Source organism: Coturnix japonica, chromosome 1 (assembly GCF_001577835.2).
Source record: "Coturnix japonica isolate 7356 chromosome 1, Coturnix japonica 2.1, whole genome shotgun sequence".
NCBI classification, from domain to species: domain Eukaryota; kingdom Metazoa; phylum Chordata; class Aves; order Galliformes; family Phasianidae; genus Coturnix; species Coturnix japonica.
The window spans coordinates 7,626,867-7,771,045 of NC_029516.1; the positions used below are offsets into that span (position 1 = coordinate 7,626,867).

At 34.6% G+C, this 144,179-nt stretch overlaps 1 long non-coding RNA gene across 4 annotated transcripts; it reads left to right on the top strand.

Annotated features, from left to right (window-relative positions):
* The first annotated feature begins 10,141 nt into the window (after nucleotides 1-10,141).
* LOC107320426 lies at nucleotides 10,142-79,356 on the top strand. Of its 4 annotated transcripts, none has more exons than XR_001558272.1 (4): nucleotides 10,142-10,529; nucleotides 46,265-46,388; nucleotides 76,024-76,290; nucleotides 78,292-79,356. It is a non-coding gene; the product is annotated as an uncharacterized LOC107320426 (long non-coding RNA). The 4 variants fall into 4 exon arrangements; XR_001558264.1 differs by lacking the exon at nucleotides 78,292-79,356 and having other exon boundaries at nucleotides 10,142-10,327; nucleotides 10,414-10,529; nucleotides 76,024-77,036; XR_001558261.1 differs by lacking the exon at nucleotides 78,292-79,356 and having other exon boundaries at nucleotides 76,024-77,036.
* Nucleotides 79,357-144,179: the final 64,823 nt, after the last annotated feature.

Consider the following 144,179-nt stretch of genomic DNA (forward strand, 5'->3'; position numbering starts at 1 on the left):
TATGAGGTAACTTCATAAACAACACTGTTACTAGGTGGTCTCACACAGTGCAGAAACACAAAAACACAGAATCACAGAATTTTAGGAGCTGGAAGGGACGTTTAAAAATCATCAAGTCCAATCTCCCTGCCAAAGCTGGCTCCAGGTTGCACAGTTAGGCATCCAGATGGGTCTTGAGTATCTCCAGAGAAGGAGACTCCACAATGTCTCTGGGCAGCCTGTTCCTGTGCTGTCACCATTATGATGAAGAAGTTCTTAACGTACATTTGTGTGGAACATCCTGTGCTTCAGTTTGTGGCCATTTCTCCTTGTCCTACTGTCACACATGACTGAAAAGCGTCTTGCCTCATCCCTTTGCCTCCCACACCTTAGATATTTATAGACACTGATCAGATCCCCTCTGAGTCTTCTGTTCTCAAGGCTGAACAGACCCAGGTCACTCAGCCTTTCCTCATAAGGGAGATGCTCCAGGCCCTTTATCATCTTTGTGGCCCTCTGCTGGACTCTTTCCAGGAGATCTCTGTCTTTTTTGTGCCAGGGAGCCTAGAACTGGATATAATACTCCAAGTATACTCACCAGGGCAGAGTAGAGAGGGAAGATCACCTCCCTTGACCTGCTGGCTTCACTTGTTTTAATGCAGTCCATGATGCCATTTTCCTTCTTGGCCACCAGGGCACACTGCTGGCTCATGGCCAGCCTGTTGTCTACTAGAACCCCCAGGTCCCTCTCTGCAGAGCTTCTCTCCAGCAGATCATTCCCCAGCCTGTACTGGTGCATGCAATTATTCTTCCCTAGGTGTATGACTCTACACTTGCTCTTGTTGAACCTCATCAGGTTCCTCTCTGCCCAGCTCTCCAGCCTGTCCAGGTCTTGCTGAATGGCAGCACAGCTTTCCGGCATGTCAGCCATTTCTCCCAGCTTTGTATAATCAGCAAACTTGCTAAGTAGACAGTATTTCCTCATCAAGGTAATTGATGAAGATGTTGAATAAGACCAGACCCAGCACCAGCCCCTGGGGAACACCGCTAAATACAGGCCTCCAACTGGACTCTGCCTCCGATCACAACCCTCTGAACTTATCCAGTCAGACAGATGCCCACCTTGCCATCCACTCATCTATTCCACACTTTCTCAGCTTTGCTATAAGGATGTTGTGGGAAACAGTGTCAAATGCCTTCCTGAAATCAAGATAGACTACATCCACTGCTCTCTCCCCATCCACCCAGCCAGTGACAATATCATAGAAGGCTTCCAGGTTGATCAAGCATTACCTCCCCCTGGTGAATACCGCTGACTTCTCTTGATAACCTTCTTCTCTTCCAGGTACCTGGAGATGGCATCCAGAATAATGAATATAAGGATAAATAAAAATAAAAATAATAATAATAATAATTTAAAAAAAGCTGTATTTTCCTGAGCATTTTGTCTGTGAACATGAAAGTAACAGTGTCCTTAAAATTGCTCAGAGGCACCATTGGTCTTAACTCTGGTGCCAGGACATGTAATAGCACACTAAGAGACATTTTTGCACCCCAAAGGTTTTAGTAGATGGCTTAGATATGAGACTCAAGAGCTGAAAATTCAATGGCTTTTTTTTTTTTTTTTTTCTGATTTCTTAGTTCATGTCCTAATTCCTGCATCACATTGCATACACTCTATACCACAACACTGAGTTTTGTTTGTTGAGTTCATACCATTATACCAGTTTGTATTGTATTCACCTAATCTCACATATTGATTTTCACATATTTTTGGTATAGTACTAAATGAATCTCTCTAATGTAATATGTGGTTTGCCATTCTGCAGCTTAGCAGCAGCCATGCAACATGTTTGAAGTAAGAACATTCTCTGTGTGAAAAAAAGCTGTAGTTATACTCCTACCCCTGCAGTGCAGTTAAGCCCTCTAGTTGTTACTGATTATTTATATCATTTCTGTATCAAGTTATTATCCTATATTAAAACGCTATGAAAGGATGTTGTATGTGCTGTGGTTTATTTATCATTGTATTCACTCAGTATTTTAACAATCTTTGACAACTTACTTACATTCCTAGGATTAGTTTATATATTGCTTTGTCTTATGTTAATATTTGCAGTCCTTTATGTTGTGTCAATTAACTGCTAAGACATCTAACTAGACACGGTACTCTCAAGCATAATAAAGAAAAGAAAAATACTTCAAGATGCTAATGAATTATAGCCATGCATAGATACAGACCAGATGTATGAGTGATAAACATAGAGATACTGAATTGTCACCACTTTTCAAAATCAGAATTTAAAAAGTCTTCACCTTTGACCTGTGATAGTGAGCTTTGAGGGCATACAGAGATGGCAAGCTAGTTCTGTGTGTTCTGATTGAGTTATTTAAATATTTATTTTTTCTATTCTTTTTTAATTATTATTTTATATTTTTCTTTTTATAGCAGCAGCATCTCCTGCACTATCCTTGAAAACATTAAAAAGACTGGGGAAAAGAAAAAGTGGCTAATGGTGTTTTGGCTGCCTATTAGCAGAGTTCAATTACAAACATATTCTTCAGGTTATGAAATAGAGAAATGCTCATGCTAGAACATAGTGTTGTTCCTTCCCTCACTATTTACCAGCTCTGTTTAGTGCTAAAAAGTCTGTGTGCTGATATCAACCAAAAGCAAATAATGGCCAAATACATTTTATACATGCTATGTAGTAGCAGAAAAGTTCCTGAACAATCCTCAAAATCTGTTACCTTAGATTTCCCAGTGGTGTAAATACATTGACCTCTCTTTGGCAATGATAAGAAAAATACATATTTAGTATATTTTAAAAAATAAAGAAGAAAAGAAACATTTTTCTTTTAAATCTCCGTGAAACAGTTCTCATGAAGCATGATGTCAAGAATTTGAATTCAGCTTTCCCAACTGTAAAATTAAAGCAAATTCTCTACTTCACAATGTCTTTATGTTTTGTTGTGTGCTTTCCACTTAATATTGCAAATTTCAACCTGCACCCTATGTGTCTCAGTTAGTGCAAGGAAAAATTGCAAGGAGTTGGAAATATCAGCTAAAAAGAATAGAGCCAACTCCCAGAGGGCTTTACTTCATTTTACTTCCAGTGTAGTCACTGGAATCTGAATTAAAAAAGATGTCAAAGCCATAGTTCAGGAAGGAATGATAACCAGAAGTCCTGAGGTCTCTGTTGAACAGGCTGCATTCACTGCCTTCCTTATGACCTTTCAGGCTGTGAGACTTGGCTGTGCTTCATGTGACCTTGGACCAAATTTCAAACACAGCAGTTCTTACTTCTGCAAGGAAATCAGGACTGATTGACTCTTGCTATATCATTTTTCTCAAAACTAAGAAAACAATCTATATATATTTTATTTTTTCATTATTTTTTATTTATTCATTTATTTTTAAATCAAAGCCTAGCAATGCCTGGTTGTACTTTTGAATACATCTGTGAAGAATCTGCATTATTATGAAGTATGGGAAGAAAAAATAAAGACAAAAACAACTGCATGGTGTGGACACTGGTTAATGTCATTCATCCAGTCCGTGCTACAAATACAGTACAAAATCGTTCTATGGAGGTATCTATACTAGAATTTTTTTGTACTACATTTCTATATGTAGCTGGAAACAATTTTACATTACAAAATTAGTACTGGATCTATTTGGCTGAGTAAATTCAAATCTCAGTGTTTGAGTCTTACGGTAAAAAGAAAAGGAAAAAAAAATATATGATAGTTTCAAGGAACGTTGCTATGTATTAGCAAAATGTGAGTGATATTAAGCAGTCACATTTTGAGGAGGTAACTCCCTAAGGAAGCATGGTACTGAAGGGCCAGAGGCAATTCCGGTCTCCGTGTACGTGGATCATATAGGTGCATTAGTACTTAAATGTACAAGAGACTAGGAGAAGATTTCAGATTCATGACTCACTCTAATGTTTTTTATTTAAATACCTCGTTGCTCCACAGGCCTGCCTTTGTTTTATTTACTAACATAGAAATCACCATAGCGTCTGGTGCCTATAAGTCTGGCTGGAGTGGCAAATTTAAGCCGGAGCTCCTGAGCTGAATCTAGTTGCTGTCAGCATCAAGAGGCTGCCAACACAGGCAGTGCATATCAAAGACAGGATTAGCTACAATTTAAAAAATCAACAAAAACGCTACAACTTCTAATCCTTTACAGGATGGCTGTATCACTTCACCCAGAGCAGACTGCACAAGTCTATTGTTCTGAGGTTATTATGTAAACTGCCAAAGTCCCTGTAATGGTGGGGATAGTTAAATGTGTAAACAGAAATCATTCTATATTTAAACATTATAGTTCTTCTGGTTGTTAAACTATCATTAGAACAGGATGGAAGCTGGTTTACAAGCTGCACTGCTGTATTTCTACACTGTGGGTGGTAGAAGCAAAGCCATTTTAAGACAATAAAATTTCTTTGTCAAATATGCTGTAGATAACTGTTTATACACAGCAAAGGCTGCCTCTCACCTCCTGAACCTTCAGGAAAAAGCATGAATGAAATGGATATATTGGTTTAAGCTGTTGTAGACGCCTGGAAAGTCAGGATTTCAGTCTGCTGACATGGCTGTGGTTATTTGCCAATTCTTTGTTGAAGAATTACTCCTACTTTCTTCCTGACTGTAGAAGACATGCTGAAAGATGTCTCCTTTAATATACAGAATGAGAAAACAAGATGCTGGAGCCCTGTATCGATACACAGGTGCTCTTCTTTTTAAAAATAATCGCTGAATACTGAGAAAACATTTTCTGACTATATAAAAACAAATGAAAACTGCTAAAAATGTCGTTAGCACAATGATGGTATTTAGCACATATCTGCGTTCCCCTAATGTTTGAGATATTTGGCACAGAATTTGCACTTCAATTAAAAGCACAACTGATTAATATACTTACTAAGTGAATTCAGTTAGTAAGATTTTTGTCTTAAATCCTAAATATTTCAGTTGTCATGTTTCAGTGCTTAAGCTGAGACCTGCTGCAAGTCTGGGGTCCCAAATCCATGCAAGGATTCAAGCATCCTATTGTCATTTCAAACTCATAATTTTTAATAGGACTCAAACAAGGACCCCAGTGGATTTGAGACAAAATGCCTTCAGGGTTACTTTCAGCAATGCTTGGTTGGAAGGATTGGAATCTCAGACTCATGAAGATCTGTCAGCTTGTTGTGAAATGGTCTCTTGAGGGAAGAGAACTGCAGTGCAGTTTTGTAGGAGTAGGCCAAGATGTTTGTACTAAAACATTTTATCAGCCCACTACTATTCCATAGTTCCCTGGTGTTTAGTGCTCTTATCCAGCAAGTGGCACAACAAATAGATACCCTCCTGACCAAATGTTCAGAAAGTATGCTGACATTTAAGAGCTGATCTGAGCAGGGATGTTCCACTGTGTTGAGTGAAGTTACTCAGCGGGGACTATTTGAGGCCCCATCTGGAGTACTGTGTCCAGGTGTGGAGCCCTCAGTACAAAAAAGATATGGAGATTTTGGAAAGGGTCCAGAGGAGGGCCATAAAGATGATCAGTGGGCTGGAGCACCTCCCCTATGAGGACAGGCTGAGGGAGTTGGGTTTGTTCAGCCTGGAGAAGAGAAGGTTGCGGGGTGACCTCATTGCAGCCTTTCAGTACCTGAAGGGAACTTACTCCCAGGAGGGGAGTAAACTCTTCGAAAGGGCTGATAATAGCAGGACTAGGGGAAATGGTTTTAAGTTGAAGGAGGGAAGATTTAGGTTGGATGTTAGGGGAAAGTTCTTTACTAGAAGGGTGGTTAGGTCCTGGAACAGGCTGCCCAGTGAGGTTGTGGATGCCCCGTCCTTGGAGGTGTTCAAGACCAGGTTGGACGGGGCCCTGGGCAACCTGATCTAGTAAAGGTGTATGTTTGGTGGCCCTGCTAGGCAGGGGGGTTGGAACTACATGATCCTTGAGGTCCCTTCCAACCCGGGTAATTCTGTGTGATTCTGTGTGATTCTGTGTGTGACTATAGGATTTGCAGTGTCAGAACAGCCAAGGGTCACTTATATGGGAAAAAGCAATCTTGGACACCTGCCTTTACTCACAGATTTATCCCTGCTCCTTCCTTCATTCCCCACCCTTCAATAGCTATGCAATGTAAAATAAAAATGATAACTAACTATAAATAATTTGGGAAGGGCTTTTGGGGAAAGAAGAAAAAATAGCATAGTACATCACAATTTTTTTTTTTCCTATGTGAATAGGAACCATTCTGTGGTACTGAAAAGTGTTGTTCAAACAGAGTAGTACGAAAAATAGTATTTACTGGAAGGTTGACTCATTTCATTACTTCTTTATTTTTGATAGTTTTAAATATACAATTTAGACTCTAGACTGACTAGAAGATTCAATACTTGGGACTGTTCTGTGATGTAGCCACGTTTGTTTGTAAAAGACAAATATCCACCCTACTGATATATCTACAGTAATGCAATAGCAACAGCACAACAACGAATGCAATAGGATTTGAGGAAACTAAGTTGGAGTCTTTCTTATTACATAAACTGGAAGACACACATACTAATGAAAACAAGAAAAATCATTCTTCATACAAACAATCCTCATTTATTTTTGTGAAGTTTCAGTCTTGATAATATCAATTATATTTTTCTCAAAAAAATCAACATATTTTTTCACACGAAATATGCAATCTGGACAAAACAAGTTTTCTTAATGAAAGTAAATACTAGTTCAATTATTTATGAACTGATGTAGAAATTAAATGAAGATTTTTATCAGCATTCAGCTTTGTCATGACAAATTTTTAGTTGTCAACAATTTTGTTAACAATCCATTATTGCAACTTGCATCTATTGAATTAATTATCTCATAAAGTTCAGCATATGTAAAATCAGACTGATCTCATTTAAGACTGCATTGTTAAAATTTTTAAAAGCATTTGAAAAAAATCTAAATGGTATTAAAACATTGAAACATCCTCTTTATCATTTCCATCTTAGCTTCCAATAAGAACTTATAAATTACTTCTAGTCAGACTTCATCTAATGTGCAACAGCAGCCCTGAGCTACTAAAATATTAGCAGCAAGTTTTCAGTTATTGAGTACAGAGATATCATTTTAAGCCAACAGAATGATTTAATTTTTTTTTTTTTTTTGGGGGGGGGGGGGGGGGGGGGGGGGGGGGAGGATGTGGGTGGATCTGGATTCTAAATGCTTTTATCAAATGAATAACTAGGGTCAAAAGTGACAACAACTGCTGTCCAATCAACCTAACTGAGTGATATGAGCATGACTTGCTGACTATACAGCATACAAATTGAACAATTATCTGGATGAAATTATTTATTTCTGTTGATACCGTAATTTATACATTTGGTACATTCTGAAGCTAACAACATTGCTGGATCAGAATTAGCCTAGGCTGAAAATTTTGTTTTGAAGGTCATGTAAGACCAGTTGTTGTTGGAAAAGAACTTCCAGATCAAATCCAACCATCAACTACAATGCTCTGTCATTAAATCATGTCCCTTAAAGCCACATGACTTTTCAATACCTCCAACAATCTGGACTCCAGCCTTTCATGGACACTGTTTTCCAGTACTTGGCCACCCTCTATTTAAGGAATTCATCCTAATATCAAGTCTGAATCTCTCCCAGTCTAAACCTTCCCTGGTAAAACTTGAGTGTTTCCTCAAGTCCTGTCATCTGTGACCTGAGAAAGGACTGACATCAGAAGTGCTTGCAGACCCTTCATTGTTAGCAATGAGAAATTACTTTTCTGATTATTATTTTTTTTTCTTTGAGATAAATTGGCAGCTGAATTGGCTTCTTGGTTTAACATTCCTGCATTACTTGTATTTAGGTACCTAAATTCAGTTTTAAACATAGGTAATGGTCATCTCACATCCAACTGAAGTGTTTTTGACCTGGAAGAGCATTACTGGGTATCCATTATCAGACTTTGGCAGTAAGAAGCCAAATGAACCACCGTGAGGAGAGACAGAGGCTGTCCATTGCAGTACATAGACAGTTGTAACCTGTTCCAACAGACACCACAATAGTCCCACTGCCTGCAAATGAACCCATCAACAAATTAAACCATTTATTTTAGAATCATAAAAACATAGAATCATTAGAGTTGGAAGTGACTTTTAAAGGTCATCAAATCTAATTCCCCTGCAATAAACAAGGGCACATACAGCTAGACCAGGTTGATCAGAATCTGGTCCAGTCTGGTCTTGAATGTCTTCAGGGACAGAAGGCTTCCATCACATCTCTGGGCAACTTGTTCGAATGCCTCATCAACCTAACTGTAAAAGATATTCTCCTTGTGACATTCCAGGTGGAGTTCTAGGTTTCTAACTGCTTCCATCTGAATTGTACAGGGTTTATTCTGCTTTCCATCCCAGACTTTCAGGTCAGGGGGTAAATTACCCTGAGGATAATTGGTTTGACTTTTAAAGACAGATGTAAAGAAGGCATTGAGAACCTCAGCATTTCCTTATTTTCAGTGGACATGTTCACCAACACATACAGTAAAGGATGGAGATTCTCCTTAGCTTTAATTTTTTTAATTCTCTTTTATCCCTGTGGAGAAGCTGAACACAAGCTGGGCTTTTGCCTCTCTTATTTCTCCCTGCACATGCAAACAACCTCTTTGTTTGGGGGAAGGGGACCTGGAGAAGGGTGCGGAAGAAGCAGAGAAGGCTCATTTTTATAGGTGTTCAGCAACTGAGAAAAGAAAATGACACTGATGTAATAGAAAGATGCCTTTGACCAGTATGGTCTCTGTTAAGATTAATATTGATTAATAAATTGGGGGGGGAGGAAAGAAAAAAAAAGAAAAAAAGAAGACTGCTCCTACAAACATGCATTTATTTAGGGTTTCAGTGCTAAAACACAAATTTGTCAGAGCTTGAAGAAAGCTGCTGAATAGAGCCTGAGAGACTTCAGTCCCATTCCCATCCGAGCCAGGCAGCTACTCTTAACAGCATGGGCAAGTCCCGATTCTTCTTTCAAACAAAATTTGCTGACAGTAGTCAGACTGCTTTAGACCTACACTTAAAAATGCATTAAAAAAAACAGGTCAAGGTTTCATATGTAGAAGTATAGCAATTTTCTAAGTCAAGTATAGGTTGCTCTGCCTCTGCTTTCCCTGCAAGGCATTGTCTGTTTAGTCTATTTAGCTTATATTCCCTTGAGGAGGAGTTGTCTGTATATAGTGTTTAGAACCATGATATTTAATCCAACTGCATTACTACGCATAGTTTTAACTATAGGAATGGTCTCAATGAGGCCATTTGAAAATTCATTTACTGAATATTAAGCATGAGCACAAACATTTATGGGATTTTATTTTCCAAATGCCAGAAAAGGCAATGTAAAATGAGCAAAATTTAGAATAGCTGTCCTGAGCTGAGGGTTGGTTCTATGTTAAAGCAAAAATGAAAATGTTTTTTACCATGAATCAAAAATCAGGTGTATCTGGGATTGCTAGAAATATGAATATTTATCAAGTCATAAATTCATGGTACTTCAGAATCATATCATGGTTTATAAACGCATTTGCTTTTCATGCTGCTCAAGCATATAATGGTGTTGCTGAGCAGCATGATTGGTATCCAGCTTCAGATAGAACTCATTGGGATCCAGACACAAGACTTTTAATTAACATATCTGTACAGGCTAAGACCTGTTTGTTTATATAAGATGTATAATCTTGTTTGTTTTGTTTTGTTTTGTTGTTTTTTGTTTTTACTTTTAGTTCATGTGCTGTCAGTGAGTACTTGTAAGAACTTGATTTTATTTTCCATGTCTTGAGTTAGTCTGTTATTCTACAAAGTTTTGCTGCTGAAACAGAGGTGATTCTGAAACACAGCATTTACAGGAAAATTGTTCTTTGATTTCTGACACTTGGATATATGCAGACATATTACAGGAATTGTCCATTGTAGGAAAGTACTGGTTACAATTTTGGGAAGATAAGCTTCCACTTAAGTTAGAATTATGGTCTTGCACATTTTCTCATTTCCTAGAATAAAATCCCTTGATATGGCTTTATCAGGAGGGGTGTTTCTGATTTGGCTGTGAGCTGGGCAGAAGGCCCTGCAGGCCATGAGTGATTAGAGCATGAGGTGAGAAGTGTGGCACTGTCAGTAACATGGTGCTGGCATGCATGGATTCTTCAGTGTGTGTCAGAGGTGAAAACAAATTCTGTGCTGGGAAATATAAACCAGATTTCCTTTTGTTGGCCTGAGGTTGGGAAGTGCAGAGAAGAAGAGAGAGAAGGAATGCTACAAATTGAAGCAGAGGTGACTTTTCACAATAAGACTGCTGTATGAGGTAGTGTAAGCTCCCGGAGGGTGAAATTCAGTCTTCTGTATGGGGATAATACATGACTGAGGTTGAATTTGAAATCTCTTTTGAAGACTTTAGGACATCTACAGCTCTGTTCATAAAATCCACTGGCTAGTAGCCCTTGCTTCCCTATCTTTGCTTGATTTAAAGTGTTGAATCCACATGGACTTGACAGCCAGGAGACGAGGTAAGAAGTTCAGTGCACTGAGAAGTAGAAAAAATACACTGCATAGCTTAAGCCAAATACTGAATCTGTACTTACTGAGCTGTTGTAAATCTCTATCTCTGTGCATCATGATGGGAGTTGTGCAGAACTTTATTTCTCATTAATCTATGTTAGAGATCTAAAAGATAATAATAATAATAATGGGAAATATGCAACTAGAAAACCTAGTAATATGGAAGCAGAGAAAGGAAAAAGTGAAAGAAACTGTTATCATTCATTCATGCAATGCAATAAACTCTGTCTCTTGTAGCAGAAATGCCCCTGGAACCAGTTGTACATGCTCAGTGTGAAGCAGAGAAGAATTTGGTCAAATATTTCCTTTTTATTATATTTTTTTCATTGCAATGAGACATTACATTTGTAATTTAAAGGGAAAAAATCATTAAAAATATTGCTCAAATAGTGACCTTTATGAATACTTTCCCAATGTAGCTGTTTTGTTTTTAATTACATGTTATGGACAGTTTCTATGGCCACGACTTGAGTAAAACTAGCAACTTTATTTAGCTTTTATAGCACCTCAGTGGTCCTGATTATGAAACAAAAAATGGCAATTCCAAACAACAGCACAGATTTCAGTGAGGAGCTCTTATTCAGCTTGAATAAGAAGGACCAAAATCTGCTCTCTTTGGGGTAAGAATTTACAGAGTGGTTAATCTTTAAATTAGCCAAGAAAAAATGTGCCATAGCTGATTTTTCCTTCAGTTGCTTCCCTAGCAGTTATAATTCATTACCTAGTCTCCTTATAAAAGGCTAATGGATACTTTAAATTCCTGTAACACCACACCTGCAATTTGAAGAATAAAAGCTAGTGGATGGATTGATTCTTAATGCTTCCTTCCTCCTCCCAATGTGTTAAAATACTTCTACCTCAATGGTCACCTGATGTCTTTATTTCTGTTTTTTTTTTTTTTTTTTATTTTATCTCTTCCTCCTCAGCTCTGCAGGCTGCCACCCACATGGCATTTCCCTTAAATTATTACATAATTGAAAGTAAGTTCTCCAGCTTTATAGCTGCTATAGCTGCTGTCTTCCCTCTCCTTCTTCTTTTTTTTTCTTTTTTTTTTTTTTCTTCCCAACAATTGTTCAATTCAAGGTGTGTGGGTTTTTTTGCCTTATTTCAATTTTCACAGTAAGATTAATGAAGGAGCCACTTAGTGAGCTTTTCTAGGCAGGAAACTAAAAGGGGATTATAAATATTGTAAATTTATTGTCTTATTATTTAATGTTACAGTTCCATTCAGCATCATTGGCTGACATCAAGGCATCATTGTTCTAGATCTATATGTTCTTCAGTGGTGTGAAAGCATCTTTTCTTGTGGTGAATCATCACTATTTTAAACTAAATTGTTCCGTGCCTTTCTACTCTTATGCAAACTAAAGTTTGGTACAGAATAATATTAGCAGATTTGTACTACTGCTTTATTCCTTATTATATCAAGACATTTTTCTGTATATACTCTTCTGTTTGCATCTATTAATGATTTCTTATGTACTGTGATTTAAAAAATCATATAAACAGCATCAAACCAAAATGGTAAGACTTTGATATGATTGATATGATCACAGATGTTATAGGATTGTGTTCTCTTTGCTTTGCTTTCTCCATTCTGCTCCCTCCTTTATATATATATAAATATATATAAATATATATATATAATTATATATGAGTTTTATATATATATATATATATATATATATATATAGTGATTCCTATTTAAGTAGAGTTTTCCAGTTAATACTTCTAGAAAACTAAACCTGCATGGAAAATGATGTTTCTGTTGTACTTTATTTTGATTTCAGTGTTTTTAATGCAGAATAAATTTAATTTGTGCACAATTGTTGGTTTGAACATCTTTGGAAATACTGGCAAGGCTGAGTGTCTGAGCAATAACAAAGAATTTTGAGTTCCACTTTGGTGTGTTCTGATAACTTATTCTGAGGAAGGAAAGGTCTTTTTCTTAAGCTATTTAAATACTTTCACCAGATAATTTACACCTTTGAAGACATAAACTATATCCCCTCTTCTAAGTATTTGGTGATCACTTTAATGACAACATAAAACTTTTGGCATTCAGTAATGTCTCTGTCTGATCATCTCCATCTTAATGCACTGTCCAAAACTTCTGCAGAGACACTGGGCATTTTCTATGCCAGTTTCTATAACTGAAATCTATTTGGTATGTGTCTCAGGGTTTTAGAAATATAACTTAATATCACCACCCCCACCCAAGATATACCATATAATCTGTATGTTTGTAATTTTAATTTCAAAATGAATTTGTTATCACTGGGGTAGAATTTCCACTAAGATGCAAAATGTTAAATATTCAACAAGGAAGTTAAACTTTCTGTAAGGAATAAAAACTCTTGTTTATAGTTGCCTCATTTGTCTCATCTTTTAGAAGTACATTACCTAATTATTTGATAAAGCATTTGCTACTCTTAATCTCATATAATTAAAGATTGTTTAGAATGGGACATATAGCTTTTAGAAGCAAGTGGTTCAGGACTACTGAAGGAATCATAGAATCATAGAATGACCTGGGTAGAAAAGAACCTCAAATATAATCTAGTTTCAACCCAACTGCCATGGGCAGGGTTCCCAACAATTAGACCAGGATGTCCAGAGCCACATTCAGCCTGGAATGTAACGAAATTTAAATTATTATGTTTTTTGTTGTTGTTGTTGTTTTTTAATATACATATTTTCTGAAAATGTGTGCATTTTAAATAAGATATCAAATGTATCATACTTGTCTGTACACAATGTTTGAAAACTCTCATGCTTGCATTTTTTATGAAAAACATCCAGGTTATGCACTTGCAATATTTTCTTTCTTGTATTTCCATCAATTTCTTTTTACTACCTTTCCTTGAATAGTAATTGGGATGTTTAAAAGGTTAACAATAGTAGACATTAAAAACTGTTCTAGGGATTGAAATATCAGTTAGAGATGGATATGTAATAATTTGATAAAGGTCCTTGGGTGGACAATAAATCCTGCTTCTCGTTTTCACCCTTAAGGATTTGTTGGCAAACTTATCTCTGACTCATGAAAACTTTATTCTAATAGGCATTTTATGGTCTAGGCAAATCATTGTGGTAATTAGCTTACAATTTAACACTGAAAGCAGTGTGTTTTTGTGAAAAGCCCAAGAACTAAAATAATTGGATTTAAAATAAGTTGGTTTTCAAACACTGCAGTGATGATGTAGGATTCATTTTAACTACCCAGAGAGAATTAAATCAGAGAACCTTGTTCTTTGTGATGCTGATTATTTGAAGCTGGGGAATACAGTTGAAAGGATATAGCTGCAATTTAATGTGATTAGCCTTCCATATCAAGTCATTGGATAATTTTAGACCTTGCAAGACACTGCTCTTATGGTGTTGATATTCACTGGCCTTTGGGAGCTGACTGAAGAGGGATGATGAGAGTAAAATAGATTTGGATAACATTAGAGACAATTGGGGCAAATGCATGCAGATTTTCTTATTTAAACACAAAAGAAACCTGGTTTACATGAAATGGAATCTGGCTGTATTGTGCAGAAAATATACACATCACAACTCCCTCTGGTATATGCAACAAACAAAGAAAAAGCTTGAGGCTTAATCCATCTCCTCAAGTTCATATTACAGATTAATTAGTTTCTGCATTACAAAGAGAATGTTAGCAGGTTTACAAAGAGACTGTCAGTAAAATTTGAAGTACTGGGAAAATATTGTGTTTCACATTAAACCTGCTCATAATCTATTACACGAAAAAATCTGTTTCTCCAAAAGAGATTTCTGAGAAACTATGACCTGGCAAAATTGGTGTTAATACATTTTGATTTCATGAGAAATTACATAGGCTTACTCCAAGCTATTCTGTGAATTTATTACATTGTAAACCTTGTTCTATCATTGTGTAGAATACTTTCAGTTTTACTTTTGTATCAGAAATTTTTTCAATCATTAGTGAATATCTCTGTGCTAGCATATGAAAGGTGAACAGATCATTCTCTTGTCCTGACTCCTGGATGCATGGAATGTCATGCAGCTATATTTCTAAAACTGTCCTAATCAAAGTACTTGACTGTTGTAAACTACCAACAAGGAATGATGCACTGTTTCACTACCCTCTGGACTGTGCTCAAAAATGGAGACAGAGCTAATTGGTCCACGTCAAAAGTTTAAGCAGTGTGAGTGATGAAGCTTCTCAGTACCTGGAAATTTATCAATATAGTTTTAAACTTTGAGAGACTATGTGGATTTCATCTAAGGTTGATTGGGAAAGACAAATTTTTAAGTGCTGTACGGTAGTCGACATGTATGGAACTCATAAGAGAAAAGAGCTTATATTTTCCTTCAAAAAACGTTCATGAGCCCATATATCATAACATTTGTAAACTTTTGTATTTATTTCATTATCTGGAAGATTTCCAAACCTCAAACTTCTACATTTTTCATGGAACATATCTTAATAATTTACAATACTCTTGTTCCAATTAGGACCAATTTTTTGGGTTATGGACCTGTATGAAACCAAGTGGTTCTTACAAGCTGAGTTTCTTCTGGGTTTACTTCAGATCTTCCCAAATTATTTTCTTGCAGATAAGAAATTAGATCTGCTTTGTTTGAAACTAGACCCTAGCACAGCACAAGAGGATGTTCAGTTTTCATAACAGTTTACACATTTCTTTCTTCTATATGGAAAAACAAAGATGTGAGTTGTGCATGATATCCATTGTATGTCAAAGTGGTATATTTGTAGAAACTCACTGGAATCCCAGATCTTAAAATGAATGTACCTGAAATTCTTTCAGGTAGCGATATTGCTATTATTACAATCTTATTCAGTGCCTTTATTCTATTTTATTATTTTTATTATTATTATCTGTGATACATATAGAAATCTATAAGAAATCTCGTATGAAATACTTTGATGAACTCTAAAAATATGCTTTATAAGTTACTATAATTGTTTATGATATTCTTCATCTCTTCATTCTTGTTGGAAGGGAAGCTGTAAGGGGAACTCTATATGTGAACATACGGAAAGGGGATTTGGTAGTTATGATAACTGAGGTTATTTAAGAATATATCATATAAACCATTTTCCCTTTTTTTTTTTTTTTTTTCATAAGATTGCAGTAAGATATCAAAAAAAGAACCAAAAAAAAAAAAAGAAGAAGAAGACTGGATATACGTGTGCTTTTCTATCAAAGGGTAAAGAAGAATAAATCTGGTGTTATGAACTATGTTAAAAAAGCTAGTTTCTAATTCTGAAGTCACCTTTATTAGTACTAAATTTCACAAAGCCAAAGGGACTTTGGACACACAGTGAATCATAAATACTTTGTGAAAGAGGAGAAATCTGTCAATTTTGGAACAGACTTGAGTTATGCCAGAATTGTCAATTCCTGAAAAAGTTCACATCTATTAATTCTTGTAAAATTCAATCACATTATTTAGGACCAAAGAACAGATTTGCTCTGTTAACTAAAATTTACTTCACTGAAAGTAGCACGATACATGAATAATATATTGAGCTACTGATGCCTGGATAGATTCCATTCTATTGACCAATAGAAAAGCCAAATTTAGATTTAGACATAATTTAGCTAAATTTTTAACATAACTCCTTCTATCAAAATAGGTGATGATCACCAAGAAGATGCTGCACTCTCAGCACATGTTGAATTTTAATAGGTATTACTCTGCTGAGCCATTTTGCCAGGATATGGGCTCACATTTTATGAGTGCCAGCTTTTTTCCTTTCTGTAAATCAGTCATTTCTCCCGTTCTCAGATGAGGAAATGAAAGGCACAAAATGTGTTCTCAAGTGTAAAAAGGGAATCTCAGTCTATTACATAAAGCATTCTATCATCTCTCTTAGCATACATGTAAACAAACATGGGTCATAATTGAGATTTTTATCAATATACTAACAATTTCATTATAATGATTTGTTTTCATTTTCAATAAGGATTTGCCACTCTTACAAAGCAGAAGAAAAAAAACTCTAACTATACAATCTCTCTCCCTCCAAGGGATTAAGAAATCACTTTGGTTAGTTTGATTTACTTTTCTTTGAAAAGTAAAAACCTTTAAAAGATATCCTTTAAACTCATGCTTTCTCTCTGTCCTTATATTTACCAACATTTCTCTAGACTTCTCCCCTTAAGCATGAAATAAAATAATTGCACATTGGAAAATAATAATAATAATAATAATAATAATAATAATAATAATAATAATAATAATAATAATAATAGGGAATAGTTGACTGAAAGAAAGGCTTGAAATTGTTTAAATAATGAATTTCACACTGGAGTATTCAAGTGAATTTGAGGAGATTTAAAGCATGTTTTTATTATCCCTTTTATTTTTTTTCCAGTCATGTTCGTTAGATATAGTACAGTGTCTCACATTAGCAGCTGTTGTTTACACCTGAAGCTATTTTAAAATTCTAGCATCTCATTAGATTTTTTTCTTCCATCACTTTCTTGATACTTTTACTTCTGAAAAATGAGGCCTTTATAAATTAACTCAGCTTGTGCACATTTGACCCCAATTTTTGAATGTCTTCCCAGGTCAAGTACTTTTGTGAGAACAGGGTCTTTCTTTAAGCCCCTAAGCAGTCTGAGTACCCATGCCTAGCTTACCATGAACACATCTTTAACCATAAATGTTTTTTCTTCAAATTTCATCTAAACAAATGAATCTAGTGCTTAAAACAATTACAGGTAATTACATTTAATGTTCTACCCTCTGCTTCCCTAGTGACCAAGTGATAAAAGAAAAAATCTGTTAGTCCATAATAACTCATATATGTGTTTTGATAAAGTTAGGTGAAAAGCTGTTTTGTTCTGAAAAATCCAGCAAATATTACCTTCTGCTTTTTATTATAATTATAAATGTAAAAATGTTATTGTTACATATGTACGTGACCATCTCTCTCACTCTGTCTTACCAGTTCCTTCCACTGTTGGGAGCTTTTCTTCTACAACATAAGTGCCAACATATGGTTGCATTCTGTAATTTGAACTCCTAGCTGAATCTATGAAGTTCATTCTTTAGTCTCCACCTTTGGGACATCAGTAGGTGGTAATCTTAGCAACCTGGATGTGATATCACCATTGTGGCATTTTCATTGACACAGCTCTGCTACAGAGACCCTCTGCCCCCTGTATAATTCCTGAAAAATTAGCCTCTCATTACAAAACATTAAATCACTTGTCACTCAATCCTGTAACTTGATGGAAGTGGATATGTGGTAGGGTAAAAAGACCCTTGAAGGATTGAAATTGGCACTTCCCTGTTGGGTGATATGGTCTCTGGATGGGTGGTCTTTCTGGATCTCTTTTCAATACAGGTTCTCAGGCAGGTACACAACAGCTGTAGAGATGATTAGAAAACCTTAGTTTAGCATGCACAACATTTTATGAGTTTTAAAATATCAACTTTATTATTCTTATGCTTAGTTATATTGGCAGTGGAAAGGATTGTCTTTGATGAACAAGTATTTTCTTCACTGTAAAAAAATCTCTCACAAAATCTTCCCTCTTGGGTGGTTTTTCACTACCTAGTTTGAGTTGCTAGAGAATGTCTGAGTTGCCCATTCTTTATTCCTTGAGATGATTTAGTATTTGTAAAATCTAAACAATGTGTTTCATATTTCTTATTTGCCAAGAGAGACTTCAGAGGCAAGAAAGAACGCTGTGCTTTTGGTTAACATTTCCCATGAAAGAAGTATGTCTCAGATAATGGTCCTGGGAAAAGCAAGGCAAAGAAATCTGTTCAGCAGTAGACTGACCAAAGAGATCAGCAAAGTGAAAAATGGTTTATCTTGTCTGCATGCTGAATACCATCAACCTGTATACTGCAGCTTTGAAGTTCACCTGAATTGTTATCGGATTTATGTAAAGAGGAAACTACTTCTAGGAACTGAAATGCTAAAAAAAATATTCACACTCCTAACAAAACATTAATAGTTAGGGTCCAATACTCAGAGACAATGAGGCATGGTAAATATATTCATATAAATTAATGCTGGAATTAATGCTTAAGGAAGAATTTAAGTCATTTTTATGTGTTTTTTTTTTCTTTATATTTAAAATAGTAAAGAAACATTAGACATTCAGATAATAAACATAATTAGTACTTACATAGAAGTTTACAAAAAAGATGAGATGATACACACAACATTTTGTTTTTGGGAGATTATAAGTTGTAACAGCCCTTTTGACTACTGCTCATAGGCTTTTCATAAAACAATATAAATGTCAATGTTACCATACTGTAGAATATCTATACATTTTGTTAACTTAAAAATGGGATAACAGTTTTTATGACAGTTAAACAAATTTGTCTTTCCCTTTTGAAGTCAGTTTTTATAGGTATATTTTATTTAAACTATGGGTTACACATGTAATAAAACTTCACAGAAAATGGAAGGGAGTAAGAACTCCTGTTTAAGTCAAATATGAGAATCCAACAGTGTTTAGGTGCATTGTTTGTAAGAACAAAAAATATGTCTATTCACTTTAAAGGACATGAAATGCATTGCTGAGCATGGTAAAAAGAACAACCTGACAAAACCAACCAACCAACCAAACAAAAAATACACCACCACCACGACTGCAAACTAAAGTATTTCTGGTATCAGTTGCCCACTGGCCAGTTTTGTTAAAGATAGTGCACGGAAGAGATTAGTTCCCTAGAAATATCACAATCATTTTTCAAGTACATTCACTGCTCAGATTCTTTGGGGATGTTTTGATTCACTTTCAGTCTATTAGCTACATATGTAAAGCACCATTTTGAAGTGTTTACCAGTGAAATTCTTCTGGCTTTTCACCTACTAATTGCGAGCATGGAACTACTCATTTCTGAAACAAGACCAGAGTTTTTAAATCTTCCCTCAGCTTAACTCAAGTTGTAGAACCATATAGTGCATAAATTGTGATCATGATGATGCAAAGCTTTCATCATAGTTGCAAAAGGCAGATGCTGTTTCAAACATCTTTGAAATCTTGACTGATAAAAGATTTAGATCTGTTTTTAATTATTGTATAATGTATTTGGCAAAGGTTAATATTTTGCATGGAGAAAAAGATCAAGCTATAATTCCTAGATTTAAAGCATGGACTCCAGCATATTCTTAACTGCGCCTTCCAGTGCTAGAGAAAAGACATTTTAGAAACGTGGAGATTTACTGCTTGTTTGAGAAATGTAGAAAGCTTCTAATGGCTTGTTTAGATTATAAACAGAAAGCTTAACAAAATAAATTCAACAAAAATAGTGTAACAAGCTTTTTTTTTTTTTTAAAAAAAAAAATAAACTAAATCAAGGGGGGGTTTTTTGTTTGTTTGGTTGTGTTTTTATTTTTGTTTCTGTTTTATGAAAAAGAAAGATCCAGATTGATAAAAAGAACCTAATTTTTCTGCTCTGTGTTTCAAATTCATAAACAGTTCATTGATCCTAAAGTCAATCTATTAAAGCAGTGGGTTTTACACATTTTTAATGATAAACTTGGTGAAACACAAACACAAAAAGTTTTGCAAATTCTGTTTTATTTCAACTCTTGCCAATTGTACGGCCTACATGATAAATACTACTGTCATACCAAGTCTTAGTTGGGTGTCACATTCTAGAATATGACCAGCATCAAAAATTAGATATCTTTTTTCAACAATATCTATTTTATTTTGCTACAAATACATAAACAAATGGCATTATATGTTTGATATTCTAAATTATTTTAAAGAAGTATCTTTATAAAACATAAATTGAGTTTTCATACCACTGTAAAGTCTATTTTTAAGATGAATCAATACTCTAAGCATGAATATTTAAGAAATGTTAGAAATAAGGCATGATTCCCATAAGCGGTAAAAAAAAAAAAATAATAATAATAATAATTGTCTGCACATTCCACATAGCAAAATAAAATGAAGTATCATCCTTGTGAAAAGATGACCTGTCCTTGTTTGAATAGAGAAACTGGGAGAGTTCAGTGTGGTCAAGTAGGAATCATCTTTAAATGTATTTTGTTAGAAAAAGATAAATGCTAAAATGAGCAGTGGAAGGAAGAATTAATTCATACGCTATTTGGTTTATAATATCACATCTTTATCCTCAGTTTTCAAAGTGAATTGTGAGAGACAGTGATACCAGTCACGAAGTGCAAACTGTTATGTTTTCTTTACATGATTATGATAGGACTGTTTGTGAACCATACAGCAATATACACAAAGCTGTTAATTTCTTGTGAACATTGAAAAGACACATTAATTCAGCTTACATCTAAGTTTTTCAGAGCCTTTTCTTAATTTTTGGAATATTTGAAACAAGCTTATGTGCTCTGGAAACTGGCCAGCCTTCATGATATTGAACATGGGGTTAAGGCATCAGTTTCCAACTATTCTTATTTTGTTTTTGTTGTTGTTGTTGGTTTGTTTTTTTTGTTTGTTTGCTTGTTTTCATTTTTTCTTAAGGCTACCATAGTGATAAATTCATGTACTCACTCTTTTAGCTTTTCATTTTCTCTAATCCTTCATGTGTGATATCAAACAGAACACACCCAGAAAATAATTTTTGTTTACTTAAAATGTGTTGTGTGTTTTTTATGCTTTCGCAGAAGATGTCATTGGCTGGATGACAGTTTGTTTGAAAACTGCTTTAACTACTGAATTAATAAACAGTGCTACTTACAGATCGTGACAAGATGTTTTGCATTTTCACTCCCCATTTTTGTATTTTTCAGACATGTGATGAAAACAGCATTCGGGGCTAGCATTTAATAATTTATTTTTAACTAATATTTATGTCTCCAAATTCATTCCTGGTGTAAGATGTGAATATGGATGAGATTGACCCATGTTCCTGCATTTTCACAAACTTTCTGCAGAAGACAGTTGTCTGCACTAGTCTCTGTGGGAGAGCTGTATCATATGCTAACTTTGAAACAAGATTAAAGGGATGGTACAATAGTTTTCCTAGCTGTAGTTCAATGATTCTTTATGATGTGACTATGAAGTCAGCAGTCAAAAGATAAATAAAAAAAGATGAGCTCCCATACCCAAGGAATTGCAGTTGTTCATGTTGCACAGAAGAAAGAGAAATCAAATCACTTTATATATACACATGTCAATTCAAGAATAGGCAAGAAATCTCTTCTTATCCTCTGGAAGAGTTTGTTGGATTTCATGATACTTTTCCTTATAGATGTGTTCTTTACTCAGACATTTTTACAACTGCTATGGCAAGCCAGCATGCTACAGCAAGGAGATTCTCTCTCTTGCAGTAATGGGCTTTGTAGTTTCACTGAAGTTAAATGAAGAGGAATTTTCTCCTTGTGAGTCATTAAACTGCTTTCTCCACACAGTACATTCATAAACGATTGAAAATTGGGGACTAATTAGAACAAAAACAAACCCCACGAGATTAAGGGCACAGTTTCATTGTATCTCGCTGTGACTTTTGGACTTCAGTTCGGATGCACTTTTGAAGATTACCCTCTGTACTCTCTCTTAAATGCTGAACCATTGCCCATGAAACATCATTAATGAGTACAGGTTCCCCTAAGGTTAACTCCTGCCATTCTAAATGTATTCCACTAATGCAAAGAAAAATGATCATTCTAATTGTGTGGTGTTCTGTATTATCTGCTGTGAGGCCAATAAACCTGAAAAAAAATCAGTTTGCGAAAATCCGCTGTAAAACATTCCCCAAAGCCATGGTTACCATCTACAGAGACATTTTTTAGCCTCTCCGCAGATAAAGAAAAGCACTTAAAGAACGAAAGGTTTCGATTGCCGGTTTTATACTAACTAAAGATTGGCTCTAATGGAAAATATTTTAATATTGGCCTGAGCAATAGAAAGACATTTGACAATTAGACTTCCATAAGCTGTTTCAGGGCTGAAACAATTTTGTCTATTACACAGAAGAAAAATCTTTCAGAAATAACTAATGAAGAAATTAACAATAAACCATATAAGCACATGCTATCAGTATTTTTTCATCGTGAAATTAGAACCACCCAACAATTATCGTGGGTTTGCAAAACCCCTAAAAAGTAATGTGTATATATAATAAAGTTGTCTTGTGTGATGATGGCTTACAATGTGGTGTAATTATAGCTGTCATAAACAAAGTGATAGTTAATCCGCACAAAATGTCCAACAGTTTATAGGCCTTGGCTTTAGTTTTAAATTCTGAATGCGTAGGAGCTTTCAACAAAGTTCAGTCCTGCTGCAATTTCCTGCAGTTATCATCTACTCCAGTATATACAGAAACGTACATTGTGTTGTAAAATAAGTTCTGCTCCACATTTTGATTGTGTCTTTTATGGGCACATAAGCAAAGCATTTTATACAGCTCATGTATAAAAGCAGAATAGAAAGTTCTTGCACTGTTTCCACTTCTCTACTTGCCTTGCCTTCCTTTCTCCTCTCCTCTCCTCTCCTCTCCTCTCCTCTCCTCTCCTCTCTCCTCTCCCTCCTCTCCTCTCTCTCTCTCTCCTCTCCTCTCCTCACCCACTCCCTCTCCTCTCCTCTCCTCTCCATTCTCCTCTCTCTCCTCTCTCCTTTCCTCTCCTCCCTCTCCTTTCCTCTCCTCTTCCTCTCCTTTCCTCTCCTCTCCTCTCCTCTCCTCTCCTCTCCCTTTTTTTTCTTTTCAAGTATGGCAAAACATGACCTCAAAGAATTCATAAATGTCCATGGAGATACCAACTTAGTGACCTAGGACTATTAAAATAGGTGTAGTCTTTCTAATCACAGGTAGAATAAGTGTCAGCAAGAGAAAAGTTGCATTTATTTTCCCTTAATTTTTTACTTGAATTCCTTTTTGTTATTCTTCTAAAATATAAAAATACAATAATAATATATACATATTCACTCAATTGCTTATTTTGGTCAAACACGCAATGGAAAATCCTGTAAAACACAGAAAAATTAGTATTTTTAATACTACACCTCATCAATGTATTTCATTAGGTAACATATTTTATTGTTCAGTACTTTAAATTCTTCTAAATTAGTAAAATTCCTTCCTAAAGCACTGTACTTCTACTGGATTAATTACACTACAAAAGGAAAATGAAAGATGAAGGGTGTTGGTTTTTTTTTTGTTTTCGTTTTTTTGTTTTTTGTTTTTTTTCTTGTTTTTTTTTTTTGGGGGGGGGTGGGGAGGGCAGGGAGGGAGGAGAATGGGGTTGTTTTAAATATCAACTCTGTTTATTTGATCTTTGTAATTAATCTTTTATGGGAATTATCCTCTGACTGTATCCATATATTACTCTTATCAGAACTTACTATTTGGTTTCTTTGAAATTTTTTTCTAGTTACTACAGAGATTTATTATTATTATTATTTACTATGACATCAATTTGTATGTAAAGATATTCTGTTTAGTTATGTTATTTTGCAATTTAATTATTTACCATCAGATGATTTTGTTATCATTTGATATTTTTTCTGATTAATAACTGATTGACCATCAAGAAGTAGACACAGATGTTACTCTCCCTAACATAGGAAATTACAAGTAAATTAATAAATAATATCAGCAAAGCATTAAAAAATAAAATAAAATAAAATAAAATAAAATAAAATAAAATAAAATAAAATAAAATAAAATAAAATAAATAAGATAAAATAATAAGATAAATAGGGGGGTGGGGTGGGAAGGGGGCTATCGTACAGCCCAAATATTAAAACAAATAGTTATCAGATGTTTGTAGAATATTGATCCTTAAGAGGAGAAAAAGAAATTTCTCACAGACATTCCATATTTTTAGTGGCTGCACACTGAAGGGGGTAAAATAATGTATCAATAAATAATGTACATTGCAGTGTATGTACAACAGCAGACAGGGCAGATGAAAGAAACTGCTGTTCTAAAGGAAAAAATAGGTAATACAATTATAGCAAAATACACATAATTTGGGGTTATTTATATTTATTTGAGTACTGTCCATTGACATAATATTTTATACTGGATTGTAGATTGATTGAAACAATATTAAGTAATGAAAATAATAATAATAATCTCTGATTTTAATGTACTTCATTTTTGTTCTTTTATCCTAATTTAAGGAAATGATCTAAAATAAGAATAAGCTCCCTTAGGAACTGATGCTGTTTTGCAAACCTACTGATCAAATCCTGAGTAGAAAAATAGGTCGTAATCCTATAATTATACATGAATACATCTTCTTTTTGTGTGCAGTGGGAATCTCACTTTATTTTAGCAATTTAAAATGTTTCATCTGGTAGCACCTTGGGAACTCCTTATGGTCAATGATGTTGACAAAATACAAATACTTCTTGTCCTCACTCCATTGTATTCTCATTAATGTTCATGATACAAGTATGGAAGTACAACTACTGCTAAAACTACTAGTACTACTAAACATAATTCAAATATTCATGATAAACAGAGTAGTTTAATGATTTTGTGTTTCCATCTGGTGATCTTCTGTCTGGCAAAAACCTCCATCAAAATTAAGCTGTAACCACATCAATTGTGGAAATGCCTTAATAGCAGTCTTCATTTCTGCCTGGTATTGAAAGTTTTATGAATTATATTCAGAAGGCAGATGTCAGGCTACCAGAAAATAAAGATGGTATGAGGAAAGTAGTACTATGCCTGAATCTTATTTTGGCTTTCGGAAGTTTGTAGAATGACCATGGTGGATGATGACGAGCTTGGTTACAACAAAATTTTTGTACCATTAATTCTGTCCTTACTCATCTGTTGGGTACAACAACAGCAACAGCAACGACAACAAAAACTTGACTGCATGCTTCTGCTAGTAGTGGAAGCATAGGAAATAATTAACCATTTTTATCTTTTTTTCTTTTTTTTTTTTTTTTTTTTTTTTTTTTTTTTTTTTTTTTTTTTTTTAATTTCAGATTTTGGGCAGCTACAAAATTTGTGAACTTGACAAAGAGACAAACTTCTGACCTATAATGCTCAGTTTCTGATGTATGAGAAGTAATTCTAGAGGGACTTTAAGCAAAAGAGGAAGTATATATTATTTGGTTACACTTAACTTCAAGTAAAATTGGTTTTATGAAAAAAATAAAGTTCTTATTTCCATCTCGCCACAGTGCAGTGTTTATTCACGGTTGCCTCAGAGGTAAATAGCAGCATTTCCACATGCTATCCTTATCACATTCACAAAGTCAATCATGATTATTTTGAAGAATTGCAGTAGCAGATGACTTAATCTGGGGAGTCTGAATCCTGGTTTTAAATGCTTTTATATTCAGAGTTAATACTGCTCTAATAATTAAAAATAATGATTAATATAAGAAGATGCCTACCATCTGGCTGTTTTCTAAATAATCATTAATATTGTGGTACTCATTTTCTTTTAGCAGAGTTTTAAGATCTACAATTTGCCTTATACAGCCTGGGTCATGTTTTGAACTCTGTGAGTTTGAAACTGAAGGTTAGATGTAAGAGACAAAGAAAAGTAAAGTTTTAAAAAACATTGAGAGGAAAATAATTAATAGCTGCATTTAAACCTTCTCCTTGCAAAACTGACTATTAACAACATGGCAGACAGAACTAATATTTCTATTCTCATTTTATTTTATGAATGCTTCTTGGTATATGCTTTTTTAGAAGAAGCAGTGGCAAAGAAGGTAGAGAATTATTACCTTTGGTCTCAAGAGCAGCCCTCCGGACCAAGTGAGCCTCCTAGTTAAGGTCAATGAATTTACTTGTCTTCTAAGAGCAGTGAAGATCTGCATAAAAACATCCTTTAGCCCTACAGGAACATCTTACACCTGCTGCCAGAGTTGGAGGACAAAAGACAAGTGAAGACATGAGACAGCAAGACTATAGCTTTAAGATGAAGAGTTAAGAAGGCCCTGAACTAACAGCAGAATTGTGTATTCAGAAGTGAAGAGTTTTGCAATCCAGCAGTGATGGATTAGCAGTGATGAGAAATAACATTTCCCTGTGGTCCTAGGGAGGGAATGGCACTTAATGGTTTTTGCCCTGCCCACTGAATATAATTGGAGTGAAAAGATCAAAGGATAAATCATGTATTCCCAAGGCTCAAAGAGTAGCTTCCTTTTCAGCCTTCTTGTTTCATCTAAACTCATCTACAGGTGATTTTTTTCTGTAACTACTAAGCTATTTTGCTCCAGTGTAATGCACTGCAAAAGATTTAACTCTAGGTGTTAGGTAATGTCTATGTATTTGCTCTTCAAGGAAAGGGGAAGCAATTATACCCATCACATAGCATTATAGGACTCTTCATTTAAATATATTTAACAGTCCTTTTGTTGCTACTCTTTATTTAGACTTGGTAATTCATGCAAGTTTTCACAAGCACCTGTGAAGTAACTACAGCATTCTCCTGTTTGAAGTATGGTGTCTCAGTGAGCAATTGTATCTGGACTGAAAGTGATATTTTAATTCAACATCAAATTGGTTACAAATAGAATTAAGTTGTTAAATACACATAAAACATTTTTGATGTTCTTGGTTAAAATACACATTTCATCAATGAGTTCAATAGGATTCATCTGAGAAGTCAGATTAATTTGCTTGGATTATTTAAACTAAGCTGTATCCTATTGGTTTGGGACAATCTCCAAAATGTGAATGTTGTCATACATAGGTGTTTGGGGTTTGGGTGCTATGGTTTGCTAGTAAGAATGAGTGATGGAGCTTATATTTTGCCCAGTATACAGGCATAATTGAGCATTCTTATCATTAGATGGGAGTGTAGGCACAAAGGTGTTAACTTCTCCTATAACAAAGATCGGTATTTGCACAAATAAACCAGATGGTATGATTGTGTTATGTGTACAGGAAGAGATATGCATGTTCAAAGCCAGAAATCATTAGCTTGCTCTGAGTTATTTATATTCTTTAAAACAAGGTGCTTTGCTTCAAATAGTAGTGGGTTTTTTAGTCATTTTTTTTTAAAGTACATAGTAAAGGGTAGAAAGAGAAGTTATCTTTTTCAATTGACCATTAAAGTCCGTTTATTCTCCTCAAATACTAGAGAGATAGTATGAGCCTTGAATATTGATGATTAGAACAGAAAATCTCAGGTAAATTTAAGTTGTCAAACACAAACCTTGAGAATAAATCTACCTAGGCTGACAGTTAAAATAATCCAATTTTTCTTCACTTCAGAAGGTGCCGGTAATATTTTAACAAATCTAGAGTGCATGGTGACATGAAGTTTAACTATAGATTAATTCATCAGATTTAGGATTTAAAGATTAATTATGTGTTTTTTTACTGACTTGAACCCAGGAAGAGAACACGTGCATACTGAGATACGTACAATTTTCCTTACATAAAATTGTTTTCTTTTGTTTTTTCCAGTATACTTTTATGGTGCTCTTTTGCCACAATTAAAAGTACTTCTGAACAACATACATCAACATACTAATATAATGATTTCATTTTGCTGATGGCAAGTGGGTTAGATTAAATCGATAAATGAATATGTGGAGTTTGAGTTGGAGAGTGTACTCAGAACTTGATATCTGCATTTTAAATCAATTGAAAGTTTAATTCTGTAATTCTTCAAAGCATCTGTAACAATCAAGTATTTTGACCATCTGATTTTAACAGCAAATGATATATGAAAAGCTTCTGTTTTAAGGACACATCTCTAAAACATTAGATTAGGATGTTTTAGAACATTGCTTCCATTATGCTCTGGTGTACTTCTCTCTCTGTTCCATTTGCACTGGGAAAGAAAAGAAAACCACATATGTGTGACATACTAAACAAAAATTTTCAGTTTCATTACACGGGAATGCTACATAAATCCTAAATTTTTTACTTTTGTCTATGTACATGATACTTAACAACTGGTACGGGGATTAATGACAGTTCTGCATATATTCCAAGGGAAAAATTAAAGGTCTAGGCCTGAAACACGTTTCTTAATTTGTTTCAGTTAAGGAAGAGCTGGTAAAGTGTGTTTGTTTACTCACCAAATGAGGTTGGTATTGAAAATACAAAATAAACTGACTAGCATCAAACTAATTTAAAAACAGCAAGGAAAACACCAAATGGTCCAAAGATAAGAGGATCTTGACATCAATTTAATGTTCAGTGGGGTAGGTAAATAAAGTATTTGGAAGAAAATATGCTTTTGAGTTTGGAGAAAATGAATTTTAAAAAATATAGTTGTATATCATTGTGATTCATTATGACAGAGAGTGAAAGCTGGAGAAGAGGATGAGAAAAGTGAGTTTCTCTATTACTTTTAATGGCCTTTAGAAATCTACTGGGAATAATTTTGTTTTCTTAAACTAGCTACTCTAAACTGCCTGACTACAATCCTGACCTATCATCATAGCAACAGATAATGTCATAACACAGATCCATTACAATTTATTATCAAAATGTATTACATATCTTTTTCTCTCTTTTCTCTCTGTGTTCTCCAGCAGCCTGAAACTGCTTTTGATGACAGTTATGGAAAATGAAAAGGAGGTGGAATGTGTGGGAACCAAGAGTCTGGGACACTACTGAACTGTCATAACTTGAAAACTGTGTCATCCATGAAATAACACATGCACCAGTTTATATTGTACTGTTTAGATTAGAACATAAACTGTAGCACATGGAAACTTTTCCATATGCATTGTGCCAGTGCCTAGGATTAAAGCTGGAGGCTTAAGTCTCTGAGTTTAGTTCTGAAAACCTCAAAACCTCACTCAGACCTCCCCTATCTTTCCTCTACATTTTGTAGGAGAATTTACTTTTTAAACTGAGGTTCTTCTGTAAACTGAAGTTTAGTGTCCGAGATTACCCAGAGACTGGATACCTCACATTGCTAAAATGTTGTTTTTAATAGAATTATTTCTGTTTTCTTTGGCTAAATAAATTTCAGGTTAAAAACCATAGAGTTATGAATAAGAATTCAGAGTCTGTAGTACATGTAAATACTACAATGCAGATATAACAAAGTAAGTGCCAATTACTATGTATGTGTTAAAAGCAGGGAATTCTACAAGTGACTTGAACAGTGGATAGAAGTCAGGTGTTCAGTTTTGTATTTTTGTCACCAGCCACCATTTTATTCGTGACTTTGGATAAGCCACAAAGCCCTAGTTTGTTTTGGTTTTTTTCCGGAGCTAAGTTAGAAATTTGTGGGTCCCTTCTGACTCAGAGTATTCTATGATGAAATGCAGATTAGGGTACACACCATCTTTTGAGACATTGTGAGGTTACATGGATGAAAAGCACAGAAAATTTATAAAAAGCTCAGAAGGAGACAATGCCGATCAGAATTGTGCATCATGATGATATATCCATAGGAACTTAAAAGGCTGCCTGATTTTAACTTGAAACTTTCATTGCTGGACCTCAGGATGAAGTTTTCAACAGATGATTATAGTAGAAATTGCCCAGGTATTTCTTTCTTTTTTCTTTTTTTTTTTTTTNTTTTTTTTTTTTTTTTTTTTTTTTTTTTTTTTTTTTTTTTTTTTTTTTTTTTTTTTTTTTTTGAGACTGAGAATTAAAATCATGTGGGGGTCAGAAGTTACCTTCAGGGAAGGATTCTGAGGCTTTACAGTACATATCATTGGAGATCAGAATCATCCCGAAAGAAACATTGGCATTGTTTGGGAAGAATAATAAGGGATTACTGTCATTAATGTTCCCTGTTTGAGAAGTTCTCTGTTATCAGATTTCACCAGGAAAGTATGTTTAATCACCAATCATGTCACTCCTTAGCCCTCAATTTTGGAAACTAAATTATTCCTCTGACTTTTTTCTTTTTCCTATAAGTCATATTCTCCAGTCCTTTAATCATTTCCATTGACTTCTCTGAAACTTTTTTATTTTTTCATCATATTTGTATGACCACATAATTAGATGCAATAATCTAGTTCTGATGGCTTCAGTGTTAGTACAGATATAATATAACCTTTTTGATCATACTTGGCATTTTCTTACTAAAACTTTCAAGGACTATAGTATTCCACACTGAAAACTCATGTTCAAATAATTATACATACTGACCTCTAAGTCACTTAATATTTCTGTCATTCCTTAGAATTCCCAATCCTGAAGAATGACTTACATTCATCGTTGGTAATTATGTTTGGTAAAATTGAAACACACAGCATTTTCCCCAAATATGTATACCAAGAAATTGAGTTCATTCCTGACATAAACTTCCTACTGCTGATTCTTCTGATCTTTCTGTTGCTGACAAATTTTATGATAATATATTTACATTGTGTTTCCTCAATTAATTAAAAAAAAACAAAACCCTAATCTTAGTGTACATACATTGAAAACATGAGGCTTATGATTCAGCTGCCTTGGTGTACTGAAGACATGTTTAATAGTTTGAAAAGAAAATATAAAACTGTTAGTCACAAATGTATATTCATCATATGTTTTTCTTTCCTTTTAGATATTTTATATTTCCTTATATATTTATAACAAAGAGCTCCTCCACTTTTCTATGTTAATTATTACTCAGTTAATTGATACTTCCACATCCCTTCTATGTCTGTTTTTACTAGCATAGCCTTCTTCATTAGCAGAAATTCTGGGCATTTAAATAATTCCCAGTATCAGTTGCATTTAATTACTTTCTCCCAATACATTTTACTCATAACTGTTCTCAACTTCACAAAGCTAGCCTATAAAATTTAAATGGATGGTAAATATAGAGGAGTAATGCATCTTTTACCACCTAGGCTGAGATAGTTTTGCTTAGTAAGTTGATCATTCTGTTGTCTACTTTGATTCAGTAATGTGGAGCTCTGTATGTAGTGCTTTATTTGTTGCCATCATACCTCTTACTAAAGTTTTTCTGTTTAACAATTTTGATAATGTAGGAAAAAAATTGACAGTTTTTAACATACTGCACCTTCCTCCTTCATTTTTTCCCCTTTGATTTTTTTCCTAAATGGGTTATAATCATCAATTGAAAGATTCTGGTAATATGAGCCTGATAAAACAATTTCATTTAGGAATTACTGAAATATTTCAGCCCCAATTCAGTAATACCTAACTAGATCAAACTCATTGCAGACATAAGAAATTCCATTTTCATTTGTTTACAACTTAAACTTCTCACAGTATATTGCAGTAAAATTAAATAGTTTCTTCTCTGTGTCCATTTATTACTTACTTTTATATGACTTCATGGCTTAGTATGAACAGTATACATCCATTTTTCACTTTTCTCTCATGTTTATCCCTCCTGGCTGCTTTAGACATTCAGATCATGGAAGATTGATTCCAGAAAAGCTCTGAAAAGAGCATATCCTTCTTTTGTTGTACAAGAAGGTTATGACTTCTTTTGACCCCTGACTGCTCTTTCTCACAGTGTGGGATGAATCTCTTGGAAATGCTTTAATGTTCTGCTACTTCAGCACCCCTTAGAGATCTCAAGTCATTTACAATTAGTCATATATAGTCCTACCTGTTATGTCCATGACCATGCTCTTAGTGGCACTTTGAACCAGAAGATCAGTTCTGACTTCTTACAAAGCAGAGTGGAGTAATTCAGTTTTGTGTTTGCCTCTTTTGTTTAGGCTCCAAGGGGAAAGGACATTTTTTTGTTGATCTGCTTATAACAGTGTTCTTATTACATTCTTTGTAGAATAAAATACCAAGGTGGTTTGTTTTCTTTTCTTGTACCATTGAAGACCCTCCTGTGTTCTTTTAAAATATTCCTATTAGTAAACCCAGAATTCCAAATGCCTTGAATGTCTACAAAGATCTACCTTCAGTATAAAATTCAGGGTATTGTTTGAACTGTTTGTTTTAATGAGGCCCAAGGAGACAAATTTAAGAATGAAGAAAAAATGTTTATTGAACAATACCTATTCCATGCAATAAATGAGATATTTTGGTGGAAACAATAACAGGAAATCCGCACATAAATACGCTTGACCAAAAGTCAGAAAAACATGGGTTATATTAAAGACTTTGACATTTATATACGTGAATAAGCACTAAATTGAAGGATCAAATTAAGTGAAGCTTATTTCAGCAATTTTAATTTTTCAGTGCTTGCTTTATCAGTACTATTGGTACTAAATTGTGGTTATTAAATATATTATTCATATCTATTGAAATGCAGTTGACTTTGTTAGAATAGTTTAAATCTTGATTATGCTTAGTCATTTTTCTTCTAGAAACATTTTTCATTTCTGCATACCAAATCAAAACCATAAGAAGTACAAACTGCCTACCTTGGAGATTATTAAAAGATGAGAGAGAAAAAGAGAGACAGATAGAAATTAATTTTTTTTATATTTAGTTCTCTATAGATTTAGGAACTCCCTTTCACTATACAGATTCCCTTAGACATAGCAGTTCATATTGTTTTCCTTCATTTTATATGACTAAAACAGTGCAATGCACTAGAGAATACTCTGATTTATCATTGCTGATTTAATCAGAAACTGTTCTCTCAGAGAAACTGTTTCCTTGAAATGCTGTCCCTGACAGACTATTTAGTTAGTCTGGAAAAACAGTGGCAGATTCTGTGGCCCTTTTTCAGTCCTATACCCTGATAATTTACACTTTCCTTATAAGTACTGTATTAATATATTTCTGTATATCAAATTACTGTACTCCTTAGTATCTGGCTAATTTGACTGTTGAGCTAAAGAATTGTATAGGCTCCTAAACTTGTAAGTATTACATTTCATGTGAGACCAGAATATTTTCCATTTTGGAGCAGAATCTGTCTTCTTAGCCAACAGTTATTGTGTAAAATAACAGAAATTAAAGCTTTGTTGTCTTATGTTTTTCCTCATGTCCAAATGTATCTGCTGATATGTACTCTCTGAATTAATTCTACTGTTGAACATAGGTCTATTTGTTTTTTTCCTTTAGCTACTATAAACTGAGTAAGTCTGTCCATATAGTTGTTTTGAATTCAAAGACTTATTACATGTACAATTTTCTACTTTTACTCGTGTAAATGCTTCCAGAATTTCAACTGACTGTCTCAGTAAGTTCTGACCCTAAAAGTCTCTTTAAGTGGACTAGATTTTTGGCTTGTATAGCTTGGAGAATGATCTGGGAGGCCTCACTGCAGCCTTCCAGTACTTAAGGGGAGACTGTGAGTAGAAGGGGAGGGGACCAGTTACAAAATCTGATGTTGATAGGACATGGGGGAATGACTTCAAACTAAAAGAGGAGAGATGAGATGATTTTGGTAAGATGTTAGGGAAAAAAACCCACCAAAACAAACAGGCAAGCAAACAAACAAACAAAAAACTCAGACAATTACGAAGCACTGGAACAAGTTGCCCAGTGAAGTTGTGGATGGAGGTACTCAAGGCCAGGTTGTATGCAATCCTGCGCAGACTGATCTTCTGTGTGACAACTTTGCCCATGGCAGGAGGTTGGAACTAGATGATCTTTAAGGTCCCCTCCAACCAGAGCAATTCTATGATATAGTTAATGACTGACGAGTTACATAGTGTAAAGGAGAGCTTTAAAAATCTGCCCTAGTGATTGAGCTTCATGCTGGCTTTGAAGGCTGTCTCAGTCTAAAGGTGGCTTTCCAGGAAGTTTTTAAGCAAAATTGTGTCTACTGAAGTCTGGGAAGTTACTTGCAAAGCCAAATAAACCCAATTGGCTTCAGAATGTAAACTCATATATTAACTTTCATTGAGACTGACTTTGGTTTTAGAATTTAAATGAGTCCTACTTTTTGCACTCATTTTTTAGAAAAAGAGTTCTGTCAAATTGGTACAAGTCCCCAATGTAGATATTTTTATAAGGTTTAACTCTTAATCAAATTGACTTACTCTGAAGCAGGAAATTAAGAAATTCTATTACAGTGCATAAAGGGAAGAAAAACTCTTTTTAAATATATTTTCACATAGAATTCCACTATGTAATTTAGAAATGTAGTTTTAATTGTATCATCTCTTCCCAAAAGGACAATAGCTAAACTAAGTGCAGATTTGTGGCACCTAGATTTAGTCATATATGCAACTGTTTTATGATCATGATGAAAAACACTTGAATTTACTTCTATTTTCAGTTTGGAAATTCAAGAGAATATATTAAAATATATATATATATATATATATTCTGCCTCAAGTCAGAAGCACAAAATGTGCCAGATCTGTCATGCTGTCTTGCATAAAAATGAAGCACTAATACTAGACAGTGCGGCTTTTCCTAAAACTCCAGTAGCATGTCTGCCACCTAAATTGAAAAAGTGTGTGGTTTCATATCATTCTAGACGGTGATGCTTTTGTCTGTGGAGTGTTACTGTCTGGGAGTTAATTTCAATGATGTGAACAGATGGAACTTTAACATGAAATGTAGGTTTATGTGTTTTTTGTTCTGTTTTGTTTTTTTGTGGTTTTGTTTGTTTGTTCGTTTGTTTGTTTTTTAAGGAACCATCTCTTTAAGAGAAAATTCTGTGTGTCTCTAGTGTCATCTCCTTACTAATATTCAGTAAAATAGCTCATCTGAGATGATCTTTAAGATAAATTACTCTTGTCAGTAAATTAAATTGTTATAAGGAATGGCAAAGTGCACAGAAAGGAATGCAAAACCAAGTAAATAATGCTTGTGTGTTCTAGCCTTGAAAGGGTTAGATGAAATTGCTCAAAAATAAAGTAAGTTTGGTGATAAATGGGTCAGAAAATGTGGGTGGATGCTGCATTAAAGTTGCACATGGAAACTGGAGGTGGAAGACAGTTTGTAGGACAAAGTTCAGATAGAGATGGCTCTATTATGTAAGAAAAAAAGACATTTGATCTAAGCAGAATTACATTAGTTCTGTATCCAGTTATATACCAGAGGTTATCATCAGAATATTTCCTGAGAACATTTATTCTTTAAGATATCAGTATTGAACACAGAAGAAAACTTGATTTTTTTTCTCAACATTAAGTTCTCCGAGGACTGAACCCCCACTGTACTATTAGCTGTAGAAAAACCTTACTGACACCAGTGTGAAAATTATTACGATGTACCTGGCTCTGGGTTTTCAGCTTAGTATCTTTGTCCTTGCAAACACTACACGGAGTGTAATATTTTTATGACCTCATCAAGCTGGGGATATTTTGCACTGCTCATGATATAAACATATATTTTGCACTAATCCCCAGTAATCATCTTTGAACAGTTTTTTGTTTTTGTTTTTGTTGTTGTTTTTTTTTTTGCAGATATTGCCTCCTACATATTCCTTATCTGTTCCAACAGCACTATATATACAGTATTTTTCAAACTGTTCTGCAGAGAAAACAGTAATGTAATCAGCAACTAATGATTCTGCAGTGCTATAGGTAACACTGCTTGCTGAAAAACAAACAAACTCATTAAATACCGATTGGAAAAAATAAACAAACAAACAAAAAAGCAACAACAATAACAAAAAACCAGTTAGTGTTATAGCAACATCCTATATAAAGCTATGTTCCTTGTCAGAAAAAGTCCTGTCCATAAGCCCCCTCAGCTAGCTTTGTTATCATCCCTCCTTTTCTTGGAGGCTTTGTGCCTGCTGCTGTCCTTGTTTTCTGCTGAGAAGTGTGGTATGCCCTATTCTCCATTTGGCCTCCACTGACAAGATTGCTAAATTTCCTTTGCCTCAGAGTGGCACTTCAACAACAAAAACAAAAAGAAAAACTAATAGTAATTTAAATATATACATATATAAATCTACCAAGAAGAAAAGTCTAATGAAGTCGTAACACTCATATTTCTTTTCTGCTCACTCATACAAAAGATTTCTAGTTCAAATGCTGATGGATATTGGATGACTCAGCCTCCAGGGAACTTAGCATGAATTTCAGTCCTCTTCTTTAAAGCATCATAGTAAAAAGTTATTTTATTGCCCCACATTCCCATCTCTTTTTCTTTCTATTTCATCACACATTTTCCTTTTTTTTTTTTTTTTTAATCTTTATCTTTGATGTGGCTTTACTAATCAGGAAGTAAGCACGAGCATTGGGCATTAGAAACCTGGATGCACTGGTCACTGCAAATCAGTAAACATAATTCACTTCTGGAAGTGAATAAAATATTTACACAGCACATATCCAACAATAATGATATTTTTAAAAGAGATTTTTCATGTTGATAAAAACATTAAAATGTACCCAAACCAAATCTCAACAAGAAACATATTTCTTTTTTTTCTATAGATGTAAAGTAATAATACAGTATTCTCTTCTGTACTTTTATTGTGGTTGAGTTCAATGTTTCAATTTTCGCTAATGTTTTGTAGTTATGTGTTGTTAATTTTTAGTGTGCTTCCAGCTGTAATCACTCTCACATAAAAAGTTAACTGCTACAAAATTGGCTTGCTTCTGCTGTTAACATTTTGCATCCTAACAGGCTCCGCATGGGCTGCTCCCATGTCATTGTCAAATATTTGTTCACAGAAGAACTGTGTGATTAATTATTTTTCCAGAACATCCATAAAACTTGAAAAGGAATTTTTTTCTTTTTTCTTTTCTTCATTTCTTGAAAATGATTTTTTTTCATTATTATCTATAAAACAAACTACTTCTCCCTCAGATTCTCTACTTAGAAAAATAAACTATTATTTTTTCAATTTTGAAAAACAAATTAAAAACTTTTAGTTATGTTTAATGACAGAGTATTAGAGGATTTACATAGTTTTCCCAAAATAACAATGGCTTCCATGTTACAAAAGAACACAGATACATAATATTCATCTGTGCATAAGGACAAACATCATAAGTATCAGAATATTCTTATTCATTATATTTTATATCCATGATAAATAATTAGATCTTTTCAAATGAAATTGTGTAATTTTATGGAAACTATATGGATTTTTCTAGATCAGAGATTCATATCACAAATGTGATAAGTACCTTAAAAACTGTGCAGCAGATGAGTTATCTCAGAGTTCTGTTTCATGCTTTGATGAATATCTGAATATTCTGTACAGAGTGCAAAAACTCGCAAATGATCAAATTGAGAAAAACAGTTTACATATGCTTTAAGAGGCAAGACTTCAAATGACGGCTCTTACATAAAGAATTAGTTTTGAATCTAGAGTTTTTGCAACCTATTGCAGCACTTTCAAACCAATTTCTCATGTTAAAAAGATAACCGGAGTATGCATAACAATCTGCTGACTTTGGTGTTCATCTGAAATTTCGGAGATCATGTTTCCTCTCTGTGATCCATGCCAGCAGAACAAGTGGAATATGAGTTTTTTGCATGCAGTGTAGATACCATAATTCAACTATAGATACATCCTCTTTCTTTTACCTCATATGGTCACAATGTTTTACAGCAGCGTCATGGAGAACAGCCAGCACACAAGCTCCATTCTTGCTCATGAATCCTGTGAAACTTTTGAAACAAACATAAAATGATTTTTTGTCAAGATTAGAGAAACCCTGAAAGTTAATACTGTGTCCCTCCACATTCTCATTGTAGAAATCCATATGGACTTAATCTTATCTGTCTGTGGAGATGAAGGAGATGATACGGTTTACTTTATCTCCTTTTTTATAGATCTCCATAAAAGTAAGTGCTGTGTCAAATCTTTAAAAATGTTGGGATCCAGTCCTGCTGTAACCTATATTGGTGTAGATTTGGAACAAGTCTGCTGCAGTTTCACTGACAGAACTATGACTATAAATTTCTGTAAGCGACTGAAAAATGAGGACTTTGTCTGAAAAAGTTTGTTATTTAACAAAGAAAAATACTCTAGTCAAATTATCCCCCACAGTTAGCTCTTCTAAAAGAATTGTATTCATTTATTTATTTATTTACTGTTATATTAATAATTTAAATAATATGCAGGAACATTCTCTGGCAGTCAAATATGACTGTCTCTATTAGCTAATGGTTAGACTGTTCTGTGAGATGATTTTGAAAGATGGCAACTGCCAGCTCAGAGAATTTCTAGTAATGCTCAAGGCCTGGAACTTCTTGAAGATTGGTCTCAAAGTTTAAATAGAGACAACATTATTAGATTCAAATAGGCATATGAACACAGATGCAGGCTATTCCATGTCTCTCAACCTCTTTGTCCAAAAGGTATTCTTCAGTTTACAAAACCACGTGGATAGTTCATTATTCTTTTATCAGCTCATCTCTGCCCTTTAGTTTTTTTTTTAAGTCAGTCATAAGAGGAAGTTGATATGCTTGTAAGAGTAAAGTTGCTGGTGTTTTTGTTTTTGTTTTTTTCAGTTTCTTCTAGATGAATACAAAGTACTTGTATGGAAACTAAATGCCTAACTTACACGGATATGGCAGAAAGACCCTGTGAAGATGTGTTTTTTTTCTGTCGAGGCATGGGATGCTCATGCCAATTTGCGATGTCAGCAAGCTTCAGCATCTGCCTGGTTATGTGTTCCCATATAGATGCTGTAGCAATGTGGAGATGACATTTTCTTTATTTAAGGCTTCTTTTTCTCACCCTTCAGAAAACAATCCTGTTTAAAATCTTCTTGCTTTCTTGTAAAAAATTCTTATTTGAACAAGGGAAACAGAGACCTGCTTTCTATGCACTAGACTCTTGCATGGTCACTGCATTAAGCCAGCCTGTTCCCATCAGTAGAGGTAGCAGAGCTATGTATAAAATACGCTGAAAATTTAACCTACAATGTTGAACCATACTACTGCAATTAATCTCATGTTTAGAAATCCACTTGACATCTCCAAATAAAATATTAAAAAAAAAAACAAAAACCACTGCTGTTTTAGTTAGTTAGTTAGTTTGTTTGTTTATCTGAATTCTGTGTAAGAAAGTAAATGAAGTGAAATCAAATCAGAGATTTCTTGCTCTTTTATTACTATGGTCATATTTTGGTACACTGTATGGTATTTACAGCATAGTTTGAGACACTTGTCCATTGCCGGTATATATGGAGGAGGAAAATTGTTGATAAGAGGTTAAGTTAAGTTTTCTAACACTAAAGAAGATTGCATACTAAACTTTATATGCACCCTCTTTGAATTGCTTTATGAGTCTTTCTGAATTACACTAAAGTAACGCACAATGCAGTAGCTTCTGGCTTACTTGAACTCAGAAGGACTGAAGTTACACATGCCATATATATATATATGTATTTATATGCAACACTGTTGTGTTTGAAATACGCTTTTGTTCTTTTTCTGGTATCCAAGACTAGGAGAAAAGGCAAATATTTGAATAACAAATATTCAGGATTGATTTAAAAAGACAAAAAAATCTTTCTATGAAATTCTAATTAACTTAATTGGGTACTTAATCTTAAACCCATTTATACTGCATTGCTTTTGTTGTTACCTTTAAAAGTCAAGGAGGCAATAAACAAACAGCATCGAAAAAATACTGACCTCAAGCAATACCTCAAGCAACTAACCAAAAACAGCTATACACAAAGTAATGCAATTGTGATAGGTTTTTTTCTGTTGTAAGATGGCTTTCATTTTTGTTAGACTTCTTTAATGAATTTAAAATGCTTTTAAGCATTTGCTAAAATTAATAAACCTGTAAGTTTAAAGGAAGATGGTAGAATGGGCTGAGAGACTTCTGGTGTTTTTCATTTTAAGTGCTTTATAACCTCTCAGTTTTCAAAGCTGTGCTATAATACCAAACATGAACTGAACAATTTCCATTGCAGACTTAATTTCCACTTGTCTTTTCATGCAGTAACTTTTTTTTAATTTTTTTTTTCCCCCAGAAGACCAAAAGTTTACACAGGAGAGACAAAAGACAAGCATCTTAATATAGATCATTTGTAAGACAACTGATCAGAGTATTTAACTATTCCTAATGAAAGCCACAGCAGTTGAAAGCAGAGATATGTATATATACTATAATTTATGTTTCTAATAATGCCATTTATATGAATAACATGTTTCTTCTAACTGGATAATAAACTATATGCTTAGACCATAGCAAGTCAATGGCACATGAGTCTGCATTTCTAATCAAATGTGGCTCTAGAGGCTAGGCATTACCATCCTGATTTTACATCACTTCATTGTTTTTCAGGGACAAGAACACAAGGGTGAGAAGTCACCTGAAATCATAAAGGGAACATGTAAAGCATTATCGCTCAGCCTGTTAGCTCAGAGAATCTCATTTCTGTGTCTTTGCATAATAGGAAGGAAAATGTAAGGAAACTCTTTTGGAAATGAATGACCTCTGCACTGATGTAATCAAAGCAAAGTCCTTGGGGATTGCTTCAGATGGAAGATGCTATATGAAAGATTGTTATTAGTGTTTTCCACTTACAGTCACACTAACTTGGAGTTACGGAAAAACTGAAAGAACTTGAATACTTGTGGACTAGGCTTGTAAAATCATGTTAGGGTTATTAGTATTTTGAAAATTTAAGCATGATGAGACAGTGGATATAGTCTTAAAAGAATTTGTATAGAAAATAATTACGTTAGTTTCATTTATTTCCCTATATTCCTATGTATATCAGGAAAAGAAAAGAATGAATCATTTTGATATTGAATACAGGCTCTGATAGATTTTTCATATAAAATAAAAAATAATGAAAGAAAATGCACTGTCCGGTCTCACTTCTCAAATGTTTCCTTCTAATTCCAGACCTGAAATGCAATTTCACAAAGTAACAGTGGCATAAATATTTCACCTGTAGAGGTTAGTTTATCAATCTATTTGCAGGGTTTACACAAAAGGTATAAATATTTTCAATTAATGTGTTTGTCATTGTTTGACAGAACTGACTGAAAACTGTCTCTCTACCTGAGCAGGAGAAAACTTTTCGGAAACTTAAATTCTGATTAAATTTTATTTAAAAATGAAACAGAAAAAAAATTTTGAATTACTACACTTGGTGTTTCTGTAAGATATTTAGTTTTTAATTTGACAACCAATGAGGCAAGTAAGGGCCTGAAAATAGTTAAGTATACGTAATTGAACTGAAAATGTTAGCTAAAGCTGATGGAAATATATAATCCACAGAGATTTGTCCCATTAGGACAAAGAGTGATATGGATAACTATCGTAAGTGCCCTTTATAAGTACAGTAAAAACAAGTTTCTTGTAATGTCTGAAAACAGTACATAGCTGAAGGACTAGAATAAAGGGAAATAAATGGGACTTCAGTGCATGCTTCTTTGAGAAATGTCCTCTGTGACCTGATGTCATTTCACTGAAGTTCATAGGAACTCACGTATCTGCAATGGATATGATACCCCTGGAGAAGTCACAAATGGACCTTTTTTTTATTCCTTCTAGAAATATAAATAACATTATTCTATGTTCTACCTGGTGGGTTTTGTGGTTTGGTTTTGTTTTTTGTTTTTTTGTTTTGTTGTTTTTGTTGTTGTGTTTTGTTGTTGTTTTTTTAATAGAAAAAAACAAAAAATTACAAAAATCTGTTTCTGTAAGAATTATTTCCAAACCACTGTAGGCAGTCATTCGTTTAAATAGCCTAAAATTTTATTAATATATAAGCTAAGCATATGAGTATACAAATCTCAAAATTTTACACCAGAACCCTAAACAACACATTTTAAAATTTATCTGCTACCCAGCTGCATTATTCAGTCTTTCCTGGACAGCAACCATTTGTAGCAGTATCTACTGTGTTCCCACGCCAGACACAAACATAATTCAGTTCACTTTTATTTCTTTCCAGCTAGATTCCTGCTGTTCTTTCCTAACTGTTCTTTTCTGCTTTGTTACCCAAGCAAAACTTTGAAATCTGTTTAGAGATAATAATGTCAGTTGGTCTGAAAATGATTATTTGGTTGCTTCGTGCTGCAGGTAAGAACAGGAATTTTAATTAATGGACTGTCAAAGTGCCAAATCAGAAGCCTGGGAGAGTGAACAATGGGACAATATGCTTTACAGTTCTAAACATTATCATTTTGACTTCCACCGCCTCCTCATTCCTGTTCACATAGAACCTATTTCATTCATCACAGTTTCAGAAAATTCTTCAAATAGCACCTGTATATCTGAGATAATGATGCCAGCAATTGACAAGCATTATTATATCAGTTATCAAAGATGATCTATGGGAAATACAAATAAAGGAAGTTCAGAAATGAAGTGACTTTCTGTTTCAGCATGATGCCTTCAACTTTTAGGTACATTACAGTTTGCAAAGTAAAGAAGATCAAACACATGGTTTTTGATTGAATTCATACACTAACAATCATCATCCTATGTTACTGAAAATTATCCATGACTGGAGATAACCATAACTTTTTCATTATTTTCCTCCCTCTTCAGTGGGTGACACTTCATTACTGGAAGCTTATTCCCTTTTTTCTTTTTGCTTCATAATTCAGATACTTGGCACACAGTGTTGAATTTTATGGTTAAGGGTAGAGAAAATCATTAACAGCTGTCTGTTTTTTAGGTGTGTGTTGTGCTTAAAAAACAGTCATCCTGATGTTTCTTCAACCCAAAATAGAATGATCCCAAGGCTCTGGCCTAAATATGCCAATTATCTTAACCAATTTTCTTCTTCCTTTACTATTTTGAATGTGTGCTTGACACTTCACAGATGGTGTTGTCCAAACACTGATGCCTGGAGCCAAAATGCGGCTGAATTAGTAGTCAACAGATACTGCCCCAATGGGAGCATTGGTTTAATTTTCCATCATTGCATTCTTTCTTCAGTAGTATAGACTCTAATTTCCAATAAGATAATATTCATTGGAAAGAATTTGAAATAATGGTAATAAACATCTGGACTGGTGAGCTTGGAATGGTTAGCTCCTTTGAGCTTACATTTTGAAATTAACTGAGCTCAACCAACAGCACATTTTTAAAGAGACTTCCTTGTGTTGGCAAATTGCAGCCTGTGATTCTTAGCAGGAATAAAGCAGAACTTCTACCTACCATCTATAAATCATCATTTTAGATACCTGAATGGTTGCTGAAATGTCCATTTGGATTTGCATATCTAGGATTTATCTATTTTATTGTCCAACTTTATTAAAGGCATGCCAGCTTGTCTTTTCTCTTGCATTCAGTGGAGCTGTCAGGTTCAGAGTTCTCCATTTCTTTGCCACAGAGCAGACATCAGGAAGCAGTAAAGTTGCCTGGTGTTCTTCTGATTTGTCTTGTTTGGCAAGAAATATTTCTGTGCAGGTTGCCAGCTGAGCATTGTCAGGCTGTAAGATGGCTAGAGTCACTAAGAAATAAAACCTTTTGGAGGCCAGTTAAGTTAGATCTGTGCCTGCTGGAGAATCAAAAGTTGTAGAAATATAACAAGATTCATTCAGGAAGCAAAAAAGGAATGCACAAAACCAGAAAATGACTTGTTTGTTAGTTGATGGTTCTTGGTAAAGCTTGCTTAGAATAACAGTTGAAGGATGGACTGTGTGGTTTTACCTGAAATTATTAGATATGCCAGCACAGTCTGGGATGTAAAAGTGAACTTGTAGTCTCTGTGTTCTCATTTCATCTGGAGTTATGAAGATTCTTCATCTGAAGATGAGCCAATTGAGGTATACGATCCAGAAAACAAAAAAAAAAAGTCAGACACTTCTTTTAGGGTATATCTGAAAAGCTAAAATTCTAGGCGGCTTCTAAACAACTAATAATGATGAAATGTCTTCTCATTTGAACATGTTAACTCTCCATTAACCTGAATGGGGATCCTAACAAGCATCTTACATGTATTTAAGTGTGTGCGGTATGCACAGCAAAGAGAAGAAAATAATGTTATTTCAATAAATAAATAAATAATAAGGGTGCTAAAAGCATTGTCCCAGGCCTAGTTGAATTTTGTCAACTGTTGGTTTAATTGCAGAATTTTAAAATCAGATAGGATTAAAGACATGCAAAAATATAACTGGAGAATTAAGATTCCAAATTGTGTTACTTTACTGAAATCTATTTTATACATTGACTCAAGAAAGAAGTATTAATGTGAGTTGTTAACTGGTAATCAGGTTAAGAAAATTACTTTCTCTACAACTTCTGTCTCGGTTATGCATAGGGGAGGATCAGAGACAGATATATCAGTGAACTTTTTAAATCATCATAAATAAATTTAAGTCCTTAGATTAACGTGATAAGAACAAGTGATATTCCTTCCTTGTCTTGCTTTGTAAAAAGTCATGTAGTCATGGCAGTGTCTCTGACGGCCCACATTTGGAAATGATGTTTGAGACTACAAATTCAGCAAAACTTTTGAAAAAAAATGTTTAGGCTCTTCTTCGGAATTTAGCAAAAATTAATGTAGATGTTAAAGCTTACAATGTCATAAGTCCTAGTAATGATTTATAACTTTTATACAAAACAATTATAATTTAATTAATATAATTAATATAATTATAAATAGCAGTGCAGTCACCAAGAAAGAAGAAATAAGGAAAAATTATGTTGGGACCTACTTCTTTAGAGCATGCTGGCCCAGGCTTCAGCTGATTCACAGCATTTTACAGCTGTTGTAAGTATGGTGGTACAAAACATACAAAAGTTCAATGAAAAGCTTCATGTTTGTGATCAGATCCAGAAATATGATAGAAGCATTTAACAATCAAAGCAAATGAAGGATGGTTAGTATATTCTGCAGGACTTAGTCACACTCTTGAAGCATCAGACTACAAGTAAATAACTGTGATAAACTTGCTATAATAAGGAATTTCCATAGCAGTTAGATTTCTGTAAACAACAGAGTGAATGGAAGAGCATAAAGTTAACAAGTGTTCTACATTAAAGCTTCAGGATCAATAATATTTTTTAAGGTATTATCAAACAAAACAGACAGTGTTGAAAATATCAGCCTCATCTAGAGTATTTATACAGAAATGCCATTGTAGTTCTAAAGTTCCTATTGTTTCTAAATGTTTATATTGGACTGTGATGAGAAGTTGATCTGTAGAAACTGAAATCAGTTGCAGATGAGCTTAGAAGCAATAAACGTTATTCACTGGTCCAAAATACTCCTATTATCTTTAGTAGTGGGAAGTAGTCTTCAAAGTGTGGAACACAGTCTTCCTACTTAGCACTCTTGAGGAGAAAGGGAGATACTCCCTTGTAAATTTTGCATGGCTCTTATTGAAAAGCTGAAATGTAGATGATACACGTCCTCACTGGCTACCAGCTGCAAAGATCTGCTATTAGCACATTACTGAAGTATTACTGCTTCAGACCTCAGAATGATAACGCTTTCCAGCTGTTGAAAACAGCTGATGGAATAAGATTAATTAGAAGCAGAGAATAGCGTCAGATTCCCAGGACAAAATGTGATGAGATGATCTCAACAAGTGTTTTTTTATGTGCATCTGTATGAATTAGAACACTACCTGGAAACACTACCTATAAAGTATTAACTTTATACTGAAACAAAACTATAAACTGTGTTTTTTGTGGTGGAATTTGGTTCCAGACTAAGAAACGGGGTGTTTCTCATATATATCTCCATATATGACCAAGATGTTTAAGCTCCCCTTGCAATCATACCTTGTGATATAGTTCAAGAAGCCTACATAGCAATAATGTTGTAAAGATCCATTGTCCAACCCTATGTTCAACATTTCATCCCTATTCAATACCAAAAGCATATTAACTGATGTGAGATACTAACAGTATTTCTAGTCTGGGAATTATTACACAAGAAATGAAGCAAAATGCAGTAATTGAGAAAGAAACATGGTCTAACAAATTCAATGGCTTAGGCAGTATAAATGCATATTTCTCCATGAAACCCAGTTTAAAATCATTGAATGAATTTGAATACTCAGTATTTCTAAGATTCCAACAATACTGATTTTCTGTTCTTCTCAGGTTTCTCAACTCATTTAATCACATAATGGATAAACAGAGAAAGGAAAATCCATGACTGAAGCTATGTTGATTCATCATCATTCCTCTCCATTTTCCTGTAGATGATATCTCTAACTTCAGATCCGTAAGTAGACACTTACTATTTCTCGTTAGAAAGGAATATAAAGTTTTCACGGCAATGAAGAATGAGATTCAGAAAATTGCTATGTCTAAAAAATATGTGTTAATTTCCTTAATTAAATCCTGTCTGACTTTAAAAGGATACAGTATCTCCTTACTTACAGAGTAGATTGTTCATTCAGCTTTTTTTTTTCCCCCTTGAGCTTGTCAGAAGCTGTTACTACTGATAGAGTTTGACGTTTTGCCCAGACTACATCAAACCACAAACCTGAGAAAAGAATGTGTCCATTAATAATGTAATAACCTAATAACCTGTTGCAATATATATATATATATTTCCCCCCCACATCAGCACTGTCACTGTTGATAATGGTATGATTTTTACCTTTACTCAATGAGACAAAACTTTTTACTTAACATGGCATATTTTCTAAAATGTCTCACAACCATAATTAGTCAGAAGTTTCATTTTTAAATTCTGGCTATTTGAAAATGTCAGAATCCATAAGTATACCTGAGCTGAGATTTGGTTAAAAGGCAGAAGTTTTGTCTGAGGAGCAGGCATGAGAGCCTTGATTCAGTACAGTATATAAACACATCCTTAATGTGCAGAAGAATATGAAAGCCGCTAACGTCAGTTGAAATGCTTTTCCAAAAACTAGGCATATAAAATACATTCATGACTAAACCTTAAGTTTCTACTCATGCTGTGATCTTGATAAAAAACAGTAAGACAAATAAGCTCATTTAATTGACTCCAGCAAATTTTGACTATTACACTCTAGTTGAAATATTAACACTTTATATGGAACATGGTTTCTATAACAGCTTCAGTATCACTATGTGGCACTTTTGGATAAAGTGAGAAATATTTCATACATATAAGACTAAGATGCCATACAGATATTTTCTAATGGTAGAATTGTAAAAAGCGAAACAAACAGACAAACAGACAAGACACAACACAGTAATGACAGTAACATTTTCCCACCCAAAAAATAGCACTCAGAGCATTTTGCTGGAGCAAAAATATCAGTGCTGAATATGGTCATGCTGCTGCATGTAGGTAGTTGTGTGGCTTTTCTCTGTCCCCTGTCTAAGTGTGTAGTCTGAAGGAATTCATATCACTATGTTATTTTTTTTCAGTTTCTATCATCTGATCTTGGTTATACCTTAATAAATTTACAATAAATTACTTATTATTTTAGTGAAATTCTTGCCAGTGTTGTTCTTGTCTGAAATCACAAACTGGCTAGAACAGAAGTAAATCTAAAATTAAGTAACTTCTCATGCAGTATGGGAAAAGGACTTAAATACTTCTTTTCCCCCAGAATTATATTCCTTACAGACTACTGTTTTTGAGTGTAATTCACAAAAGTTCTGACATGATAACCTGAGGTTGACTAGCTTCACCTTTGTTCTTTTTCAGATGTAGGCTTACTTCTTGGAGTATCTTTTTATATCAACTTTAAAAAAATAGTTCAGTTTTACTGACTGAGCATCTGTCTCATTTAAAAAAAATAATAAAAAATTAAAAATTTTTAAAAAATTTAAACTTCATTAAAAATCTAGCCAAAGTACTTGTATATTTGGGGATAGTTTTTTTCTCCTACAAAACAGTTCATATAGATTTAAAATTCAGACTTTCTAGAAGAAACTATGGATACTTATGAATATATAGAAATACTTGATTTGTTGTTGCTCTGTTATTAGCTCTGTTTTTTCCAGTGATAATTTTTGGTAGAGATATGCAAAATTTGCTTTAGAAAATCTCTGCAATTATCACTGTAATATTATGGCTGTACATGTTAGCATGTTAGTAAGAGATGCATCAGGACATATTTGTTTCAAATTTTCCTTGCTTGCCTACATAGCCTATGAAGAATATGAAATGTACCAGATCAGAATTATGTTAAAATTATTTTTTTCATTCACTACTTCAGGTACATTTTCTCATCTCATGAAAACCAAACTTTCCCCCCGATCAGCAGTGTATAGGGTAGATCAACTCAGTTGATAAGCTGTGAAGCCTCAATTTAAAGGTCCTTGTTTAATTGTTTGCCTTTTTTGTTGCTGTAGCTATTACATACAATGTGATTTGATCTTAATTTCTATTGAAAAAACTCAAACAAATATAATTCAGCATGTATATGCTGTAAACATTTGGATAATGTGCCTGTAAGAATCAATAAAAAATATCCACTGCAATTATGTCATTTTAGGGATAATTACATTGCTGGTTCACTATGAGCCCAATGAGTGTAATATTTTGAGTCCAATAACTTCACAAATCTGAACCTTGTTTTATAACTGCATTTTGCATAAATGTCAGTACATGGCATTCAAGAGCAATGCACAGCTGACAGCTTCTGCAGGACCAATAAGATACAAAGTGTGCTTAAAGTGTTTTAGTTCCTTTTGTGTATTTTTGTTTGTTTGTTTGTTTGTTTTTGTTGGTATTTTTTCTGTCAGTACATCCCATTTAAACTTAGAAAACTTGATCTCATTTTCAGCTGTTTCATATAACAGCCAGGATGAGCACTCTCAGCATGCTCTTGGATTTGTACAACGCTGTCTTCATAGTACTTTGATAAGATTACGGAGAGACTGTATTCTGATGTCAAGGGGAATTTGCATATTAGCCAAGAAACAGCAGCACCTGAGTAGTGTGAAGAGAAATAGACACTATGATGTATCTTCTCTTGTATGAACAGTGACATCTCAAGTTGCCATTAGTATTCCCTAATATGCAACTAAGCTAAAGGTTATCTTCTGCAGCAGATTTAATGGATTGCATTAGAATTACAGCAAATGACCCCTGCAGCTCCTTTAAACTTGATCGATCACAATGTAATTGTCAAGGCGGGCCAGCAATTAATTTTCATTAGTCAGGGAAGTCATTAATGCTTGCTGCTAGGGAAAATGACTATTACATTGAAGGAGAAGTGATTCCATCATCTTTTACAAAAAAAAAAGTTGGCCTAATTTGTTAGTTCCATATGTGCAGAAAAACATTACTGCAACTCCATGTGCTATTCCTGCTGTGATAGCTTGAATGCCCTGGCTTGAATGAAGAGTAGAATATGGTAGAATATGGCCCTCTTCCCATAGAAGATGGCATTTATTACAAAATTTCTTTTGGTATTTGTCATGGAGTTATCTACATCAATCTATGACCATGACAGGGGGCAGTAAGCCCTGGCCCCAAAAAATGGGAAGGGAAAAGGGGGAGGGAGATGGGAGTTGGGCTCAAGGAAACAAACAGAGCAGCAGCAATGACCTAAGGAGGAAAACTTATCTTACTAACTATGATATGGGAATGCAAGATAACACAATATCATACAATCTAATTGAAATTGAGACTAATAAATCAAGTAAAATAAGAAAGAGAGAGAGTTTTCTGAACACCAGAAGCCTACTTTGAAACTGAAGGCGTAATGGCTTGGGAGCACACCCACATCCGCTGCCAGGCAGTGAGAGAGAGAGGGAGGGTCACTTCTGTGATGTATTTCCTTCTTTGACTGCGAGGTCCTCTGAGACCTTAAGTTCTTCTTCTCAGTGCTCCACATGATGTCATGATGTGGAATACCAAAAGCAAAAATTACAAAACCGTGACAATATTACTTTTTTCCTTTTTTTTTTTTTTTTTTTTTCCCCTATTGTCTTTAAGGTTGTGCTGGAAGGCATGCTTCCTTATGTCAAAATGTTGTTTGTTTTTCCTTTGACAGACAATGTATTTTACCAAATAAGAATCATAGAATCACAGAATAATAGAACGGCCTGAGTTGAAAGGGCATCAAAGATCATCTAGTTTCAGTTCCCCTGCTGTATACAAGTTCGCCAACCACCAGACTGGGCTGCCTGGAGTCACATCCAGCCTGGCCTTAAATGCCTCCAGGGATGGGGCACCCACAACCTGCTTGGGCAACCTGTTGAAGTGTGTTACCACCCTCTGAGTGAAAAACTTCCTCCTAATATCTAAACCAAGCCTCCTCTGTCTTAGTTTAAAATTATTCTCCCTTGTCCTATCACTATCCACCCTCATAAACAGCCATTCACCCTCTTGCTTATACACTCCTCTGGAATACTTAAAGGCCACAATGAGATCTCCCTAGAGCCTTCTCAGAGCTAAACAAGCCCAGTTCTCTCAAGCTTTGCTCATAGGAGAGGTGCTCCAGCCCTCTGATCTTAGTGACTCTCCTCTGGACCCATTCCAAGAGATCCACGTCCTTCTTGTACTGGGGGGCCCAGGCCTGGATACAGTACTCCAGATGGGAACTGAAAAGAATTGAAAAATGCAGCATCATTCAACCTCCTTAGTAAATAATAAATTGCCTAGCAATGACAAATAGATGTAGCATTGCTGCTTGAAATCATAGGTGATATAACAATGATGTTCTTCATTCATTCATCACATTTCATTTGAGAATTTTAAAACTTTTTCAAATGACTTCACCTCAAAAAGTCCTAATCAAATACAGAAGTCAAATTGAAAAGCAAAAACAAATACCCTAGACTCCAGTGTATCTATTACTGTTTGATTTCCCATTCTCTATTATCACATGACAAGTGATAAAACTAAAGCTAAAAATCTGTTGTTGTGCCACAGTACTTTTAAATTGGATTTTAGGAAGAATTGCTCTCTATAACTTCCTGAAGGGAGGTTGTAGTGAGCTGGGGGTTGGCCTCTTCTCTCATGTCATTAGTTATAGGACCAGAGGGAATGGTTTCAAGCTATGGCAGGGGAGATTCAACCTGGACATTAGTATTATTTCTCAGAAAATGTGGTTAGGCACTGGAATGGACTGCCCAGGGAGGTGGTGGAGTCACTGACCCTGGGGGTATTCAAGGAACAACTGGATGTTGTGTTGAGGGACATGGTTTAGTGAGAGCTATTGGTAGCTCTCACTAGGTGAATGGTTGGACTGGATGATCTTTTAGGTCTTTTTTAACCTTGGTGATTCTATGATTCTATAATTTCTTCATAGAGTGACTAGTGACTGCAGTTTCAAGGGAAGTGATTGAGTCTTCATCCCTGGAGGTTTATAAGAAATGTATGGATGTGACACTAAGGGGCATGTGGTACTCAGTAGATCCAGCTGGCTACTGAACTTGATGGACTTGAGAGTCTTTTCCAACCTAAATTATTCTATGACTCTATTCTATTGTAATCTAAAATTGTATTTTGATCTCTTCTCTAACTTTAAAGGAAACTCAGATGACTAGCTCAAACTTAGATGTTTGAATCTTGAATATTTAAATCCATATAGACAGTACTTCAATGGTTTTTATAAATTCATTTGAGCCTGTAACAGAATTTCAAGAGCTACAAAACACTCAGATGCCTAAAAGTCACTGAAGTGATTTACTTGATTCAAGCTTGGAAGTCATTTTGAAAATGTTACTCTTTGATAAAAAAATATTTACTTTCTCACTTGGAAGATTTCCAGTAGCACTTTCATCACATAAGATATATTGTCCTGCATTTTGATGAATTGCCTCCTTTATAAAATGAAAATGTGTTCAAGATGTCTGTGTGATAGTCTAAACCTACTTTCAGGTACGTGACTATCTAGATGTTCCACTTTCAAAAGTATATTAGTTTGGATCTAAATCAAAATCCTTTGTAATATTCAAGTGGTCAACATTCAGTATTTCCTTTAGAAAGCAGTTTATTTTATTTCCTTTAGTTCAGCAGTTATGAAATTTCAGTATTTAAGAATCTGAGCCTTCTTAAGTTAATAAATGCTTGATTCATACATTATGTTACCAGACATTTACGTTTTTTGTTGTTTTTTTTTTTTTAAAAAAAAAGCTATACTTTCACTATTAGCTGATGTTTTAATGGCAGTTGCCAAGTAGAAACAGAGAGTTACTATGATGAGTAGATCTGTATTTTTTGGAGTTGCTGGGCTGTTCAAACGGGCTCTTGTTTCTCACCTTGTTATATTCGTCAATTTGAGTATATTTCTGTTACAGGATTGACCAGTTATACTTCCTCTTGCCTTTCTTCTTTCTCTCAAAACTGAATCCTCAAACCATTATGCACATTTTGAGTCCAAACACTTGTGGCTTTTTCATTAAATGCCAGAGTATGAAATCTGGCATTTTCATGCAAAGTATTATATGGCATACACTTACGGTAATGCAGTAGACTGTAATCAAAAGATTCTGTGGGAGCTGGTGTAGGCATATTTTTGACTGGATAAGTCCTTCTCTATTAAAATAGATGAATTTATTCTGGGGTGTTTTTTGAGGGATTTTATTATTATTATTATTTAATGAAGCACTTTATATAAGCTGAAAAAAAAAACATATTTCATGGAATAAAAAATGGAAGAATAAAACCTCTTTTCACCTCACTTATTTACTGTTACTGTTCTTATTTTATTTCATTTTTCAGAAATCTGAATTCTTGAACTGTTGAGCTACTCAGTGCCTTTAAAGGATAGTATTTATAATAACAGATCTTTGCTGTTGTTCTGACTTAAAGTACCATCTCTATTCTTTAATTCTCTTTAAATTGTGATGATATTTGAAATGAAATACCCTAGAAACTTGACACACACACACACGCACACACACAAAAAAAATCCCAGAAGAAGTCTACTGAAGCATTCTTTTACATTCTAAATGTATAAAAAGCATAGGAATCAAGAAGTAGATCTATCACTAGGAAACCGGTGTTTGTCAGAAGACTGTTACACTCCATTCTCATGTATTAGACCTTGTACTAATCATGTGTAAATGAGTGTTTCGAGCAACAGAACCTGAATTTTCAGGAATCAGTAACATCTTCCAAGCACATGTTCTGGCATTTGGAGAACTGCAGATTCTTTTCCTCATCAGTCTCAAAATTCCTTAAGATGGCACTCAGATCCTTCTTCACCAACAGAAGTTAAAAGTGTCATGTATATTTATTCTGTATTGACGCTATGCATTCAATGACAAAGAACATATATTGTCATTGCTAGTAAGTGCTCTGACTTTTTTATATTATGTAGTTTACTGTTTGACAATATATAATCAGTTCTAGATGATGGTAAGTTATGAATTCTGTTCTACCAATGGATGCACACTTACAAAACAGTGTGAAGAGTCAGAAAATAATGTTTTATTTTGTTTTGTTTTCTGTCATCATTTTTAAATATTCAAGTAAAATAAAGATGTAAGTAGAAAAGTTATGAAAAGCATTAACTTCTCTTTGTGTTCTTATGTGCCTTTACATAAATTCCTTGGTAGAGTTATTAATGATGGCACATATCTCTGCAATTGTCACACATCAAATTAATTTAGGCCATTCTGAATTGAATGAAGATGAGAACAGAATTAGAATTATAAAGACATGGTATAAAGACATGGAAACATTAAGGTTTAAGACCAATAACTGTATTCATGCTAGCAACTAAACTATTAAGAGAGAGATGCACTTATATGTGCATCTAGATGTCTCTCTCATGCCCATGTCTCATGTCTCTATTTTTGTCCAAATGCTTTCTGAATTTCAAAAGGCTTGGTACCATGACCATACCTCTGGGGAGACTGTTCCAGTGCTCAATAAAAAGTGAATCAGAAAAGTTTAATTTTGGAATATTAACTCTTCTTCCACGGTCAGTAGAAACCACTTTTGTCATTTTGTTTTCTCATGGAAATCCTAGGAATAGGAGTGAAGTGCCGACAGCCAATTATTCCTTCCATTACTGCATGGCTTTAATAATAAATTGTCATTGATATTCAAAAGAAGTAAAATAAGTCACTATGATTCTACTACTCAAAACTGAGTATTGATGAGATCATGTTTTGTGTCACTCTACTTTCCTTTTATAAAGTTTTGATTCAGTAACTTTTTTGTTTTACTGTTCAGAACTTGCAGAAGGCATATCTTGCCAGGACAGTTCTCAACTTATTGAAAGAGACATCTATGCATTCACAAATCTGCTATACTGAAATTGTCTCCCATTCCTTGTGTACTATACAGGTCTTGAATCTTGGGATGTTCATATCTTCTATTCTGTGTGTGTTCATGTAAAAGTTATTTTAAAAAAATACTGTGCAAACAGTTGGAAAACAGATTTGCATCTGTACATCTTTAATTTGTTCCCTTTTTGCATATATATTTTTAGTCTTTAACTCCATGAATGGCTAATATTCTTCCATGTAATGGAATAGTTCTCATTAATTTTAAGCTCAACTTGTATAACTCCTTTTCTTCTTCATCATTCCTGTTACAAAAGGTATGCAACTTTTTTCCAGAGTCTCACGTATGATACTTATTTCTGTCACTTTTGAATGCTTCTCAAATAATAATTTCCTTTGAAATTCTTTGAGCTAAAAAAATGCTATTTTCCATATGTTTCAGATCAGAAGGGCAAGTATGGAAAGATTAAAGGTCAAACAAATTTGCTAGCATAAAAAGAACAATTTGAGACACACATGGCCTAATTTTTCCAAGCATAAAAGAGCATGGATTAAAAAATTTACATCATCTCCACACTTTACACTGTAATTCTGAAGCTTAGCACTTCTGCAAATTCCTGTCCCTCATCTTTCAGTAAATCAAGACTACAGTCTTAGGGAAAACCAGCTTTAAGACTCAGGCAAAGGATTTACTTCATAAACTTCTATGGCAGAAGGAAGGACATGGTTAAAGAGGGTAACATCCAGCGTTGTTATCTTTCTGACTGCTCTTCTCTTTACATATGTAATTGAATTCATTATTCACCTCAGCTATTCAAATTTTTCTCCAGAGTAACTGTATTAAAAGCTATCAACTTGGCAAGAAGTATTCCAAGTCTCTTCTCTTGAGAAACTTAGGAATTTAATATATTTTTCTTTATATATTTACATATACGTGTATATACAGTATATGTATTGCGTTATACATTTATGTTTTTTATGGCAGATTTGGTAAATTCAGCCAAAAGAGTGAAAAAAATGTGCATATGCAAGCAAGGAGGATGTTAGACTGAAAAAGCCATCATTTCCTACACAAGTTCTTACTAAAGTCTGAAACAGTCCCAAAACACATGTTCCATCTTGCATGATGAGAGCTACTTCTTCCAGCAGATACAAATCCTTCTAAACTTTTGATATCACTTTTCTGATCATATGGCAGATTTCTTAGGTTTGCATAGATTTTTTTCAGACAGACATAAATGGTCCCTGCTTGCTTTCTGCATTAACTACTGTCATACACATCCACGGTGTATTGAACATAGTCTTCAGTTTCTTTTTATACTAATAACAGCTTTTCTTACCTTTGAGCCCAGTTTTGCATCTACTGTAATTCCACATCTAAAGATCACAATGATCTGTACATAGATATTCACATATCAAATTCATAAAATACTAGGTATATGCCTCTATTTCTTATAGTTCTCTGTTGCATTCAGGTTGTCAGTACTATCTTTCTTACATAGAAGTTTTTTCCTTGCAAATTTCTGTTCCTTCTTGTAGCTGTACAGTAACAAACCAACTCAGCCTACAAATAATCTAGTCCAGCCCTTGTGATTCTGTGATTGTCAGACCATCTGAGCAATCTCTCCCCAGCTGAATCAAAAGACTAGCTTTTCTTAAGAATTACATGCCTTAGTTTTTAAGCAAACTAATTTCACTTCCAGATAAAATGTATTCAGTCTTAACAATTAAGACAAGGGGAAATAATCATTTATATCCTCTTTTTAATTGTTTTTTTTGGGGGGAAAAATATGTTCAATTTCATACTATTAAAAAAACAAACAAACAAAAAACAAACAGCAATGCAGCTCTCCTTGCATTAAGCCACTAGTTTAGCCTTGAATAAAACTGTGTTGAATGTTTTTAAACCTCAAGATAGTGAGCTATGGTATTTAAAGGATTAAGTTGGAGTAGAAGCTGGCGCTAAGAAGGAATGTTACCCAGATGCTTTACTTCTCGTTCATCCTGTATTAAGAGCCATCCTCTGGTCCATCAAATTTGAAGGGCTAGCCAAATAGATCTGAAAATGTTTTTTTTTTTTTCGTTTTTTTTTTTCCTCTCTATTTGAAGTATTGAAAGCCTACATACTTTCTTGAACAGTGAAAACATTTCATATATAAATTTTTTTTATTTCAACATGTACTTTTATAAAGTATTTTGTATTTATAAATCATATTTACCAAGTAAATTGCTTTAAAATTTTGTGAAAACATACTTGGCAGCCTACTTCACAAAGCTGATCATCTCCAAAGGCTGTACTTGGATTGTGAAGTGGCCTCTGCTTGTTCCTAAGTCTGACTCTTGTGCATTAATATCTTGCATTTTCTAGCTGGGTTTAGAGATAATTTCTAGTGTATACGCTAGTGTATTTCTAGTATAGAAAGAAATGTATACACTTCTCTCAACTAAAGCATTTAAATGTTATTATTACTATATGTGTTATACTTAGTGCTTTAAATATTATAAGGATTGTGCAAAAGAACTTTGCCTAAGGATTAATCACATCTGTGACCCAGAGGATAAAAGATCCCCACCTGCCAATATGGCTTATGACTACTTATCCCAACTGAGCCAGATAATTTAAGTAACTTGCTGTGAAAGTGACTTTTACTTGGGAGCTGAAACGAGAATTTTCTGGCTATCAAACTTATTTTTTACAACGAATCTTGCGTAGAGATCAGTAATTTTCTTACTCTTTCCACCTGTTAAACCACATTTTATGTAAAATATAAAGTTGATTCTCCTGTGATGCTATTTTTCAGCATGAACTATTGATGTCATTGCCACTGCAGCATTGCAGGATGATGAATGAGACAAGGAATTGATTCATGTGCTCTGGCTGTGAGAGAACACTGTCTTTTGGTCTAAAACCCAATTTTTGTATTAAAATGTCATCTATTTTAAAGCCATAGCTTAAGTTCACTGCATAAATCAGAGACTCCTTGTATCATTTCACCTTCACTCTGTTTCCATTTTTAGCCATATACCACTCTCAAATCCCTTCTGCTTTCAAGGATACTTTCTTTACTCCCTGCTTCCATCCAAACTTCATTTTCTTTCTTTATTAAGTCACAATGACCTTTACCCTCCCTTCAGGGCATGACTTAATTTTTGTCTACAAGAGCACTTTTGGGCTTTTTGACTTGAAGACTTCATGCTGCCCATGAACACCTCTACCTGTTTACTTGAGAAGACCTGCAGGAGCTCCTGCTCTAGAGATCCCTTGACGAGAATGTCTCTAGAATGACGGAGGCAGAATACATTCCACTTATTCCTGCCCCAAAAGTTGGGAAGGGGTAGACACTCACACCTGACTGAAAGCCCTCAACTCCGACTGATCTCTTCAGGAGATAAGGTGTCGAAGTTGGGATAATTTCCAGACTATCTACAGAGTGATGTTTTTTTACTAATGACCTTCCTCAAGGCCTTAGGGTAAAAAATCACAGAGGAAGCTGAAGCTGTTGGCATGGCTAACCCAAACTAAAGTGTCTTGGAATATCTAATTTTATTTTGTCTGATCTCAGGAAATGTTAAATTGAATGAGAACAACTGTTTCTCTTAGTACTCAGTCAGTAAACATTTTAATTCCTTTTGTTAAAACCATTGGATGTTCTGTCTGTCCTAACAGGTTAACAAAGTAGTAGTCTTTGAAGAATTTTTAGATTGCTGCAGAATAACATTTTCTTCTCTATCAAATAAGCAGCACACATTAATGCTCTCAAAGAAGTCTATTCAATATTGCAGTGGTGTAAATGAGTGCAGGATTTTGCCTATAAGCAATAAAAGAGGAGTAGAGCATGTAATTCTTCACGCCACAGTGAAGAGAATTCTGTTCAGCAACAGTAAATTATCTGAAATTCTTTCAGGATATATGAATGACTACATAGTTAGAGAAAGCTTGTGAGGTTTGAAGCAAAAAATGACAACCATAAATAAAGGTATAAACCTCTGATCCCCACTGAAATGAAATAACACAACATTCCTGAGGCACTGGTGCCTTTGGAAAATACATTGCCTGTCTGACTAAGAGAAAGGGTAGGAAGAGAGTAAACCTGTCATCCTCTTTAGTGCTTTGACTTCCAAAAGTAAAATGTAATGCTCCTGATTAAAAATTTTCTTTAGGAAGATCAATCAAGGATGCGGGTTAGTTCTAAAGACTTTCAAAGATCCTTAAAACATCAGACATATGTATATATACTCCAACAACAAGTTTTACAAAAAGAATTTTACAAGATGGAGAAAATACATAAAGTTTAATCCATAAGGGATAAAGTAGCAACAAAGAATACAAAGTATTTTCATAGCAGAGGTGGGGATGTCCATGGCTTGTCCTGGGAGATTTAAACTTCCTACAAAAATATTTCCTGTAATCTGTACGTGGTCAGTACTTTAACACTGTTAATTTACTTACACTGATATTATCCCATTTCACTGGTGTAATAGCACTCACTGTAGTTAGATAGTTCCTAAAAATATGTGGCTTTAAAAGGAAAAATCGGTTATATCTTTTTTTGATGTGTCATATTCCAAAAGCTTCAGCATCTCTGCACCAGCAATTTAGAAGCTGGAATCAAAATCCACAAACATTGTGTTAACTTTGCTGTGATATCAAAATGCATCAGTTTGCATTTGCAAATGCTGCCTTGGGTTTTAAATGCATTATGGTACTGCAGGTATGTCTTCCCTTAACAACTAGTTAAGTCAGAATGATATTTTAACCTTATAATGAATTATATTCAACATCAAACTAATCATATTGAAAAGAAAAAAAAAAAAATAGCAATTTCTCACTGTAATAGTAACAGAAGTGAAATAAAAGTTTTTATGTCAAACCAAAAATATCACAAAAGTCACAAGTACGAAGGACAATATGCAGATTCGTTCTCAGAGAAACCTAGCCAACCTAACTTGGTTGCAAATAGTCAAAGCTAAAAGACTCAATAGTCAAACTCTATCTCCAGTGGATCACAAATAGATCACAATGGATCAGCATCTCTTGAAAACAGGCAACTCACTTCTTTTAAAGCTCTGAACAGTAGTTCCTATGTAGTGTCAGCATAGCTTCTGACACAACATTAACTTACACAACCACTAAATCCGGTCCACTGAGTCTCTGATACCCTATGATGATTGCTTCTTTGATGAAGGTCAGATGTTACAGAACTAGTAAAATGGCACATCAGGTTTGTATTAATCCAGTTCTTATTTCAGTGTAAATTTTTGTTTTCAGCTGAGTGGCATGTACTTTGTCCCAATATGGATTTTACAAAAAAGTTTTTACCTTCTTTATTAAGAATCTTGGCACTTTCTGGGATATAACTTTTACATCCCTAGCATCCTGAGAGAACCACTTAGCAAATTCAAATGATATACTTTGAATTTTGAAGTCTTTGGAGTAATCTGCTTTGGTAGTGTGAAGCAAAGTTAGTAGTGCCAACTAATGTTGTCTATATTCCTTTTAAAACAGAATGCAATAAAAGTATCATATTGCTGAAGTACCTTTCATTTCCCAGAAAAGCTCCGATATATTTTTTTACCTAAAAGTTAATTTATATATTTTTAATTTCTAATTAAACTTGATCCTACTCTTATAGTTATCTGTACTGTGAACCTTTGTAAACTTGCCTCAATAAATGCACGACTAATAAAGCATTCAATCTTTATTTGCATTGCCCCACTTCTCAGTTTTTATCTACTCACTTTAAAATGCTGGCCTAAGAAATGATGGCTGCTTTCCCAAGGAAATGGAAAATATTCAGCATTCCGTGGGGTGAACAATTTGAACAGGAGTGGTTACAGCTGAATGCAGCTTTTGAACCAAGTCTGTTCAGATGTGGAGTTATTAAAGGACATGAACAGAGTACAAAGTTGTGATCTTCAAATGTTTTATCTTAGATAAAACTGAATGAAATTGAATAAAATATTTTGCATCATCTTTTATTATTATGATTAGCTTTTATACTCAGTGACAATGAGCCATGCATCTGAAGTTGTACAAATACACAATGAGGAAGAGCTCTTCCCACATTATTTGCATACAAAAGAGAAAGCAGCTAAGTGTTTTACTTCAGGTTATAAAGTGGCTCAAGTGCTACAGCTGGGATTCAAACCCAAATCTACAGAGTCTGACTGAGTCTACACACTCAGTTCCCACCTATGAAGGCACAGGATAAAACTGCTTGATGGGCAGTGTTTCAGGGAGCAGATGAAAGAAAAGTGCATTACCTGAACAGTATTTTATTCATGTATAGCATAACTACTCCCAGGTCAGGTGTAGTTTCATATTTTTCACACCTGGTAAATATAATGATGATTTGCATTTCAGGATTCCAATACCAGCATCAACTGTAATGCACAAGTGTGGTTTTATGAACTCATACCATTACCTTATATGTAGGAAAATTATTTTGTTCCATTAAACATCAGTTAAAGTTCTAGGTTTCTGTATTATTTTTGTGAGTTGTTTGAGATATATTTGCATTGATGGTTTATCCAAATTGACAGTAACATGTATATTAATCCATATATATGGAAAATGACCCATAACATTTATTTTCATTGCAGTTTTTTATGTCTGAAGACTTAAATAAAACTTTAAAAAATATATATATATTATCCTTTAAGACAACAAAGCATAAATTGTAAAGAATAAATAACTCTTAAAATGTGGGATAGTTATTCCTCTCTTCTAGGTAGAAGCAGAAAATGAGAACAAGGCCACGTACTGTCAGCCATCTGCAGAATAATCTGGAACAAATGATTTTTTCATCACTTTTTCCCAGGTGTAAGAACTTTCTTTGTATCTTTCTGGTTACCAGCAGATTTTTAAAAGTTCTGCAGGGCATCATGGTTTATAAATGCTACAGACAAAACTATCCAGCCAATGAGTCTGAATGATAAAATAACTTCTAATTTTCCATGATTACTTGCTTTATAATGTAAATACAGATGAGATATAACAAACAATTCTTACTTGCAATATTATGACAATGAATGTTTTGCCAGCTACGTGTTTAAGCAAAAGAAAAGACATTAAAATAAATTATTTGAAGAAAATGCTTAAAATTTGAAATACAAATTTCAATGATGTGATAAAAAATAAAATTACATATGAGTTACTTTTGTAAAATTCTACATGATAATGAGAAAAGAAAACCAACATCATTTCTTCATAATAAGGTCTTCCATTTTGCCATAGTTAATCACTGCCATGAAAAAAAAAATAAAATAAAATAAAATAATAATAATAATAATAATAATAAAAATAAAAGCTCTTCAATTTTCAGATATAGTACAGAGAAAAATAAAAATTTAGTCCAAAATACTCAAAAGAGCTTTCTGAGTGCAGAAAGTTAGTTAGAAAAATCCTGCCCAATCCTATATAATCAAGTGACATTATTTATCTATTAAGTTGACTCCCTTGACTTCAAGATGAAACAACTAGGGATTTTGTATTGGCTATCAGAATGCCACAAATGGTGCTTTTACTAGCACAAGCACACAGTATGTTTGCATTAGACAGAAAACTGATTTTTTAAAATTAAATTATTTATTTATTTATTTATCGCTGTGAATAGTCAGGTTTATGATGAAGGCAAAGCTTTGTTAAATGACTGGAAGTCTGAACAGATGATAAGCCTCTTAATCATGGAATCAGACCTTCAGATGGTCTAATTATGAACATATAGGGATTGAACATGGTCCCTTTCTAATTTCTTGTGGGTATTATCTGATAATATGGTATCTCTCACTTGCTATAATTAGGCAAGCTTTCCTCTTCAAACACACTGAAATCAGGAGCTAAGTACATTGTCCTCTAAACATCTTTTTTAAAAAGACTTTTTAAAAAAGTATGGATTAGGATGAAACTAGAAAGTTGCCTTCAGTCAGATGTCTAAAGCCCTGGTTTCTTAGCCAAGCATTAACCTATTTTATTTTTTGTTTAAAAAGCATTGTTTTTTAAGACCTTGTATCAAATAAAGTGTCTTCCACACTCTGTTGCCTAAGTTTATGGCTCAAGAGAAACCATCCCCAGGCCGTAACACAGTCCATATGGCTGGCTGTTTGAAGTGTGCTTAGTACTCCATTAGGGATTCTCGATTTGTACTTCTCAATCTGATTTCGATAAGATACAGGTTTCTTTTAGCAGCCTGACCTGGTGCAAACACATAATAGATTAATTCCATAATAAATTATACTGGCAGCAAAGCTTTCTGGACCATTTTGCCTTTTAAGTAGCTTAAAAAAAAAAAAAAACCAAAAAAAACCAACCCTATATATATGTGTGTGTGTGTGTGTGTGTATGTGTGTGTGTGTACCTCAATGTGCTTTACTTCTGAGTGTTTTCCATTTTATTGTGTTTCTGGAGCTACTGACATATTCTGAGGAATTCTAAGAGCTTTTTCGAAACACATTTAGAAATATATTGAGCTGCTTCTCAGGAAGCTGTGGTTGTTTTGTATCTTAACAGTGACATTTTTAAATGCAAACTTGTGTTTCCATTAAATCCATTTACTTTCTAAATTTATGCATCGTTCTTACATGGCATGGTTACTTTTATGAATTTTAGACTTATTGCCTTCTGATCACTTTACATAGTTATTCTGTCATTTCTAAATATTGTTGGAAAAGAAGTAGCAAGTCATGCCATCTCTAGGTATTACTGCTACTCATAGTTGAGGACTCCAATTGTTAGGGGTGATGCAAACACAAAGCCAACATCTTCATAAAAAATACAAAGCAGAAGATGACACATTTGAGTATAAAAACAAGGGATATCAAAGCAAAACAAAGAATAGAAAAGAGACAAAATTAATTAACAATGCAAGAAACTCACTGGGAATCTAACATTATTTAGGAATGATTTCTCTTTTTTTAAGAGTTTTAAGGCAAGCAGTGCAGGAGCATTATTTCCAGTAAATGCTTATAGGCATAAAGGACAGTATGGGAGAAACTCAATTCAGTGTTTTCCAGTAGCCAATTCAGTGCCTAAAACTGTTAATCTATCAGTTTCTCCTACTTTTGCTTTTCAGATTTATGAGCTCTGTGATTTTTCTCCCAAAAACCCGCAAAGCACATCTCCTTCCTCTCAGGGCTTTTCAAAATTAACTGAGATGGTATAGTGGGAAAGAAAAAATGGCTTTGTGATAGCAGGATTGTTCTTTGATAAAAAATAAAACAAAACTAACAAAAATCACACAAGTTATGCAACAAAATACGATATTTTTGTTAGTTTAATTTAGTTTTATTTTCTTACACTTATGAAAATACATCTCTGTAGTTAAAACTGTTCCAGAAATATACTCAAAGAACACTGATCATTAAGTTGTCCTTACAAGAAAAAAGTTGTCCTTGCAAGAAAATACTCTACAAACTTATCTGAGCTTCTACTGCTTTGTAAGCTGTCTACCAGGATATGTCTCAGTTTTGCCTGAAATGGTGAAAGAAGAGAAAGCATGGATGAATGAAAGGGATAAGGGACGATGTGGAACGACATTGAAATACAGTTGCAGAAGAATGTGAAATGAAATCTGAAGAGAAAGGATAAGTATGCGAACTATGGACAGGAATTTCAGGTACAGATGGCAAACTTCAGTCATATAAATATAATGTTTGTTTTTATTTTCCACAAGTCTAAAGAAAAAAATCAAAATTCTTTTTAAAAAAGCTACTATAAATGGCAGCTCTCTGATAAGCATTATTGCTAGTTACACTGTTTGGATTTAATAATCAGAGGAACTAAAAAAAATATTTTTCCAAATTTTTAGGTATTTATGAATATCTTTGCAGTTAGGTCTAAGCTTCAACAGACTCATTTGATGATTCAGCATATATGTTGGAAGTTGGGTATGCATGAAGAATCATTTTTTTGCCCTTCATCATCAGCATTCTCATCTTCGTTCATCTTTTTGAAATGACTTCTCACTGTGCTTGGAAAGTAATCAAATGAAGGGGAAGAATAGTCACTGCCAGAGGACAGAAATTCTTTTACTACTGTGATTTTATGTAACTAGATGCTAAGATTCAGATAAGCACTTTCAAAAACTCAATTTAATCTTCTTGAATGCATACAATCAAGGAAATACCATAAGGGACTTCTAACAAAAATAAAGTTCTATTGAAATACATGGGGTAGTTAAAATCTAAATGAGCTAAGGAATCCAGCCACTGGAAATAGTTCATAATTATCATTACAATGGACTTTGTGACGTAATGTAGGAGATTTTGTGAAATAATTCTCACCTCCTAGGTGCAAGTTAAATATGTCTGTATGTCTAAGAGACCACAATGTGATTTAATTTTGCCTACAGTGAACTCCTAAAGAAGTAATATAATAGTATATTGGTTATTATCTTCCTTCATGGAGAGGAAAGCAACTGTCTTCACTGACACAGAGACTTGGGACAGATAAGGAAATCATCTCAGATCTTCACTGTTATAACAGATAGGGCATACAATTATGATACCAGCGTCATTCAGAGAAAGGAACAAAGGGAAATACAGTATTACTGTTACTTGTGGGGTTTTTTTGTTGTTGTTGCTTTTTTTTCCCCATTCTTTCACACCTATGCAGATAAAATAAATTTTGACAGAAAAGACAAAAGTGTAAATTTAGTTTGAAGGGATTCAAAACTCAAAGCCTTTCAGTTCATGTATGTTGTCAACACTGATCTATTGACACTTCCTTTGTTTGTTTTTGTGGGGTTTTTTTGTTTGTTTGTTTGTTTTGTTTTTTTCTTTTTAATTTTTGGTACATGAAACACTTGTTGATTGATTGATTGATTGATTGATTGGTTGTGAAATGAGTCTAAATCAGGAGATCTTTTATTTTATTAAGAGGTTAAAATAGTCATAAGCACCTTTGTTCTTTGGAGCCTTTCTGTTTAGAAAAGTTTTGGAGGCACAATCAATTTTTCCTCAAAGACACTGCTTCTTTGTAGGGATAAGCTCTCAGAATGGAACCATTGTTTGTATTTTGCTTTCCTTCAGAACAATGTAGAAAACTAAATTGCGAGGCAAATTTTGAGCCATAACACATTATGGAACAGGTATCAGGATTGCTGTGATCTCCCATTTGGCTCCAAAACAACTCAGAATTAGCTTCAGTCATAAGAAGCAGTATACATATTAGAAAGCCACTGTAATTGTAGTGAACCTGGTCAAGTATACTTCTGAGGATAGCAATACCACATAGGAGAGTACACCTAATGGCTGGCTGAGTGAATTAGCAGGAAAAAAAAAAAAAAAAAGTATGCATATACTCTAGGTGTCCTTGGACAAGGAAATTAAAATTAATTATGTTTTCTATGTAATTATTTATATTTATTTTTCTAATTTGAGTGGATTTGCTAGTAATTAGAGTTTTAACAGCATAAATGCATTCCTTCATTATGTCTTAGCTTGAAAATCTCTATGGGAGAGACCAAGCATGTTAGAACCTTTTCTTTCCTGTGGACTGTAGATACAATCATTCTTCCAGATTCACAGATGAAAGGAGCCTGTTTACTTTTACTTAAATTTCTCAGCAGGCTGCAATTATAGTTATATGTCAGAACTGACTAGACAAAATTAGGAATCAATTTTAATAGAACTATGAATACTGACTGGTTTGAAATTCCTATGATAATTTAAAGCCAATTGTAATCCTTATTGTAATCCTTCAGCTCTTGGCAAAATATTTATTTAGTTATGTGAGCTCAAATGACTGATTGGGACACAGTATAATATAAAATTAGAAATAGAGAGTTTTGTTTGTACAGCTTCAAAAAAAAAAAAAAGTAAAAATATTGATTGGTAACAGATTCTGAATATATACTTTTGTTTTACGGATGTTATAAAGTTATAACTCAAACATTTAAAACACCTTTCAAAGAAAAAGAAGCTGAATCAGAAAGACATACCTGACTTCAAGGGAAGTTCACAATACTAAGAAATGTGGGCTCAGGTAAGGTTTTTAAATATATGTATTTGAAAATCAACATAAACATTATCCATGCATTCAAACTGAGCTATGCTGAAATCTGAAACTTTCCTGAAACTGTTGCCATAAAATTATCATTATATTCATTGGCCAAAAGTTTGGTCTGCTTTATATCCAAGTTGAGATCTGTACTAAGACTTGCTTATAGTAGTATTAGAGAAGACAGACTTTATTCTATTCTGTATTTCAATAAGCAATTTAAATCACCAGGTAATGATGAGAAAAATATGGAAAATTACTTTAGCATTATCACATTTATATGCATAATTTACCAGGAGTCTAGATTTCTTTGAGGGTGTTACATATAATTAAAGACATGCCAAAGAATCACTGAGCAGAAGGTCGTATATTAGTTCCAAGTAAGAACATTTAGTGGAAAAGTTAAGGAAAATGAATAGAACCAGTAGTTCAGATTACAATCTCCACATTACATTGATGACCTACTGGGAGAAGTCATGACTAGAATCAGCATTGACTGACTTCAGCAATAACTGTGAGTTTCCTGCACTTTTTCATAATCAAGAGCACAAGTTCTTACTCCTAAAGTTAAATTCTGAAATTCAACCTAGGTAGTTCACTCCTGGGTCAGTCTCACTATGTGATCACAGAAGCATGTTGAGCATATAGGTATGACGAAACTCAGTATTTTTTCTGCAGAGCCTGCTCCTAATGAAAGAAAGACAGACAGACCAATTTTGGAGTATATCTGCTAAGAGATTTATAATAAAAATATCTGCTTTGGATTTAGTCTGGAAAAAAAAAAGAAATATATGAGGATGCAAGTGTGAGCAAAATCAGTAGAGAAAAACTTTCTAGCTCAGTGCCTATCTTCTGTAATGACTAAATCACAGAGATCTACAGAATACAGAAACAAGGAGCAAATTTCTCCAGAAAAGTTACAGCTTTAAAGACGTCTTGTATCAGAGTCATTCTTTGGATGGGTATAAAGCAGCCTTATGTTTGTTTTAATATAATGAACCGAGACTACAAAACTACTTTTTCTCTTTTTCCTCACTATTTTATATACTACAATCATACAGTTTTGTTTCATTGTCATATTTTATTCTAATTCTTCCTTGCACATAAATCACTCCATAATCTTTCTTGTAGCAACACATGAATTCATATTCAGGTTTTCTGTGTTTTGTTCTCTATTCCTTAAAAATTTCCATACGTTTTGCCTACTTCTGATCACTGTGATCATATTTTCATAGAAATACCTATCATACTTCCAAGATCTCGTTCCTAGGGGACGAGAGACCATTATTTTATTAGCATGGTTGGAATTGTCTTGCTCATGTGCATCACTAATGAATTAGTGCATCCATCTGTAATGAATTTTGTCTGCCATTTTAATGTTCAGTCACTTTCTCTAGTAAGGTTTTCTTTCAGTTCTGCTTTCTAGATCTTTGTCTTTACTGCCTTAAATAATTTAGTACCATGAGAAAATTATCATCCCAGTATTCACTTCTATTTATTACACTTGTTTCAGCATATGTGGCAAACTGCATGGGATGGTACAGATCTTCATGCAGAAATCCACTAACAATTTTTCATTACTGCAAAGACTAATCATTTATTGTACTTCTGAAGTGAATTTTTAAAGAATGTTGCTAAAATCATGCTACACACGGAGTATGTATACTTTGCCATTGAAAAATGTAATTGCCAAGGAAATGAAAAATCTTGCCAAACTTTGTCAGCTCATCAAAGAAACTGTATATCAAATTTCTTGGTCACAAAAAGAAATTTAAACATCTTTCTTATGTGTCATTGTGATAGAGTCTGAAATCAAGACGGAAACAACAGGTGAGGTCATCAAAGTCGATGGTGAAAGAATTGCTTAAAGAATACTGAGAAGGTTATAAAAAGCTAATTGAAAGTAGTTTTGAGGGCAGGCAACAATGTTTTCAGTAGAGTAAGCAAAGGACTGGGTAACTGATGAAAAAAGTTAAAAATAGGTTGGAATGTGGCAAAGGTTGTTGTTAAGTAGAGATGAAGGACAAGGAAGTGAAAGCACATGATAAAAGAATGTGTTGAAAATAAATAAGTAGCTAGTAAATTTATTAGGGAATAGATGATTAATTGGGAAGGTAATAAACTCTGTAATAACTTAATTAAACATTCAGAGAAACAGCAAGAGTAATGATTCAATATATTTGGAATTAGTTACATATTTAAGCAGACTGTTGATGAATCAATTAGGCAATTTTGGAAAATAAGCACTATAGACTAATGAAATAAGTGAGTCTGATCGGACAGTTACTTAAACTGGAATCTGGGAAGAATAAGACACTTAACAAGAGTCTCTTAAGGAGAACGTTGAATGAAGTCAATGCATGGAGCCTACATCCTTAATGCTGCATGTCCTTATAATGAGTAAATCCCAGAAGAGGGCAGTGATGCTCCATGGAGACTGTACAGTGATGGTGGTCAAGGGTTTTAATGACTGTTTTGGTGCTCATAAATAATTACCTGCCTCCATAGAACTGAAGATAGGCAGCAGGAATCTGCAGAACCGCAGCTGAACTATCGGTCTCACATAAGGCCTTGCTCTACCTCAGGGTGAAAAAGTTTAATCTTCCTGTTGTCCCATATGTCTTCTACTTTTGTAGAATGCTTTTTTTTTATAGTTTTTTTTTTTTTTTTTTTAATATAGTGAGTGTCAAGCTTCCATACAACGTTAGTCCCTGTCTTATTTCTTCTTGTGCTTGTCTAAAAAGACTTGATATGTAATGACGTGCATCACTTGGCCTTCACAGGAGAAATGGTTCCATGAGATTTCTGAGGTCCTATTATAAGTTACAGCAGCTGTAGTTTTAGCCACTTTATGGATCAGTCCATTTAAGTCTGCTCCAGTTCCTAATGCTACTAGCCAGTCTGTAAAATGATCCTAATCTATTATATTTAAGTCATTTGATTCATCTTTTTGAAGATTGTTGAGTGCAGAGATGCCCATAAGGAAACAATGTAAGTTTTCTATATGGCACATATGTTATATGTCTGGTGAAATGTACTGCACACATTTTAAAAAGTGACAGTATTACAAAACTGACAACTTTTCATGACCTTTTAAAATATAATGCACTTTAAACATATGGCAGGATTCTGTTCTTCTCATGGATGTAGCAAATACAGTATGAATATTTCATGAATTGCATGTGCATGTGAAACAAATTTGCTCAAGAAAAAAGAAACTCAAGAAAACACATTAGCCTTTTATATTTAGAATGGGAAAACAGCTACTGATGAAATGTATTAGAATGAATATTTATGGAGAAATAGTGGATACTTGTTGAAGCAGTGATCATCAAGTGATCATTAAAGCCAAAGTTATGATATTGTGGCTTTCATTACTTTTTTCTTCTAGGTTTTTCTCTTAACTGTAGTGTGGCATGTTTGTCACCTCTTTTCATCCATCTCTTTTCCATTTGTATTTTTGCAATATTTGCTTATTTAAACACAAGCTCTTCAAATTTAAATAAAGTTCTAAAAGGTTCTTTGATATTTGAATCTACCAGTTATGTTTAATTAGAGTTGATAGTCATTATAGTTAGATGCTTACAATCACTTTGGTATATATCATAGATGATTCTCTCTATTAGATCAACACTGAAAAAATAAGACTCTGTTTTTTCATCGGTGCATCCCCAAATCTGTTTCTTACATTTTATTCTTCCAGCATGAACAGGTTGCCCAAAGCCCAATATGTTGTAGCTAAACTACTTTTATTCAAAAGAGATGAGCATGACATAAATTTGTACATTAAAGAGTAGTGCTGTCTAAGGTCAAATATGCTTTCAATAAGTATGCAAATAATGTGACTGTTCCTTTGGACTTTCAAAGCCATGTTTGTGCTGTAGATATGAAAGGAGTAATCCTGCAGATTTTATGATTTAGAAAATCCCCATAGTATGGTTAGGAGGGTTTGTGTTAGGTTTCATGTTCTTTTTCCAAAGGACACTTGCTTGTGCTTGATGTTTCATTTGGAGCTATTTCTCACAGGTACTTTGAGAGAAAATATTGATAAATTGTTTGACTTCTTTCAGAAACCTAAAGAAAAGAATACATCTGTGTTTGTTTTACACTGACAATATAAATGACCATTTTGACTGACAAGACTACTTTGGGCTTCATCTAACTATGACAGGTTAACATCGGTGATAGGTGTTCCATGATTAATCTGTTTTCTGATGCTTGTTAGCCTCATCAGACAGGAGATATTCTGGTCTTCCTCCAACAAAGATAATCCATTTTCTTTGAACAGATGCAAGCTTATTGTTTATGATAAAGAGGCATATCGAACTGTAAGATACTAAGTGAAAATGGTACAAAGCTTTCAGAACATGGCAATTGGTTCCAATATCTTGGATCAATATTCCTTATTGTTCCTATTTAACAAGTCAAAACATATATATATTTAAGAACACTTAGATGTGCATTCTCAAAAAAGTCTTTGAAAGTAAAGATCACTTGTACAAACAGTTATTTAGGGGTAATTATAAGGGGACTCCTTTAACTGTATAATCCTGCATTTTTATCATAAATTCTACACCATGACCTCATAAAGATTTTCATAGTAATCTCCTTGCAATTATAAGTTTGATACAGTCTACATTTTAAACTTAATTCCTTCTTTGAGAAGAAAAATGATTGAAGATGACCAAGAATAATCTGGTACCGCTACTATTTACAATTTTATTTTAAGCAAGATATTGTAACTATTTAGCTAATGTCATAGAAGTTTTCATCAGCATCCATAGTATTGCTAGGAAAAAGGTATACTCATTTTTTAACCTAGAATTTTTGCACTGCACGAGGAGTTTCTAGTGAAAGTAATAGAGAAGGAACAATTAGTGTATGCAATTCATATATTTAGAAAATTGCTACTGAAACTAACAGTTGGCAATGCACTCATATGTTCTTATTAAATGTTTAAAGAGTAACTTCCAGTTAACGTTATTTCTGCCCACAAAAGACCTCTCCTCTGTATGCATAACTACCCAGTAATGCACCTGGTTTATAATTCTGACTTTACCCAAATTTACATCTTCCAGAAGTTTAAAATAATTAGCTTTTCCAACATTCTATGCAGAAAAGTGTCACCACTTTTGCTGATTACTTAGGGTAAATTCTAGGCTAAATAAAGCTCCATAATTATGTACTGTCTTCTTTAAAGGGTTACATTATGGAAGCCTCTTGCTCATATTTGATTCGCTATCTCTTAAGAATGTATCTCAGTACAACTAAGGAAGTAAATCAAATTTACTTAAAAGGAAATTAGTGTTCAGCAATAGGTTTGTTTTAATTCAGTTATAGTCACTTTGCTGTCTTTTAGACCAAGTAATATATCCTGGTTATCACTAGTTACACGTCAAGAGTAACAACAACTTTATAGCTGTCAATGTACAGTATGCCTGTAGAGGACATAGACACCCAGCTGAGTTTTAGTAACAATGTAGACAGGTGAACAGATGGCTTTGTAGTTTTAATGAAGAGAAAAAGGCTGTCATACAAAGGTGCAGCAGTGTTCTGACCTTGAAGTAAAATTCAGGCTCTGGAACATCCTCTAAAACATATAGAAATCATATCAGATGAAGGGTAACTTTTTCTGAACTGTTATATAAACAACAACATTGTTCCTATATCCTTCCATGGAAAGTGGACTTGTGCTGTTTAGGATGAAAATAAAGCCCTGGTTTATTACATTTGCATTGGAAAATATAAACACAAGAATATGCAAATAAATATGTGTATGTGTGTGTGCATACACAAAAAAACTGTAAGGATCAGGATGTTTATTTAGTGATGTTGAATTCTAGTACTCCTAACCACCATGCTGGTGGGACTATGATAAAAGATCTGTGTGTTCTTTATTTGTCTCTCTCAAACTATTCTTCAGTTTTGCTGCCTGTAAGAAACCCCTGAATTCTGCTGAAATAAATGTTTTATTTCCCAGCTCAGTCAATGGAGAATCACAAGACTGAGACTGGTGAGAGGGCTGCAATGCATATAAGAGGAAAGGGTGAGGGAGCTGCATTTGTTCAGTCTGGAGAAGAGATGACTAATGGGAGAGAACTATTTGTTGAGATTGACTGACAGTCAAAGACCAGCTGGGTATAGAAGCTGCAGCATCTGTCTTTAAAGAAATTCAGAACACAGCTAGATGAGAGTGAAAGTGACCCGATATCGTTGGGTTGCTAACCCTGTTTTGTGTAGGCTTGGTCTTGATGACTTTCAGAGTTGCCTTCAACGTTTGCTTACATTACAGTCATATGGTACTACCAGTGTAAAGTCCCAAGGCAAAAACTTGAGGTTTTTTTATTGTATTTTCTCTTCACTGCTTGAAAACATATGGATACAAACACAGGTAGATTGATGTAGATGTAAAGAGAGAAAAATATAAAATCTAGAAGCTTAATTTACAAATTGAGTAGAAGTTAATATATACTAAAAAAGTGTTGAAATGCATAGTGTTTTCAAGGCTTAACAATACATTAACTTTTGATAACAGAAAAAGAAACATGATGTTATTTATTTTTCTTTATTTTTATTTTTTTAGCTGAAGATGTGTAGTTATTGATTCCATATGGTTTTTCTGCAGTTAAAAACAGTTAAAAATTTAAAATACAAATAACACTTGAAAGTCCATGTTTGGTTATAAAATGTCAAAAAAGCCCACAAAACATAGTACCAATTTATCTGTGTTTACAAATGAAACTTTGAACACATCACATTTTTATATTTCTTCTTATACTACTGTATGTAGCTTGTGAGCTCCTTCAGGAAACACCTGCCTTGTCTGGACATTTAAAATAGAAGGCATAAATTATACTCCTTGAAAACTTTTGCTTTATGAAAAACATTTTACTTATTTTAACGCCTGTCATATGAGTACTTGCTACCTTTTATCTTGCCAGTTCACTGCAGATTTTCAAAAGGCAAGATGACCTCTGCTGTTGTAATGAGATGTAAATCATATTGATAATTTGTTTGGAATTTATTTTCTACTTGTAATTGCAATATAACTTCTATTAGCTTTCTGCTCTTTGTGACCAGCCTATTATTTCAGCTATTGTGTTAAGACAGTTTTGTATTTTTTGCAGTTTTAATCACAGAATCATAGAATGGCATGGGTTGAAAAGGACCTCAATGATCATCATCTAGTTCTAACACTCGTGCTATGTGCAGGGTCACCAACCACCAGGCTGCCCAGAGCCACATCCAGCCTGGCCTTGAATGCCTCCAGGGATGGGGCATCTACAACCTTGTTGGGCAACCTGTTCCAGTTGTTCAATCAATAGTCAAAATCAATGTTCCATTAGTATTTTAATTACAGTACTGCAGTGAGAGTGTGCTAGGGATTATTGACGGATTCTGCTACATGGAACAGATTTTCTAATAAAGGCTGTCAGTGACTACACCTGAATTTATTAGCAAACATTTTCTATGGAGAATATTTGCAAATTCTGGTTATTTCATACATACAAACTTGAAAATCTCACATTCTGAAGGAAATATGCCTCTAAAATAAGAATAAGCATATGAGGTCTCAGAAAAGTTGATAAACATGGTAGGTTTATATTCTTTTTGTGAAAGTGTATGCATCTCTGAGACATATGTGGAAATCACAGCCTTCTTAGAAAGAACAAACAGAAACATAATATCTGCAAGGTAGTATAAAAACCCTTCTTATTTGCAGTGGTAAGGTAAGCAAATTCTTGATCTGAGTTCCTAAGTGCTTATCACATCTGAGAATTGGTGCCATTGCATCCCAGTACCTTAATCACCACTGAATCCTGATCTATTCAGTGAAGTCTAAGCAATGTTCCACCCATGGAACATCCCATGCAAACACTGCAGAGCAATTCTCTTTCTGCCAACCAGGGATATCAGTTCTGGATCATTCCTAGTTCAAAGGGTTTAAATATTAATAGAGTTTGGGAGGTATCATTCCAGGTCAGCACTCTCCCCAGTGAAAGTACCTGAAGCTAGAATAGTCATAGAGAAGCTGACATAGGGCCAGGAATCTCAACGCTTTTGGTAGAACAGACAAAGGTAGAACGACCTATTAAGTGATGATATACATAAGTGGTGTCCTGATTGGTAATTAGTAGAGAGTAGCTAGTTAACTGCATATGCATACTACAGCTTATTTTAGACTACTGTTTCAGAGCAGACTTCCAGGTTCAGCATTACACCTTCCTTATTCATTACGGGTTACCTGTGTTGAAAGAATCATAGCAGGTTATGAGGTCAGAAATGTAAGAGACTTAAGCTATGTGGCATTTTGATGGATCTTTGTAACAGTGAATTTGTCTAATTAGATCATAAACCATTAAATACAAGGAACAGTCATAGGGCTAAAATATACTTTTGTAAAGCAAGTCTCATGTGAGTAGTGACCACACATTTTTAGGAATATAAAAATATGAATAGTTTAGGCATGTGAATATGGGAAAGACAGAACAAGAATAATCATGCCCGTTTGACAGGAAGAAGGGAAAGGATTAACTCAATCATGTTGTCTACCTTTACATTCCCTGTTCTATTTTTCTGGGCTTGGACTGCCCTGGACATATGGTAATGCTTCTGAATGGTTACATTAGCAAAGAAAGGTCTGCAAAGACCTTTTTCAGTGAGCTAAGGTTAGACTAAAGATTAAATTAAAGCAGAGTGTATGCCTGAGAAAATTCAGGCAGAAGTTTTCTCGGAGTGTTCTGCCAATATTTGTTCTTAAAATTTTATCAGATTGAATGTAAGTTACCTAGTCTTATGAATACTAGGGACACTGTGAGCTTCTTGCTTCATTTGCCATGAAATAAATACTTATGTTTTGTCTAATACTTTTTTTTTTTTTTTTCACAGACAATCCTGAAAATGTATGTGTACTGTTTTAAAGATTCAATAATTGTATAACAGTGAAATACTGTCTCATGAATCAAAACTATCTTTTAGTGCTTTAAAAAGCACTAGACAGTTATAATACGTAAGGGCAGTTCATAATCAGTAAAAGTCAGCCCCCCAAAGCAAATGCAATTTCAAAGCACTGTGGTGGAACTTTGAACTTCCAATGACTGAGAATCTTGGCAGGTGTCATTTACTATGTCATTCACCTTGAAGTTTCTCTAGCTAGACATGTGGTTACATTACTAGCAAATTTCAGAATGCCACGCCAGACAAATGTTCTGTCTCTACAGTTCACTCAACACATAGATCCAAATTTATATTTGCCCCCCTGGGCAAAAGTCTGTACTATTATCCATCTGTCCTATATTTTCTCCTTGACCTCTTCATGCTCACTTCCTGGTTCAATGGGATAGTTTAACTACCTATGCAATTTTCTTCTATCAGTCTTAGAAATCTTACATGCATTTTGCCAAGTCAGAAAAGCAAGAAACTAGAATCAGAACTACTAAATGATAAATTATTCAGCAGTTAATAGCATGTCCCACACGTAGCATAAGGGACTACAGTTTTAAAGTTATATATGTCTTAATTTAAAAAGTATACAGCCTTATGTAACATATATCAAAATAAAATATATAGTTATGCATAAAATACACATATTCTCAAAGCCAAATGCTAGTATTTGGGAAAAAAATAAAACAAAAATAAAAGAAAGTTCACACAAGAAACAGTTAACAGACATAGACTGCTTTTTGTTAAATGTTACACTAATTACACGTTCCTTTCCTCACAGTATGACGACTTTTGAAGACCACAGCATGAAGAGCTATTGCTCATATGAGACCTGACCTTATTTCCATGTGGTATGCAGGACTTCACTGGATCTGTTATGATTGCCATTTCCTATTGAACTGTCATTATGAACTTGGAGAGATACCATCCAGGATGCAGGTGTTCGGGTCAAAGAAGAGAGGAGGAAGTTCAAAGGCATTCCCTCCCACCATTCCTGATGCCATAATACCAGCACACTGTGTCATAGGAAGTCTCTAAAACGCCCATGGTAGGGTGTACTCACTCAGTGAAACACATTTTATTGCAGTATTACACATGAAAGTCAAAGGAAAAAAGTAGTCATCTGTAACTGAAAATAACCTGTTTTCAGATATACTGGGAATGCATGCTCAGTTTTACAATAACCTTAAACTTTGTCTTGTATAAGACAGACATTAACTTCATCAGTTTATCCACATTTTTCCTGAAAACTGCAATAAAAGGTGCTGTTCAACAAGCATGTAATCCTGGCTATTTATCTGATTGCATACAATAGCTGACAAAAGTCTAGAAATAATGTATATCACTAAAACTCTAAGCTGTCCTTGGGGAAAATCAGTTGGACTTAATTCTTCCCTTTATCCTACTTTGATACGCACATGACTTGTGCAAGCTCATTGAAATTTGTTAAGATTTCTGTGTATGTCATTAAGTAAGCCTGTGAAAGAATTACCATGTTGTTCTTCAATAATGTACAGCTATCACTCATGACCAAGCAAGCAGACTACTTCTCTACTCACATCAGCAACAGATCTATGTGAAGAAGACACCTTCTTTATTGGGTATCATTTAGATTGCACTGTAATAGAGATGTAATGCATATATTAAGTTCTTGAGATGGAAATTTAAATAAAATCCATTATGTCATCCAATAATGATTGCTATTTAGGACATAGCTGCTGATGCTAGTATTAGCTCATGTATAGTAAGTACTTCTGATATGGAAAAAAAAAAAAAAAAAAAAAGATATCAAAAGCAACAATAAAATGGAGTACATAGAATGAATTATTCACTTGTAAGTAAGTCATCCTTTATGTACTGAGGGAAATAATTGCCTACCATGCACAATATAATTCATTCCGTCCTTTTTTTCCACTATAATGTGACAAAATTATGAGAAAAAAATCAGATAAATAAATATTGCATATTACATATATAATACATATTACAGATGTAAAATATTTACTAAAAATCTGTGGTTCATTTGTTGTTGTTGTTGCTTTTTAGGATAAATTTTCTATGTGTTCCTTATAATCGGTTCTGCTATTATACATTTTACGTTCAATTTCCAGAGCAGCACCTTAATGGCCATTGCCCCAAATTTTTGGCTTTCCTTAAATGTTCCCTGGAGTAATGTTTCACTTATAAGCATCATTTTAAATGCAGCCTTCTGTAGCACTTTTCTTGTGATCCTCAACCTCTGTGAAGGGGTTATGTTTTAAAAACATGTGGCGAATGCCAGCCACCTGTTAAGAGCTAATGATGCTGAAAGAAAGCCTGTTAGGTCAAGACATTTTCTTAGGGAAGGTGATAAAAAAAGACAGGCAACTTTCAAGCTATAAAAGCACTAACTTCAACCTGTTTTGGACCCCACCCTTATAAATGCTACTTCAAAGAATCACATAATTCTGTTGCTAGAATTGGGTGAGAATAAGAACAGGGAGATTTTGGCATGATAATTAGAAAAAATAGTGCAAGTTTGTGGTAAACTTTTACACTTCTGTCTGGAAAGGACATTAAGAGTAATCTGTTCAATAATTGTGGGGCTTTGTTTTCTACTATAATGGGCAAATAATATTGTCCTGCAAAACAATTTCAAAATCCACTTGAAAATGACACTATTCCAGTGACAGAGGTATCTTCAAATGAATAAATAAATAAATAAATAAATACATTTTGTTTGTACAAACACAACCTTTAAAACATAAAAAGAATTCAAATAAGATCTCCCCCTACAATAATAGTGTGTTTGGCAGAGTATCGAAGTGGTACTTAGACAGTGTTTGCCTAAGACAAAATGCTATTAATGTTGTAAAAGTAAAATAAGTAATTATTTTCCATGTTTACATTTATGTACAGAATCAGCAGATTTTAACAGGAAAAATAGGAGCATGGGCAGGGGCAGTTAGAATTACATACTGCAAAAGAAACTTTACCCACAGTGTTGTAAGTTTGGCTTCAAGATGGTTTTTTTTGTTGTTGTTTTTTCTTTTTTTTTTTCTTTTCCCAGATGCCACGGGAATAAAACGGATAGATCACATCCATGAAGAGAAGAAATGATGTATTTGTGCCAATGTGTGTTTGACATCATCCTTTATGTTTGGCATCTAGAAGAAGCAGTGCTTCTCATGAAATTTGAAGTTCAAAGTTAGTTGCCATTTTTTTAATTACATGCAGATGCATTGCCAGGCTCATAGAAGGCAAATGAAGAACTCCTTTACATAACAACATGCAGTTATCTGTATTTCTTACTAATTGGTTACAGGGCACGCACATTTTTAAGTGGAGGTAGAAATTACTACATCAAGGAACATTATGGCTAGTAACACTTAGTGATTTTTTCATCATAATCAGCTAAATAAAATCAATGAATGTAGATGATTTCTTTTCTCTCTTTTGTCACTTTACTTATTTGTATCTGGATGCAGGATACCTCATTCTTATAAATATATTAATATTGACTTACACTTTCGTCTCTGATAGCCCAGGTGATACTGAGAATGTATCAAGGCCAATTAGAATGTTTGATTAATGTTGCTCTGCAGTGTAATGAATGCTTCATAACGGACATGGATATACAGCAAATTTTCACTTGCAATAAATAAAGATGAAGCAAGAAGCTTTCTTTTCCTCAGTGATCTTCACTGTCATAGAGCTTGAAAGATTATTCCAGCCCTATTTTTTTATTATGCCAATGTTATGTTCAGTTTCAAACATGGAAAACAAAGATAATGCATTTTGCATCAGTATTATGTGTAGAAACCATACCTTTGAAACCAAAAAAGTTCTGCCAGTACTTTCACTGGAAACATAATCATTACAATAATTACTTGGTTGTAAAAGTAAAGAACAATAGTTCTGTAAAATGATTTCCTCATCTAGACTCCTAACACAACAGAGGCATAATGATTTTACTTTTCTAAAGCAGTAGCAATTGGCACGGCAGAAATACTTTTTGGTGGGAAATGTGGAACTTAAACATGCAGCTGTAGCTTAAATGTGGTAGAGTTTGTTATGTGTAAAAAATAATCAATTAGTATTTATAAAAAAGCTCATATGGGGAATATTTTGAAAATGTAAGTGATGAAAAATATTTTTTTTAAATTTCTGAATAAATTTTATAAATGTAAGATGTTTTATAAGCAAATTACTTGAACAATCTGTAAAATATTTGAATCATTTGCTAATTCTCTCATTTTTTTAGCTAGACTATCAATTAATTTTCAAGGATCTATTTAAAATGCCTGATTTCACTAACGTTTCATCTAATTTCTGTGGATAAGAACAGCGTGTGCTAGAAAAGCTCTTTGCCTTCAACATGTGAACTCAGGTGTTCAGCCTTCTCCCGGATGCTGGAGCCACATTCCTCTTCTCCACTTCAGGTGCCAGCAAAATTGTCAGGGGAACACAAAGTCCTATCTGGGCAACAAAAAATGATCAAATCAAGTGACCTTTAACAGTGGTATGTTTTGTCAAAATGTGTTTAAAATATTAATATGCATATATATGAGATGCAAATACAATCTATAATGCAGCATGACTGTGTAGCAACAAAACCTAACTTTTCAGCTAAAATGCATGTTGAATACAGAATACTTAAAATTTGTCTACAAGGACAGAATGCTCCATTAATTGCTGAATTCTTACATAAGCTGTGTGTTAAATTATTCTCCAGAGTAGAAGCTATTCTTGAAAGGCTTAATACCTAACTTATTACGTACCTGTCATGGTTTTGTAATTTTGCAATTTTGCTATCAGTATTCCACATCATATCATGTAAAGCATGGATACTTCTATTGAATGTGAAGTCCACAGAAGAAGACTACATATCCCAGAGAACAACAGGGATAATGATAAGTCATGGGACCAGGACGCTATATAATCTTGTTCCCAGGCTGGAGTGCCCTCCTTCTTCTCTCGAACTTCTCGGAGAGTGGGAAGCGTTCCAGCCGTGTCGCCTAGAGTTCACAGTAGGCCTCTCGGTTTTCGGGGACTCTCTCTGTTTTGTTCGATTTATTAGCCTCAATTATATTATATTGTGTTATCTTGTATTTCGATATCATATTTAGTAGAATAAGTTTTTCCTCCTTAGATTGCCGCTGTTTTTATCCCATTCCCCTTTTCCCCCTCCTTTCCGGGCTCTGGGTTGGGGGGGGGCCCTACGGGGTGGCTTCCCCTGTCACGGGCATAGGTAAATTTAAGTAACCCGTGACAGTACCTCCAGGAGCATATGCTGGGCTCTAGAACTAGTCTTTCAATCATTCAATTTTTATCACATTTGTATGCTAATGACTGAAAATTGCAATAGAAAATAATATATATCCATAGCAGCAGTTTCATTGTTTCAACCATCTTGCTTAAACAACTATCGCCCATTAGATGGGTTTAGCCTCATTATTTGAGGAAAAACAACAACTTAAAGACAGAATGTTTTCCTGCAGAATTGTAGAACAAAGTAATGAATACTATACTGTAGAAATAATAAATCAGATCAGCTTTACTGATGGAGGTAATATTTCATGGGAACAGTAGCACAGAGACCTACAGTAAAGTTCAGACTTGTAAGCCCTGTTCTTTTTTTCATACAATGAAACAGGTGTCATTAACATTTGGAGCCAATATTCAAGCCTGAACAGCTTTCTAAATACATTTAAACGAAAGACAAAAGCAGTCATTACTCCAGAGTTTCTTGGGTTTTTTTCTTCCTTTTTTTTTCTTCTTCTTTATTTCTTTTTAATGAATTCATACCTTCTGGGGACAACAGATAAATGAAGGTAAGACGAAACCTTTAGAGGCTGTCTTCATCAGTGTTGACACTCTTTCTTGAGGGCTGACAGCTGCTAATGAATTCATTTTAAACATGATTCACAAGATGAACAAATATGCTTTTTTGGTTCTGCTTCCTTTTTGAAGAAAGATAAAAACAGTACCTAGCATTGATCATAATGGGAAAGCTAATCTGTACTAATTTATGATCAAACAGAAACAATGAACAGAGTCTTGAAGAAGTATTCACATTTTCTCCCGAAATGAAATAATATTGGCTTTTTAGATGAATTCCATCATTTGGGCTGTTCAAATGGAAATGCTACAGCTATTATCAAGACAAAAAATACTGCCAGAACATCAGCTTCAATGTACCAAATGACGATAACACAGATAGCCAATATCTCCTATTCACCTGACAAAGGTACTTTTATTTAGGATTATGCTGTGTCGCTACAGTTTTGGTTTGTCTGTTTGTTTGTTTGGTTGGTTGGTTTTAATTTATTAATGATGAAATTTCTCTTATCATAGTTTTGAAACTGAGTTTTAATTCTGGTTTAAGGAAAAAATATTAGCTTTATATTTTTCACAGAACTTTACTTCTTTAGTGAAAACACAATAGCCCACAAAACAGCTAGTCTGAGTTGTCACTGAAATTTTTTCACATTCAAAATTTCAAGTAAAAAGTAGTTCATTCTTAGCTTATGTTCTAATACACTTTACCCCTCTCTGTTATGTGCAGTTCTTATCATTAATCTAAGGCCCAACTGTAGCCCACATATTTGTGTTTACTAATAACATTTGATATGCTTAACTATCTACTCTTTTTTACTGTGATCACATGCCCTTCAGCTAGTTCTAATCATGATAGTAATTGCATATGGATTTTGACTGCATTAGCACAATATGCTTAATAGACAGTACTGATTCCAGTCTCATGTTCCTAATTCTTCAAAATACATGTATAACATGTAAATGTTTCTCCAAGTCAAAGAATATGGAAATAGAGGAGGATGATTGTCACCTTTCCTGTCTAGAAAGAAAGCTAAAGCAATCTGCACATCAGTCAAAAGAATGTTTTTTTTAAACCTGAAGATATATAAATGTGTAAAACAATATTTAATATACGCAACTTCAATTTAATACCAAATGAAATAGAGCACATTTCTTGCACATGATTTGCATACATAAAGATGCATGGAGTCAACAAAAACCACTTATACCTATTGTCCTTTGGAAAAGATCCTTGCACACTATGGTTAGTGCAACTTAGGGAAGAAATCAGTGTCTCATTTTCAGAATACAACGTAAGGTGATGATGCCATCTCATCATTAACATACATCAAAGAGTGCAGCAAGGCTCGGTAAGAAAACCACACGCAAGCACAGTAGCTCTTATAAAAATAAACAAATCCAATAATAATGTCCATCACTAACATTTAAGTGCTTCCATTCAAACACAGAGAATAATTTATTTAAAGAGGTGTCAGAAGATGGATTTGGAAAAATATAATATGTACTTCTACCCTGCTAGGAGGTATGCTTGCTACAGGCAAAGCAGCTTGCAGATGATGCTACTCCAAGATATCTTTTTAAAAAAAATATCAGCTTATAGCTAAAACTCAAACCTAAGTATCACTTTCTCTTTCGAAAATCTTGCCAGGTGCGCAGGTACAAATAATTTTTTCATGACAAAAGTGAAGGAAAAACACAAGGTGCATAATCTCTACTTTTCCATTGTTACCCTATCCATTAAACAATGGAGAATACAGTTTAAATTATATTCTGTTCAATAAAAAATTATTCTCTAATTTTCAGACTGTTGTAAGTATATATAAGCCTTTGAGTCTTAATGGTAAGTGCAGTGTACTCTAAATTCCTATACTGAGGGAATCAGCCTTGAGTCTTTTAAAATACTCCAGCATAGACAAAGCAAGGAGGTGTACATTTGAAATAACATCAGTAAAAGAGTCATTAAGGTGTTATATTACCAATGTTTCAGTTTAAGAACTTTTCTAGGAAGGAATTTAGGCAATCTAACAAAATGATAAAAATAGAAAGGAAACATGAAACATAATTGTTTAAAATTGATAACAATAAAGTCATGATTTATCATGAATAGATGCATCTCAACAGCTAATTTTTAAGGTATGCTAATATAGTCTGTATAGACACTATTATACTGCATTTCCTAAAATTGGAGATATATAGAACTGTACTTAATTAAGAAATTAACATAGAAAAGAATTAGCTGAGTGTAATCTTGTCTAGTTATTAAATATACTAGTTTTTGAGGTATGGTCCAATGATTCTTGTCCTCTTCAAATGGGGCTGATTTTAAGGTGTAATAATGAAGATCAAAGCTTTTCCAAGTTGTATTTTTCATCATATGATAACCATACACATATATGTATGTATATTCTCTGCTTTATAATGGAATTTAGGAAGAAAGGAATCAGATTATCAGATTAGTGGTCTGAGTTTAATTAATTATTTTTGCTGTCAGAGATTGCTCACAATTTATTTAAGACTCTGTTGCTTTAAGAGTCCTTTTTTTCCCTCTTGTCAGGTAAATGCACTCAGCAGTGGACAGAATTAGGTTTGCAGATTCCTATACTTTTCTGAAACAAACTTTGTTTCTTAAAAACCTTTGTAAACCCATTATTTTGTAGATTCTATATTACAAACCCTCCCACTTTCAGATACTCTGATATTGACATAGCAGATGCATCTATAAAGCTGGTCTGCAAAGGTGCCACTTAGCACAGAAATGTTTCATGCTGATATTTTCCCTCCAGGCTGTTCTTTGTACAAAGCAGGTTCTATGTTCAGATACTGATTTTTACAAGACTATTATTTCTTTACTCTCAGCTCTGATCCACATCCAGTCTGCCAGTAATATTTTGCCATCATTGGAAGGTAGCTGCAGCTTTTTTTTTTTTATTATTATTATTATTATTATTATTATTATTATTATTATTATTATTATTATTATTATTATTATTTCTATTTATTTATGTGGTTTTTTTTTAAGCAACCACATTTTCTGTAAACACTGTGTGCTGGACTTCCACATTTAAAGGAGATTATTTTGTACCCTTTATTTTATTGCCAACAGAGATTTGAAGTAATAGCAGCCATCGTTAAAGAGAATGGGACATAAAATAAACTTTTATTGCTTTAGAAACAGTCTGTTTCTTACCTTTCTATAGTGATATGTGAAACTTCTGCGTACTTTGGCAACAGACAACTTAAAAAAAAAATGATTTTTTGCAAGCATCAAGCACTTTTATGCTTATGTCTGCAAGGAGGTGTCATACACAGATTTAAATCTAAGTAGTTAAACAATTTAATTATTTAAACTAGAAGATCCATCTTTAGAAAACATCTCTAGTCTTGTTAGCTGGTGCAAAATTTACTGCTGGAGAAAAGTGTCGGGAATCACATCTATAGCCGTTAAACTTCACATAAATGAGATCACACCTTCTGATCTCTTCCTATCGATAATGCTGGTGCTTAACACATTGTTCAGGAGTTGTGACAGGACACAGAAGAAGTTTCTAAAGTCACACAAGAAATACTATAATCCCTTACTTCCTGGTGGGGGGCAGGGAAGTGGAAATAAGAAAGAAAGAAAGAAAGAAAGAAAGAAAGAAAGAAAGAAAGAAAGAAAGAAAGAAAGAAAGAAAGAAAGAAAGAAAGAAAGAAAGAAAGGAAAGGGAGTTTGCTCTTAGGCTCTTAAGTAGAGATGCAGAGGAGAAATATTACTCTAGGAAAGGAACTAGGTATATGTTGGGTCAGGAGAGAAGTGTAATACCCTTGCATGTTTTGGGATTTAGCTTTTACTATTGTGTAGATAGGATGCAGCTAAATTCCTCCTAAATTTTGGTTCCAGGCATAGAGTTAAGTTATTGAGTTATTAAGCACTGAATATATTTTCATATTCAATCCTGTGTTATGTGCCTTAAAACCTGAGTCCTGAAATGTTAGAGACATCTAATATCAGCAAGTAGTGTCAAGCACATTCTTTTCGCCATCTGAATGGCGAAATGAATAGACATTTTCTGTTTCTCTCCTGAGTTTAACCTCAAACTAAGTAATGACTGCCACTTCAATGGCTTTGCCATCTTGGAAAAGAGGGTTGACCATTTGGTGACAGGGCTTCAGGTAACACAGAACATCCCGTGATTCCTGGCACACAGCAAAAGAGAAGACATCCCTGATGGACCCTATTGTTTTTCTAACTCTTTTTCATCACTGTTTATTTTGTCTATTTTTTAATTATACAGTACTTGCTCAGCTTCTAGGAGGCTACTCTGTTTAATTATTTTTGATTCACTGATCCACACTTTTATAGGAAAACATGCCAGAAAATATCTGTATAGCACCAGTCCTTTCTCTTTATAAATAGCACACATCCATGGAGCAATAAAGCTTTTACGCTCTCAGAAAGAAGTCAAGAAATCTCATCACTCATGAATTACAAAGGAGATATCTCCTAACCTTCCCAGAGTGTAGCTGATGGGAAAAAAAATAAAAGTACTGTGGGTGGAGATAAAAGTTCATTCATAGGTTAGAAACTGCATTATAAGTTCCTGAACCACATTTTGCATTTATCTTTTTTTATAGCTGCAACTGTGTTCTTCTGCCTGTGTAAATCTTGAATCACAAAGACTGCAATTTCCTCTTCCACACAGATCTTGTAATTAGTTGCTTTTAGCCCTGCAACTCATGTGTTTAACACTGAACTTCTGAAGCGCACTGAGTGTAGAGCATGTATAATGAGAGAACAGTCAGGAACAATTCAGGTTAAATCAGTATAAAACATGGATGAAGAAATTTCCAGGTTGTTAATGTTGAAACTGTTTTATGAAATATGGTATAAAATATGTGATACTAAAAGAGAGGTGCTCATGTTTATAATGAGGTTATGATTTAGATTTTCAGAATAGTTTACATAGCTTTCATGTGATATCATTTCTGCGAGAGGAAGGCAAATTGCAGAAGGCCAGTGAGACAGAAACTCATTCTCTGTGCCTAGGGGGATGATCACCTCTGATAGAGCATTCAGTCTTGTCTAGTTTGTGTATGTGATTTCTTTATGCCTTATTATTAGTAATAGAAAGCCTATATACACTAAGGAACCTTCATGATACATTCATCCAAGTGCAATTCTCAAAGTTTTATTGGTTTAACTTTCTTTCCTTGTTAAGAGTTTCATTTTAGGTGAATGATTAAGACAATGGTATACTATGCTCCATCAGGAGAGGGGTGGCCAGCAGGGATAAGGAGGTGATTGTCCCTCTCTACTCTGCTCTTGTGAGGCCCATCTGGAGTACTGTGTCCAGGAATGGAGCCCTCAGTACAAGAAAGATAGAGAGCTGCTGGAAAGGGTCCAGAGAAGGGCCACAAAGATGATCAAGGGGCTAGAGGACCTCCCCTATGCAGACAGACTGAGGGAGATGGGCTTGTTCAGCCTGAAGAAAAGGAGGCTGTAGGGTGACCTCATTTCAGCCTTTCAGTACCTGAAGAGGAACCTACAATCAGGAAGGGAGATTATAGGGCTTTGAAAGGGCCGATAATAGCAGGACAAGGGGAAATAGTTTTAAGTTGAAAGAGGGAAGATTTAGGTTGGATGTTAGGGGGAAGTTCTTTACTAGGAGAGTGGTGAGGTCCTGGAACAGGCTGCCAAGGGAGGTTGTGGATGCACCGCCCCTGGAGGTGTTTAAGACCAGGTTGGATGGGGCCCTGGGCAACCTGATCTAGTAAACGTGGCAGTTTGGTGACCCTGCCAGGCAGGGGGGTTGGAGCTTCATGATCCTTGAGGTCCCTTCCAACTTGGGTCATTTTGTGATTCTGTGATTCTGTGAAGTTTAGGTTCTTTCACCATTTTTCACTTAAATTTAGCAAGTAGGTAAAGATTCTGCAAAAATAAGCTATAAAACTCAACAAAATGTTGTCTGGTACATCCAACAGCATAAATTTCTGTAAATCTGAGCTAATTCTCCTATAGTCCCATTAAGGTCAAAGAAGAGATGCACAACAGACAGACTTTGGTTTCTCTTCTATACTGTAGACATTTGTCTTGGGACTAGATGAGCTATCTCTTGGGGGTAGACACTCATCTTCACAATCTGTGAAAGGGATCTGGGATGCCTAGCTCACAAAACTTTGGCATTTTACAAAATACAATCCATGAGTTTCTTCTGCTGTCTCTACTACTGAAGTAGAACTGCTGTTGTAATACACTGGGAAAGTTCAGAGTGCTCACTGGTCTTTTAGCTTCTACTTCCATGTGTGTGCTCCTATGTCTAATATTAGCAAATTAGACTGAGTCATACCAAATAAACTGTCAACTTGCTTTTCTGTAGTTTAGTGAAAGTTGCCTTTCCTAAACGACTTTGTTCTTTACAAACCAGCTTTCCTGTTTCTCAGGGGAGGCCTCATCACACTCTACAACTTCTTGAAGGGAGGTTGTGATGAGGAGGGGTTTGGCCTCTTCTCCCAGGCAAGAAACAGGACCTGAAGAAGTGGCTGCAAACTGTATCAGAAGAGGCTTGGTCGAGACATAAGAAGCTATGAGATATGTTTTAGTGGTTTGCTGTAGCTACAGTAATGGGAGGATTTTGTTTTTAATTCAAAAAACAGATATTCAGTCCTTCTATCCCACAATTTTCATCACTGTCTTTGTCATTTTTACTGTTGTCAATAATAATAGCTCAATTAAATTAAATGTTGATGCATTTAGTTAAAGAGAATTAAGACTGACTTTGTAAGAGGTTGTAAAAAGGATACCCAGTGCATTTTTAAGTGTCAGGGAACACACAGTCTCTCTCATGATCACACCTGATTATTGAATTTATATTGTACATACTCTGGATGATCTTCACTCAGGTCAAAATTGTTATTTATTCATTATTCTCACAAATTTTTTATATGTAAAGGGCAGAAATTATCCTAGAAATGACAAGTGTATGGAAACCGCAGTTTCACATCTTCTCCACTACCAAAGTACCTAGAAAAAATATTTCCATGGAGGCACAGATTAAAATGGATTTTTTTTCCATTTAAAATGAGTTTTTAAAAAGAAAATTTTGTCACAACAGTTTTGAGTATCATTAGAGGAAACTGCTAAATCTGGACCTTAAGGAAGATAGAAATTACAGTGTGTAGAAGCTAGCATTCTGCACACACACTTCAGGAAGACCAGTTTTTTCCAGTTTGTTTATCTCATTCTCTGAGATACTTCATCTATAGGAAATAAATAAATAAATAATATATAAAAAATAAAATAATAAAATAATAATAATAATAAATTATATCCATCCTAGAACCCTACAATACTTTTTAATGGTGTTTTACAGACATTGCTTCCATTCAGATTTGATGATACTACTAGTCACTAATTTTATGCAACATATACAGAAATGTCTCATCAATGTTTATTTAAGAAATTAAAGGAGGGAAAATAACCATATTCTAAATCTTCAAAATATTTCATCCCTTCTCTCCCAGTGGAATATGTTTTTCATTAATGAAGATCAGCTCAGTTTTGTTTGAGTCTGTTAAAATGTGGACACTGAAATTCTAATGCCCAACTGCCTTTCTGCAGCCTCTTTTCAGGTAACACTGTAATCTATCCTCCCTTTTGGGAGCTCTCTTAGATGTATTGTGAGAGAAAAGGTATGATGTAGCTGAAAATGGGATGGAAGAAACTTTGGGGGTTCCTTTTCCCTAATTACCATTTGTTTGAATGAAAAACCCAGACAGGTTTTAACTCTTATAATGAAAAATTCTTTTTCTCATGTCAGTTTTAGTTTTGTCGTTTTGATTTGCATAAATCATTTGTCACAATTTAAAAACAGAAGCATAAGGAAACACCTGCCTTGTAGGGACTCTTATTGCTGCTGATTGAGTTACCATCTCCTCAAGGGTATTCTCATTTAGTTGCTTTTGGTGGACTTTAAGAATGACAACAGTGTGTTAAGGGCTGACCTTCTAGATGATTAATGAGGAAATATTATTGATACTCTCATCCGCTTACTTTTTGACATCTTTCTTCCTTTAATAAACAACTTATCCCAGTGAGGAACTCATGAGTAGTCAGATCTGCTTTGTTCTATATACTAACTGTGTAATGGATACACTTTTCTTTAACCTGTCAGCACACGGGACTCAAACATGATTCAAGTTTGTCTCATTCTTCTGTAAAACAGGAGTAGTAGCTCCTTTGAAGTCAATGAAATTCTTCTGGTTTCATGTATGGGAAAATGAGAGAAGAATAAGGCCTTTTGTCTTTATCCAGATCAGCCATGCTGCTTAATAAATCATCATATCAGCAGCTGTTTTGCACTGGGGAACAGTGCAGTAATTGATGCTGCTGTCCAGGAATCCACAGAGGTTATTGATCAGGCAGGCATGTTAGCATTTCTGTAAACTGACAGGGTAGGACTGAGGAAGAAATAGGAATATACTCACATTGTCATTTGTAAAGTATATTTTACTACAGCATCTAAAAAAATAAAAAACTTTTTATTTTTTCTTTTTATTTCTGTAAATATCTCTCTTTATTCACATTAAAAACAAACTAACAAAAAAGACAATGAAAACAGTATTTCCAAATACAATTCAGGAGACATTTTAAACATTTTAATTGCAATGAAATATACTTGGTTTAGTAATTGTGAAGACACCTGAATGACTGGTGACATGCAATTTAAAAATAAAGGACAGAGGTGGAGAGAATGGTTAGGAAGCAAACAATAAGGTCAAGAGATGGTCATCTTTTAAGAGCAACAGCTAGAAAAAAAAAATCCCAATCTCAGAACTGTATACTTTTCTACTTTAATACTTATTTCAGAATGTTTTTATTAGTAATTAATCTGATTGGCTTACAATAAACTTTATAAATAAAAATGAAATATAAGTCTCCTTATTAAAATTAACTCAGTAACCTTATGAAGATTAGGGATTATTATTAATATTGTTAATATTATTAAAAAGACAGTATCTGCCACATACTAAAGCTTGTTATTATTGGTATGTTTTGAAGATAACAAACTTTTTGAGAACTTATGGTTCCATTAGAAAGAGCTATTGTGGCAGACTCCATCATCAGGAGTGCTAACTACTAACTCTGTAGTCCAGTATTTAAATCACTTACCAAGAAAGAGCATCCATTCCACCAGGGCTCCATGTTCCAAATATATAATTCAGGAGTGAACCTTTCCAGACTTTGGAGAAAATGTACCCTTAATTCATTCTCCCAACCTGATTTGTTTTATTATTTTTGTTCCAAATGCATCTAGAAATAAAAGTACTAATGCTGTCCATAGAACTTAACATTTATTTTCTAGCTAATCCTGAAAAACAGAATATATCTTCCATTGCATAAATTTTGTGGCTTGAAAATAATTTATTTCACTTGTTTAATGGAGCAGGAGCTCATAGGTCATGAGAGAAAGAACACCCATCACTAAAACATCACAGTGAACACCCTTAAGACATTTATTTTATTTTCTAATTACTTTGCTGAAACGCAAACTAGAAGATAGTCCTTACTTAATCATATCTCCTTATTATTCAGCTGTCTGATGCAATTTATGAAGCAACGTCTGCTATGATAACTCTCTGTCCTTCTATTTCCTTTCTCCATTTGGCTGTTTGCTCACCTGTTACTCGGTGTCTGCCTCCCTTTTTAGAGGTCTTTGATGAGAGTTGCTATTTCTGTTCATTTCAGTGAAACTTGAATAAAAAATATTTTTAAATTATATTAAATAGAAAATCCAAGGACTATTGCAAGACATCTATTTCTTATTTCCTGTGCAGTAGAAGAATGTTTAATAAAAGATGATGGGAAAAAAAAAAAAGAAAAAAGAAAAAAAAAAAAAAAGAAAAGAAAAAAAAAGAAAAAAAGAAAGAAAATATTCCAGAAAATGTAGCTAAGGAATTCATTAAATAAAAAGGGTTTTTTGCTTGTTTGTTTTGTTTTTGTTTTAGGAAAAGAAAATAACAGAAATAGAGAATATTTTGATACCAAAGTCACAGCTGCAAACATGAAAAATAATGGAAGTAACACAAGTGATTGGAAAAATATGGGTTTGGATGCTACAAAGAATATAGCAGCTATGTTTAATTTTTCATACTTTGTCTTACTAGATCAGTCTAACATGTGGGGGAAAAAACCAGCTCTGTTTATCCTCAATGAGTTTTTGAGTGCTCAGACAGTTCATGTTCTTACTTGTAATGGAGCTGACTATCTTGTTGCAGCTGTTTGTTCAGTAGACCTTGAAGCCCTCCTACCAGAGTCATTACTAATTAAAACAAGCCAAACTCAAAACTAATTATATGTCTGAACCATGGAACAGCTCAGACCTAATTGCAGACCAACATACCTTCCAGGAAAAAGGAAAAGAAAATAAATGGGTATGTCAATAAGTACCATTCGCATTCCATATGAAACCTTGTACTATTCTTTCTATGTATCCCAGATTTTGCACCAAATGGATACAGGATTCAGAATGGGAGAAAGTGCAGAAGGTGATTTTAAATTACACATTTGCAGCTGCCTCACATATAGCTACAATGGGAAAATGGTCTCTTTGAGCTCCCTGGAGATGCTAAACTTACAAGTGCATGGTCTTCTTATTGACCAACAATGAAACTCCTCACAGAATAATTAATGCCAAGGGCCTTGTTTCTGACAGCTCACATTAAAACTGCAGGCAGCTGGCACATCTGGGCAAGGGATATAAAGTAGATATGGCTTACTAGAAGAGTGATAAAAGCATTACAGCACTGAAATACCCTTCATACTACAATGATACTTTAAAAAACACAGCTACAAATAAAAGACAACAATAAATCAGATTTTAAAGACAGTATTTGGATAAAAGTAGTTGCTAGGTGAACTGTAGGAAAAAAAATAAATAAGTACACTAATTAACAGCAATACGTGATATGTGAATTAATTAGTTTTCTTTATACCTAACTGTTATACCATCCTCACACTTCTGCTATGTAGCAAAAATAGCATATGTGTTCATGTAATTTACTGTCCATTTTCTATGTTCTAGGACATGTATTGTTGCATACATGAATTTGTGAATTTTGGTTGAGCTGAAGATTTTTCTTCTGTGTCCTGCTTGGTCCTATATTTCAACAGAAACTCTAAGTTAGAACTGTAAGCAGATTACCTCTTGATTTTGCTTTAATAGAAAGTTATTTTATCCCAGTATTATTTGCAAAATAACAGTATTTTGCAAAACTTTACAGAAGGATTTCAAGGAAGTCTAAATGTGCTTTCATTGGCCTAAAGGTGTTTTTCTGCTATCCACAAACTGGCCATAAAAATTTGGCTTAGACATCCTGAAGTGTTCTTTCCTGCATTTTTACCTAAACCACAGCAAATTAGACACTTTAGGGTAGTACAGATGTGATTTGTGCAAGTTGTATCTGTTTTTTTTAATATAGTTACTCAAGTTTATAACAATAGCCTTTCATAGACAGCCGTGACAAAACTGGGAGGCTAGGATAACCATGGAAGAGTAGTAATTAGAGTAGTCTCATCCACAAGAAACTACAAACACAAGTTTGTATGACCAAAAGATGAACTCTCTTTAGAAATACAGATAAATATTTCATCATCATTTTGCTGCTGGTTTGGAGAGAATGCTACCAAGACAGATAAACTTGTCAAACATGTTAAGAGTAGTTCTTTTGATCTTGTGCCATAGCATAAATGCACAGCAAAGAGATTAACTCTTTCTTTTTATTAGTCATTTTATGGCTTTCCTTCTTATCATTTCTTGAACATTTTCTTTTAAAATTTATTTGAAATGCACTTACAGAATCAGTGTTCTGTTCATGAACTATCCAGGCATTCAGATCTTGGATTTGGACTAAAGGAAAATCTGCAGAGGTAGAATACTTGTTCCACAGCTTGATTACCTGTATTCAGGAAAAAAAATGAAACTCAGATAGGGAATTGTTCCTGTAGGAGTTGTTCTTTCTTCATCATTTCTATTCTGTTCCCTCAGAATATTTTTCTGACAAACTACATTGTATAACATCCTGATCTTGTTTAATATCTCAATGGTGGATCAATTTTTAACCAGTGCAGTGGTCAAGACCTTTCTAATGAGGTTTAATTTTCTACAGGAGTTACTGAAGTGTAGTAGTCAACTGAGTGAAACCTCAGTTAGAAGACCTATTGTAAACTGACCTGACTGTTATTTTTCTGCATGATTCTATTTCAAGTGGAAGTGATCTGGCATCAAAACTTCTGGTTTTTATAATAAGAGATGTGATCCATTTTTACATAATTCCATTAAGTGCCCTCTAACTTGTAGACTACTTGTCATCTGCACATTTTTATATTCCATTTTCCAAATTGTGTTTTGCTGAAGATAGCACAGAACACTGAAACACTGAACATTCACAGCTTTACCTTCAACAATGTTCTAAATAGCTACAGGCAACTAAAGCTATTCTAAATTTGTAATTGTTGTTATGAGAAATAATATGATAGTGAGAAATGTTGAGGAATATTAAATGGATGCATAAACATATATATATTAAAAGAAATAAAATTATCTCTTTTGAATAATAATGAGAATCAGCTGTCATACACAAGCAATGAATAAGAGGATCTGTTAAACAACTGGGGCTTCATTTAAATTTTTGCATGAGCAGCTGCAATAAATAAATAAATAAATAAATAAATAAATAAATATTACAGTCTGGCCAATAGTATGTACACAATAGTTTAACTTCACATTGAAACTATGTCTCCATTTATACATGTTGGACTTCACAGTGAATTTTATTGTACAAAGTTTAATCCCGATGCCCCTTGAATACAAGACTTTTCTGACAGTGGCAATCTTTATTTGTGCTTGGAGTATGAGGAGAACAAGTATTTTGTCACTACAGAGAAAAAGAAATCCTCCTTTATCTTAATTTTTGTAGTTATGTGTTCTTTTGTCATATGTTTCACTTGATTTTAAAAAGTCATTTTAAAAAGTCACTTTTTTATTGCGGACACAAAATACATCATTGTGTTTTTAGAATGTAGTGTTAGATCGAATTGATATAAACCATTACAAGACTTGTATGTGATCAGTTATATCACTTGAAACATCATTCAGAAGAATCGAGGAATCCAAGAATCATGGGGACTGGGAGGAACCTCCTTGAATACCTCCTGAGGAGGAGACACTGCAGCTTCACCAGGCAGCTTGCTAAAATGCTCTGTCAGCCACACAGTGAATACGTTTTTATGGATCCTTCTGTGTTGCAGTTTTTTTCTCATTGCCCCTTGCCATGACCCTGCACAGCACTAAAAAGAGCCTGGCCCCATCCACTTGACTCCTGCACTTTAGATACTTATAAACAGTGATGAGATCCCCTCTCAGCCTTCTCTTCTCCAGGCTGAACAGCACCAAGTCTCTCAGTCTTTCCCCATGTAGAAGATGCTCCAGACCCCTCATCATGTTTGTGGCCATCCGCAGGACTCTCAGACTGATTCAATATGATTTAACATTCCTAAAGTGACAGTGTAAACTCTGTGGTTTTAGAAAACAATTTTAGTGCTTTTTTTGCTAACATCTCCTGACAATAAGAAAACTGCATTTTTAGGAAGTGACAAAGTGAGAAAATGAAACCAGAGATGAAGGAATAAATGGAACAATCAGGATAAGAGAATATGAGGAGATTCTAAGCTGAAGGAGATAAATTGCAGCATGAATTTCAGTTATTCTTTGAATTGCATCATTATTTTTTCAGATTATTTGTACTAGAGAACAGCTGATTTTGGTACATATCTTAAAAGTTGCTTCATCTTAATGATAGCAAGTTTGTAACAGTATTTGAGACCTGAAGGGAAAAGAAGACAAATTTCTACAAAATTCCCACTGAAAACAGTAAGAACTAGTAAAAGTCAGCATATACATTCCCCGAATCTTGGAGATTAGGTGCCAGGAACCTGATGTAAATCCTCTTGAATTGAAATGTTCCCATTATTTTTGCTTTCATTTCATAAGACTACATCACAGAACTTGTAAGACTGCTCACAAATTAGTTTACTTTTAATCAGTGAGGAACTATCTCCATCCATATGCTTTTTGGAAGGACATATATTTTGTCCCATACTCTCCTTTTCTGTATGCCACAACTGTAAATAGTGGTCTGCTGAGTGAAGTGCAGTTTGTCTAATGCTTTACTTCTGTGTGAACAAAAATGTGTGGATCATTTGCTAATCCATTCTATCAGTACTTTGCCACCTTAGTGTACTGAGGAAAGAGTAAGTAGATTTTTAGGACAGGTGTAAAATAAAGGACAAGGGAGAAGTAGGTCATAAAATCTGTCATATTAAAACAGAAAGGAGACCTAATAAGAGTAAAAAGAAAAAGAAAATACCAAAAGGAAGTAGTTCTGTGAGAAGATATAAAAGGTAGAAATATTACTGATAATGTCTTAGCTTAAACTCTTAGCACTAATGATAAAGTCTTCATGGCATTAAAAGTGAAATATTCGGTTTAAAACTGGTGTATGTATATATGTACACTGATGAATATACATATAAATAATAAGCAGACTTTCACAGATCAGTGTGCTGTGTATCTTTATTCCACATTCCTGTTATTCATGGAAATATATTGAACTCTTTCACCACAAATGTGTGCACCCCCTTTTCAGACATATAAAACAGGAGAACACACTTGGGGGAAAGAGGAATTTCTTGAGACTGCCATAATGTTTCACAGATTGGATTTCTGTGGCTTTTTCCTAACTTCCTTTTCTGGGAAACAAGGTACCACGTAAATGGGATGTTTTCACTCTGAGTTTATCGGACAGGAATCTAACCTGCATGGCAAATAGTTAATGTCTAATAGGAGCTTGTTCCAAGATGTTTTATGTCAGTTCTGCAATACTGGGGCAGGAGGCGCAACGTGACATTAATATTGCAAGAGTTTAGGCCCCTTCCTTGCACAAGATCAGATTAAGTTCACAGCATAGTTCACAGCTGTATGTTCAATGATTGCCGTTTAAAAGTGAATCTTTTGGTTCACCTCCAGCTCAGTTTGCTATAACAAACAAATCATATTTGCTTTTGCAATGGAAAATTGGATGAAAAGGAATGCAGAAATGCTTTCTGGGTACCATTTATTTGTTAAAAGTAAACTTGAAATCAGGGTTTTGATTACTCGAGTGCTGTTTACCATTTAATCTAACTTGATAGAGTAGGAATTTAAGAGTTCTCAACATCTTGCTTCAGATGCTTAACAACTTTTAGTACTTTGGTCCCAGCTGAACATTTTAACTCACGCAAAGGGGACATGAAAACAGTGACCTACCTCTGAAAACATCTTTCTAAATCAGAAAAATGTGCACTGTTTGACTGGAAAGACGATTTTGTAAGTATAAAAATGGGAATTGCAAATCAAAGCCCACAGGCTCCAGTTTCCTCCAAATGAATGAGCAATAGCATATGACAGGATGTACATCAGCTGGCCAGTGTCTGTAAAATTTGGGTACAGTGCTGTGCCCCAGTGCAACATGTAGTGTGTATATATTGGATGATAAATACAGACCACGGACTTACTAAACTTGTAAAATATTTTATTGGGAGGGAAAAAAGCTGCACATATTTTATTTTTTTTAATTGCTTTAGAAATAATAAACAAATTATTCTCCAGAGAGTACTGGTGAGGAAAATTGAACTTACTTCCACGTATAGTAAAACCTTATACACGTTTTCTAACACAACATTGCTTTGGATTCAAGTTACTTATTCAGCTTTTCCATCTCTTTCTGTTCTTTCTCTCACTTTTTGCCAGTTACTGAGAAAAGAGCATTGTTAATGCAGAGGTTTAAATGCAGATCTTGACCCTACTTGAAAAGACTGAGGAATGAACAGGAGGGTTAAACTAGATGATCTCATTAGGTCTCCAAACTGAATGATTATGTGATTATATGATGAATTAAAACATTTTCCTTGCTTGGAGGAGGAATAGACGTCTAAAACCCATCAAATTACAGGAATGCATATCCAACTCATATCTAACCTTCCCTGCTCCCACAGACACTAGCCATAATGCTTTGTTGTTTAAAAATGAGCATTCTCCTTCCTGCTCTTAGCCTAAGAAGTTGTCAATAACTAATAGCATAGAAAATAAGAACATAGAGGTCTATTAATACATAAATAAACAGTGCTTTCAGAAACTGATTAAGAAACAGATACTGACCTTCAGGAGTGAGGTCTATAGATATTATTCCCTTTTTTGTGCACATATTTCAAATGTCTAGCAAAACAATTCTCAAGACCAAAAAAAGCAAGAATTAGAATCATAGGCTCATCATCAAGATCAGAAAAGACCTCCAAGATCATCTAGTACAACTGTCCACCTACCACTAAACCATGTCCTTAGCAGCAGCAGCAGTAGTAACATCTAAATGTTTATTGAACACCTCCAGGAATAGTGATTGTGACTCCATCACCTCCCTGGACAGCCTGTTCCAGCCTCAGGTCATAGTATCATAGTATCATAGTCTCGTGTGGGTTGGAAGGGACCTTAGAGATCATCGAGTCCAACCCCCTGGGATTCGAGCCTCTGTGTAGCAGAGCGGCACTTCTACCACTTGCACCACAGGGGGGATTCGAACCCAGGGCCTCCGGTGTTGCAATGCGGCATTCCTACCGCCTGCGCCACCAGGGCACACTTACAGAGAATAAATTTTTCCTAATATCCAAACTGAACTTCCCCTGGTGCAACTTAAGGCCATTTTTTCTTGTCCTATCTCTATTCATGTGGGAGAAGAGGTTGGAACACTTAATCACTTACAGGCAGTTTAGCATATGCTTTGTCTTTAGGTCTAAGTATCTAAGCAGCTGGTGGTTCTGGTGTGGATTTGACATAGTTGACTTAGGAGATTCTAACCTACAGATACTACCTATCTCTATTGCTTTACAGATGTTAATATCACATTATCACTGAGTGGTTTCTTTATGGCATCCTTTTCTAAAATATCTTTCATTTTGTGGTAATATTATCTCCAAATTCTTTGAACCCTTTGGAAACTTAGTGTAATAAAAGCTGCTAAGACATTACCTATAAAAAATCTATTTGTTACAACAGTTACTGAGAGAAACAAGTAAACAAACAGTAACTTTAGTTGTATAGCAATGACTTTAGTTAGACTTTATCAGTGAACAGTACTTATAGCTGCAATGACAGGTAAAATAATTGTGTAAAAAAGTAGGTGTTATAACTAATACATGCATAAGAATATGCTTTACAACTTAAAATTATTCTAGTTATTTACTTCTAGAGCCATACAAAAAATGTGTTGCTACTGCTAGTTAACATGGAAGAGAGATATGTTGTCACCATCATAGCTGAATATACTTCGAATTTTAATATTACACATAAATCATAGAAGTTAGTTATATTTCTGTCACATTAAAGATGAGATACTGCATCAAGCAATGCATTCAAAATGTTAATATTTGTTTGCATTATAATGCAAAGACTTTCAGACTTCAGGGCACCTAGTCAATCCACCTTTTCATACAAGAAAGGCAACAGGCATTTTGCTTTGCTGTCTCTTGGTTCATATTTGTTTCTTCATGATCTCTACCATCTTCTTAGTTCAAAAACAATAAAAAATCACATATTTTGGAGATAAGTTATAAATAGTCTGTTGTCCTCAAATAGCAGAAAATTATTCATTTTCACCAATTCCACAGAAAGACAGAAAATTCATACTTCTTTCTGATCAATTGAGGTGGCACAAATTCAAAGTGGCTCCACTGAAACCAATGAAGTTGCTGTGTATTTTCACCACAGTAATTTTTCAGGGAAGATCTTTGCAGAAACAAAACAAAAAAACAAACAAACAAAAAAAAAACCAAAAAAAACACAGATAGTTCAGTTCAGTGTCTGTGCAGCAAGACTGTTGAAAAAAAAGTGAATGCAAATATATGTATGTGTAAGAATGAGAGAGAGAAATGTATTTATTATTAGACAATTGTGGAACATTCCTATTATTGCTGGAATAACAATATCCACAGCAGGGAATTCTGTCTGAATAAATAGTCAGTCTGGTGTTGAATATAAGCCAGTTAGCAGATTGACTACAAAGATGCCATCAATTTGAATCAAGAGGATGCTTTTACAAGTTGCAAATGCCTTCTGACTTTTTTTCTGACTCATTAAAGCTTTTATGACTCCTGCCAGATGTTTAAGGCCTCAGGGTAAGCCAAATGCACAGCGAAAAATGACAAAAGAAAAATGGGTAGATAAAGAAAAAATGAGAACTGTGCTGCGTTTATGGTTCCAATGTAACATGTCTGCTCTAGAATTGGCCTTTTGTGTGGGTTTTCACTGACATAGTTTCTTGTAGTTCTTTTATTCTTTTTGGGGCCCTATATGTTTTTATACTCAAAAACAAACAAAAAGCCGACAGCCCTTCTGTTTAGTCACAATGCTACATACTTTTGAGCTGGCATTTTTTGCTGCAAATTACAGGTCTTGTTACTCACTATTTGGGACTGTTTTGAACTCTGCTGAAATTTAAGCATAATAAACATAGACTGGAAACTTGGTAATTTTTTTTTATTTTTATTTTTTAATCTCTCAAAGAATATTCCTTAAGCATTATCCCTTAAGAAATCAATGTAAACAACCTTTATGACTGAATTTCACTGAAAGTTCTTTGAAAAGAAATATTATTGCTATGTTTATTATGCATTTCTACAGCAGCACTCCAGTAGCAATAATGTACAAAAAACACCAGTCAACTTTTCACAGTACATTTCATTCCACCTCCTCAATAAAGCATGGAAATCTCCTAAGCTTGAAATGCAAAATCAGTTGGCAGTTCTGGGCCCTTGTGAGATACAGTGGTTTCCTGATTTTTGTAGACATTCAGTATTTGCAAACCAATCTTAGTAAAGCTCCTATTATAACAGAGCGTGCCCCTGGCTCTCAGAACTGTGGGTGGTAATACAGCTTGTAGCCTGGAATAACACAGGGAAGGTACTCAGTGCCAAGGAGATAGACTCATGCTAAGCTGTGGCAATGAATTTCCCTTCCTACAGTTTAAAAGCAGAGAGCCAAAATATTCTGGCTCCACACTCAAGTAAAATTCAAAATTTCCTCTTAAATGATCCATTGAGAGACAGGAAAAATCTTACCAGCACAAGCCAGAAGGAATTGACTGAATTAAAGCATAAAGAAAAAGAGGCATAGTGGATATTAGAACTTACATGTTAGGGACAGTTTTGAATTTATTTCAGTAGCTTGATTAGTCAGTTGATTAATGGAAATCTCAACTAAATTCAGTTACAATTGTAATAAAATCTTGTAGTCAAAGAAAGGGGTTTAATATCCCATGTCTGTTGCAGTTGACTAAAACCTATCTTTAGAGCTACCCTTTCTAGTGATGAGGTACATGATTAGGTATTAGTAGAAAATGTGTCCCTTGAGACCATAGTTCTGTTAAGTTCTATGTTAACATTAAGAACGTAGTTCTGTTCCAATGAGTGTTTAAGTCCAACAAGGCATACTATACTAAATAATTAACATATAAATATTAATAAATGCGATAAAATGCAATAAAATGTAATAATTGTCCTCATTTTTGTAGTAGCCCTTCCATTTACGCCAAACTGTTCTGAAGTCCAATATGGGAGACATTGAACAAACATGTCAAATATCAAACACCCTTCAGTCTGATCTTCGAATTGGAATCTTTGTGTTAGTTTTTTGTTTTCTGCTTTCCGTATCCAACTCTGATCTTGCTCACTGAGGTATGAGTAATTCAACTCAGGAAAGAAGATATTATTCAACTATTTAATACCATGGACAACATAGAAAACAGTGGACTCTTTTAATGACCCCAGCCCATCAGTACAGAAACTAACTTTAAATGATCTTATAATTTCCCTTACAAGCACAGTATTCTCAGTAAAAGGACAAAAAGTGTTAGAACAGAATACGGGATAATTAGTCTTTCAACTATTGGAAAATCTTGGCATAATAATATGAGTTGGGAATGGAACTATTAAAAGCAAAACTTTTGATTGTTGAGGGAAAAAAAAAAAAAAAAAAAAATAAGGTTGTATGGTAAAAATAGTTACATAGACAGACTGGGAGAGACATAATTATAGTCCTGCTATTGTCTGTGTGTGAATACTTTATGGCATTAATTACTGAGCATATGTAAATGTATTTTTACAACTACTTTAATTGAGTTCATTAAAAACAAACCCACTGTACAGCATTTATGTGCTATTTTTGGCCCAAGTCTTATCTAAAGCGGTTTTAAAAGGATGATTTTTTTTTTATTATATTTTTTTAAATTTTGGGTTAAATAGTTGGGTAGCCAGGAGTCTTGCAAAGTTTTTTTGTTTTTTTTTTTTACTTTGAAGACGCATTAATAAGTACTCCTTTGCCTTTAGTTGCAACTTTCTCATTAGCTACTCCAAGTGAAGCTTAAAATATGAATTTCTTTCTTTCTTTTTTTTTTTTTTTTTACTTTGGCCTGTCTCTACATTTCCTGACATTAGCAAGATTGCAAGCTGTAATGCTAAACAAAGCAGCATTTTCAGGTCTAAAAGTGCAAGGCTACAATGGCTTAGTGCCCCTTCTGCACCTATCAATTCCTGGGTAGTTTCCAGAGGAAACAGGAACTCCAGCTGTAATACAAGCATTACTGAGGTTCTGTTCATGTTGAAGCAGCCTCCTTAGTCTCTACCTACTACAATCACCTGCGACAGTGGCAGTGGATTTGTTCTGCAGTATGATCACAACATCCAGGTATAACAGAATCATAGAACAGCTTAGGATGGAAGGGACCTTAAAGATAACCTAGTTACAATCCCCTGCAGTGTGCAGGGTTTCCTTCAGTATGCACTGTTCAGTCCTCATGAGACAACAGAGATGGTTTCATTCTTCAGCTTCTGAATGCTTTTCCTAGGTTAAACTTACAGATACTTAGTGTCAGGAGATATAAAATACACTGATGTATTTTGCCTCACATAAAGGCACTATGGGGAACTGTGCAAATAAATAACAGCAGTGAGGAAGAAATGCTTCTTACAGAGATAGAACAGATTTGTGTGTCCTGCTTAGAACTGCTTCAGGTTTATTTTGACTCTGGGGTTTTCCAGAGTCGGACAAAATAGAAACTGTGTTAGAAGGATGCCAAGATTAGCTCTATTGCTTTAGTCGTTCTTGTTAATGAGCGTCATTTTTTATTTTTTTTTTTCTATTTTTGCTCAGAGGAGGTTTTGGAACCATTCAAATTCTGCTCCCCTAGCCCCCATGACCCGCCATTCCTGGCTCCTTTGCCCCTGCACTGTGAGCTTTTCTCTACTTTGTGATAAACTGAATTGCCCCCTGTGAGTCAAATACACTTTTGGGATGGGAATGAATGGGGTATCCCCAGATTCACTGTGACTAAATTCAACTTCTGAACACAGCTATGGAATTTCTAAGTCTGGGGGAATCTACATAACACGATGCTATTTACACGCATAGCTAACACTCATGCAAGCATCTTATCAAGGACTACAGTCTTACCAAATTTTCAGGATGCATGCTTAAACAGTTGTTAAAGAAGGAATTTCTGTGAGGCAGACTCTTCTTCAGGAGTACAAGGAATCTATTTATTTATTCATTCATTTATTTTTAGCAGAATTTAATGGGAAGAAAACCTTTCAGATTTGAGCAGATGTCAAAGCTGCCTAACAACTGCAATGCATGATTCCAACACTATATATGCAACCTGTGTGGTATAAACAGGTTTTGGTTGCATGAAATGTTGGGAAAAGATTATATGAGAGATAATTCCAGGAACAAAACTACATAATATTTCTTCTAAAGGCTTATGGTACTGTCTTGTTTCATTGTACTATTGGGTGATGTTTTCCTAGGAACCTGCAATTATACACATAGCTTTATTTTTTTTTTATTTTTATTTTATTTTTTTTTTATTTTTTTTTTTAATCGTAAAAATATGTCTGAATGCTGAAGGAGCAGAGAATTCTGAATACCCTCAGAAATTCATACTTAGCTCAATAAATGCAATTTATCTTAAAAACATCATGTTATTTTGGTTACTGTTCATTTCTCTCACAGGAACAATGTTGCAGATTGGAGTCTTTTTATTCTTCAGTGTGAATTTTTTACCTCAGATACTACAGCTGAACATCTTAGAAGGAAGAAGCTACTAATCATTATTTCACATGTGAGAAACTGAGGCAGAAAGGAATTAATACACTTGTCTAACATAATGGAAGAATTAAGGGAAATATGCCCATTCATGAAAGTATAGTTCAAAAATGGTGAGATAAATTAAAATCGTTCCAAAAGCAAATCCTTTCAGTTTCTAGTTTCTAGAAGACCTCACATTTGCTTCTTTTCCTTCTGCTCCTCTTGAAAACCAAGCAGGAGTTGGCAGATATCAGGGATTTACCATGGAGTAAATGTGGTAAATAGCTCTGTATCAAAAGTAGCCTGCCAAAGACTTCTTTTATTCCTCTAGAATAGCCACATCAAACAACGAACATCTCTGATTTCTATTTCCTATTTCACTTGAGCTAGTTGATATAAAAGATTTTGGTTTATGAAAAGTTTTTCATTAAAATAGCATTTGAAGCCAGAAGTTTAAATGTTATTTAAACTCCTATTTCAACATTGTGTTACACTGGAACAAAGACCCTAATATCTAGCATACTAAGCACTTTTGTGTTAGCAGTGTCTTGTGAAAAATGAGCTAGTCCTGAAGAAGTATTCCTGGTTTCGGCAATAAGCATGTGTACTTCATCTCATTTGAAGGTTACTTTAGTTTCAAAAATTGAATTTTTCAATTTATCGTAAGATAATCCGGAACAAATCTCTAAATACTATGACAAGGTAATTTTTTAACCAAACAAAATGTTATTTTACTGTTCATCCATTTATATGTATGAGGCTTCTGTAATATCTTTTAAAGCTGTTCTGAGAACAAACAGCTTCTAGGCAAATCCAGTTTTGACTTCTAATTTCCTAATAGTGTACAGTTGAAAGTGGTGTCTATGTCAGATTAATTCTCTGCTTGGTTATACTAACATAAAACATACTGATGAAAGATTCTGTAATTGCCATTGGTAACAATGTTGGAGTTTCTGTTCTTGGAAAGTTTTGATTGTTGAAAAATTCTTTCTTGATCAAATAAATAATAAATAAATAAATCTAATAAAGATGCTTTAAATTTCTAAATACTTTTTTGTTGTTCACTTATAGTAGATGCTTGTATCAGCTTCACAGCAGTAAGTATCAGAGAACAAGGGGAGTTTCCTTTGGTCCTACGACTTCAGGAATGCTGAAGGCCTTGTTGCAATGATTGCCCAGCTTTGCTTTGGGGATTTTGAATCATGAATATGATTTGACCTTTGCAGTCTGGATGTAGCCTGCTGAAATACAAATGTTATTACAGAAGTTTTCCCAGTGGGATTCCTGATCTCTTTAAGAAATAAATTTTGGTGTCTGGTCTGTATTCAGAGGGTCCATCTGAAGGGCAAATTCATGCAGAATCTGTGATCAGAACTGTTGTTCCCAGGTACAGGTGCCCATAATCAGCTATGTTATACGCAAATTAAATACCATTTACCAAGAAATTGATAGCTTGATGTCTTCTTCATTTACTGAAGCAATATTATTGCAGATAGTATGTTTAACGATTTTCCCAGTAGTTTTAGTTGTCTCAACTGTTATTTCCTGTGATGCAGTGTTATTGTAACATGCATGCTCAGCTAACAAGGATGACGTGAAGCTTTTTTTTTTTTTTTTTTTCTGTTCTCGATGGATGTGCTACTGAAAAATAACCGGAACACGTACTTCAACAGGTGTGTTAGTCTTGGCTATTCATCCAAGCTTGATTTCCTGATGCTTTTTGCTGTTCCCACAGTTCGTCTCATCTCCCATCCTGGATGCACAGCATAAGAAAGGGCAATCTTTTCAAGGACATGTATGCCTGTACTGACCTTTTGAAGGCTTAGAAAATGAAAAAGAACATATGAAATTGAACAAGATGGATTTATAGTGTTTCTGGCAGCACAGGTTAAACAAATACTGAATAAACTCAAAACAGAGCTGTCCAAACTGCACAGTTTAACACTTCAACCCCTTAGAGTGACTCATGGGATACCATTATAGGGATATTTACTTATTCTGATTTGAACTATGAATCATGCCAAGCAATGCTGAAGACTGAAAGGCCAGCTAAGTGTGCTTGTAATGAACCTCTCATTGCAAGTCCAGGTCAGGTTCCATATTTTGACATTGATGTTCAGCCTGTCAGATGTAACCATTTCACATCATTAATTGACAACATTGCCTTCAGCAAAAGAGAAGTACAGGAAAAACCGTTGGTACTTCTTATAGTCTTTGCTTTTGCTGAAAGTTGGAAAAGATAATTCTACTTAGGCAGGAAAAGGGGGTCATATTGTGTGGTGTGCTCAGAAGAGTTTAAAATTAGGATTTGGAAGTGTAATATTTGTTTGTTTGCTTTCTTCTAGCAAAGTAGCATTTAGTGAGTTTTCAACCCCAAATCTATTTTCAAAATAAAAAATACCTCATAGCAACATGTTTTCTAAATATTTCACAAGATTTCTAATGCTAAAATAAATTTGGATGCCAGCCTTTTTTTCTGGTTTGGGTACAACTTCAAATTTCAATTATGAATTTGTAGTAGAAACTCCAGTGACTAACTGGGTATCTTTACACTGTATGCAAGTTGCTAATCTGGAATTATTTAGAAGTTCTGTTGGACCTTTTAGTCCTAAAAATTGTCTATAAGCAGTAAGCAATATTCAGAGTTGAGTTTAATAATACCAGAGAGTAAAACTTTAAGGGCTAAGGAACCCCTCCACTTGTGAAATCTGTAGGGTAATTTTAAGCAGCAGAATGTAACTTTCCAAATGGAAGAATGTCATTTTTTATTGAACATTATATGTAGGTATTTATAGAGCTCAATAGGGGATTTTATTATTGCCCCAGAAAGATTAATCAAATGAAATCCCCCAGTGTAACAAAAATCTGGATTCTCATGTATTCCTGCACATGTGAGTTCTTTCAAAAAGGGAAGAAAACAAATAACCTTTGGTTAAATAAACTAGCATGCACAACATACCAATGCAAACAGACCACTTACTATTGATGAAGAGCTTGTGAGCATGAAATTCTTGCTTTTATTATTCCAGACCCCAGAAGGACAAAACTGCTTAGATGTTATTGTGTTCATGCTATCAGCCTATTCACATGTGCTGACCCTTTTGCATAATGACAAATTTGTTTCAAGGTCAAAAACAGAACTTCATATAGAAGAGACACATCAGTGTCTGGGCTTTCCTTTGTTCCGTTTTGTCTTCTTGACAATATGTAATTTTATCTCCCATTGTGGAAATCAACACTGGGATTTGATATTTTAATTTCAGCATTTCAGATACACTAAAATATGCATATTTTGTAGGTTTGCATTTCTCAGTCTTGGCTTTAAACTGAGTTCAATAGACTGCTGCGATTGGTGGTATGCGAGTAAGTATCAAACCAACCAGAGCATCTGAGAAATGCTACTGCTGATAGGGACATCCAAAACACAATTCTACTCCACCTGTCCCTCCAGAGTGGAGCAGAATAATAATTTAGAGATAGTGGATCCATCTGCAGTGTTAGGGAGTCAAGCAAAGGGACTAGATAGATTCTTCCGGATGTTCCTGCAATCCTCTTAAACTTCACTTAAAATAGAGAAGAGAATCACATATATTCTTCCATTTTGGAAAGCTCTGGAACTGTCCTGGAAATCTGTCAAGGAGCAGTGGCATTGTAGTATTTTCAGAAACTGAAATGTTTTATACGGTTTACAGTTTTTCAGGTATTTGAACCAATACAGTTTGGATTTAAATAGTGTCAAATTTGTACCTGACAACTGGAGCACCGTAATTTACCTTATGGATATACACTGAAATTATTTTAATAAACAGGTTCAAATGGTTTAATATGTTATTGTTCATTGATTTTCCATCCATTATTGTTTTTGCTTTGCTATTGTAATATATTCCAGAAAGGAATGGTTTCTTATTTTCACTGGTTCTAATTTATTATTAATAAGTTTGAACAAAATAATGCCAAAGTCAAATACTTTTTCTAAGGGCTGTTCTCCCTCTATGTGAGTAGGTTACAGGAAAGATTGAACTTTTATATTGTTATCCTTAGCTTTCAAAGGTTAAAAATATTCATTTATTGAGAGACATTTAGATAAGAATGTTAAAAAGAAAATAAACCTCCATCAAATAAAGTACATAGCAAAGTATAATTAGTAGATCAATTGACTGAGCGTATATCTCACTAATAATCAATGTTTTCATGGTTACATCTGAGCTTATTGTTGATAGTCTTCTAGCCCTGCATTCATTTTAAAAGCTTTTGATTACCCTTTAAAACTAAATCCAATGAAAAATTGCACAGTTAGGTATAATCCTTTGGACAGAGCCTACCTGACGAGTCAGTTCAATAATGGATTATTGGATAAGTCTATAATTAAATGCTGGCCTTCAAGAAATTGTCTTTCTTGTTTTTATGCTTCAAGCTCTCTGAAACATAACCCAGCAATGAGCAACACATAAATCTCATAATATACCTGTAATCCAGACAGAGTAACCTTATCTGCTGCTGTATTAAAGACAGAATGTTTTCTGCTTAAAGGGCTTAAAATAAAGGTGTACAATAAGTTTTAAATGACAAAAAGGTTCTTTCTCCCATCTGATCACAGTTGGACTTCAAGAATTATGAAGACTTCTTATCAAAATTCTTCATTCAAACATTTTTGCTGATTTAACAGTATCCACCTATTATGGTATTATTGGCTGCACTGTAACTTATGAATTCACTGTTGTCTGCATTATATTGGAATGCTCAGTGCATCAGCAATAGATATTAATGTCAACAAAGCATCAAGCAGTGGCCAGGCCAATTTTATAATTAGAGCTCTGGCACTGGACCCAGATTCTGGATAATATTCCTTGTACTGTTAAAAACTTTCTATAAGATCTTGAACATACCATCTAAGGTGGGGTCCATCTCATCAGAACTTAGGAGATGAAAAGAGTTAATTAGACTCTACATAGCAGTAGGAAGACAGTGGTATCCCCATCAGACAATCCATGCATCCTAATTTATATTTACAGAATCACAGAATGACCCGGGTTGGAAGGGACCTCAAGGATCATGAAGCACCAACCCCCCTGCCTGGCAGGGCCACCAAAATTCAATGTTTACTAGATCAGGTTGCCCAGGGCCCCATCCAACCTGGCCTTGAAAATATTCCTAATTCAGTCTCTCAAATAACAGACCTCTTTGAGAATTGGCTCTTTTCCTAAATATTTTATCCTAGCAAAATTTAAATGCACTTCCATTAAAAATAACTTTGCCATTTCATGTGTTATTAGCAGACATTCACAAAATGAATTTACCATGTTGTTTTGTTTGTTTGCTTGTTTGTGGTTTGTTGTTCATTTGTTTGCTTTTGTTTTAGATTTTTTCTTTTGTTTTCTATCACAAACTATCAGAACTTCAGCCTAAATCCACACTTTATGAAAAACAAGCACATTTTCACTCAAATAAAAATTATTAAATTCACATTAAATGCGTGAAATCACAGAAATATTTGACGTTAACTGTTATGTACTTTGTCTTTTTTATCTGTAATTTCAGATATACTTAATGATATCAATTTTAACAATAAAGAATTTTAAATGAAGTTAACCACATTCACTATCATTATCCTTCGTTATTGACACATTCTTGCAAAATACCATGATTTTAATTGAAAAATATTGTCATACACTATCAACCACTTTATTTAGTTGCTCTCAAATTCACCCTTTATTTGTTATCATGTGGTTTGGAGACTGGGGCTTTGGAGAATGGTATTCACCTTGAAATGAACACCAGTAACTTTTCTGTGGTCTTCAGGAAAGTTATTTATCCTGTGTTTCTGATTCTTGTGTTTAAAATATAATTTATGTTAATCACTAGTTGCTCAAGTATACTAATTAGAAGATCAGAATGAAAAGTTGTCCCAGATTTCAAATCTAAAAGATCTGATGACACTATTCACAGATACTCATACAGATAAAGAAACAATTAAAATCAGTATTTCACCTTCAGTCACTGGTCCACTTCAATCACTGATGACTGAAAATTGCTCCCATATGTAGGCTGAGCAGTCAAATTTTTTGGTGGTCTTAGCCCTTCTTAATGGAGAGATGTCTGCATTATTAAATTCCCTTTAACAATTAACAGCAATTGGCACCAGTAGTGCCATTGGAAAATAACCTGGGTTGTAACATGGTAGTTGGAGGTGATGAAAACAGTTCTATAGTTAGTATTAATAAGTGTCATCCATATATAGTTTGCTTGGGAAAATGACATTCAACTGCTGTCTTTCATTGATGCACTGGTACTCAGAGAACACAAAGAACTTCAAAGAATGTCAAGGAAATAAATCATGCCTGTATATAAATATTTATAGCAACAAATATATCCTCCTGGACCACTGAAGGATGGCCTTTTTATCAAGATTATGCTGATAATTACTGCACTGGATGGCAATTTTCTGAGAAATGTTTAGGCAGGATTACATAAATTCATTTTAATAAACACATTACAATATAAAATTAGAACAAAAACTGTTTCATTAAGACTCAATAACTGTGGAACTGTCTTTAGATACCTAACATTTCTACACTTTGCAATATTAAAAAAAAAACTAATGTTTATTCTGGTGGTTGACGACCCTGCACATAGCAGTGGGCTTGAAACTAGTTGGTTACTGTGGTTAACTTTCAACCCAGGCCATTCTATGATTTTATGATATGATGGTGCATTTTTGTACATGCTTTTGTTGTTGAAAATACAAACTGCAGTGTAATTAAATTTTATTGCTTACTATGTTAAAAATGCATGTCATTAATTATATGTATTTTTAAATTATATATTATATAAATTACATAATCTTTATTATATAATCTTAAATTATATAAAGATTATAAAGATATAAATGAGTAAACTCGTGATCAGGGCAATCACCCATTTCACATTACTATCATACCATCTTTGTCTATGGACAAATCATTACAAATCTTTGTTCATGGATAGTTTACTCATACCCCAAGAAAAATATGTGAGAACCTGAGAATAAAGAAGTTATACAGTGTGAACGTCACTATTCATTGTTTTGAGTATGCTTTTACCTGTGACTTTGAAACCACATGCTCTTAGCAAAGAAACTGCTTGGAGACCTCGAGCAGTGGTGATGAAGCTACACAAGAGCACTCAAGTGTATCTGTTCTTTTTAAGAAAATGAGAAGAGAGTTGTAGGTTGCTTTTTGGATTGATTATACACATCAGTACTTGTCTTACTCTTGAAAATTTCACTGTACCCTGAAAAAACAAACAGAGACATAATTGCAGAAACAGTACATCTAGTATTCTATTTGTTATATGGCCTGTGTGCTTCTACAAGTATTTATTTTTAAGTATATGCTTTGCTTACCAAATATTAAATAATTTGAATTTACCTGCCCTATATGACACTGCTCTTTCTGTGCATTTGATAACAAGAGAGTCTAAATTTAAATTCTCTTTACATTCCAAATTTATTATTCATGAGCGTGAATTGTGTTTTAGTTGACTGGAAAGTACAAAAAGACTAGTGCTTTGATGATAGACTGTGGTTTTAGTTGAACACTATGCACTGAATGTAAGGAGAAAACCAGTCTTAACTTGCATGTGATACAGCATTCTGTTCAATGTATAATAAACTGCTTTGAGCTTAAAAAGAGTGGCTATAAATTTAATCAGATCTGATTCTCTCTCCAGTTTCATGAAATGAAGAATGAGTTTAATAGCACAAAAATAGAAAAGGAGGGCATTTTAAAAAGTAGATAAGGGGAAAAAAAATGGAAAATGAAAATCCAACAATCATCATGGAAGTTGCTCATAGAACATATGGGATTCTTACATATCTGAAAATAAATATGTATGAATGTATTGAAAAGATGCACAAAGGCATAAAATAGCAAAACTGCATGGGCAAGAATGAGAGGTTAAATGGCCTGGTTTAAATACTAGAAAGGCAGAACAAATGGTGCTAACATAAAGGAATGTAAGATTTGAAAGGCAAGATATAAGAGAAGATTAAGAAAAAATCTGAGAGCATAAAGACCACGAAATCCTCTTTTAAATTATCCTGACAGATCAGAAGTATTTCAGAGTGAGCCAGTAGGTCTGCTGAGCCTCTACATTACAGAGGAATCAGTCAAAAAGCACAAGATTTCAGGGAAGATGAATGGTTTCTTTGCATCTGTCTTCACCACAGTGGGTGCTGGAAAGATGTCTACATCACAGCTACTCTTCACAGCTAATTTGATACAGAGTGAAAGCAAAGCAAAAATTTAACTTCTTAGGCTTCAATTATAGACTGCAGCATAAAATATAGTACAACAGTCATCTGGTCACTGTCACAGAGTGCCTTTTTCAAGACTCCAATTTAGATAACAGCATCTTAATCTTTCTCTTTAGGTGGGAAAACCATTGGAAAAAAGCAAATGATGTATTATTATAGTGTGTTCAAACACACTTAAAATGGGAGAGATTCTTCAATGCTGTTGCTGAATTACTGGTTTCCTGAGTGCCTCCTTCCAAAGTAGCTCTGCATAGATAAAGGTATGAATGTGAAAATCTAGTTTAGGATAATAAGTTTTTAAATAGATTTTCTCTCAGTGTTGACTGCAATCAATACATCACTGCAGTCAGCACTGAAAGAGAGGCAGAATGATTCTATTCATTTTTTTGCTTGATTCAGTTCCTGGGAATATTTTATTCAGTTATTTCTAGTTTAAATCTTCAGAATGGCAAACAACTTTTTCAGACATTTTTCTTGCACTTACATGATTGTGGGTTTATTTTGTGTGTGTGTGTGTGTTTTGTTACTTGTTTGTTTATTCATTCAGTTGTTTTGTTGTTGGTGTTGTTGTTTTTTAATAGAGAAATTGTTTCAAATAGTCAAAAAGAAAATAGGTAATAATACAAAAAATTGTGTTAATGACCCTCAGATTTTCAAAGACAAATACTATGATGGATAAAGATTGACACAATTTCCAGGCTTTCAAAAGGCTTTTTTCATGAATTGATTCAGAGAGTGGCTAAGTTATGTCTCTACAAAACAAATTAAGCTTTGGCTAGAAGGTAGGAAACTAAGATAATAAATTAATTTTCAGCTTTCACTATTCCTTTCATTCTGTTTTCCAAAATAAGACTTTCATAGTGCATCCAACAACGACTTAATCTATATTTTTCTTTTCATACTTGAAATACATTGAAGAAGAAAGACATTCCCATGAAAACAATGTTTTATTTTAGAAGATGATACACAAAACTGGCAACTGATAATATAAAGGATCCAAATTTTCTAAGATACTTATTGCTTAGTAGAAGTCTTCATTGAACTTCATTATTGAAACTAATTTTAACAGTTTTCCCATCTTCTTTTTATTAATGTCAGGAAAAATGTCATCCCTATGTAGACAAAGAGCAAGCCAATGTTTCTACAAACTCCTTGTGATTGAATTAAAGCTAAGTACTAATAAGCACATGTTAATTTTTTACTTTCCAATGCAAGTAAATGTTCAGTTTAATTAAACATAACCAAAATATTAAAACAATATTAAATGATAATAACAGATTTACATTTTGGCCACATCAAGAGAAAACTCCTGGTATGGTTGCATTTCACCCAATTTTTGTCTTTTTGTTTATGCCTATGTGAGCTTCTTTCAAATTATTGTAAAAAAAAACTTATAGTTACTTTAACTAGCATTCATCCATGTCTCCAAGACATGCCAGAAGTCAGTAGGGACTGCATGAAGTGGTAAAGGGGTTTTAGATGTCTTCATCAAAATTTCTGTGTCTTGTAGAACGCAACACCTGTGATCCTTGTGCATGGACAGAGCTAGGTCAATTTTCTTGGCTAACAAGGTTGAAAGAAGAGATTGCTGAAGTCTAGCATTTAAGTTTCTGGTTGTTTACCTTCTTCTTCACTCTCCAAAAATCCAGAGGATCAGAGCATGTTCTTTGTAACTTCTTTGAACCTGTGCACACCTGCTTGACGCATGGTAAAAAGTGTCTATCCATTTGAAACAAATAAAAGGAAAATTCCAGAACACTGCATCTGGCCAAGAAGCAATTACTTTATTGTTGCAGCCTGTGCTGGATCTTTATTTTCTAAACATCCTGCTGGGAGACGAGCAATAAACCCCTTCTTGCAGTTGTTTCACCCTCCATGTCACTAAGGGTTCTCTGCTCCATCTCTCTCCAAATAACAAACGTGAACTCTTTGTCTTTTATTTTTCAGTTAGGACATCTCCACAGGGCACATATTAACACACATTAATGAACGGATTATGGGCCTGTAGAGCTTCCAGTGATTAATTTAAAGACTGTTAAAGACTAGGCATTGATTGCACTGGAAACTGTAGTTCTCTGTTTAATCCCTAGCAGGTGGGCACTGGTGCAAGCTTCACCATCTTGCATTGCCAGTGAACCTCAAACATGACCTCTCCAGAGGGAGAAGGGTAATTCATTTGCCATGTTTACTTTATCTTCATCTCCTTTTTAGAGAGAGGCTCCTAACTGTGTTGAATTGTTCTAAGCAAGAAGTAGCAGATGTGTGGTGTGGCTTGTACTCTTCAAGGATTCTGTAGCAGTTGCTGTATGCTTGACCTTCAGACAGTTTAAAGTCAAGTCCCCATGGCTAAGAAATGAACATATGAGTCGTGCTAAATTAACTGTAGTGTTCTTGGTCAAATTTCATTGCTTGTTCATTTATTAAATATCTGTTGGGCAAAAGAATTATGCAGTTAATAAAGTGCTTTTACAAAGTTGTACCTAACTTTAAAAAAAAAAAAAGAAAAAGAAAAAAAAAAAAGTGGATTAAACTGGGACAAGTTTGAAATAAACATGATTATTTTCTTAAATTTGTATCAACATATCATAGTTTTTTCTCTCAGTCATAACACAGACCTGGGTCTCCCTCAGATATCATGCTAGTAATCAAATTTAAAATAATGATAATAAGAAGGAGGAAGAGACTTTATTTAATGAAGAAATAATTAATCTGCCTGTAGATTGTTGAGGCTCAAATGTGCAGCCTAATCTCTCATTTCATGCCAGATACCTTTGGTAATTGCTAGCAGTCACCGAAAAACAGTTTTGCCTTGAGAGCTGTAAAGGTGGTTCCCCATCTGGCCCATGCAGCTGAAATAGAGGATGGGAAGGGAATGCAGTCCATTACTCTTTTCATAATCTGAAAAAAAGTGCTGGCAAATGGTGTTCTTAGTGCCCCAGTGCCCCATTCATAGATTTTTCACAGTGTGGAATGAGGAATGAATGCTTTATTGTTATCCTGTTATTTGATTCATACTTAATTCAACCAGATTAAAGGAAGGTGTGACTAGAAAAATTTCCTCATTGAAGTCAAAATAGATAACACCATTACAAAAGGACAAGTGAGAGATGTGAGGGAGTATATTTTAAAAAGTATGCTTAAATTGCTTTAATCTAATACTGAGTTCAAATCATATTTCTCTGCCTTTCTCATATCAAGCTGATTTGCTTTCCTTTGATGACTGATTGGCTACCAGTGTACCAGTGCCTCACTTCACAACATTTGGAGGTAATTTCCCCACTGAAAAGGCTTCATCAGAGAGGATCTCTTGCAGAATATTAGGTCTTATGACTCTCGGCTTCTCACTTTCCTTATTCATTCTGCAATAGTGTTTCATAAACAAACAAAATCGTGTTGTTTTCCTTCCTTAGAGCTGAAGGTCTCTTTCTGTTAGATCAAGTGCTGTTGTACTTTACTGCTTTATGAATAGCATCATGATTCAGCACATGGTAAAACTTTCTTTTCTTCTTCCTACTTTGGCAAGTTATTATTTTATTTTCATATGGAATGCGCCTTATGATTGAATTCAAGTCTGTATCACTGCTTACTTTATATACAATTGATACAAAATCATAGACAGAATAGTGTTCATTAGCTGGCTGTTGACTGAGGTGAGATGTGGTGGCAACTTTATCTTCTTCCTGTCACACTATCAGTTATAAAACTAACAGCTGTTTTAGGTGATGCTATATATCACTTTTCTTTTAACAAAAGAATTGAACCAAATAAAAATTTAAATATGTCATAAGTAAGGAACTGTTTGTTTAGTTTGATCTATACATGAAAGACATAAAACTGTAGCAAGGAGGAGTAATGAAATATTTAAGTCATCCCCAGATTTGTCTTCCTTCTCTTTTTTTTTTTTCCTCCAATCTTTAATTAAAAGAGCTACTTGTTTTAAATTATACTTTCTTCATTTTTTTTTCTATTTTTTTCTCTTTTTTTCTGTTTTTTTTTCTTCTCTCCATTTTTTCTTTCTTTCATTTTTTATTTTTTTATTATTCTTTTCCTTGATATTTTCTTCGCTGAAATTGTTGCTTGGCTGCGCTCCAATTCTACAAATAACCTCAACACAGAGGTTAAAAATGGATGTTGGTATAGTATCATAGGATAACTTGGGTTGGAAGGGACTTCAAAGATCATCAAGTTCCAACCCCTCTGGAATAGGCAGGGTTGTCACCCACTAGATCATACAGTAGATCAGGCTGCCCAGGGCCCCATGTAACCTGCTTTGAACATCTCCAGGGATGGAGCATGAACACATTCTCAGAGCAAGATTGTGCCAGTGCCTCACCATCCTCTCAGTGGAGTCCATGCCATCAAAATACAACTCTTGCTATAACTGTATATTTGCTTCCTGGGTGAGACAGTGCACTGACAATAAAAGAAAGCTTCTGTCCATCACAAGTTTTTATTTCACTGGTTTTATATTACCTAGGCCTCTATTATTACTCTGTTTAATAAGGTCTGATCTAAGCTTTAACTTTCGTTGTCTTTACGGATGTTTAGTCAGGCCTGAACTGCAGATTATAGCACAGCTAAATCAGAGTTCATCTAAACCCTGACCTGGAAGTTCTAAGCTAGCAAAGGAATAAGTCTGCCTTCACTCTCATTTCCTTTCCTTCCTATGAGGCCAGTCTTGCTGATTTCACCCCTTCAGATTTCATAAGAGCAACTCATACTCATGCTGTATGTCCAGGGTTGAAGTGTTTGTTGTATTTTCCACTCTGGAGGACTAGTCTGCAGCTAGATTGTATCATTCTTAGCACCTGTCCACATTTATTAGACTATATAAAAGATTCCTATGTTTGGAGACAGTCAAAATGTTCAATTTCAGTTTGTCTGATGAAGTGTGAGGTACATGTCACAGAGACTACCTCAGCAAGGTGACTCGGACACCTGCAGGCTGTTATTTCCTTTGGGCAGAGGTGCGTGGTGTCACGGCAACTCCGAGGCTCCATCTCGTGGGAGGAACAAAGCACATCGCCGTGTGCTCAGGCAGGTGCAGCATCCTGCAAGCCTGCCACAACCTATCTACTGTAAACGCAGAGATGCAAAAAGGAGAAGGCAGTGATACAAAACCAAACATGTTTTCTGACAATGAGATTTCTTTTATATAAAAGTTTTCTGTAAGTCCACTTTCACATTCTTAAATAAATGAAATTCCAGAGATCTGTAGCTCTCAGATGTGGGAACAAAACCAGATCCGCTACCTCTACTAACCCCAGTAGTAGCTGAGAGCCTTGTAGCATCAGATATGCTGACCCTGCTCAATCCTTTGTGCTAAATCCTCATTTACCCTCGGAAATCTTCAAAACTGCATTTACTTAAAGCAACTAAGTGATTTTCATGTCATTAGTAGTGTCTATGGACTACCTTTATTACATTGTTTCACTCCTATTTTTTTCCAAGTCTCCAAGTCCCTTTGATCACCTAATAGATGCAGGTTCATTCCGGTACAGGGTTCAGGGTGATTAATTGGTAATGGCAGGTCATCAGGCACTCTTTTGACATTCTTTTATCATTGAAAACATCAGCAGAATAAAATTCCTGTTTTACCAGTTCTGATCTATACAGTCCTTGTGCCCGTTCTCCTCCACGGAGTTCAGCTGAACAGAAATATCTCAATAGGTTGTTTAGTTACTTTCATAATTTTGTTGTCTGAAAATTATGAAATATATTTTTTCTTTGATTATTTCTGTAAGAGAGAGAGAAAAGTTATATAAAATTAAAAGGAACTCTTAATGTGATCTTCAAGAAAATAATTATTAATTTTAAGAACTCTTTTATTTGGTGTTCTAAGAAAGGAACAAAGACTTTTTACACAGAAGCACAAAGAGAATTCTGCTTTTTTGTTATTGTTCCTTTTTAATGCACTACTTATATCTTTCTAAAGGTATGCATATTCATTTTGTCAATTTAATATTTTTTCAAAGAAAGCTACAAAAATTTCAGGCCTGTCTTCATTATAATCTGATGAAACCATGGAAGTTTAAGAGAAATTTTAACCTGCTTTTACCAATCACAAAGGAGGCAATTCTGTTGCCAGCAAGAAAACCATGTAAGCAACTCTGTTCCCTTGAGGTATGATGGCGTAAGGCCCACTGAATGTATTATTGAGAGGGTAAATCAGCTGAACATCCTCTATTGCCTCAGTCTAGGAGGAATTCCATGAAAGCCAAACATGAATATTTTACTGAGGAAGGGAAAGCCAGTTTGATTTGCTATAATATATTCATGAGTTAAATTTCCAAAGCTTTTTAAGACACATGTAGGTTTTTTGGGTCACACGCTGCTTTCATTACACCAATATGCAGACTAGCTGCATCATCTCCAGTGAGATCGCAGCATATTTTCATACCTATAAGTGCAATAAATGTTAACTTTAAAAATTCTGGGATGAGATTCCATCTTCTTGATTGCTCACTCACACTGAAATAACACTGTCCTTTCAGGTCTTCAGTGCTTGAAGGAAATGTAACACATAGGGTCTAAACCTTACCCCTTATAACCCAAAGGGGAATAAAGGCCTCATAGAGTTGCCATTTGGCTGTAGTCTGTAATTATCTTTGTCTTGTCTGCCACCCAAAAGAAAGCAAGGTGCATTTTCACTAATTAGGTGTAACAAGGTTTCACTGTGTCTGGAGTTTCCCACCAGTCAAAAAGCTGCCTAACTTGTAAAGGGGCATAGGGTGAAATCCATGACAGCCACACATAGACAGAGGGGTTTGGAATTACTAATTGCAATGCAATTTGCACTACAAATTTAAGTAAAATTTGAAACTAAGGCTGAAGAACGCTTGTTGAAAAATATCCCTATGTCCACCAAGTGAGCATTTTAGATCAGAAGAATGGAAATAGCTCAATTTTGTTACCTATTTTGCACTTCTTGCTTTAGCAGTGAGGTTGCAAGGAGGAATTGTCAAATTCTTAGATGTTAGTGAGTGATTTATTAGGTGTCCAAAAGCAAACCTGTGAGCCACAAGATATAAAGAAAACAGGCCTCAAATGGTCAGTCCAGATTTCCTGTTAAGGTAAAGACTGTTATATTCATTAGGGAATCTAACAAAGAAAAACATTACAAGTTTCAAAAACACATCTGATCCTAAAGTTGGAAAGTAGGAGTTTAAGAAATTTCAAGATGGGTGATTTGTTTAACATTTGTGTTACCTGCATGACATTGTATAATCATAGTGTCACACTCGTGAATGATAACTCTGAAGATCAAACTGACCACTTTGCCTCATGCTGACTTTCCCATCCATTGCTAATTATGATGTTTGCCTTTGTAGGACTTTTATGTGCTTGGCATTCAAATGTGTTTTCCTCTTGTGGACTCAACTGGTGTGATCCTACTTCAACAAGAAGGCATGAAGCAGGACTGTTTTTGTTTCCATGTTTTTCTTTCTGTGCTTTCACCTGCCTGCCAGAGGCTGACAGAATTTTGTCAGAAACGCCATAAGAATTCCCAATAGGTGAATGGACAAACATTCAGGCACAGTAATATTCCTTACCTACTTATTAGATAATGTCTGCAGAGCACTTCAAAATCCTTTGACAAAAAACAGCATGAATAGGGAAAGCTTCTTGAAGTACCTTTAAAATATATTTTTGTATGTATGTGCATTAGGTGGGCATATGTGCTCATTGGAGCCTATGCAAATATATATTCCTGTATACATTTTGAAACACTAAATGTGTATGGAAAAGGGGAGCTGCTACATGTCAACACCTTTGGGGGATGTAATGACATCCCTTCAGAACTACAAACAGGACTTTTTTTTTTTTTTTTTTTTTTTTTTTTTCTGTACAGTCAGGATTTCTCTCTTCATTTTATTCCAAGAAAGCCAATACAGAGCTTTAGCAAGAAAGACAGAGGTCTTCATTGTTTAATCCCTGAAAACTTTGGAAAAAATAATCTAATAATAAATTGAAGCCATCACTTGAAGAAGGGACTAGTCACAGCCCTAGATGATCTTAAATGTTTAAAAAATTAATTAATAAATACATACATAAATAAAATAAAATCCTTCCTCTTCATTACTTCTATTACTTTCATGCTCCACCTCTGCGTTGCCCAGCGACTAACTAGTTGTGTATCTGCTCAGTAGATGTGTATTCATATATCTGACCCATGGCCATCTGAATATACTGTTGGCTACTCTCCTGTTTTTTGTTCATTTGTTTGTTTGCCAGTTTTAAAGTAGACCTCCAGTGTTTAGAGGTTCCCTAAGTGTTTTCTACATTTCACTATCTAATCTCTGCTAGTCTCATTTGTAGGATCTTTAGGATCACCCTATTTGTTACTGAGACCTCAGATTAAAAAACGTGATGTGGAAATGAGATGGCACTGTGTTTAGAACTAATACCCAATCAAGACACAATTTGCTTCACTCTTGAAGAGTTATCTTAAAGAGATATAAAAAATAACTTGCAATTTCTTTGTATTCAGTAAAGATTGTACCTTATGGTATTTTCCATCCTCCTCTTAGAGTCAGTTGTATTCAGTAACAGATGTTGCTATGTTTCTTTTGTATCTACTTTGGAAAGTAGTCTTGCCTCCTTTGGGATGACAAGCACTTTATAAATGTAAGCTTGTTGTTATTTCTTTATGACTATCTTTGACAGTTCACTGCTATTACCCATGGAACTTTGCCCGAGTAATAAAGCTGTTAAAAGCACACTATCAGTCACCCTTGAGAAAGTAATACAGTATTTACTGGGATAGCATCAATGTTTATCATTCTTGAATCATTGAGATACATCATTAGTGCAGTATTGTGATGGAGAAACAGAATTGCTGCTGAAAAGATGGAGCTGATTCTGCAGAGGTCTGTGTACAAAAATTGAGTAACATTGTGGACATATAGAACTTTATAATGTGACAGCGACCAGTATACTGAGGTTTGTTATATGCATATCATTTACATATGAGCTTAACTCTGTGAAAACGTGACACTATTCCTTCAATAAACAATGCTGCAGTGAAGTGGGAAAAAGAGCCCATCTGGAGATACCCTATACATTAATTTTAAAGTTAAAGTTTGCAGCCTTTTCTCCAAAATCCATGTACTTTGGTGCTCAGTCAGCTACTTGAAGAGCTGAAGAACAGAGTATCAACTGGTAATCACAGTCCTTTACTTTCAGGAATCAAATCTCAAAAAGAAGTTGTGAAAGATTTTTGCCTGGTTTGCTGATCAAATAATACTTCTGTCTGTCTACCCAGGCTGAAGCATAGCATCACAGAGATGGAAAGAAGTATGTAGTAGGAACATATATTCATAGAAACACAGAATTGTAGAATCATTAAGGTTGGAAAGGACCTCCAAGGTCATCCAGTCTAACTGTCCACCTACCAACAATACTTCCCCACTAAATCATGTCTCTCAGTACAACACCTAAAAGTTTCTTGAACACCTCCATGGATAATGGCTCCACCACCTCCCTGGCCAGCATGTTCCAGTGCCTGACCAACTTGTCTGAATTGTCTGACTGCATTTTTCTGTATGTTCAAAGCACACAGAATTTTTTAAATTCTTTTAACTATTTTGCTTATGCATTTCCCATTTAACCTTTCCAATGTTATCATGACAAATTCACCATAGATGAGACATCAGTATTCTAAAAGCTTTATAAACTTACAGATGCAAAGACACCCATTAAAAGGGTGATCTCTGGTCTAAATTGCTTTCAGGCAGAAAGCATAAGGCAGGAGGAAAAAGTAAGAATGACATGTTTTAATAAGAATGGAAGTTGTTAGAGTCTCAAGACAGAATTTGAAAAGGGAAAAAAATTACATAGTTTATCTTTGTAAGTAATGTAGGAATCAGCATGGGAGGAAGTAAGAAAATGCTTGTCTGAAAATGTAAAACATAGACAGGAGAATAAACTTCCATGAGCCTGTTGAAGCTTGTTGCCAAATTCTTGGTACTGTATGAGATCATCTTTTGTCTTCCTTTCTAGGATTTCTCCATACGTCATGCATACAAACTATTGTGCTTTTCCTTCTAATTAGAAAATAATGAAGAAATGTTTTTATTTGTGTTGATATACTTTTGTTTTTTTCTTTGAATTCTACAAAAATAAAGTACTTCTAATAGAAAGACTTTGCTCTGTAATAACTATAGGGTACTTCAGTTGTTTTCAGTTGTTCTTGGGCATTTGGAGGGTGAAGGCCTCAGGGACGCAGCAGAATTTGGAAATAGAAAATGGCCCTATAAATTGGAGAAGCTTTAAATAAATTAAAAAAAGAGGGGGGGGGGGGCAGGGGGGAAATTAACATTTTTTTCTTGATAACTGTAATTAATAAGTTCCAGCTTTGTTCTCTATAGGCATTAAAATTTTAGTGAATTAAAATTCAGTTTATCTTGGTCTGCTCACTTTAATTACTTTAATTAGAGGTACAGTACAGTAAGGCAGTATAAAAGATCAAAGTAACAAGAAAAAATCCTATCTTTACATTAATTTCCACCTCCACTGGAAAATGGTTGCCACTATATACTGTATTCCATCAAACACAGCAAACCAACAAAAAGACAGAGGCTGCCCGGAAATAGCCTGTGAATTCTTATTCAGTCATGACTAGATGTCAGAACAGACAGCTAAATAAACTGCAATGGCAGTGAAAATCTAAGCAGAAAAGTGTTAATATCATTCTCAGAAGTGACTGGAAAGCACTGCCATTTATTTATTTATTTTATATTTAAAATTCATTTATAAGCCAGTGTGGGAGTCTTTTGAAATGGGCTTGGTACAATGAAGATATGCAATGCATCATGTCTTCCCAGCCCTACAGAAATTAAACAAAAGAATTCTTCAAATCTCATTGGCATTCAGACATAGGCCACTAGAAAATGGTATCATTTATATAGTAAGATTCAGCTAAAATATCTGTTAACAAATACTGGACATAATGAAATTCATAGCACGGTAATTTTCCATCCCTTGGACAAATAACTATCCTATAGGGAGGAAAAGAAACAATAACAACCTTTCCCCATATTGATTCTGTTATAATAGAAACAATGCACTTGGATGTCATGGAAGCATAACATTTTTCAGGGTTTATTTGGCTACATATATATTTTAATTTATCTAAAAAAGAGGAAAGAAGGAAAGAAAGAAGGAAGAAAGAAAGAAAGAAAGAAAGAAAGAAAGAAAGAAAGAAAGAAAGAAAGAAAGAAAGAAAGAAAGAAAGAACGAAAGAAAGAAAGAAAGAAAAAGAAAATACACCTTCTTACTGTTCTCATATTTATGTTTTTATTCATACTGAATCAGAGAAATTTTTTTTTGCACTACAACATGTAATAGCTACTGGTAGCTGAAAATGTATGGGTGAAACTAGGTTGGACAGCTGTAAACGATAAAAAGTAACATGGATATTATTGCTGATAAAAGTTTATTGATACTTATCCTAAGAAATATTCCCAGTTTTTTACTGTGATTCAGCTAATTAGTAGGCCTTGAAGAAATTGCACAACAAAATCTTTCTGTGTTCCAAAAGCAAGGAATTAATATATATCTTACTAGGAGGCTATTTTCCTTAAAAAGTCACTGTTTCTTGGAGGTACTTTTACATAGTGCACATTTAATGTCTATAGAGAGCTTAGCTGGGACGAAGATAATGAAAGAATGGGAAATAAGGAAAATGGGGAAAATAAAAAAAAAAGATCAGAGATAATGAACAACAATGTTAATTACAAAAGTAATTTTTAGTACTGTACATAAAGGAAATTTCAAATTACTTGGTGGGAAAGTGCTAGAGAGAAGGGCATGTAGAAATATCTCTTTTATCCATTTAATCATGTCATTCAAATGAGAAGTATCTGCAGAATCTACAAATGAACTTTTCATGTTCCATCTTTTATTTTAAGAGTGATATTTCAGTTATTGATTCACAAGTCTGCAATTACCAGCAGAATCAGAGGATCAGTTTGAGGAGTCATAAACAATTTAGGGTAGTCAAAATGAAAGGCTGAACTGTAAATATATTTTTAAACTATTTAGTATGTAAGAACAAATAAAGTATTTAAATAAGTTGAACTTTCATAATGTAATCATTTTGGTTTTGAATAAACCCAGCTATCAGCCAATATGAATGTCTTAATTCTTCTTGGACATTTGTCCCTCACATTGTATAATTTCTTAACCATACATTCCTTGGAGACCTTCTTTTTCTTCCTAGTGTAGAGAGCATAGCTTCACACCAATACTATGAAGTATTTTTTTCATTTTATTAGTAAAATTCAAGAGATTGACTGGTATTTCTTTGTCATTGTGTTTTTCAAGAACTTTTAAAAGATAAGAATGTATTGAATGTAGATATGAATGTATTTCATTTGTTATCAACAAAATCTTTTCCTTACCTTGAATAACTTCTGGCAGAATCATCTGTTAAAGCTGAATACTATTAGCCTGCTTAACAGCTCTTTTCATTCCTATGATAGGTTGGACGAGAAACTCTGAAACTGAAATCCATTTTTCTCATTAAAGAGGACTTTATCACTCTCTAAAAATCAGTTAATCACATAACACTTGATGTTTGTTACCAGTTACGTCTATATAGCCTAGCAAAAGCAAATTCACTCCTCAAACAGTAATCAAATTTTACATATCATTTTAATTCCCAAGACATTCAGTGAGGTGTCCTGTGAACTTTAGAAGAAATTTCACTAAGATACTTTAAGTAAATTGCAAGTGAGTTCCCACATCTGGCTTGAACTCATCTATCATTCATTGTAATGTGAATAAATGAAGACATTCATCACAAAGCACGCAACAGAAATTGTGTTCTCCTATTGATATAATTAAATACTCATAGAGAGCTAAATGCATAATAGCTTCCAGATCTTTTATTTCATGCCAGAATTCAATGGCTCCATCCTCATATGTTCCTAGTCAGAATCATTGTGAACCCTCTCCAGTTTCTAAACATTTATTGCTGGTGCAGTAATAATAAACATCTTGCATATATAAAATGTAATGTTGCCTAGAATTTTTCATTTTTCAAGAATGTAGATCACACTGTCTAATGGCTCTCATATGTCCAGAATGCCCGTGAACAATTTGTCTTCTGAGAGGAGTGTTAATCTGACACCTCAAGGACAGAGCCGGTCTCAAGAAGACTCCGAGAAAAACTGGAATTTTTCAAGTGTTGCAATAACTACTGAAAGTCCAAGTAAACTCATACTGGCATTAGTCGAAGCTCTGGATTATATTACATCTGCTTTTCAGTCTTTTGTTAAAATGAGAATTATTAAAAATGCCAGATTTTTTTTTCCTTTGGTTTTGAGCATCTGCCAAAAATAATTAAGATAATTCTGTATCTTATGACATATATTGTCCAGCTCTGAACTGGATTTAGGAAAGAGGCATTCAATAACATTTTCAAATATTCTTGGAGGGACAAAAAGTGCGAAGGCCAATTCAAAGCTATGAACATAAGTTTTTCCTCATGTAAAGCTGAAAATAAAGACTTGTTCTGTCAAGATACTTCTTTTCTAAGAGTGAGGGCTAGTAAAGGATGACAATGAGGTTCCCATGATCTTCTATTATCCTCTCATTATGTTAATCTGATTTATTTATTTATTTATTTATTTATTTATTTATTTATTTCTGACCAAGTTGCTGCCCAAATCCTAGAAACCATAGAATCAGATTCATAGAATCACCAAGGTTGGAAAAGACCACCAAGATCTCTAGTCCAGCTATCCTCCTACCATCAATATTTCCCCACAAAACAAGTCCTTTAGTGCTACATCAAAACACTTCTTGAATACCTTCAGGGATGGTTTCTGAAACATCTTCCTGGACAGCTCATTCTAGTGAATGATCACTCTTTTGAAGATTAAAATTTTCCTAATATCCAACCTGAACGTCCTCTGGCACAACTTGAGACCATTCACTCTACTCCTATCACTAATTTCTTGATAGCAGTGAAATGAGAAATTAGCTGCAATACTGACTCAACCACAGATAGACAAATTCTAGAAACACTATCTCAATTAATGTGCACATCATACAGCTTATTCTTTACATCTGGTTTGGAATGAGAACAGTTACTGCCCCAAAAACTTTATCCACACTATGAAAACAGCCTGAAACGATAAGCTGAGATGTAGGCTCTTTCATAACATTAAATGGCTCTCACCTTGCTTCTGCTTAGTGCTAGCAACAATAAGTGCATGATAGACATTGACCATTTAATGTACGTATCCCTAGGGAACATTTCTATATGACTTTCTAATTGATTGAAAGAAAGGGGAAATACAAATCGTGCTCTAGTTGAGCCAAAATTTCAAAATTCAATACAGAAAATCTATCTTCCAGACCTGACACATTTCTACTCTTTAGACTTCAGTACAACAGTACCACTGCTGGCATAGCAAGAAATAGGTGGATGGAATGTAACTGTGCAAATTTCATTTTTATGGGGAGGTTAATTCATTTTATGAGAACATAATATTTTCGATGTTGGTCTCTGGTCATGGAGAAGATCATGCATGCAAAGGAAGTTTTCTTCACCTTCTCCAGACCACGCATTACTTTCTCAACAGAATTCCAGTGCTGAATTTCTAAAACTGAATAATCAGTGGAACATATAGAGATTTAGAAGCTTAAGTCTCTGTTGAAAGTGAGAATTGTATTATGAAAGTCAGGTCAGTTGTTGTTCAAAGTGTTAACTGAAATCAATCCTCACTAATCATTCCATGAAAAAGCTTGAAATTAATTTAGACCTGAGATACTGGCTCCAGGACTTCAGTGGCAAAACTGCTTCCTGATGATTTGCAAATGTGTATTTTTAGATTGTTTCAGAACACTTTTCATGTTTCTGTCTTGGATATGTTATTTTATTTCATCATCCTTTTCATGCCAAGAAGCCTATTGTTTGGCTAAGAAAAAAGTGTTTATTTGAAACTAGGATTTTTTCTGTTATGAAAGAATGATTTGTTCAAAAAATCTTGCTTATGTACATTTTTGAGGGGTTTTTAGTTCATATAGCTCTATCTAAAGTAAATAGACTTTAATCACACTTGTAGAGTGTAATAATTTCTTTAAAAAAAACAAAAAACAAAACAAACAAACAAACAAACAAACAAAAAACAAAAAAACAAGTATTGCAACCAAATAAATTGTCAAAACATTTTGTAGTGATGTTTTGAATCATATGTTCATTCTGATTTTAATTTATCTAGTTATAAGAGGTCTTTATTTGGCCCTCTTTTTACAAACTGCTTTTTGTGTGTGTGTGTGTGTGTCCTTCTCTGCTTTGTAATTCTGTGAATTTAGTGTGTTCTATTAGTAAACACCTAAAAGAAACATGACAAAGATTTAAACACCATGAAGATGCTGCATAAGTTCTCAAACAGTAGCTGCAACACTTAGAAAAAAATCAAGTATCTCTTATAAAATACACACTGGTACCATTTATGTTATAATATCATTCCTGGAATATCATTAATGCATCATTATCCAATATAACTAACAAGCAATATCTTGGGTACTTTTGAAACTCACAAGATAAATGCACACAGAAAAATCAGGAGCTCAAAGAATAAGTATGCAGCGTCTCAGGCACGGACTCAGATGTGAACGATCCAAATCATTTATTACAAGTTCTCACATCCCTTATATACCTCACAAGTTGTTATTTTCTAACTTTCCCATCCGCCCTTACAACTTTCCCAAACACCTTACATGTCAACAAAGCATTCTACAAAACACTTTGCAACTGTCCATGCAGGCACATATCCAATCAGAGCTGTGAGACTCTTCTTCTCCTTGCAGAGGTGTCCTTGGTTCTCATGCTGTTTATCTTGCTCCACAGCTGCTGCTCTGAAAAGCTTTTCTTGTATCCCCACATAAGTATATATTCTTTTGACTTTGGGAGAGGCTGAATGATTCTCATCAGTTTAAAGAACTATGTTTGAGGTTAATTTTTCAAGTACTTTGGGCACTTGCATTTGTCAGACAGAATCAGAAATCTTTCCCATTAAGTACACTTGGTCACATGGACTGGTGGCAACTACCTGGGATGACTATAGTGTAAATTATTTGCAAACTCCTTTTGTTTTATTCTCTCCATTTAATCATTCAAGATGTTGCAGTTGTGTGAAATTATCAGTAAGTTTCATATCACACACCAGCTACAGTATCTACGCCAGATAAAATGTCTTCAGGATGTTTTAAGTTTTAAACATCATTCATTTCTGCATATTTCTAGAGAGTTGTGACTAATCCTTGAAGAGTAAAATTGGCAGTTAGTGATGTGTAATGCTGAAGAGACATGTTATTCCTTATGCTCTTGATTTAATACATTATTTGATGATATTGCAAGTGATTTACACAGATGTCCCTTCATATTCTTGTTACTGAAGAAGGAAAAGAATGATTTGCCTAGTTTTCCCAAATTCGTTTAAATAAATAAATATTGGTGATCTTTATAGTAATTCCTTTTCTGATACACTACTTTATAAAACAGAAATATAAAGCAACAGAATTATTAATTCAGTTACCTTATCATTCATTCTAGTAGCGACATGTCAGCACCTAACTTGAAGACCTGAAAGCATTGACTGATTTTTTCATATGCTTTTTTGTTTGTGCATGTGCATGTGTGGGTGTTTTGTTTGTTTGTTTTCCAACAGGGTATTAATTTCAGAATCAGAAAGCTTACAAGAAGAATAAACATATAATGTTTAGACAACACCAAAAGGACACTGAGGTTCTGGAGAAGGTCCATAGAAGGGCAACAAAGCTTGTGAGAATATGCCCTCTGAGGAGCAACTAGAGGAACTGGGGTTGCTTGGTCCAGTATCTGAAAGATTCTTACAGTGAGAGCAGGGCCATTCTCTTCTCACTGGTGTCAGGATGAGGGGAAATGGCCTTAAGTTGTGCCAGTAGAGGCTTACATTAGATATCAGGAAAAACTTCTTTACTGAAAGGGTTGTTAAGCACTGGAATAGGCTCTTCAGGGAGGTGGTTGAGTCACCATCCCTGGATGTGTTTAAAAACTGTTTGGATGTGGTTCTCAGGGACATGATTTAGCAGAGGGTTGTTGGAGTAAGGAGAGTATGATTGGGTTGCAGTTGGACCTGATGGTCTTTAAAGTCTTTTCCAACCTGAGCAATTCTATGATTCTATGAGAAAATGGATCACAAAATGTGCTACACTGTCGGTGCTTTAACAATTACATCACTTTGGTCCCTTTGAAGCTGCAATTTTAATTTTGACAAAGGGAATACTAAGAAATGCAGCTTCTCACCACCCAAAAAGCTTGATGCTTTGGTGTTTTGTTTTGTTTTGTTTTTGATAGAATATTGAATATTTTGTTGCTGTTGTTTTGCCTGTAATAGAAAAAAAAAAAAAAGTCTTTGCTTCTTTTCAATGTTTCAGAATGATGTTCATAAGTAATACATCAGTAAATAATGTATTTAAAAGTTTTCTTCTAATCATATTGGTTGATAGTCACATCTACAATTATGACATTCTAGAGATTACAGTAATTCATCACTAGACTTGTGATAATTAATATAGCATGGTTTTAGTGGTGCTTTTTTTTTAATTCTAGAATTTTAAGTGCTTTCTCTATGTGCCTTTCAATATCAGCAGATGTATTCAGTTACCTTTTAATGTTTACAGTGAAGAAGTCTATAGTGAGATTAGTAGCTAGTGGTTACTAATTAGAATTTATTAAGTTTCAAAATATTTATAGTCATTGAACAGAAATGAACTCTTCAATGAAGAAATCCATATATCTTAAGTCACATATTTATTCTCCATCAAAATCATTCAAGCCCTATGCATTTATTTCTGTGTGTTGGCTTGTAAAATCTGCACAGAAATCTTACATGTACGTGACTGCATGCTACATGCACCATGTACACAGTAGTTTAGTCATCAGAACAGTGCGTGGCTTTTGATAAATAATGTGTAAGTACATGTATTTTTTTTTTCCCTATAATTAAATAGCATTGGTTTTCAATTATTATTTTTTCCTAATTTGAGTATTTAAAATTCTTAAACAAATGAATAGAATCTAATTTTATGAATACCAAAAAATACTTCAATGATTACTTCATTTCCCAAAATCTTTCTACAATAAAATTCAAGGATTAACAGAAATGTTCTTACCTTGTTATTCTACTGCAAGTAAATGATTTTTTTCTTAAAAGAAGTATATTGATTTCCTGTTTCTGTATGTTTGCTTAATCTATTGTAACACTGCAAATATTTTTCAAAAGTTACAGTGCAGCAAGTAGTGATAATAAAAAATTTGGGAAAATTAGTAATATTGTATTTCAATTTAGTGTGAATAATATACCTGAGAAAGATCAAATTTTTACTATTAGAAACACACACAACAATAAATTCATGAATTAATTATACTGCAAATAACTATTCTATATTATTGTATTACTGGTTTAGAGATACTTTGATATGAGCTCTACTGGTGTATTCTAAAACTAAATATTTATAAAACTTCCAGAGAAATATACACCGTTATCTACACAACTGAGAAATAGATTGCACTTGCAATGCACATGTATGTTTTCATTTAAAAAACTGTTTGAAATCTTCTAATTTCTGAAATGCTCATTCAAGCATTTGCTCTTCATTGAAGAACTTGCAAACCCCAGGAGTTCCTAGCCCTCTTCACTCTTAAGGCTACTGTATTTCATTTAGCCTCATTATTTTCAATTACAAAGCATAAAATGGATTTCCAGCATGACACATGGGGAGTAATGGACACTGCTCCTATAACTTGTGAATGTACAAAGGGCACATAAGTGTTATTTGCCTGGATGTTACACTACAAAGACTGATGTTGGTGGGATCTTTTATGTCAGAATAGCTGGTAAGCTTCAGAATTATCTTTGCATTTCCCATCTGTTTCTGTTTAAATTTTCACATGTATTAGTACAATTCCAAAGTGTGCCTTGTTATTTTGACCCACTGCACTGTAATTTACAGGAATATGGAACAGAAAGAAGCTTCAATCAGTAACTGGAATCAAAGCAGCCATGAAAATCTGAATCCAGATGCTCTAGTTCTATAAAATAAACTTTTCCACATACAATTACTGTCCACTTTAACATCTTTGTCTCTTTAGATCCATGTTTTATTATCCTTCAAATAAGACAACCTGCACAACATCAGATTTTACACTGAAAATTCATATATACAGAAGGTCTGTACAAGCCATCTACGTACTCCTTTGATGACTTTTGTGGTATATTGGACCCAAATTTCTTCAGTTATGAGTCTGTAGTAAAAATAAGTTAAGCTTCTTAATAATTCACACCATGTGGACTGAAAGAAAGTTCCTTAAAATAACAAAGCACTCATGTCTCAGTTTCATAATATGAAAAGGAACATAAGCAGTAGCAAAATAAGCAAATATGTTTCTAATTGTGACCTTCAGCAAGAAGTAAAAAGTGGCTGAGGTAAACCACTAATGAAACCAGTATATTTTGGAACAATGAGTAACTTTTATATTATTTTCCATATGTGTTCATTCAATTATGGGTTCATAAAGGTTTTCTTCATAATTGTCATTTGAATTCATTCAAGATCAAATAGTCTCAACTTGTTCTAGATTTATATCAACAATACAGGTAAAATTGGTTAATTCTTATATTTGGCATGAAATAAGCCTGTCTTTTTTTCTCTCTTTCTGTCCTTTCCTACTTTATGTCTAAAAAGTGATCCAAAATGTCTCACTTAGGAAGTCTGCAAATATTTTTATTTTAATTTCCAAAAGAAAATGTGTCGAGGAACTGTCCTTAACGTACTCTGAGAATTTCATTCAGGCATACCTATGAGGGTTTTCAAAACGTAGCTGGATCATATATTCTGAATTTGCTGAACTCACTTGGAGAAATTTTTTGGGGGGGGAAAACAAAAAACAAAACAAACAATTAAAAAAAAACAAAAAAACAAAAAAACAAGATTTAAATACTCCAAAACATTTAATCTACTAAGCATTTTACTACACTAATACTTTACAAACATATTGTGTGCCTCCGGTGGTGCAGTGGTTAAGGACACCACTTTGCAACACTGGAGGCCCTGGGTTCGAATCCTCCTGTGGCGCAAGTGGTAGAAGTGCCGCTCTGCTACACAGAGGCTCAAGGACTCGATGATCTCTAAGGTCCCTTCCAACCCGCACAAGACTATGATACTATGATATAGATGTATAAATACAAACTCTTATACTCTCCAAAAAGAGAGTATAAGATAAATATAAATATATTCAATATATTCAAATATATTCAATTTTCTAACCTTCTTGCTTAGTTATACATAGTAGAACTCAAAACTTTTGCCATCTGTTCTTCATCAGTACCATTATTTTTATTACTGTTAAGCAAAAAACTTTACCTGAAAGAGAATCATAGAATCTCAGAATCATACAATCGCCTAGGTTGAAAAGGAACAGAATGATCATCTTGTTCTAACTCTCCTGCTATTTGAAAGGTTGCCAGCCACCAGACCATGCTGCCGAGAGCTACATCCAGCCTGGCCTTGAATGCCTCCAGGGATGGGGTATCCACAGACTCCTTGGGCAACCTGTTCCAGTGCATCACCACCCTCTGCGTGAAAAACTTCCTCCTAATATCTAACCTAAACTTCCCCTGTCTCAGTTTAAGACCATTCCCCCTTGTCCTATCACTGTCCACCCTCATAAATTTCTGTTCCCTTCAGCTGCTTATATGCTCCCTTCAAGTACTGGAAGGCCACAATGAAGTCTCTCTGGAGCCTTCTCTTCTCCAAGCTAAACAAGCCCAGTTCCCTCAAGCTTTGCTCATAGGAGAGGTGCTCAAGCCCTCTGATCATCTTAGTGGCCCTTCTCTGGAACCGCTCTGATTGCCCCACATACTTCGTGTACTGGAGACGCAGTACTCCAGATGGGGTCTTACAAGAGGGCCTCCCTCTCCCTGCTGGCCACCCCTTTTTAATGCAGCCCAGAACACTGTTGGCCTTATGGGTTGTGAGCACATACTGCTGGCTCATATCCAGCTTCTCAATCTCAGGGACCCCCAAGTCCTTCTCCACAGGGCTGCTCCCAAGGAGACCTTCCCTCATTTTGTACAAATACCTGGGATTGCTCTGACCCAACTGCAGCACCCTGCAATTGGCCTTCTTGAACCTAATTAGGTTTTCATTGGCCCATTTCTCCAGCCTGTTCAGATCCCTCTGGATGGCTTCCCTTCCTTCCAGTGTATCAACTGCACTGTTCAGTTTGGTGTCATCTGAAAACTTGCTGAGGGTACACTTGATCCCATTGTCTATGTCATTGACAAAGATGTTGAAGAGCACTAGTGTCATGGTTTAATAATTTTGTAATTTTGGTATCAGTATTCCACATCATAACATCATATAAAGCATGAATAATTTTACTGAATATGCAACTTACAGAAGAAGACTACATATCCCAGAGGACATCATGGTCAGAGATAAGTCACGGAACCTGAACACTATATTATCTCGCTCCCAGGCTGGACTGACATCTTTCGAGTTCTGGCATTCAGGAGAGCCTGTGGGAGCCTTCAGACGTTTGCCTAGACTCACAGTAGGCCTCTCGGTTTCAGGACTCATTCTCTCTCCTATTTTGCTTGATTTGTTAGCTTAATTTCAATTATATTATATTATACTGTGTTATCCTGTATTTCGATATAGTATTTAGTAAATAAGTGTGCCTCCTTAGATCGTTGCCGCTGTTTTTTATTCCTAATTAACTTTTCCTTTCGGCCTAGTGCCCCTGCGGGGCCCACGGCCCCCTGTCACGGGCACAGGTAGATTTTTGTTTAAACTGTGACGACCAGTCCCAAGACTGACCCCTGAGGGACATCACTTGTGACTGGCCTCCACCCTGACACAGAACCATTTTCCACAGAAACCATCACACCCCTTTGCTGCATCCATCCAGCCAGTTCCTAATCCATTGAACAGTCCATCCTTCAAATCCACACCTCTCCAATTTAGAGAGAATAATGTGGTGAACTTGACACTAACTCATTCTTGCAAAACACTTTTGTGCTAGCACTCTGACATTTTCTAAGATTTTCAGAAAGTTTCTAGTTAGAAGGTTTCTAGTTAGAAGTTTCTCTGTTGCAGACTATAGACACTACTCCCAACAGTTTCAACAGGAGTATGAAGAAATAAAAGTGCTGGAATTTTGTAATTTACTTTTGTTTCACATGTAGCCCTCCTGCCAGGTGTCAGTCGTAGTAACCAGGACCGAGTTCAATAGCAAATCTAGGGAACTCCCTCTGAAATAAATAAAAATGGTGGCTTTCTCCTTCACCTAAAACATCAACATTTAGGAATTTAATAATCTAAACATTTACAGGTGTTCCTTCTCCCCCTGCAAGCAAGCAGTAGTTCTGAGAATATGAAACCACAAGTATCTTTTATTTGGGAAAATACAATAAGTATCTTGTTTCAGAAAGTACTAAAAACCCAAAGAATATGTTAGCAATGTGGCCAGCTTTGCAGTACCATTTTTTAAGTCACGTGGCTTTTTACTGTGTAGCACTTATAGTACAGGCAAGAATATAATGACATCACCCAGGCCCATGGGATGACTTTTCTCTGCTTGCTTTTCTTTCTGTAAGGTCTGCGCTACTCTGTCATGCTTATCTGAGATATTGGATATTGCATATGATCTATTGGTATTTCATCTTGGATGCCACTGGAAGTCTGCAACTTTAACTCCTATAATATTGATACAGGCCATTCCACCAAAGACACCTACACATCACTGCCTGGAAAAATGTTTAAGTCAGCTGTACGTACTTATTTATGTAAAAATATTGAGAACCACTTAAGCTATAATATATTAACGTGTAGGCCTGTTTAATGGAGTATAGTTCAGTAGCATTGTCTGCTGATTCTTTTTAGTATATTCTGGCTTAGTTTGTTGTTTATTTTTTTTCAGAATTCTTATTTTTCTAGAAGGTGCTTTTCCAGAAGGAGTTTAAACTAAATATTAAGCCTATTGCATATACTACAACGAAATATAGAAGAAAAAGCCTGTGAAAACAACCACAAGAAATAGAAACCATACATCTCACAAATCTAGAAACATTGTTCAGGAAATAATAAAATAAACTTCTGTTAGACTTGAACACATGAAAAATAATCCAAAATACACTTGAAAAGAAAGATTAATTAAATGATGTTCTAAGGATATTTAAATCAGACAGGAATTCATTGCAAGGCATGATAGCTTAGACAAATCTATTATTGCTCTACTTTCATTGGTACATCTCATCATGCCACAGGGAGAAGATAGTCTTTGAATATAAGTGATTGTACGACAGAACAGGGACTACTCAAAATGATGTAGACAAATTGAGAAGGACATCAGAGACCTGAAATAAAATATATGGGGCCAGAAGTTGATTAATGAGTGTTGTGCTTTTGTTGGCTCACTTTAAAATTAAATCCATACAGATACAGCATAAATGCATTAATACTAGGGACAAATAATTATTTCAATGGACAAATGTATTTCAATAAACAATAAATAATTATTGTTTATGTGTGAGTTAAAGATGAGCAGCAGTGAATACCTCTCACGATAAAAGAGCCTTCTGTATGAGATGAAATGTACTTATTTGCCTTGGCTATTAGAAAATGATTGTGTGGAGGGAAGTTGTCTTGCAGCTACATCGTTTCTTGCAGGGCTGAATTTTGGGCTAATATTTTACTCAGAGTAAGAATGACACTGTGTGGCCATATAAAATTTGTAGAAAAATTGGCTTTGTTCAGAAACAGTCTTGGGAAGATTTTCCCATAAGCTCAAAACACCCCCCTTCTTCATACCTCCTTTTGTGAGACACTGAATTGTCAGTGTAAAAACAGCAGCTCATGGATTCTTTATTTATACTCATTTTATCAGTGAACAAGAGGGACTAGGCTGACATGTAAACCCTGATGAATGGTAATGATGGCAACAGAAGTCAGTCCATCCTGCTGTCTGTTATCAATTGTTATTGTCAGAGCTACAGGCAAATGCCTGGGTTGTCCTGACCTGAGGTGAAGCTAACTGAATAGGGCATGGAAAACTGCTTGACATGTCATGAGAAATTACTGAAAATAGATAGGAATGTAATAAGTTCACAAAAGTAACTGACAGTGCTGTGAGGATTGGCTAGATTTCATAGGTGATTTAAGGGATATTATGTGAGGGAAAATCAAACCTCGGAGATAATAGAAGTATGTCTGGATTAAATATTAGGGAGCATTTGGGGAGCAATCCTGCTTTTGGTTCCCCCAGACAAATTAGTGTAATAAACAAAATGTTTTCTTATCACTGTACCGCAGGAGCTGAATCTGACTTGACTTGATGCTCAGTAAATCCGAACTGTTATTACAAGGATTCGCAGAATCACAGAATCACAGAATTATCAAGGTTGGAAAAGACCTAGAAGATCATCCAGTCCAACCATTACCAATACTTCCTGGCTAAATCATATTCCTCAACACCACACCCAAACATTTCTTGAACACTCCCATGGTCGGTAACTCCACTACATCCCTGGGCAGTGCATTCCAATGCCTGACTACCCTTTCTGAGAAGTAATACTTCCTAATGTCCGGCCTGAATCTCCTCTGACGCAGCTTAAAACCATTCCCTGTAGTTCTGTCACTGATTAAATGAGAGAAGAGGCCAACCCCCAGCTCACTACAACCTCCCTTCAGGAAGTTATAGAGGTCTCCCCTGAGCCTCCTCTTCTCCAGGCTGAACAGTCCTAGCTCCCTCAGCCACTCCTCGTAAGGCCTGTGCTCCAGAGCCCTCCTCTGAACACGTTCCAGGGCCGCATTGTCTTTCTTGCAGTAAGGGGCCCAAAACTGAACACAGTACTCGAGGTGCGGCCGCACCAATGCTGAGTACAGAGGGACAACTACCTCCCTGTTCCTGCTAGTAACACTGTTTTTGATGCAAGCCAGGATGCCGTTGGCCTTCTTGGCCACCCAGGCACACTGTCGGCTCATGTTCAGCCGTGCATCAATCTGTACCCCCAGGTCCGTTTCCTCAACACAGTCCTCCAACATTCAACAGGATGGAGGATGCTATGTGGTCCTGATAGCATCAGCATCTACTCATCACTTTATAATAGCTATCAGTACATGAGAGAACTAAACAAAAGAAAAATATTTCCTGTAGCTGCTCTGATTGCAAGGTAATTATGCCATAGATATGAGCTTTGCCAAAATTAAGTAGGGTGGATCCACCTTAGATTTCAAAAAATACTTAAGGATTTAGAACTTGGATTGATTTGTATACAGAAATATTAGGAATATACATACTGTCTGTAAGAACCTGGCATGAAAATGTGCCATCGGGTGTACTAGCAGCAAGTAGAGCAGTAGCAATAACAATGGCAACAGAAACAGTGAAAAACTAAAGAGCTAATTATTGTTAACCATATATACAGATAAAAGAGAGCAAGATCACAGTAGCTCAGAGGCAAGTAGTAAAAGGGTTAAATCACTGAGACAGTAGCAAGCCTCATTTGATCATGCTTGTCTTTCATCAGTGTCCATCAACAATTTAATCCATAAGGCTAAGCTCCATACACACATTTGCACCTCACAGTTATTATGTCTCTCTGGGAAGTCTGGTTAAGCAGCAGAAGGCTGTCAAAGAAGTTTTTATACAACAGACTGACATTTATACCTAGAATGTCCCACAGGCTTTATAAAGAGCACTCTTTAGTGCCATTAATGTTACATCTTGGTGGGTGAACATGATACAGCCTTGGTGAAAAAGAGATTAAACCACAACTTTGGAAACTAAATCCTATTTTTCTGGAAAGAATAATTTTGGCTTAGATTAGCCTGGGGATGATCAGTTGTCCTGGTTTTTCTTTCTTTCTTTTTATTCTCTTTAAAAAAAAAAAAAAAAAAAAAAAAAAAAAAAAAAAAAGTGCTGAGTTCCATCTGGAACCACATCAGAGCTGAGCAGAAGCAACCTTGTTTTCATCATGACTTGATTTTAAGCAATCAGTGAAGATATCTGGATCACTGATCAGAGCTACTTCATTGCTCAGAATAACACTTTACTCTGTCTTCCATTTTGTAGTTCTTGGCCCTCTTCCAGTTTTAAAGTAAACCATCATGAAATGATTTCATGAATATATATATATATATATATATGAATGTACAAACTGTATTAATTTACGATAAGAATCATGGCTTTATTTTAGAATTACCTCTACATTCCTGGATCTGTGTTCTGAAAGGAATACTAACAACAGGTCTAATATAAAGCCTCTGATATTTGTGAAGATTTTTCCTTTGAGTGCACTAAGCCTTAGACAGATACCCGTGGAGAAAAGTGCATACCCTTGCTTTACACATTTATGCCCAGTCATAGTTTCCTAAATACTGCCTTTACTTTTGCAAATATGTCAGAGGACTGGCTTGGGAGGTAGAGGTTTGTCTGGATGCCATTCTGTAAAAGACACAGCCAGGAAAATACTGAACAAGCTCCAGGAAGAGAGAAATTTGCCAAGACACTAGCTGAGGCAGGAGGTTCCAATTTGTTTGGACACTGTAATGTGTGCATGAGTGCTTCTGAGGGAAAAGTGAAAAGGGAAACAATATGAGATACTCTAGGATGAGTGAATGTAACATTTAATTTTATCTATTCAGACGTTCTGGCTTAATTAAAATATGAGACAGATTATTTCAAGCAGAGCACATGGCTGTGTTGGTGGCGGTGTACAGTCTTCAGAATGGTGTCAGGTCTGAAATATCTTCACAACCTGCTTGCAAGAAGACAAGGTAGATGCACTTCTTATACCCCAAAACAGAAAACTGATTACCTAGAACAGACTGAACTACATAACTATATGTAGTGATGGGCTGCATAGTTCAGAGATGGGTAACTACACCTGAATCAGCAAGACACTTTCCTGTAGCAGTTTTAGAGCCCATAGCACAGTGAACCAGGACATACAGAAAGAATGGTAAAAGGGAAACAGAGCTATGCTGACTCTGGGGACCAGCCAATCTAAAAAGAATTTGTCTTTCTATAGTCAAAAGAAAGTACTATGAGTTGCAGAGTATTGTTTATCTCCTTCTAAAATGGTCAGGATGCATGAGGAACATCACTTTCTTGCACACTGTTATTTTTAATGTCTATAGGGAAAGCTTTTGACATCTTTCTTAGATTAGGCAGACAAATTAAAAACTGTCAAAGTTAACCTTCAAGACAGTCTCTACTTCAATTTAACAAGCTATAATTAGCTCTTTTTTTTTTTTTTCTTTTCCTCCCTGTCATTTTCATATTTCCCTGGAATCATTCATTGTGATCTCATACATATAGGTATTAGAAGTATTTCTACAGAAGACAAGCACAATACAGCACACTTAAAGACTATGTAATTTGTTTTTGGAGCTTCTGAAAAAAATAAGCTGAAATGAGCTTTCAAGGAAAGAAGTATGACTAAAGGGTGTCTGGTGAGTCCTGTTTATCACAGATGTACCGTACAAGTAGGACACTAAGGAAGAAAGAGGAGAGTGTGTTAACTAAACTGGTTGCATCAAAGGATATTGCTAACAGTATGACTGGACATAATGACTTAAATACTTTGTGATCAAATTCACTGTTCAGAACAGTGACATAATGAAAATGAGGGTATAGCTCTTTCAATTATATGTGTAGTGCCCAAGGCGGTCTAAACTTAGATGTTATGTTAGTTAGCGAAAAAGACATGAAGATGTTTTCTTTTGCTCAGAAGCAATTTTGAAAGCAGAAAGAATAGAGCAAACTACCAAGAAAGAACATAGAGGAGGTGGGGTGAGGAGCTGTTAAGTCTCTGATGTTCTTGAACTTGGAGTATTTCATCATTTATTGCAAAGAAGGTGTTGCTAAATTAAGAATACTAAAACCAGCTGATATGAGCAATGACAGTAAAAGGCTAAGTAAGTCAAGGTAACAATGACATCTCTGTCCATGTGAAAATGACATATTTCATGACATTCTGAAACCTTAGACTTGAACGTATAGGTTAATTTTCAAACGAAATACCACTCAGTGAAATGGTTTCAAGCAGAACTTGTTTGAAAAAGATGTAGAGAGGAAAAAGTTCAGTGGAAAGATGCAATTAATTTCATGTTGAGCAATCTAGACTTCTCCTCATAAATGATCCAAATTTCTAATTTTCAGGGACTGATTTTTTCATGAGTTTAGATTTGTACTTCAGTGAAAAGGAAAGGAAACAGAAAAATGATTTAAAAAAATGAAAAAAATGGATTTGTGTGTGTGTGTGTGTGTAAGAAACTCTCTGAATTTCACACAAAAATACTTGGGCAAAATGAATTGTACTACGAATACGAAAAACTTTTTTTACATTCAAATGCACCACAAAATTAAATAAATAAATAAATAAATATGCCTTTTACAATTTCTTACCTTATTCAAGCATGGTTGTGTCTTCAGAAGAATGGAGAGATACCTTTCCACATCACCAACCTCTTTAAATGAACTTCTACTTTTCAAAATCTGAATTAAAAAGGAAATACGGAATAAACTGTGTATCATCTATATCACAGTGCAATACAGTTGAGTAACTGTAAATCCATCATTCCTGAGGCAAGATGTTACTGTGAAGCAGATTGGATACAAAGGATAAATACAGCGGAATATTTGGGGAAAAATAAACAAATACATAAAATTTTGAAGAAGAACAGGGAAGGCTGTAAAAAGAAACAAACAAACAAAAAATCTTAAAAAATGTTTATAATCTTAACACCAACTTCCAAATGGAGACTCATTATTTTTGTAGTTCCACATGCTATACCGAAAACTTGAACACAGCACATACCAATGTGCTAGATACCAAAAATTACTTTTATTTATGTATTTATTTATTTATTTATTCATTTCCAATTTTAGGTACTTTGTGTCTGTTTACCTAAAGTAACTTGCATTATGTATTTAAACTCTTTCTACTACATGTTCTTCTTCAAATGGCCACTTGATTTTAGCCTTGACCTCTTTATGCAATTTCAGTATTTCATTTTTCTAGCTGCAATGAATCTTGCATTAAAAGGGATAGAGTCTGCAGATATTAAATTTTGTGAACTCCAGACAGAGCACAAAGTGTGTAGTTTGCAACAAGACACTGTTCTCATGAAGTTTGGAAACAGACCTCTTGGTTAAAAATTTAGTAACCTTTGTTGATATTCATTTAAAAAAAAAAAAAAATCTCAGTAGAAGAGCAGTACTGGTGGCATTTTGTCAACCATATTCAACCATATGTTCATTTGGGGAGAATTTAAGACAACTTGTGTGAATCTACAGATGCAAATTTATAGTTGAGAGAACTAAAATGTTGCATCTGATCACTTGAGACTTGCTAAGAGCCTATTGCAAAATTGGGTAATCTTCTAGAAATACTACTATTGCTGAGTCATCAAAATAGAATCCTATGTATATTTGTATAAACAGAGAACTCAACAACTTAGATGATTAATTCTTCAGGTTCTTTCCTGAAGATTTCTGTTGTCTGGTACGACACCTTGGTTCTCTTCAGTGTTTGTATCCAGGAGGTTGCTTCTGCTGGTGCAGAGTGTGGCATGTAGGCTCTTGTTTTTCAGTGACAAAAATGCATAGTGTTTTGTAGCTGAGAATTTGCTCTATCAAATTGTGTTACTGTGCTTTTTGAACCCATTGTAATTTCTATGGAAATAAATAGAAGGTATTATTTTCAGAACAACTTACTTAAAATGCCTTAAAAGTGATCAAAGCCCTGCCCAGAGTTTGCATACTGAGACAAGTAAGCAAAAGCCAGCACAAGGATCTAGGTCAGGAAGATGTGATGAGATCCAAGGAGAGATTAGACAAATTTAAGCTCTTTCAGTCAAACCACCGATACCTCTTGGAGCCTGATTTGAATTTGGAATGAGCTGCAAACCTCACGTTTTTCAGTTTGGTTCCAAAATAATGTCTGGCAACTGTAAACAGTAACATGCATTTTCTTCACTGCACCAACCAGAGAAAAGTCAATATGCCAGATCAAGAAATTCTGGAGGGGAGATGATCATTAGAAGAATGGAGCCAGTTTGAAAGAAACTGCAACCAGAAAGGGTCAAAACGAAAAAAAAAAAAAAAAGAAAAAAAAACCTCTATGGGAACCCAAGTAGTAACTTGCCACTGAATTATGAATGGAGAGAGAGGTAATTGTTATGCTAAAGAAACCAAACTTCCTGTGTTTTTAAGTTGTGGTCATAGCAAAATCTTTATTTTTTACTAAATAGGTTGCATTAGCCTTGTAGGGTTCCACGACATAAATAAAATGACACATGTAACATGCCACTCTGAAATGTAAAATTACTGTAGAATGAGAATTTGAACAATGAGAAACAGCTTCCATCCCCACTTGAAATTTCCTGTGTAAAAAAGGCCTTTAGGTTAACTTCAGCTTTGTCCTCTTTAACAGCTCTATGTAAATAAAGCAAATGCTTGTACTCAGAGTTTTACTTTTTCTTAACTTCAGTAGCTTCATATGTGCAAAATTTGTAAAACAGGGTGAAGGAAGAATTATACATTAAGATATTTATTTACAGAAATACCAATATCATCACTTAGAGGACCAAAAGAAATTTCCCCTGATGACATCAAAGAAGTATATCTTCAAAGAGAAGGAAAATTCCTATATGTAGTAATATTTAGGAAATCCCAATTCTTAGCTTTCAGAGATCAGTACAGCTGTGCTAATTTAGAACAGCGAGAAACTGGTCAGTAATTTTTCTCTCCCTTTGCAACATTCTGTCCTGTAAGAATTTCAGAAAAACACATTTCTGTTGAAAAATACATAAACCCCTACTAAAGTATGCATTTTATGACATTTAACTAAGCCTGTGGAAGTCCCACATTGTAATATAATAAAAACTACTGCTTGTTCTGCATTTGGCATCCATAAACCTCAAATCACATTTCTGGAGGGCAGTCTTTGCCTTTTGGCAGATTGAGAGTCCAAGAAGTAATAAAAAGAAGCAATATACCTAGGATTCTCTTCAATTCACCAGCTTTAACAGTGTAGAAATTGTATTATAAATAAATAAATAAATAAAATCCAGTGGTTAGGCTTATGGGGTAATTTAAAAGCCTTTCTGTCTGCAGAATTATTCAGACAATTTCTGAATCTTTGTGGTAGGTGTAGAGAGAGATATGTGTAAGTTTGGACTGAGAAAAAAGCCTTCTCCTCACTGAGCAGTCTAGACCCATCCTGTTGGTCTGGAATTCCGCCACTTCCACGGAAAAGAAATATGTTTAACAGAGGCTACTGAAGAAAGAGGAGAGGGAGGATTAGATACATGAATCCTAAAACATACTAACCTGCTTTGTCTACTTTTTCACTCTGTTAATTTTGAGCTTTGGGGATCTTGATGAAACTGGTTTGAGGTAAGAGCACTGCAATCCAAGTTTATCAGCACTGCTAAGAAGCACAGTAATAAGTCACTACAGAAATATTTATTACCTACTGGTAACTGCTGGTAATTGCTGAAAAAACAACCCGAAAGACATGTCTATGCTCTTGCTGGAACGACTCACTATGATGTAATTCCCTAAGCACCTCCACTAGGAGACAGTAGTAAAAAACTATGAACGTATTCTCCCTGTTAACATTCTTTCCTTCTCTCCTTAACAGAGCTGAAAAAACAGCAGTGTGAATTCATAAATTCTTTAAAAAACAAAATCAGTGGTTTTACATTAGTGTAGCAAGGCAGAAGGATATTTTAGGAAGTCCCGTTATCTATAAACACACTACAATTCTTTCATGTTCCTTTGACATAGAGCTTGATTCACAAGCATTCTTCATTTATTAATGTGAGGCATTAATAAGGAAACTGATCCAATTCTGCAGCCTCTGTGGGTGTCTAGCCAATACAGAAGCTTCCAGTGTTGTAATACTAAGTTCCTGATTTGGGAAACATTCAGCCCTACCTGGGTAAACTCTGAAAAACAGTATATGTTTTGCAGCAAAAATAATTGACTAAAGTTTAGGTAACAGTTTTGTGAGATCTTGTGAGCCAATGTCACAGCTCACCAGCACCACACAAGACACCTCACCACCCTCAGTCCACATCTTCTACCACTCGCTGCAGTCATGAGATGGGTACAGGAGAGAGAGAAGAATACTTTTGGTGCTGCCAAAACATCAGATTGGCTGACTTTTTCTCTACCTCAAATCCCCAAAGAACCTGGTCTGTTACCTCTTACAGACAAACTTTTCCAAACGAGACAAAAAGTCTTTAATTCACAACCATTTCCCCTCCTCTCCCTTCAAAGCACACTTAGCCATTCACAATTCTTCTGGCTAGTTTCAAATCCATACTTACACCAACTGGTTAGTTTAGGTCTATTAGCTCACAGACCATTTAGACCATCTGGTTTTCCTCCAGGTTTTCCTAGATGCCTGACTCCACTGATCTCTGCATTTGAAGTACATCCATGTCTGGTTTTAGAGGTGACAATCCTAATTATAACTCAGTGGTGTGGTCAAGGTCCCAGATCATGCAGTGTGGTTACAGGATGCTTATGCATCTTCTGCCTTC